Source organism: Eucalyptus grandis, chromosome 2 (assembly GCF_016545825.1).
Source record: "Eucalyptus grandis isolate ANBG69807.140 chromosome 2, ASM1654582v1, whole genome shotgun sequence".
Classification (NCBI taxonomy): Eukaryota; Viridiplantae; Streptophyta; class Magnoliopsida; order Myrtales; family Myrtaceae; genus Eucalyptus; species Eucalyptus grandis.
The window spans coordinates 36,095,148-36,239,326 of record NC_052613.1 but is presented as its reverse complement, the minus strand read 5'-3'; the positions used below and the strand labels follow the sequence as shown (position 1 = coordinate 36,239,326).

Below are 144,179 nucleotides of genomic sequence, written 5' to 3'. Positions count from 1 at the left end.
AACAGCATCAAATAATGGAGCGAATCAAAAGACTTTTAAGCACTAAAGGGCTCTTTCTTTCTCGGAAGAAGCTGCCGTTGCATTTCATCATGTCCCTTTTGATTTAATTTCATTTTTGTTGCCTCAATTTCTCCGAAGCAAGTTGGTCGGAAATGGGACCAAAGTCTTGGAATTATTAAAGACGCCAAAGGTTCGTAAGGTGAAAAAGTGGGCCCGTATTGCTCAATAAGTGTCCAAACACTCTATAAAAAATTTATTTTTAATTGATGATAAAAATAATTTAAAAAATTTGTTAGTTTCTCTTCAATTCTGTCGTCATCACCTAGATATGCTCTCCCAAGAATATATAATCAGATTATAGTAGATGGAAAAGAGAATCGGGTATTTATAGATCGAATTAAATTGCAAACGTTCAAGCTTCAAATTTTTTTTTTACCCTTTTACCAAGCAACAATGATTATATCATAGATTATATCATAGCAAAGCTTCCTTGGTCAAAAAATATACATGTTTATTGTTTTATCCCGCTTAAAGAGGAGCAGCCTAACTTCAATATGCCCATCGCCGTTCAAATAGGTGGAATTTAATATATACTTACATATCCTAGCGTTATAGTGTGCATAACTGTTACATAATGCCCATCCACCTCTATTGTTGTTCTTTCCATTCTTTCTCCTAATAATGGCAGACAAGAAGCGGGTTTAAGACTAAAACCTCATCATCCATCTCCGTATATATACTTGTCTTGATTGAGGCAATCAGCAATAGTCTTTCTTTAATAGTTTTTTCTTTGGTCGGATTTTAATATTTAGTTTTGACTAGAGATGATTTAGAGCAGTCCGCTACCAATTACCAAGAAATAGATTGGTGTTTAGTTAAGGCATTAACAAAGGTTAGGCTACAGAGTTCCATGGTCCATACCTCTCTCCTCTTTCTTTCTCACGTTTGGGTCTTTATTAAGGTTCTAAATTGTTGGATGAATGGTATTAAATCTCAGCCGTTGATAATTACATATTCCGTAAAAAGTTCCTGGTGTTTCTTTCTCCATTGATTGCTCTTCGAGGCTCTCCCTCCTTCATCCTTTTTTTGCATTCAAATCTGTTTTGCTTTTCCTCATCCCATATATAAATGATTTTTTGCCCATCGAGCTATTATAAGAATTGAGGAAGTAGAGATGATTTGGAGGTCGGGACACCTGGAGTGCCATAACTTGGCACGCCGGGACACTTAAGTGCCATAACTTTAAAATGGTACACTTAAGTGCCATCATCGGAGTAAAATGGGACACTTAAGTGCCAATCCGCGAAAAAAACCGGCCAAAATGCGACGTGGCATTTTCCGGCGACAAGCTTAATCGATGTGGCAATTTTTTTTTTTTTTTAAAAAAGCGGGCGTGGAGGAGGAAAACGACGTCGCCCCATCCACCGTGCACTTGGCCAAACAAAACGACGTCGTTCGTTTATTTGGAATTTAACATTTTGTCGGTTCACGTAGGTCCGACGTCCTCTCCATCCATCCATCGCCGTTCACAGCTCGCCGTTCGCAGTGATCGCTCCGCCGTCGCCGCTTTGTCGGTCGCCGTCGTCGGTCGGCGTCGTCGGTCGCCGTCGTCGCGCGTCATCGCTTCGCCGTCGTCGATTTGCTCAGGTTTTTCTCTTCTTCCTCTCCCCGTGGTGAAATTAGGGCTCCGACTCGTTTATTAGGCTCGGACTTCAAATTTGGGGGTCGGGGAAAGGTCGCTTGATGTGAGATTTAATGGCTGAGATGTAGTGCTACAATCCTATTGGGGGTTCAAATTGACAGTTTAGAGTGGCATTGAAATATAGGCTCGGTGTAGGGCTCGAGGGGGGAAATTAGGGCTCGGTGTAGGGCTCGACGTCGCCTCATCCACTGTGATGTGTGATTCATTTGGTGTTGAATTGTGATGTGCGAAAGTAATTTGTAGTGGTCGGATGTGAAATGTGCGATGATTGGTGATTGTTAGGGTTCAGAGTATTGGACTTTGCACATGTGAGAATCGAAGGTTGTGTGGGGATGGGGACTTACGGATATTTGTTTAATAAATTGCATTGTTGAGGACCCATGCTGAGGAATCTCCATATTTTAAAGAAATGCGACGGCATAATCAAAGCAGTTAATCAGTCCCATCTTAATTTTTATTTGTCTTGTCCCGAGCCCCTGTTGTTTTCAAGTTGCAGCTGTCGACGACCGCATCTTCCCTCTCTCTTCTTCTTTTCTTTTTCTTTTCTTTAATAAAGAGTGTGGGGACCTCCACTTGCAATTGCAATTTTTTGTGAATGTGGTCCCCAAAATAGTTAATTGTATATTTGTCTCTTTTTGTTGCGAAATGGCGCATAAAGACTCATGTTGCTGTCATCGTTTACTACGGTGGAGATTTGATTGGGGAGGATGAGTGGGAGCATGAGGGGAATGAGGGTACTATCTTTGTAGATATAAAGAAGGCATCTTATATGGATTTGTTAGGATATAGTGACATTTTTGCCTTGAGTACAAAAGTTACTGTACTGTGTTCCTGGGAAAGGCTTGAGAGATGGTTTGAGAGTTTTGGAAGATGATAATGGTTTTAGGGATGTCTTATATCATTATCTTCATGGCGAAGAGGCGAAAGTGTTTGTTGAAAACAATAGTGAGGACTGAAAACATGATGACACGTATACCACCGAAGAGGAAGGAGGAGATGAAGTAGGTCATGATGGACGGGATGGGGAGGAGAGGGGCGCAGATGCTGTTCACGCAGCGATTGTGACATGGGTGATGTCACCATCACCGAATTAGATTGGGAAGTAGCTGAATAAAGGGAGGGTGACGATGACGATGAAGGGCTGGTCGCTGAAGCTGAAAATTTGTTAATCTTAAGTGACGCCGACGATGAGGAGCTTACACGCCAAGGAAAAAAACAAAGGACTTTTGTCGATAGATTTGCAACTTTGCATGTAGTCGTTCATCCAAAAAGAGACGAAGGCCCCGCAGATGTTGGTGTTGGCCAGTCCCTGGAGGCAGATTATGAAGAAAGCATCGACACCGCAACTTCCCAGACGAAGTTGAAGAAGATCAACGAGCTGTGCGTAGAAGGAAAAGTAAGTTTCCTTCCTATGATCCATCTGTTGCATCTCCTACTTTGTCGCAGTAGGTATGAAATTCCATGATGCGATACAATTTAGGGAAGCTATACTCGAGTTCTTCCATTGCTGCACAAAGAAATATTGATTTCATTAGAAATACCAAGAAATTTGTAAGAGCTAGGTGTTCGCAGCAAAACTGTCCATGGAAGATTTACGGTGCGTTTGTTAAGAAGAGTGGGTCTTTTCGATTAGAGCCTACCAAGAGGAACACACTTGTTCCATTAATTTTCAAAACAAAAGGGTAACAAGTTCATGGTTGTCGAAGCACTTCTTCGATCCGATCAAGGTGATGCCCAACTTGAAACTTGCTAACTTTAGGATGCTGGTGAAGGAGCGTGTAGGCATCAATGTATCTAGGAATCAGCAAAAGAGCAAAGCAAAAGGTGATAAAGGTACTTATTGGTCGGTATCTTTAAGGAATATGGGCGTGTGGAGTATGCTTGGGAGTGTAGGCTGCAAACCCTACAAGTAGAGTGTATGTAGAGGTGATTGAGAGACCACTTCCCGATCATGGGACCAAGTTCGATAAGTTCTATGTGTGCTTTGATGCATGCGAGACGAGGTTTTTTAGCTGGTTGTAGACGGATTATAGGATTGGACGGTTTGTTTCTTGAAGGGCTTGTGCAAGGGAGAATTGTTGGCGGCGATTGGAAGAGATGCGAATAACCAAATGTTCCCACTAGCTTGGGCTATTGTAAAGATTGAGAACAAGGACAATTGGTCTTGGTTCTTGAAAATCTGATGGGTCGACTTGGAGATAACAAACGGGGAAGGGTGGGCATTCACGAGTGACCAAATGTAAGGTAATGCTTGCTTTTTGAAAAGTTTAGTCAATAGTTTGCTTTGCTTTGCTTTGTAATATGAACATGTAATTTGCTATAATATTTCTTACTTTGAATTATTGTAGGATTGGTTCCTAAGAAAGACCGAGTTGTTGCCCCATGCTGAACATCGAATGTGCGCGGCACATATACGGAAATTGGGCAAAGAACTATAAAGGGATAAGCTGCAATTGCAATTTTGGCAATTAGCAAAGAGTGCAAACATGGCTGACTTTAGAATAGCCAAAGAAGGATCGTTTCGCTTGACAAAGGAAGGTTGTGCTACCCTATTTCAACTAGAACCGAAGCATTGGTGCAGGGCATTCTTCAAATGAGGAGTTCAAGTGCGATAACGTCGACAACAACATTTGTGAAGTATTTAATTCGAAGATAATAGATGCCGATGCAAACCAGTCATCTCAATGCTTGAAGATATACGAGTTGCGGTTATGACTCGGCTGCGTAAAAACAAAGAGATGAGGCTGCAAAGTGGACAAGACAATATGGTCCTAGGATTGTGAAGAAATTGGATGACAACTTGGCTGCAGACGCATTGTCATCCCATTTGGAATGGAGATGACGGATATGAGATAATGAAGGGTGCGAGATAAGTATGTTGTCAATCTAGGAAGTAGGAAGTGTTCATGTAGATCATGGCAAGTAAGTGGAATTCCATGTGCACATGCCATATGTGCCATCCAGTTGAAGGGCGACAATATAGATGATTACATCGATGATTGGTACCATAAATCAAAGTATCTTGCTTCCTATCGGTTCATGATGCAGCCAATTAGAAGTAGCAAGTTTTGGGAGCCCACGGATCGTGAAGCACCTCTACCTTTGCCACCGAAGAAGACAATTGGAAGGACAAAACGAAGACGAAGAATGGCGGAGGGAGAGGTCTCGGGTCAAAGCAAAGAATGAGCGGTGGGAGGGTGCAAAGATCACGTGCTCTTATTGTCGCCTAATGTGCCACAATATTAAAGGTTGTCAATTGAGGAAGCAACAACGGCTGAGGCAAGGTGAAGGGCCTAGTGAAGAGACAGCTGGAGAAATGCACACAAAGAAGGCAAGTGAGTCGACTGTTCTTGCCAACAAGTAGAACCCCTAAGTCATGAAATTTATTTTATGTTTATGTTGCTTTCTTGTCGTTTATCATAAAAATGTACATAATGATATCCTATTTGGCCTTGTATGTAATGTGTTTGTTAGGTCACAAGAAGAACCTCGCAAGTCATGAAACCGAACACTGCTCGAAGAAGGCAAGGTAGAACACAAATGGTAAAGGATTGGCCCAAGTGGCAGCATCACGCCACCAAGGATTGACCCAAGCAAAGCATCACGGCCAGTCAAGGATTGACCCAAAAGATCACGGCCAAATGATCGTTCTTCAGCGAAATAAAGAAATACCCATGCTAAATTCAATCAATTTGTATTCGTTTTATTATTATATGTCTCGATATTATATTTATGGTATCTTTTCGCCTCTTTCTCGTGTTCAAGAAAGCAAGTTCGAACTCAACCGCCAACCGAAGGGCCATCACAGAGCCACCTCAAGGATCATCACAGTGAGCCACCTCAAGGATCATCACAGAGCCACCAAGAATCACCGCAAGGGGCACCACAGTACCACCACCAAGCACACGTAAGGCCAAACAGAAGGAGGTGTCACTGAAGTTGAAGGGCTACACAGAAGGACAACTAGAACAAGGCCAGGTGAAGGGGCAGGTACACAAAGGCCATCTAGAAGACGCCCAACACAATGGGTCGAACAAGCCTCGGGTAGTTAAAGGGCCCAAGAAAGGTGACAAAGTGGGCAACAAATCACAAGTTCGAGTGACGCCCTATTCAAACAAGAGGGGCACTTGGGAAGAGGTTCGAGACAATATGGCTATGGCTCGTATACGATGAGCCTACCGGAACAGGTCATTCTCAATGTAAGTTTTATTGGCTGCATTTAATTTAATTTATGCTGTAGATTTTTGCTAACAATTTATTGTTTTTTGTAGCCTCGGGAGAAGTTCGAAGTTCTTATCTCAGGCCCAACTCAAGAATCGACGGCCGCACCAAAAAAAAAGAAGAAAACATCAACATCAACTGTGCCAAAAAAAAAAAAAATAAGAGAAAGAACCCAGCTCAAGCTCGAGCTCGAGCCCACTCCATCTCCAGCTCCAGCCAGCTCCTTTTGATTCAATTCGGCCTATGACATTTGCAGCTCCATCTGAGTCAGTGGATACTGAGAAGGTTGAAGAAGAAGTTGCACGTCCGGTTAGAAAGAGTGCCGTAATTATGAATCAAGTGAAAGGCCCATCGAAAGGAGGACGAACGGGGGTGTCGTGCATATTGATTGATGAGATGAGATGTGATAGATTTGTGGAGCTTAGAGTAAAACAATTATGTAAACGATGATGTTGTCGTGCATATAGAAAGTCTATGCATCGATGGTTATCTTTTGTTTTTTTTTTCTTTAGTTTGTCATTCATTGATGTTGTCGACTCAGACTCACACTTGATGAAATATCAATGAAATGAATGTTGTCGACTCGACTTGATGATATTAATATCAATGAAATGATATTGCGCTGCTTGTCAATTTATGTTGTTGTTTATCATGGATTCTGGCTTTTTTACTTGTTGCCGCCTGCTGTTGGTGTTCTGTGGTGATAGCTGGAGTGCTGGTGTATCTAGTGATGGTGGATGGTGATGTTTGGTGGTAGGTGGTAGTCAGTTTGTTGGTGGGGTGCTAATGTCGTGGCTGGGGTGCTGGTGTGGCTGATGGTGATGCCTCGGTGATTATTGGTTTGTGGTGGGGGTTATAGGCTTAAGCTGCACCTACACTGTACAAGTGTGCGGTTTGCACATCTTACACCATGTGTACTGGTGCAAACTAGTGCAAGCCGAGCCTTGCACTAGTATCTCAGGCAGCAACACCACCAAAGCATGGTGGTGGCCGGAGCGCCTAGTGTGTAGTGTGGATAGTGGTGATGGTTGGTGGTGTCGCCGGTCTTTGGTGGTGGCGCAATTTTTACAAAACCGACAAAAAAAAATTGGCACTTAACCGATCCTATTCTAAAAAAACTTGGCACTTAACCTGCTCACTTTTAACTACAAGTGACACTTAACCGATCACTTTAACAATAACTTGACACTAAAGTGATCCTTTTTCATCGCGACTAGCACTTACGTGATTACCGAATACAACTTATGGCACTCGGGTAATGACTCATGTTTGTCTTGTGTATATGTCGGTCCGCATCAAAAAAGAGAACATGATTCTGCATTGCAAAACAGAGAAGATGATTCTGCATCAAAACAGAGAAGATGATGGTAAACTTATGGCAAGTCCATACCACAGACAAACGACAACAAAGCAACAATGATCTTGTTCCACAACACAAACTTCTTCGCATCTTTCAAAAAAAAAACCCAACGTTTAATCTAACAACACCATTTTTAACTATGGCAGCCGCAGAAACTTTTCTCATTCTCAAGTACTTTACATTTCATCATAAAGTACAATAGACAACAAAACAACACCATAATACACGCTTGGTAACACTTTCGTTCAATCTTCATCATTGGGACTTCATTCTTGAAAGGTTTAGTTGAAGATGCTTGAGCGTGCATTGACACTTCATTCTTCGAAAGTTTCACTGAAGACACTTGAGCTTGCATTGAGTCAACATCGTCCAAGTCGTCCACGAACACAGATGAAGATTGCTGTCTTTTATGAAGTAGATCCAATATCACCTCGTGGCTCTACGAGAACTTCTCATCAATCCATTTGAAGTATTTGCACTTCGACGCTTCTTATATCGGGCGCATCCATAAAATCTTCTCCCAGGATTGATTTGAGTCCACGATGTTCTTCTTGGACTCGGTAACCCACAAAAACAGAAACGCTGGCCTTCTCCTTCGCTTCGATGAGAGGAAATTGAGGCGCTGCCGCGAGTCCCGCTCTCCATTTCCAAGATTCGACGAAGGAATTTTGGGCAAATGAAAATTAGGGTTCGAGACTTCAATTCCGAGCACTTCAATAGGGATTTTGGCCGATTTAGGGTTTTAGATTTGGGGCATTTGGGGAGACGACGTCGTTTTGGAAGATTTGGGGCTTTTATTATGGAGACGACGTCGTTTCAGTGATCGAGCGCCGACTCAGCTCTCCGGCGAGCCATGTTGGCAAAAATAGTAATAAAATAGTGCCACGTATGATTTCCGGCAAGGGTCGCCGGAGGTGGCACTTAAGTGTCCCACTTGAAAAAGTGGCACTTAAGTGTACCGTTTGGAAGTTATGGCACTTAAGTGTCCCGGCACGCAAGCTTGCAAGACTTGCATGTGTTCTTCTGCCGATGATTTGCATAGAGACAAAGTGGATGAAAGAGACAACCTCTTTATCCTCTACAATGGTGCATGGAGATGTTTTTATGTAGAGTGGAGAGATTTCTTTAAATCATTTCGTTCATTAATATTGCATAATTTTATCCTGTATTACTTTTTTTAGTAAAATGAATGCCAAATCTACATACGGAATATATACTTTGAGCTACAATTTCTATTAGGACCTTGCTGGGCTGACGGCAAACGCTGCCTTTTCAACCACACAAATTTCAGAGAAAATCTGAACAAAATTTTCTTAGAATTTGGACAATTCAATAAAAGTTAACGAAAGGGAAATATACTTATGCCCGTGAACTTTTTTTAACAGCTTTGATTAACTATTTAAATGTAAAACTCAATCCTTCATAGTGTACTTGCAATAATATTTTCACATATTATTGACATAAAAAAAGTCATCTTAGTAATCCACACGTGTATTTCACTAATTTAATTACATTCCAAGACATTATAGAATAAGTGAAAAATTTTGTACACTACAATCAGTCTTGTTGTGTTGTTGAATGTAGACACAATATATACTTATTTAGTTAAGATATGTTAAATTGAAATTTGACTAGCATGGTGAAAAAGTTGGGCTATGCAATATATAAAAAGGGAAGTGAGGCAAAAAAATTAATCAAACAAATTCAATATACTATACATTTTTAAATAAATTTCAATTTTGGATAGTTACAAAATGATCATGTTTTTGGTTTTTGAGTTAACTTGGATTGGTTTGGCTTAAGTTGAATTTATCAATGCTTTAAATTGTATAAATAAATATTCTAGGGCTAATTTTGGTAATTGTTTTAATTTTGTTAAATGATGAATATAATTTTTTACGACTGTAAGTATGAAAAATGTTTTAAATAGTGATGTTGTCAATAGAAATCCTAAATTTATTTGTCTTATAATAAAAATGTTTGGACTGGTCTTTCTACATGAAATGTAAAATATTTCATGTTGATAATGCTTTCAATAAAACTCTTTTCAATTCCTTAGGATTTTTCTAATTTCTATTTTATTTAATCTATTTTTTTAATCTAAGCTTGTGGTTAGGGAGCAACGTTACTCTCCAAGGAGTAACGGTGCGGTCACCTCATATCATTATTCTTTCTATTATGTGCACAATCAGCATAAATAAATAAAAAGCTTCCATTCCAGGGCTACAATATTTATACGTACACGATGACTTGATTTTGGATTACATGGGGTATGTTTTACCATCGATTAAAACCATTTTTATTACCGAATTAAGAGGTTGCTTTTTCAAGAATATTTGTTACTGTTATTTGCAAGACAATTCGTACAGATTTCGGGACTCTATACATAAATATAGGAATAAGTGTATTGAAAATTCTAAAATTTGTCATAAAAATACAATTTAGTCCAAAAACTTTCAAAAAATACAATTAAATCCTAAAACTTGTCACAAAGTGCAATTTTTTTTTTTTGGGTAAAGTGTCACAAAGTGCAATTAACTCCTACAATTTAAAAAAGTACAATCAAGTCCTAAGACTAATCAAAGTGGTTCAATCTAAGTCATTCCATTAATTGCACTTTTGAAAGTTTTGGACTCGATTGCACTTTTCGAGACAAGTTTTTGTGAGAAATGATGGTTTAGGGACATAACGAAGCCCTTCTATTGTCATCAAGAAAGCCTTTATGAGAGAAGGTTGATGGATATTTGAATCATAAAAAAAAATTATAACAATTGATTAAGGAACGTGTCTAAGTTTGTTTGATATGACAATTTCATGTTAATATTATTGTCTACTTCGTACAATCGTAGTATGGCGTAAAAACAAAATAACCTAGGTCTTTTCTTTTTTTAGGGAGTTTCATTAGTTATCATATTTCCAGAGAGAACGATTCCAGATCGTCGTAGTAATATGCCAACCCTAAACTCTCTAAACGTTTTTTAATCTTCACTCACCCATCTCCAAAACATTTATTAACCACCCGAAGATGCCAATATATTACTTCTCTATTTTCATTGCCCTTTTGCACAAATAATTTATTAATTACTCCCTCTCTTTCTCCATATATTATACTTTTCAATTTCTTTGCTATTTTATTTTAGTTTGTATGTTATTGTTATCCTTTTCTCACATGAGTGTTTTTTAATTTCATGTTGAAGAAAATTCAAAGATTTTTCAAAAGATTTTATAAATAATGAATTGTCTCATTATGTATGATTTATAAGAGAAATTGTCACTTTGCTTCTTTTTTATTTATTTATTTATAATTCTCTTGAAAATTGCGGAAATATCCCTTACTTAATGACACTTAGAAGTCAAATAAAGAATCTCAAATCTTTTTAATTCAAATTTTAATATGTGCCATGCATGCGAGATTCTACTAGTTAAGACAAAACGAGTGGATAATAAATAGGTGGTGGTTAAGACGAAATGAGTGGATAATAAATAGGTGGTGAGGCTCCTTGTGGAATTTAGAAGGGTTCTCCTTGTTGGTCTTCGCGCAACTGATGGACCACGAATTGTCTCGGTTCGACAGTGTCATTGCTTGGAAATAATAGGTGGTGAGGCTCCTTGTGGAATTTAGAAAAGTTATCCTCGTTGGTCTTCGCGCAACTGATGGACCACATATTGTCTCGGTTCGACAGTGTCATTGCTTGGAAATAATAGGTGGTGAGGCTGCTTGTGGAATTTAGAAAAGTTCTCCTCGTTGGTCTTCGCGCAACTGATGGACCACAAATTGTCTCGGTTCCACAATGTCATTGCTTGGAAATAATAGGTGGTGAGGCTCATTGTGGAATTTAGAAAAGTTCTCCTCGTTGGTGTTCGCGCAACTGACGGGCCACGAATTGTCTCGGTTCGACAGTGTCATTGCTTGGAAATAATAGGTGGTGAGGCTCCTTGTGGAATTTAGAAAAGTTCTCCTCGTTGGTCTTCGCGCAACTGACGGGCCACGAATTGTCTTGGTTCCATAGTGTCATTACTTGGAAATAATAGGTGGTGAGGCTCCTTGTGGAATTTAGAAAAGTTCTCCTTGTTGGTCTTTGCGCAACTGACGGGTCACGAATTGTCTCGATTCAACAGTGTAATTGCTTGGAAATAATAGGTGGTGAGGCTCCTTGTGGAATTTAGAAAAGTTCTCCTTGTTGATTTCCACGCAATTGATGGACCACGAATTGTCTCAGTTCGACAGTGTCATTGCTTGGAAATATCCTTCGTTGACAGGGTATTCGATAAATTGCTTCTCTACTAATATTTATGTACCTTCAATCTTGTCATCTTGTACTTTTTCCTTCTCCTTGGCACAGTACTTCGTGTTGTTGTCTGGCCGCCATTTCATGAACCAGTTAAGGACATGGTGTCAATCTGACCCAGAAAAAAAAAAGGGCAGGATGTAAAAGATCATTGTTTATGGAGAAATTACGAGGCCCCTGTTAAAACGCAGTCCTATTATTATGGATAAGGTGCATGCTCTGTAGGGTGATGTGCATGAGGGAAGTGCATGCTTCTCGTCATGATCCATGCTCTCGTTTAGGTCAAGTGCGCGGTCCTTAGAGGCCAACTGCATCATTCTTAGGATCAAGTAAACACTTGTTATGATCAAGAGTGAACTCATTCTGGCTTCTAAAAGAAAACTTACCTCTTTCGATAAGGAGCATATCCATCCACAGGTTAATGTTGATAGGGCAACCATAATATTCTTATCGCTCTATAGTTGGCATTCGCTTTCTGTAGTTGTAGGGACCGGTTAATCCAAACTAGCGATTGTGTCTAGTACAATCATTTACAAAATAGAGATGATATTTTTTTCCATTATTTTTACCATCGGTCAAAATTGGTGCCATGGGTCAAAAGAAGCAGTCGCCATCCATCTCGCAAGCAACGTCGAAAAAGGACCTGGAGCTCACAAACATCGTCAATGCAAGCAGTCGCAAGTTATCCATCAATGCTTTGCTCAGCCCCCGAACCATGCTCTGCCCTTTAACTTCAGGAAAGGCCAAGATTGAGTGTAATCTTGGCCTCCCGTTTCTCCAACAAATAGCGTCTTGGCCCTTTCAATGATAGCAAAATAACAAAAAGTATAGTAAAACCAATTTATTAAAATTGGAATATTATGAGCTTGTCAAACTTCTCTTTAATGTTGCATATGACCATTTGCTTAAAGGTCCATTTGCAATATGTTATATAATTCGGTATATCACTCTATTTGACCGTGAACTTAGTCATCTCCACAAATGGAGATCGTCGACTAACATCGGTGATATTCCGACAAATCGACTCATTGTTTTGACTACCGATTGATTTGATACTCAGCTCCTTCGTTTTTTACCTAGCTTAAGTAGTTTAGACTCGAAAATATTCGTCGTAGTGCATGGTAAGATATATCATGGCAGAAGAACAACTCAAGTGCCAAAACTTGGCACGGAGAAACAACAACTATCAAAACTTCGGAAATGTACACTTAAGTGCAGTTTCGGAGTAAAGTGAACACTTAGTGCTACTCCGACCAAAATCCAGTCAAATTGCCGACGTCGCAATTTTCCGGTGAGTTGGCTGCAAAACGGCGTCGTTTTGCTTGCTAACGTGGCGAGAAAATGCAAAAAACGACGTCGTTTTCAGATCGATGTGTAAATAATTAATATAAAATTTAATTAAATTAAATTTAAACTTAATTTTATTCAAAATATTCTAGAAAATAAAAACTTAAAATTAAAAAACCTAAAAAATAAAAAACTTAAAATTGAAAACCTAAAAATTAAAAATTAAAATTAAAAAACCTAAAAAAAAAAAACTTTAAATTGAAAAACCTAAAAAATTAAAAAAATTAAAATTGAAAAACCTAAAAAATTTAAAAATTAAAATTAAAAACCTAAAAAATTAAAAAAATTAAAATTAAAAAACCTAAAAAATTAAAAAATTAAAATAAAAAGCCTAAAAAAAATTAAATTAAAAAACCTAAAAAATTAAAAACTTAAAATTTAAAAACCTAAAAAATTAAAATTAAAATTAAAAAACCTAAAAAATAAAAAAAAACTTATAATTAAAAAACCTAAAATTTAAAAACCTAAAATAAAGAAGTAATAATAAAAAACGACCCTTCCTAGCGGCGGCAAGTGAGGGCTTAGCCTCAGCCGCCCCCTTCGGCTCCCCACTTCTTTTATTTATTTTTTATTTTTTTTAATTTTAGGTTTTTTAGTTTTTAGGTTTTTTTAATTTTTAGGTTTTCTAATTATAAGTTTTTTAATTATATATATGTATATTTTTTAGGTTTTTAAATTTTAATTTTTTTATTTATTAGGTTTTTTAATTATAAGTTCTTTATTTTTAGGTTTTTTAATTATAAGTTTTTATTTTTAGGTTTTTCAATTTTTTAAATTTTTTAGTTTTTTTCAATTTTTATTTTTATTTTTAAGTTTTTTGATTTTAAGTTTTAATTTTTAGGTTTTTTAATTTTAAGATTTTTATTTTTTATGTTTTTTAATTACAAGTTTTTTATTTTTTAGGTTTTATAATTTTAATTTTATAATTTTTTAGGTTTTTCAATTTTAAGTTTTTTATTTTTTAGAATATTTTAAATAAAATTAAGTTTAAATTTAATTTAATTAATTTTTATATTAATTATTTACACATGAGACACAAAACGACGTTGTTTTTGTATTTTCTCGCCACGTCGTAAGCAAAAGACGTCGTTTTCCACCCAACTCGAGAAAAATTGCCACGTCGCAATTTGGCTAGATTTGCCGGGAGTAACACTTAAGTGTTCCACTTTACTCGAAACTGGCACTTAAGTGTATATTTTCGGTTTTGGCATTTAAATGTCCCTTTCGTGCCAAGTTTTTGCACTCTAGGTGTCCCAAACTCAATATATCATCCTTCAAACATGAAATTGAGCATGAGAAAATTGATGGAGAATTCACTTCCACCAAATGTTATTCTATCAAACATTATCTTATTAAGACATGACCAAACACAACCATAGAAGTTAGGTAGTTTAAGCAGTGAGTTTGGAAAGGTGGCTTAGTGATAGGAACAATATTAAAATATTGCCATTCTTCAAAGCTTCAATATTGAATGTTACAACTTCACATGCAAAGGACGCTAGGCAGAGAGAATGAATGCAGGATTAGATGAAAGGAGTCAGGTTTCGCCATTGAGGACCAATTCGATCCTTGAGATGATTTTCCACAAAAATGCACGTCGGTTTTGCCGGCGAAGTTCAGGCCTGATCAACATTGTTTCCGTGCAATTGCATAGAGTTGATTTTTGTATCCTCTATTGTGGATTTTGAAGGGCGTAAGGAGGGTGACCATAATACCACGACTCAGAAATTATCCTCAGCAAGTCCTTTAAATACTTGAAATCTGTTTGTTCTTTCTAGTTCCCCCATTCCTAACAGGTTTAGTCCACCAAATGCCGGCTCCATTTCACTCCAGTTTAGGACTTCAGTAACTTTCCTATCTCGCCAACGTATGTAATGTATCACACATTTACAGACTGGTCGCAACTCTCTAATCTGTGATCAATCTCCAAAAAAGAGGGTGGAAAAAAAATTATTTCATAGATACTGCAGCTACAGCCTTCTCATCGTTTTCTTATTTAAATTTTGTATAATATAATAGATGAAGCATTATCAAGGAGATATATACATTCTTCAAAAGCTATCCAGCTGCAATCACTAACTCATCTCCAAAACATTTATTAACCACCCGAAGATGCCAATATATTACTTCTCTATTTTCATTGCCTTTTTGCACAAATAATTTATTAATTACTCCCTCTCTTTCTCCATATATTATACTTTTCAATTTCTTTGCTATTTTATTTTAGTTTGTATGTTATTGTTATCTTTTTCTCACATGAGTGTTTTTTAATTTCACGTTGAAGAAAATTCAAAGATTTTTCAAAAGATTTTATAAATAATAAATTGTCTCGTTAGGTACGATTTATAAGAGAAATTGTCAATTTGCTTCTTCTTTCTATTATTCTCTTGAAAATTACGGAAATATCCCTTACTTAATGACACTTAGAAGTCAAAAAAAGAATCTCGAATCTTTTTAATTCAAATTTGATTTATGTACGTCGTTACAAATATGTATTGTGTTAACATGTGCCACGCATGCGAGATTCTACTGGTTAAGACGAAACGTTAAGTGGATAATAAATAGATGGTGGTTAAGACGAAACGAGTGGATAATAAATAGGTGGTGAGGCTCCTTGTGGAATTTAGAAAAGTTCTCCTCGTTGGTCTTCGCGCAACTTATGGACCACGAATTGTCTCGGTTCGACAGTGTCATTGCTTGGAAATAATAGGTGGTGAGGCTCCTTGTGGAATTTAGAAAAGTTCTCCTCGTTGGTCTTCGCACAACTGACGGGCCACGAATTGTCTCGGTTCCACAGTGTAATTGCTTGGAAATAATAGGTGGTGAGGCTCCTTGTGGAATTTAGAAAAGTTCTCCTCGTTGGTCTTCGCGCAACTGATGGACCACGAATTGTCTCGGTTCGACAGTGTCATTGCTTGGAAATAATAGGTGGTGAGGCTCCTTGTGGAATTTAGATAAGTTCTCCTCGTTGGTGTTCGCGCAACTGACGGGCCACGAATTGTCTCGGTTCCAGAGTATAATTGCTTGGAAATAATAGGTGGTGAGGCTCCTTGTGGAATTTAGAAAAGTTCTCCTCATTGGTCTTCGAGTAACTGATAACTGATGGACCACGAATTGTCTCGGTTCGACATTGTCATTGCTCGGAAATATCCTTCATTGACAGGGTATTCGATAAATTACTTTCTCTGCTAATATTTATGTACTTTCAATCTTGTCATCTTGTACTTTTCCCTCTCCTTGGCACGGTACTTCGTGTTGTTGTCTGGCCGCCATTTCATGAACCAGTTAAGGACATGGTGTCAACTGTCAATCTGACCCAGAAAAAAAAAATCATTGTTTATGGAGAAATTAGAAGGTCACTGTTAAAACGCAGTCCTATTATGGATAAGGTGCATACTCTGCAGGGTGATGTGCATGAGGGAAGTGCATGCTTCTCGTCATGATCCATGCTCTCGTTTAGGTCAAGTGCGCGGTCCTTAGAGGCCAACTGCATCATTCTTAGGATCAAGTAAACACTTGTTATGATCAAGAGTGAACTCATTTTGGCTTCTAAAAGAAAACTTACCTCTTTCGATAAGGAGAATGTCCATCCACAGGTTGATATTGATAGGGCAACCATACTATTCTTATCGCTATATAGTTGGCATTCGCTTTCTGTAGTTGTAGGGACCGGATAATCCAAACTAGCGATTGTGTCTAGTACAATCATTTACAAAATAGAGATAATATTTTTTTCCATTATTTTTACCATCGGTCAAAATCCAATCTAAGTCTCAAACAAAAATCCTTAACTTATTCCAGAAAAAAAAAAAAAAAAACCCTCCCACTCAGCGCATTTCGACTCTTTGGTGCCATGGGTCAAAATTGAAGCAGTCGCCATCCATCTCGCAAGCAACGTCGAAAAAGGACCTGGAGCTCACAAACATCGTCAATGCAAGCAGTCGCAAGTTATCCATCAATGCTTTGCTCAGCCCCCGGACCATGCTCTGCCCTTTAACTTCAGGAAAGGCCAAGATTGAGTGTAATCTTGCCCTCCCGTTTCTCCAACAAATAGTGTCTTGGCCCTTTCAATGATAGCAAAATAACAAAAAGTATAGTAAAACCAATTTATTAAAATCGGAATATTATGAGCTTGTCAAACTTCTCTTTAATGTTGCATATGACCATTTGTTTAAAGGTCCATTTGCAATATGTTATATAATTCGGTATATCACTCTATTTGACCGCGAACTTAGTCATCTCCACAAATGGAGATCATCAACTAACATCGGTGATATTCCGACAAATCGACTCATTGTTTTGACTACCGACTGATTTGATACTCAGCTCCTCCGTTTTTTACTTAGCTTAAGTAGTTTAGACTCGAAAATATTTGGCGTAGTGCATGGTAAGATCTATCATCCTTCATACATGAAATTGAGCATGAGAAAATTGATGGAGAATTCACTTCGACCAAATGCTATTATATCGAACATTAGCTTATTAAGACATGACCAAACACAACCATAGAAGTTAGGTAGTTTAAGCAGTGAGTTTGGAAAGGTGGCTTAGTGATAGGAACATTATTAAAATATCACCATTCTTCAAAGCTTCAGAATTGAATATTATATCTTCACATCAATTGGTTGAATTGGTATACTCAAAAGGGGTAAGTTTGATTGTGATTCGGTGATCAAGATCTTTCATTTTATTCTTGAGTTTTTTTTTTTTTCACCAGAAGTTTTATTCTTAACTTGAATTTATAATATTAGTAATATAATAAATCCAAATTCTCAGCCGAAAAATGCCAATGGAGTTTGTGATTAGGTAGTATCTATTAATCATAGTTGAAATTTGTCCATGTTAGATCCCCAGTTTGCCATGAAAGACGATTGATGATAATTGGACCATCATGTCAACAATTTCAGGCGAGTATTAATTAGAAAAACTACATTGGTCAAATTGAAAGATGAAAGACTATATTTCAATTTGTACAATAGACCTCTTTAGGACTGAATTGGTGATTTTTCTATTTGAAAAATTTTGGTACTAAAATAGGCATCCTACAATTATTATGACAATGATATCCTTCTTACTTCGAAATTTTTGGATGAGCTTTTGCAAATCTAGGGTCATCTTGGTCTTTTCACGCATCACATGTCCATCATTGCTTTAATTGGACACGAATAAGGTCCAAAATCCACTACAAGTCCTTCGGGGACAATAATGTATGCTTGTCCTTTGCCTTTTTCTTTGAAAATGATGCTAACGTCACGAATCATTTATATTTAGAAACATGATACTTTTTACATGGATATACAACGTTTTTCTTTTTTTTTTCATTTTTTTGTTTGGTTGGTGACAAGTGACGTTTGATAGGATGAACTTTTATGAACTTAGGACCTTCCTCGCCTTTTCACATCTTCCATGTCCAGCCGTTATTTTATTCAGATAGGAAGCATCAAAGACTCAATTATAAGGTCCCCCATCCACTATAGGTCCTTAGAGGGCAATAATATTGCCTTGTCCTTTTGTTTTTCTTTTCATTTCTTTTTTTCCAAAGTAACATCGATTTCGCGAGTGATTTGCGAGTAAAAACGTGGCATGGTTCACATGGCCATGTAAGGTCCATAGTACTCTATAGGTCCTACTCCAAGGACAATAATATTTTCCCATAGTAACAATAATGTCGAGAATCTTCTGCCGTTAAAAAGAGGCATGTTTCACATGTTGAGCCAATAACCCTAGGTTCTTTTCAATAAAAATAACTGTCTTTCAAAACAATTACCTTTAGGGCGCTAACTAATCAATTTACAAAAAATTATTGTACTGATTATTCCCTGGAACATGTATGACCATTTTTTGAAAATGAACATTTCAGTATTAAGTAAAGTGAAGAAGACCGAGTAATTGCTCTTGCTTTTAAAACAACTAGAATTTGACCCGTGCGCCAATCGATTGAAGTTTTCACACCTCAACACATACATTTTATTTTTGAGAATTTAAATTTCACTATTGGAAAAAAAGTAATCTGCAAGATATTTAAATATGTTATAAGTTTCATGCTGACTTAGTTAATAGTAGATGGTCACAAAAGCCAGCCAACATAAGAAAATACATATAAGTCAAACTCAAGAAAGTAATCTACATGCCCCAACATTTTTCTTGATTATCATTGTAATTGTAAAAATAAAAAAAAAATTGAATACTAAATAATCGAAATATTCACTGAACTTGTACGAAAAAACACCTTAGAAACAATCTTCCTAGAAGTGAAAAATATGATCATCGCAAATGAAGTTGAATTATTCACTTCTCACTAGTAGATAATGATGCGAGCTACTTCACAGGAGCCCTAAGAAAGACATGGCATTTGGCAACGATGCGGTTGAATAATTCTAATTTCAGTTTGGTGCAATGTTTCTCATGCTCTTTAGAACAATGATTTTTCAATTCTAATTAACATGTCATTCCTATTATTCCATTCTCGGACCATTAGCATGGATCGGGGATTGATCTGCTCATTGACCTTAAGGTTGTGATCTTGTGGGTCGGGCCTGCTGCCTTAAAAATAGTACCAATCGGTCCACATTTAGACCGGATCTTTTATTGATTGGGTCTAGAATTAACTTTCTAATGCGATACATTAGAACTAACTTTAGGGAATTTCTTATCTTTATTTTGCTCCATCAAATATTACACGAGGACAACAAATTTACTCAATTTGAATGAAAACATGTAATGACTTAGAGCATTCAACGGGCCAATCTCCCTAGGAAAGTGTACAAGTGGTGATTCTTGTGAGTGGGTTTCAACTTACATCTCAAGTTCTTTCCCATTTTATGTGAGATTTGGAGTGTCACAAACTCTTCCACCTATAATTCTAGTGTCCTCGTTGTTGTCAACTCATGTTGGGTAGTGACAATTCCTCAATCTAAATGAACACATGCAATGACTTGGAGCATTCAACGGAGCCAATCTCCCTAGAAAAGTATATAGATGGTGATTCTTGGGAGTGGGTTTCAACTTATATCTCAAGTTCTTTCCCATCTTACGTGAGATTTGGAGTGTCATAAACTCTTCCACTTATAATTCTAATTTCCTTGTCGTTGTCAACTCATGTTGGGCAGTAACATTTCCTATTCTACTAAGAGCCACATTTTTTCAAGCTTTTAAGTCTCAACAATCATTCCCCGTTTGTTGGATTGACTAAAAGCCATCTAGTCCATCCCCGAATCACATATCTACCAAAAATAAAAAATAAAAAATCTTCCTAAGATTCAACGTACCACAATGCATTTATTATTCATGTCCACGCCAAGCGGAGACCTACCACCTCTGGCGCCACCACACTTAAGACACCAAATGCCTCCTCCAATGCATATATTATTCATGTCCATTGCATGGCTTAATTTACCATCCAACTAAGAACCGACTCAAGCAATGCTACTTGTGAAGCCAAAGGCTTGAGTTAAGCTATTTATTACGATCATGAGAAGAAGAAAAGCAAGGCTTGGTCTTAAGTTGACCATATGCGTCAAGATCCAAGAGATCTGTTAAGTTTTGATTGCCGGTGCTTCCTCCAAAATTTGCCTAACAAATGCTAAAAGAGAGAGCAAGAATAATGATGACGATGACAACAACCAAACAAATGAAATTTGGGCATCCTTTTAGTCCCAAGACCGCAAGTGTTCAACCAGCACAATTATATGGAAAACACACCAAACATATAGGCATTGCTGCATGAGTGGACCTTGCATAAATTGTACTTATTAGATCAAGATAATCACATTTCAAGAATTTCTAGATTCTAAACTGGATCTTATTAAAAAAAACAAAAACGTTCATATAATACACTTTAATTAGTTATATTTATCACATTACCCAAAGACGCACTTTACATAAATTTTCCATAACTGTCAACTTGTGGAAGAGAGTTCTAAGTTTATATTATGTTGACACTTTTCAATCCTATTGAATTCACCAACCCAAAAAAAAAATCCCATTGAATGTGGATTTGACTAAAATGGTACTATCTCATTTAATTATTCATAATATTGTGGAAAATGCTCATTTGCGTCACGATGGTGGTCAAACATGCATCCTTTGTAAAAAATTAAGATAATAATACTAATAATAATAAATAAATAATTATTATTTTATAATAAATAACAAATAAAAAAATTATGAAGAGCCAGATCCATCAAAGCGGGGTTTTTCTCGGACCGAGCTCGTCTTGTTCTTCTCTTTGCATCCATTAAGATCAAACTGGGCCGTTGACGTTTGACCAGCCTCTGGGTCTTCATTGGTGAAATTTTTTGTCGCCAGACCCAACAAGGTCTTGAAACTTCGACGTCCCTAATTTGAAATGCAAAGGACGCTAGGCAGAGAGAATAAATGCAGGATTAGATGAAACGAGTCAGGTTTCGCCATTGAGGATGAATTCGATCCCTGAGATGATTTTCCACAAAAATGCACATCGGTTTTGCCGGCGAAGTTCAGGCCTGATCAACATTGTTTCCGTGCAATTGCATAGAGTTGATTTCTGTATCCTCTATTGTGTATTTTGAAGGGCGTAAGGAGGGTGACCATAATACCACGACTCGGAAATTATCCTCAGCAAGTCCTTTAAATACTTGAAATCTGTTTGTTCTTTCTAGTTCCCCCATTCCTAACATGTTTAGTCCACCAAATGTCGGCTCCATTTCACTCCAGTTTAGGACTTCAGTAACTTTCCTATCTCGCCAATATATGTAATGTAGCACACATTTACAGATTGGTTGCAACTCTCTAATCTGTGATCAATCTCCGAAAAAGAGGGTGGAAAGAAAATTATTTCATAGATATTGCAGCTACAGCCTTCTCATCATTTTCTGATTTAAATTTTGTATAATATAATAGATGAAACATTTAATCAAATCATGGAGATATATACATTCTTCAAAAGCTATCCAGCTGCAATCATGTGCCACTCTGTATCATGGACGAAGTGCTTCTTCATGTGTTACCTTTGGTTATCTTAAAATATTGAATCCTGATGATTTCTGTAGTTGCCGGAAACCCATAACATGAGACAGAGTGTTTGGACCAAGACCATTGTATTCAGATCAATTTGCAAATGTTGGTTGGATCATTCAGGTTAAACACCCTTCTCGCAAAGTGTTCGGATCAAAATCATTATATTTTGATCAATTTGCAAATGTCGGTGGGACGTCTAATCCAATCACTTCACCATACTTTTCTTTCACTTGTTTCTTTTATATGACAATATTAAAATTGAGAGTGAGATATTGATCACCAACAAATTATATGTGGAATCTCTTGGTTTGGATTTAGGTTTAACCCAACCAACGAATACTCCAATGGAGATCCACAGGTTATAATAAGGCGCTTGGAGGGGCAAAAAGCACCAAGATATAATAGGACTTAACATCACATTTGTACATATTAACTTGAGATTATCATTACAATTGGAAGACCTCATTTTTTTGTAACATTTAAACATGTCCTTTGATGGGTCAATGATCGGTCAATTGCTAAATGTTTGGTCTTACGTCCATATGTCATGTATAATTGTTGTAATGGATAAGACTTACTCTTTTTATTCCTTTTATTTTATAAGTCGTCTCTCATGTGAAAACATGAATTTGAGATATCACTAGAGAGCATGAAACTCGAGACAGAGTTGAGTCATCCAAGCACATTCGTGCTCTTGCCAAAAGTGTAATTCCGCTTGCCATGCCCATGACGAAACAATTCATTAATAAAACAAAACGAGATTAAAGACAACACTAGTCACACATTATCAAGAGACACAGTTTCTTGAGTATATTTCCTTTCAGTCTTTAGAAAAACACAAATGCTCTCATTGTCTTGACCAGGCGGACACCAATTTGTGTCTCTACATACTAGCTCAATAATTTTGCCAATTTTCGCCTTTATTAGTACCGTTTATCTAAGAATTATGTGCAAAACCAGCAATTGAGATAATTTATCCATTAGATATTGAGTATCATGGTCTCTTCATATTACTACAAGGAAAGGGAGATCCTACTTTTAAAGGTAATAATCCATCTAAATTTCAATTATGCCTCATGTTTAGTGTAAACATAATATTGCAGTAAATTGAACGTGACGATTAAAATTTCGAGTAAGATGATGTAGATTACAAATCTAACTTTATATAACCGTAGCTCATTGACATCCAATTTTTTCCTCACATTTCCAGTCTCTTTGAGTTAAAAGTTTTCCGTGGATACTACCTATTAAATTTAGATTTTACTCTTCTTGTTTTTTTTGGCACATGCATAAGCTTGTGCCCTTTTTTGGGTAAAGTCAAATGATAATTCCAGCCATTCAAAGGGGTACATAGGCATTTACTAACTAGCCAGTTGAGGGTGCAGTTAGTTAAAAATTAAAAGAAATAACACTTTAAATTCTTATCATAGGGATTAAAAGCAAAACTCACATCCGTCTGATTATGTTGACAATTATACTAACGGTACTCCATTCCATTCACAGAAGAGAAATATATAATGGAGAGAGCTAAAATAGTGAATGTGAGAATTCAACACATATGCCATGCTTAATCCGTGTAATAACATAAGAATGACGCGGCTGCGAAGGAATTTCTCCGTTTTCCAGAGTTGTTTTCCATTCTTGTTTGTCGTGCTGATTCAGGCGTCCAGGGTGACGCGGCTGCCAAAGGAATTTCTCGATCGCTTTCCTCTTCCTGCCACCATCAGATGATTTTCTTGGATGATTCGACTTCTTTTTCTGCGTAATGTTTTGGTCGGCCAAGCTTATTATAATTCGAGGGTTCATAAAACGCACCGGTAATACCGTTTCACTCCAGATAGAGAGAGTTCTCCGGCTTGACAACTCCGTTCATGGAGCCAGAATCTGGAAATCCAGCTCCTCGCAATCCGTCTCAGGTCAGGGTTTCTCATCACGTAGAATCGCAATTCAGGTCGGCGTCGTTCATGTGTTTGACTTAGACGGTGACGCTGGCTGATGTTGAATTGTGCTGCTTTGATCCTGTTGTGGATACTGGATTCAGTGGGTTGTTTGCGTGAAGGTTTGGATAGATTTCTCATTAGGATGCCCTCATTTTCTTCTAATTCTGGCTCTCTATCTCGTTGAATCCGTATATATGCCCCGGGGGTTTGAAACTTCTCTTGACGTTTGTGCTTTTGATACTCTTTGTCCATATTAAGCGTCTCAATCACCGTAACTGGGAAACTAGCTGGTTTCATTCATTTTAATTGGCCAAAAAAACAAAATAACTGTCTTGTAATGGAGCTAAATTTCACACGTGGTTGTCTTATTGAATTGGCCTTTGCGGGCGTGTTTTTTCTTTCGTAGTTCGAAGACGATTTGTTTTTCTTCAGAAGCGTGTTGTTCCGATAAGTGACTCGATATGCTGGAAGGGTAGCGATGGAGGTTGTTGGAATGAGTTCAATGTGAATTCTGATCGAAAGTTGTTGATGCAAATCATTGATCCTTCAGTTTCCCGCAATTCTATTTTAGATAAACGGTGCATCCTCGTAGATAGCCCATCGTTACTTTCCAACCATGAAGATATCCTATATATCCACCACCTTATTTTGTTGTTTTATTGAAGTTTTCGTTACGAACCATCGGCCTTCCAGTTTCTTTGAGTTATATACAGTTGTCTCTGACTTTCCAATACAACTTGCCATTTTTTTTAGACTATTTGTTTCGCGAAAAAGAACAATTAGAAAAATATTTTCTTAAAAATAATATTCACCTTTCACGGAAATGTTTAAAAATAAATTATTATTAATACCGAAAATATTTTACATTAACTAATTATTTTAAACAATATAAGTGGTTATTTATAGAAAAATATTTTCTCAATCATTCATTTTCCGTAAAAACAAATAGAGCATTGAGTTTCATTCGATTCATGAAATATAGCTTCTAGGAAAATGTTTTCCGAATTTTTCGACGTTTTTTGAATTTTCTAATGTTCGCTTCATGACAATAAACTAGTTCAAGAAAACATTTCTGCCAATGGAAAAAACACTATCAAAAGTGGGGAAAAGAACAAATCTGATATATATGACTGTACATGTGGCCTCACAGCTTTCTTGGGTCAACCCGAGCACTTCGCCTCTTTATCACTGTACCAGCACATTTGTTGGGATGTTACATAAACTTGTGTTTGCTATTTATTTGTCATATATATATATATATATATATATATATATATATATATATATATATATTAAGTGCAGACTTTATATTTCATCTAGTAAATTGCACGTTAAGTAAAACGAGGGCCCCCCTTCAGCATCTTCTCCTAGACTTAATACCGGTGAGACGGTGATAAAGGAAGGGTATATGGACCTTCTAATAGGGTTTTTCTATACTTCTCGAGGGAGATGAAATCCTTTATTCTTATCTGAGTCCTCATAATTCCGTGATTAGTAATCCATGTGTTTAGGGGTGATCGTGAAATTTTGTGACTAAATATACGAAAAGTTGAGACTTATTGAGACCATCATCAGAGCATATCCAATTTTATGCGACCAGCACTTGTTAGCACTTTACTGTCAACTTTTTACCCCAAATTCTCCCACGATACTATTTTTTTCTCTTTTATTCGTGGCTTTTTTTTTTTCCTGCACATTAATTGAATTATTAGCAAAATTCTCCCATTCCTTCTATTCCGCTTTCATTTCTCGCAACAAGACCTTATAATACAAAGATTTGCAGTAAAAAAATACCAAACGAACCTAAAAAAATCACTTTCATAAATAACGAGTTGTATTTATTACTAGGATAGAACGCTGCTAGTAGAAGTCATTATATAGAATTCGCAAATATGATGACAGCAAGTATGCACAATCTTCCCAATTCTACGCTGTAAGACTACCAACTTAACCATGTCATCACCATATTAAATGTCCTAGAAGTATATTAAATATAGCAAATTGTCAAGTTTATTTCCTACTTTAATCATCTTTTATTGTTTTTTGATAATTTAAAGGCCCCGAGTTTCAAGTGGGCAAAGTGCTTCCTAAGTTGGATTTTCATGTCAAAGACGTGGGCTGGATCTCGGAAGGTCTTCATCGGCAAACTTGCTTTCTGTTGGATAAACGTAAGCACGAGCACAAACGCCATCAATGATTCCAAATTAATCTCTTCACTAAAATGAAGACAAAATTAAGCCGAAGAATTACAAGCAAAAGACCAATTTGGACGTAGAATTTCTAGCAGATGCAACCCAGTGAAATTAATATGAATCGAAAATAGAAAAAGAAAAGACTAAAATGCTGTAAAGTCTCTTGGAACGAAAAAAAAAGAAGAGATCCCTTCACTGATTGGGTTTCTTCCTTAATAACTATATGGAGAAATGAGAACGCTAGTGACATAGAAACTGGAACTCATGAAGATTGGACCCCAAACAAGTGATTGAAGTTGACATCCGTCTGCCATCACAAGCATAGAGATGACATGGAGCAAAAACATGCAACTATACACACCGGAAAACAACAAAAAGCACAACTTAAAACAAAGCTTACTTTTTTTTTCTTTTTTTCTTTTTTGGGTAGAAAAACAAACCTTTAGCTGGATAGTTTTCGCAATCTTAGATTCCAAGCAGAGACAGCCTATGATGCTTCCAATGCCAATCTTATTTTGAGACCAAGGCAATTCTCAAAACCATGCATAACAAAGAGCTTGATAATTTTGATTACATCAACATCCAAAGGAACTACCTGTATATGATACAAACTATTCATGGACTCAAGATATAACAGATACAGTGGTTCCATATAAACTCTAATAGACACTTCAGAAAATCTTTCCCTGAGCAGCTTGTTATATTAAACCAAATTCATAATCCCAAACTCTAGGAGTTTTATGAATCCAACAAAGCTGCAGCACCTTGCTCCATACTTGATTAGAGAAACTACACTTGAAAAATAGATGAGAGCAAGATTCCATGCTTATATTACAGAACAATCAGAGAGATCTAGTACTCCCAACACACCAACCGTAAATCCTCTTAAAAGTGGGGAGTTTATCACGTATTACCAACCAAGATAAAAAGCCAGCTCTTGGCACATTAGGGGAGAACCCACAAGTTTGTGCCAGTCAACATTTACTCTTGCTTCTGACAATTTTGCAAGCAACAAAGGAGTTAAAGCAACCGTTTGTAGCAGCTTTGCATACAACTTCATCTGCAGCTGAGGAATTAGGGAAATTCACACCACAAACGGCACCTTGGACAGAAACCAACTCTTCAAACATAGCAGCGGGCCACTTTTAATGAGAGTCATGAATTACAGCAGATACTTTGGCCTGCAGAGGAAGAGAGGGGTCATAAATTCTTCACCTTGAGAATGATTCTGGCAAGATTCCAGTATGGTGCCACAAATCATACCAAATTATCTCTATCACCCACCATATATCTGGTGTGGGGTTACAATGTATTCCTGACTTTTAATAACTTCCAAGGTAGCATCTGCTTTGCAGTCAAAACGGTAGCTACAGAGCTAGGCAAAAATAGAGACCCACACCTCAACAAAATAATCCACAGACACTTCAACATAAAAGCAAGATTTAACAAAGCCAGTCTTCAAATGCCAAGGCCTCCAAACTGCTTAGGAAGGCAGACAGGGTCCCATCTAACTCTTGATCCCTCTTTTGCATCAGGATCTCCCTTCCAAAGGAAAGCTCTACACTTTTGCTCAATCTTTTTAATAACTTTCTTGGGCAACAAAAAGAGTTGACACTACTTGTTAACCAGATTATGAACAATAGATTTAATGAGCTGAAGTCAGCTGGCATATGAGAGTTTTTTAGCTGTCCAAGCTTTAAATCCCATTGTAATTCAATCAATGCCAAGAATCCTGGTCTGAAAGTCTTCCAAACAATCCCAAATCACTAGAAGAACTAACCAAACAAGAACATAGGGTTGGCTGATTGGTCATGCTGTTGGATTTGATTGCTGCATGTTGCATTTCCTAAAAGCTTGTTAGGAAACATGCCAACCAATGTATACATAATCCATAACTCGACACTCCCCCTCAAGTAGAACCTATTCCTTAGACACATATGACAAAATGTGGTCGTAATTATGTCAATAAGATAACCATGGAACAGGAGAACAAACAACATAATAGGCAAGCAATTTTGGACCATTGCATGTGCTTCGGTACATGATAGAAATGAACAAGTAGAAAGTGGACAATCTATTGGAAATTTAACAAAATAAGTAAAAATGCAGACAGTATGCTAATCCTTGAGAAAAGATTCCTTCTCGATTCTGATTATACCCCATGATCATTACCAGTGTCTTTCAAACAGCCTGACAAAAGAATTAGCAGAAACAAATCTCCCTACCCTTTAAACTTTGCCAACCAGCCACTTCAGGTCTACGCATCTTTGATTCCACGAAGCAGAACTTGAATAGTAATCAAAATGAACAATGGGAAAAGATTTCATCAAGTGCTATCTGGGACGCGAAACGCCTTCATTTGTGTCTGTACTCAAACAGACTAAACCATTCCTTAATCCTGGATGGTGAGTAAAATGCTGGAATGGAAGGGTTGAGGCACAATAAATCTGTTTCCCCCATAGATATTGATGTGCATCACAGTATGCTCAGAAATGAGAAGATTGCATGTGTGGGGATAAGTACTTCGTGTCAATACCAAGTTCCTTCCACTTCCGGTGAATGCTGCAAAAGTAATTTTCGCATATCAGAATCAGAGATGTAAGGGAGATTAGTCGGGTACACATTCCACAAACTTAGTAAACGTGTTCAAATGGAGTTTCCAGACTAAAACAGGAAAGAGGATATAGAGCATCTTAACTCCCATTAACATGACATGAACTTGCTCTATCCATCCGAAGTTCTGAGCTACACTTTTTCGATGTGATGCAACCTTCAAACATTTTCAAACTTGTCTTTGCTATGAACTTATCATATAAATTACGTCCGTTACATCTAGTGGATTGCAACATCAGGGGAAAAACATACGCTTAATGAACAGGGAAAGATAACACATATACACACCTCTATTCCCCCATGAGTAATTTGAGAACCAACTCTAATCATAGCAAAGAGTTTCCACAAAAACTCAAAGATGTTAAGAACAGCAGAGCCTGCAGTGGCATCTCCCCTTCGTCTCTACAATAAGGAGCAATCTCACATCCAAAGTCCCCCCCTTCAGCATCTTCTCCCTAGACTTGATACCGGCGAGGCGACGGTGAAGTTTATAGACTATAATGAAACATTGCAGCAAACACCATGTCCTACAAACAAGGTTCGAAACAATTAATCAACTATAGAATTCAACGGAAGCTATAAAAAATAAGGACAAATATTAGAGAAACCGTCGCTTGTTTAGGTTACTGAGATCAATCTACAAGCCGCGTTTAACCGAGGAAATGCAGCTGACTACTGACTGACTCATGCCGACGAAGGCTAATTTTGAACTAAAGAAATTACCTTGTGTGGATGAGAAGAGAACCCCGCGGAAAGCGACGAACAAGAGTTAAAATCAGGAAAGCGCGAAGTAGCTTTATTTACCTTCGCCTTGCGAGCCCGGAAATACGGATAATTGCGGGTGGTGCAGCAGGAGGTCCGGAACGATCCAGGCAAGAGTCCCCCGGATGGCGCTCGCCGATCACGTAATCGATCTCCGATTGCTGATGGACTGCATCCCCAAAGCAACGGAACGAACGAAGACAGGAAACGCTTCAAAAACCTCCCCAACAAACCCCCCAAAAGCCAAGACGATGCGGCCGATTTCGCAGGTGAGGGGCCAATAGGAGCCGGTCGGTCTCTTGCATCGCTTCTTGAGAATCGCACGTCCTCTGATCCAGAGAAGTTCTAGGAAGAGAGTCCTAAGTCTGTAGTATCCGACGCTTGTCAAGCTTATGAATTTGGATTCATATATATATATCATACTATATCATTTGATCATTCGTAATATTTTGGGAAAGGTTCATATTTAGATAAATAATTAATGAAAGCATAAAAATGAAAAAAAAAAATAGAATAGAAAATAAACATAATGAAGCACCAGGTCCAACAAAGCCCATTACTCTAGCCCGGTATGATCATCTTGTTCCAGCCCAGCTCGGTCCGACCACAAGTCAAGCTCATCAAGCATCTGGCCCAATTCACCTCAACCCATCGATCCACAAGAGCAGCCTAGGCCACACCAGGCCCATCAAGTTATAATAAAAATTAAAACCCATTAAACCCAACTTGGTGAAACCCATAAAGATTTGAATTGAGCTCGGTCCACCTCATTAGAACCGGCCCCCCTCTCCCCCCTATCGTTCTCTGTCCGTCGCCCTGAACGTTGGAAACGAACTCGCGCGCGTTACAATGTTTAATTGCCTATTGCGTTCGCAACCGAGACCTTCTTGTTATTGAAATAAGCTCGTCGGCAATTCAATTGCGTCGATTTCTTCATTGTTTAAGGATGTTTGTTGATCGGTTCTTGATGTATAGGCGTTCCTTATGTCCTGTTGTCTTGCATTAAGAATGAATCTGGGAGCTATAAACTTCGATACATATCTACCTCGGTTTAGATCTAAATTTGGTGTTCTTGCAACATAAATTTGATTTTGAGTATTGCTAGATTAGGACAAGAATCTCTTGTATGGAACTGAATTAAATTTGATGTGTTTTTGCTGAGTTCACACGTTATATTTGCTGGAATCACACTTAGATCCCCCCCCCCCCACAGTCGGTGAGGGCTCACAAGCTTTCGTTAGTCACAATGGAAAAAATAATAATTAAAAATTTGTCCGTATTAATGCCACCCATGTCTCATGGAATAGTTAGTGTCCACATTAAACAATTTCCAAGCAAAAGTGATCCAAATGATTACATTAGCAAATTATCAAAAGAATTATGAGTAAATTAGTTAAATTGAAAGGTTTATGACTAAATTGACATTTGTACAATAAGTTTAGATGGTATTTGTACAATAATTTATAACTTTTTTTTGGTAAAATGTCACACACAATTTCCAAAAGGAAAATGAAAATTTTCGTTGAATTTAAGTACTAAAAAGCTATAGGAAACTATTGCTTGCTATGTGACGACTTCAAATGTATAGGGTAGTATACTTCACGATGACAAATGAAGAATCATAGCCTAGAAAGCGAGACAAAATATTTCGTAAATCTTAGTTTCTATAGGGAAATATGAGAAGACTCAACAAAACATAAATGAAAATATTTATTCAAGTAAAATTCTATAATGTAGGAAGTAGTATACAATTCTAATTTGAATAATTGTCTAGAAAATCTTAAACCTATAGTGGCCAATTCAATCCTAAATTTTTAAATTTTACTAATTTAATTCTAAATCTTTTGATGACTTGCTAATGTAATTCTTTTGGCTAATCTTGGCTGGAAATTGCTAATGTGGCGGTCGTGTCACATAGAATGGCCGGCGCTCACGTCAAAAATTTTTGACCAACAACAAACTAGGTTAGACACAAGTATATGATATTGATTATTCGAGTTCTCCTTTCTTTGTTTTATTTTCTCCCATATTCTCAAATTTATTAATTGTGAAGGATGTATATTGTATACTTACCTAGTCTAGAACTGCTGAATCAGGTTTGCAAAGGGAGGTCTTTGTATAGGGCATGGGCTCATGGGGATGACGAGTTTTGTTCAATGGTTTGCTGTCGTCTATGACATCAGGGAACGAAATAAATGAGTTGTAGAAGGAAGGAGGATTACGATGAAAAACTGCAGAATTTAAAAATAAGATTATTGCTTAGGAAGAAGGGCATCTTAGGACAGGGACAGGTCGAAATGATCGTCTTGGTCATTCGATTGTGTAGTGGCCGTCCTTTTTGAGTTTAGAGAAAGTATAAAAAGGCTATGTAAAACTCACGTGCAGGCAATCGAAAACTGGCAAAAGCTGGTTCTCATGCAGACCTGCCCGTGGAAGTTGACTTGAGATTTTATCATAAAGTCAAACACACTTTTGCTCATCATATCAGTGAAATAATTAGTGGGGAAATGGAATTTGACATTTTTTTGGTTGTGTAACCTGTCTACATCATTCCTTTTTTGGTAGCCTTACTTTCAGATTTGCCATTGTTAATCAATCCCATTTACCCCAGTAATTCCTCTGATGTTAACTTATTCTAGGACATTTATTCAACGTTCTTCAACGTTTTGGAATTAAAATCAATAAGTCAGACATGTAATGTTATGTCAATAATTGATTGAGAATATTCAATGTCGCGATGGAATTCGATACCTAAATGAGGGAAAGCATTTCTTATCATTGACTCCGGAGTTTTTGACCGACATATCAAACATGCATTTATATTAAAATAAGTGAATGATGAATAAACACCAGGCCCATCACTCTCCAGCCCATCCATGAAGCTCGTCCACTTCCGCTCCAATTCAGACACTCTGGCCCTTCAAAGCCTAACCCCTCACCGCGAGCCTGAATTCCACCGGCCGACGACGCCATCCCATTTTCTCGGTGACAGCACCTCAGCTTACTGCTAGTTAAAGTTCCTATTGAATTCTGTTTGCACATGTTTTGATGTGCAATTGAAGAGGCGCCGGTTGTGACTTACTGGGTTTCCTGTATATAGTCGATTGAAATGCGTACAAATTTGGACATATAGGCGTCTTGTGTTGCTTGTTGTTTATGTGTGCTTGGATATCTCAAATGCCGGTCGCGTGCATTCGTTGTTCGCTGTACATGTGTGTGATTGCTGTGTCAACTGATGTTGTGCTAACTTTGGAAAATGTGCATGGTATTAATAATCTATGCTGCTAAATATGAGAAGTTGTAGTCCTCAGGATTTTTCTAAGTAACAGCGCTAGCATAAGACCTTATTATCCGGATGTAGCAAATACGAGCGCAAAAACGCTATGAGAATACCAATTCACTCTATTTAAATCATATTAAAATATAGCCAAGTTTCTCAAGTTATTACCTTTTTCACAATTGTATTTATTGTTTCAACATTGTTTAAAGGACACGAGTTTGAACTTTGAAGTGGGTTATTTGCTACGTAAGTTAGATTTTTCTTGTCCAAGACGTAGGGCTGCTTCTTGGAACAGGTCTTCATCGGCAAACACGCTTTTCATTAAATGAAAAGTAAGCACAAACGCGAACACCCCGAACACCCTCCATGATTCCGTGAGGACGAAATGACGAATATCTACGAGAGAGAGAAGAATTTCGGAAGTCGAATTTCATGCAGACATAACTAAATGAAATTACCATTAACCGATTAAAAAAGAAGAGAGTAGAATGTGGTAAAATCTCTCAATGAATCTTGTAGTTAAATAAGTGTTTACTCTCTTACTCTTGTAGCAACTCCCTTTCATGGATTGGGATCCTTCCTCAAGAACTATTTGAAGAAATGCGAAGGCCAGTGATATAGAAATTGGACCTCATAAAGAATTGGACCCCAAACAAGAGGGTTGAAGTTGACATCTGTATCACAAGCATATAGACGACAGAGCAAAACATGCAATTCTACACACCAAAGAGAAACAATAAGCACCACGTCAGACAAATCTTTACTCTAGCTAATAGTTTTCACAGAGTCAGATTCCAAGCAACACAATCTATGATGCTCATTGGTGCCAATCTTATTTTGAGACCAAGGCAATTCTCAACACTATGCTTAACGGAACTTCATAATTTTGATTTCATTAAACATCCAAGGAGGCACCTGAAAAGGCAACATGGACTTCAAGATAAAATAGATGCAGTAGTTTCCAGATAAACTGCGATAGACACTTCTGAAAATCTTTCTCTGAGCAGCTCGTTTCATCCAAACCGAATTCACAATCGTAAAATCCAGGACTCAGATGAATCGAACAAAGCTGCAGCACCTTTCTCCATAATTGATTGGGGAGAAACTACACTCAATAAACAGATGAGAGCAATATTCAATACGTAGATCACAGAACGAGAGAGAGAGAGAGAGAGAGAGAGATCTAGTTACTCTCAACAGACCAACTGTAAATCCTCTCGACAGCGGGAAGTTTATCATGTATTACTAACCCAAAAAAAAAAAAAAAAAGCTAAATCTTGGCACATTAGGGAAGAACCACCCAAGTTTGTCCCAGCCAACATCAGCATCCTTGTTTCTGACAATATCCCATGCAACAAAAAAGTTAAGGCAACTATTTGAACAAGCTGTGCAAAAAACAACTTTATTTGCAGCTGAGGAACTAGGAAAAACACACCACAAATTGCAGCTTGTATGGGAACCAACCCTTCAGACCTAGCAGCAGGCATTTCCAATGAGAGTTAACGTATTGCAGTCGAGCCTTTGGTCTGCAGAGAAGAGAAGAGAAGATTCATAAATTATTCTTATCGAGAATGATTCCGGCATAGTGCCAGAATTCATACCAAAGAGAAATATTATCTCCATTATCCACTATTTGTATAATGTGGGATTTCAAAATGTTCCTGACTTTTAATAAACTCTTCCAAGCATACGTAGCATCTGGTTTACAGTCAAGATGATAGCTAGAGAGCCAGGCAAAACACTTAGAGCCCACAACTCAACAAAATACTCCACAGACAATTTAAACTACAAAAAGATTTCACAAATCCGATCTTCAAATGCCAAGTCCTCCAAACTGCTTAGGACAAAAAGTGTTTTCATCTAGCTTTTGCTCCCTCTTTGGCATAAGGATCTCCATTCCAAAGGAAAGCTCTACACTTTTGCTCGAACATTTCAAAAACTTTCTTGGGAAACAAAAAGAGTGGACACTAATAGACTACGAATGACAGAGACAATAAGCTGAAGTTCGCCAGCATATGAGCGGCTTTTAACTGTCCAAGCTTGAAATCTATTTGTAATTCAATGATTTTATAGAGGCTTACAATCCTTGTCTGAAAGTCTTCCAGACAAACCACAATTACAGGAAGAAAGAACCAAATAAGAACATACGATTGGCCAAGCTGTTTGATTTGATTGCTGCATGTTAGACAAATTCCTTTCTAAAAACACCGTAAGCTGTTAAGCAACGTGCTAAGCAATGTATATAGAACGTATTTGACCAAACAAATGTACATATAATGTATAAGTCAGCATTCCCCTTGCGTAGAACCAATCCCTTAAGACACACACAACAAAATGTGGACGTAATCACATCAATGAGATAGCTGCAGATGATAACAAGAAACATAAAAGATGAGAAATTTTAAACCATTAATATGCTTTGATACAATGCTAGAAATGAACAAGTAGAATGCAGACAATTTGCTAATCCGTCAGAAGAGATTCTTTCCAGATTCTGATTATACCCCATGATCATTAGCCATGTCTTTCAAACAGCCTGTGAAAAGAAATAGCGGAAACAAATCTACCCACCCTCTAAACTTTGCCAACCTGTGACTGCAAGGCTATGCATCTTTGATTCCATGAAGCAGAACATAAATAATTATCAGAATAAACAATAGACAAAGATATCATCGAGTGCTATCCAGGACACAAAAATGCCTTCACTTGTGTCTGTACTCAAACCGACTAAACCACTATTTAATCTTGGATGCTGCGTAAAATGCCGGAATGGAAGGGTTGAGGTGGAATAAATCTGTCCCCCATAGATTTTGATGTGCACCACAGTATGCTCAGAAATGAGAAGATTGCATGTGTGGGAATAAGTAGTTTGTATCGGTAAATGCAGACACAAAGTTAACACTGAGTTGCTTCCACTTCTGGTGAATGCTGCAAAAGTAATTTCCGCATATCATAATCAGAGATATAAGGGAAACTAGTCGAGTACATTCCACAACTTAGTAAATGTGTTCAAATGGAACTTTCAGACTAAAACACGAAAGAAGATTTAAAGCACCTAACTGCCATTAACATGACAATGTGCTTGCTCTATCTATCTGAAGTTCTGGCTACACTTTTTCAAGGAGATGCAATTTTTAAACATTTTCAAATTTGTCTTTGCTATCAACTTATCATATAAATTATGTCCAGACTTTAGATTCATCTAACATCAGGGCAAAACAGACACTTATTGAATGGGGAAAGGAAACATATATACATACCTATCTCCATGAGTAATTTGAGAACCGACTAATCATGGAAAAGCTTCCACAAAAGTCAGATCTGAAGAACAAAGCCCGTAGTGCCATGTCCCTTTGTCTCTACAATGAGGAGCAATCTCACATCCAGGGTCCCCTTCAGCATCTTCTCCTCCTAGACTTAATACCAGTGAGGCGATGGTGAAGGAAGGGTATATAGACCTTTCTATAGGTCACTGGGTCTTACCAACACAATTCACCAATGGAATTCCAATGTAATCTGAAAGGCAAGCAAGATTTAGAGAATCTTGGAGAATGAGACAGAGCACAGTGATGACAAAAGAATTGGATGAGTGCAGAAAACTGATAGAATGCAGAAATAAGCTGAGAATCCAAATTTAAATGCAATAGTCCATTAATAACACCCCAGATTTTTATTTCATTTTTGTTGGATCGAAGAAATTATGCGAAGCGTTTCAATGGATAGGGGAACCGATGCCAAATCTGAGAAGAGAAGTGACTAGGAGTAGAAGAGTAGAGAGTAGGAGGAGTAGTAAATGGCAAGATTGATACCTGATTTTAAGACATCTTCGTGAGATGGAGACGGTGATGGAATTGAGGACAATGGAGTGGAGAGATGAAGCATAGGTGATTAAGGTGCAGACGACAAAGGAGAAGGACACGATGATGGAAGGGACATTTTCACAGCCCCTAGTTTTGCCCAATTGTTGTCTGCAAAAATTAAAAACACCCTTTTTAAGTAACATAATGTTTCCAATGAGAGTTATAAATTACAGCAGATACTTTTGCCTGCGGAGGAAGAGAAGATTCATAAATTATTCTCCTTGAGAAATGATTCTAGCAAGATCCCGGTATGGTGTCACAAATTAGATTAAGAGAAATATTATCTCCATTACTGACTATATATCTAATGCGGGGCTTCAAAATATTCTTAACTTTTAATAAATTCTTCAAAGCATAAGTAGCATCTGGTCTACTGTCAAGATAATAGCTATAGAGCCAGGAAAAACATAGAGAACTCACCTCAAGAAAATACTCCACACTTTAAAATACAAGCAAGATTTTACAAATCCAATCTTTGAATACCAAGGCCTCGAAACTTCTTAGGAGGACAGACGGTTCTCTACACTTTCGCCAACCATTTCAAAATCTTTCTTGGGCAACAAAAGGAGTTGACGCTAATACTTAACCACACTACGAATAACAGATTTAATAAGCTGAAGTTCGCTGGCATATCAGAGGCTTTTAACTGTCAAGGCTTTAAATCTTGTTGTAATTCAATGATTTTTTGAGAAGTTTATAATCCATATAAGAAAGTCTTCAAACCAAACAAGAACATAGGGTTGGCTGATTGGTCATGTTGTTTGATTTGATTGCTGCATGTTAGACAAATACATTTTTTAAAAGCTTAAGCTGTTAGAAAACTTGCCAAACAACGCATATAAAAAGAATAACTTAACATTCCCCTTGCATGGAACTAATCCGTTACACATGCACAACAAAAGGTGGACGTAATCACATCAATGAGATAACTAGGGAAATGATAACAAACAACATAACATTCAAGAAATTTTAAATCATTGATGTGTGTTTTGATAAGATGCTAGAAATGAACAAGTAGAACATGGATAATTTGTCGGATATGCAGAAATATGCTAAATCGTTCAGAAGAAATTCTTTTTAGATTCTGATTATAACCCATGATCATTACCCACCTTTTAAGCAGCTTTTAAACAGCCAGTCAAAAGAAATAGCAAATTTACTTACCCTTTAAACTTTGCCAACCAGCGACTCCAGGGCGATGCTTCTTTGATTTCATGAAGCAGAATAGGAATATTTGTCTGTACTCAAACCAACTAATCCATTCCTTAATCTTGGATGGTGAGTAAAATGATGGAATAGAGGGATAAGCTGCAATAAAATCCGTGTCCCCCATAGATTCCAATGTGCGCCACAGTATGCTCAGAAATGAGAAGATTGCTTGTGTGGGAATAATTACTTTGCATCAGTAAATGCAGACAGAGAGTTGATACCGACTTCCTTCCACTTCAGGTAAATGCTGCAAAAGTAATTTTCACATATCGGAATCAGAGTATTCAGGCACATTCCACAACTTTGTAAATGTGTTTGAATGGAGTTTCCAGACTAAAGCAGGAAAGAGGATTTAAAGCACCTACCTGCCATTAACATGACATGAACTTGCTCTATCCATCTGAAGTTCTGAGCTACGCTTTTTCGATGCGATGCAACTTTCAAACATTTTCAAAACTTGTCTTTTGCTATTTATTTATCATATAAATTATGTCCAATGGATTGAATATCAGGGGAGAACATATACTTAATAAACAGGGAAAGAGAACATATATACATACCTCTATCCCCAGCGAGTAATTTGAGAACCATCATGGGAAAGAGTTCCCACAAAAAGGTCAAAGATGCTCATGATAGCTGAGCCTGCAGTTGGCATCTCCCCTCTTCGTCTTTACAATGAGAAGCAATCTCACATCTCAGGGTCCCCACCTTCAGCAGCATCTTCTTCTAGGCATGGTACCGGCAAACTTCACCGATGGGAATTCCAATGTAACTTGAAAGGCGAGCAAGATTTAGAGAATCTTGGAGAATGAGGCGGAGCACAGCGAGAACAAAAGAATCGGAGGAGTGCGGAGAACTGCTCAGAATGCCAAAAAAAAAAGGTAGCTGAGAAATCTAAATTTTGGCTGGAGCGATGAAAACATGGGAAGAAGCAGTTAAAAAAGGAGAGGGGGAAGTGATGCCAAATCTGAGAAGAGAAGTGACTACGAGTATTGAAGAGTAGTGATCGGAAAGATTGATTACCTGTTTTAATTGGAATATATTCATGAGATGGAGATGGAGGTGAGGACGACGACGGAGTGGAGAGCCGAAGCAGCGGTGGCGATGGAGGTGCACACAACAACAGGGGAAGGACATAGATGATGAAAGAGCCAGGCCTCAGCCTATATACACGCCTAATGTAATTTGTGGGATTTCGCAAATGAGGGGCCAATAGCAGCCGGTCCCTTTCTTGCATCGCTTCTCTAGAATTGGGCAATTGTATAAAAGGAGTTCTTCGAGGGAGGGAGGGAGGCTATCCTGGGGCAACTCCCTCAGCTTCAGGCAACACTGGATCCATAAGTTCTGTAGAGAGGAGGGAGACTGCTGGACAGTCTTTCCACTTTCCCCATATCATGGATAGAGAGATGGAGCAGAGAGGAAGGGAGCGGAAGCACAAGATCCTCCTCCTCTCCCACTCCTCCTGCACTACCGTCGATATTTAGCCTTCCAAGGGAGGTGAGAGGGGTGAGCCACTCCCTCACTGGTTGCTTCATATTCTCACATTGAGTCACCTCAAGTTCCCATAGCTGGGGCGGCAATCCTCCGTCGGGAAAGCGCGTGAATCTCTCACACCTCCAAATTGACAGCTTTCGGAGACATGTGAGCTGATACAATTGATTAGGTAACGATTTTATCTTCGGACAGCTATACAGAAAAAATTCCAAGATACTGGGAGGAAGAGGAGGGAAGCACTCTACATCCAAAGCAGGACAACCAGACAACACCAAGGAAGTGAGCTGAGACAGCGTGTGCAGACCCTGGGGTAAGCTTATCAAATTCTCGCAACACACAATTTGAATCTCTTGAAGAGACTGAAGAGGATCTAGATTTATCTCCGCAAGTGACTCCACCCCCCCACAGTCATAAATGCCAAGTCTCTTGAGAGTTGTGGGTAAAAATCCTCTAGGTAAAGATCGCAACATCTTGCAGTCCATGATATCTAATGATATCATTGATGTAGGTATACCTGTTTCTGGGAAAGATACGAGTTTTGGACAGCCATAGACCGTCAAGTCTCTAAGAGAGGAGAGAGTGTGCATTGTGCTTGGAAGCTTCTCTAAATTGACGCACTTCATCAATTCGATAGTCTCGAGATTGCCAGGCAGCTCTATATCTCCTTCTTCAGCCACAAAATATATGAATTCCGGACAACTGTGTACAACTAAGCTCTTCAAACAACGAAGAGTCTGAATTGCATCTCCGTCTTGCCACAAATATCTTAACTTTGTACACCCTCTAATCTCCAACTTCTCTAGCTTGATCAAGGAGCTTGTGAGTCCATGATTTAAGCAAGTCAGTTCAACAACATCATTTATGGTTAGAGCAGTTAGAGATGCCGAGCTAACCAAACTCTGCAGCACCCCCTCATTACAACCTTGGAATTCTAATTCATTGAGAGATGGAAGGCTAATGAAAGATGGCAAGGCTTTCAGCTTAGGGCAATCCTGAATGACGAGATGGTCAAGACGGGGGAATACAACTCCAACTTCTTCAGTGTCGATGCAATGAGACCAGTCCTCCCATATCAGCATGCCCTTGAATTCCAAAGTTAATAAGGATGGAAAATGATTGTTACTTCCATGAAATTCAGACCCTACCGTGCATATTGAATTTAAACCTTCGATGTACAGTTCTTCCAGTGAAGGTAGGTGCCCAAGCAATGGTAATGCTTTGACCCCCCGACACCCATGTAAATGTAAACACACAAGGTTAACATATGAGGGACTTGCTAACCATGATGGGAATTCTAGGCCACCATAATAGGATATTGTGAGATCTTCAAGGTTTTGGTGAGGGCGAAGAGAGTTAAGGACCTGTCCTTCAAGATCTATATTTCGGGAAATTTCAAAATTTATACTCCATTGCATGGTCAACCGGCATATTCCCTTCTTCATGCATAAATTGGCATCGTTGGCATCCTCGACTTCTTGGACCTTATGCAAATCGAGATGCACAATTCCCCTCTAAGGTTCTCCAGGTTTTTAACTCCTTCAACCTCGACCCATTTCCTGTTTCCACTATGAACTTCGACAACATCTCAAGACCCACCAAATTACCTACATACAATGGCATCTTTTCTAGGCTTCTTGTGTTGGTAATGTCAAGAAATCTTAGATTGATCAATTTTTCCATACCTTTAGGTAATTCAATGAGGTATTCACAGCCCTGCAACATCAAAGCTTCTAGGTTGTGCAATGCAACAATTGACTTTGGAAGCGTTCTAATATGAGTATGTGATAGATTAAGGTGCCTTAGGTGCCTCAATTTGCCTATGCAATCCGGTACCTCGTTGATGACATAGTAATTCAATGAAAGCACCCTCAAGTACTTGAATTCGGACAACAAGTCACATAGCACTTTCTGGGACACACGGGAAAAATGATATGTCTTATTTAACGATATAAAGCTCCTAAGTTTCTGCATCCGACGATATATCTTGAGTCTTTCTGGCACAATGTTATCACTTGGAAGGAATGAGGCATGACGAACTAAAGATACATCAAACTCAAATTCCCGAACAATAATGGGGTGCACCCGCAACTAGCTTTGCCAAGTCATTCACAAGATCATGCATTAGGAATCGTGATTCATTGCTACTCGACTTTTGAAATAACGATCTATTTACTAGCTCATTGAAATAATTCAAACCTACATTCCATTGATTCTTTGCTTTTTTTTCATTCACGAAGCCATCCGCAATCCACCAGTGAATCAACTCATCCCGCTGAATTTCATAGTCTTTGGGAAATATAGCACAATAAGCAAAACATCTCCTCAGATTGGAAGGAAGATCGAGGTAGCTAAGTTTTAAAGCCGGAAGAACATCATTTCTTTTTTTTGGTAGATCCCAAATCTTGCTGTCCAATATAGCTTGCCATTCATGGGAACTAACTTTAGTGCGTAGCAATCCAGCCAATGTCTTCACAACTAATGGCAACCCTTTGCATTTTTCACTATTTGGAGACCTAATTCTTTAAGATAAGGATAATCATCAAAATTTCCGACTCCAAAAGCATGAAAAGCAAACAGAGTCACGCAAGCATCTTGTGACAACTCTTCAAGGGTATAGGGTCTAGCACCGGCTATTTTAGCAACTAGGAAGTTACGGGTCGTGATGATGATTTTGCTTCCCTTCACTCCTGATTGAAAAGGTTTCAAGAAGTCAATCCATTTTTTTATAGCTCTCATTCCAAACATCGTCCAAAACAACAAGAAACTTCTTCCCTGAAAGGTTTCGTTTGAGCTCATCTTGAAGCCAATCCAGGTCCTTATTGTCACAAGACAAAGAGCAACTTATTTTTTGTAGGATATTCTTTGTAATAGCAAGCGTGTTAAAATCATCGGAAACACAAACCCATGCCTTTGCATCAAAATAGCTGGTGACTCTAGCATCATTGAAGACTTGCTGAGCCAAAGCCGTCTTCCCAAGACCCGGCATCCCTACTATGGGAATTACTTTTATATCCGTATATGGTCTATCGTCTTCTTCTCCGGTTAGCAATTTGAGAATCTCCATTATTTTATCCTCCCTCCCAACAAAACAATTTTCAGTCAAATGTGTTGTTGGAATTGGCTTACCTGGTAAGTGGTTTGTTGATTGCTTCCCGTTATTCTCTATGGGGCTCAGATTATCTTTTCTCTTCGTGATCTCCCGTAATGTGGCATCCATCTCTTCTATCTTGGATCTCATTTCGTGGTTGAATGTGAATTCTCTCGGGCTCAATTTGAAGCAACAACTGGGAAGAAGGGAATGTGCCTTGCTAGTGCTGGGTCCTGTCTTGGACTTGCTTTCAACAGATTCTATGACGAGCTCATCAAGCAAGTCTTCAATGTCGTAGGCCAAGTTTCTAAGATCTTCTAGCCACAACTTCACCCAGGCTTGGTCGGTGAGTTGCTTATCTTCTGCATCATCCAGCACCTTTTGGATACTCTTCAGCATCTGCTCCCAGTCCTTCAACCGCGTATCAATTCCCTCGCGCCGGGCAAAGTTGAGAAGCTCGACAGAGGTCAACCTATCGAACAACACCTGAAGAAAGGCACAAAGAAAGAGCTCCGCGATGGGCATGGCTTGGTTTGTGAGCAGCAGAGGACTAAACAAGAGTGTCCTGAAGGGTTGACATGAAGTGTATAGAGCGGAGAGGAAATAGACGTTCTTCCGTCTAGGACAACAGCATCAAATGATAGAGTGAATCAATGGACTTATTAAGCAGTAAAGTGCTCTTTCTTTTATCGGAAGAAGCTGCCATTGCATTTCATCGCGTCTCATTTGATTTAATTTCATTTATGTTGCCTCAATTTCTCTTAAGCAAGTTGGTCGGAAATGGGACCAAAGTCTTGGAATCATTAAAGCCAGGGATAAGTGCTGGAGAAGTCCTAAAACTTGTCAAGAAAATATAATTAAGTCCTAAAACCTGCAAAAAGTACAATAAAGTCCTAAAATTTGTCAAAATATTTCAATCGAGTCCTAAAATCAACACTGTCAAATTTCCTAACATAAAAAGCTGACGTGGCACAGATGTGGCTTTTTTTAATCATTTCTCTCTCTTACATGGCGAATAGTTAAAAAAAATTTCCGTTAGGAAATTTGACGGCGTTGAGTTTAAGACTTGATTGAAATATCTTAACTAGTTTTAGTACTTAATTATATTTTTGCAAATTTTAGAATTTAATTGTATTTTTGTAATAAATTTTAGGATTTTTGCAGCACTTATCTTTAGAGCCACCAAAAGTTCGAAGTGGGCCTGTATCCAACCCAACCCCGAAACTTCTACTTTATTGTTGTTCATCAGTTCTCTCTCACCACTCCCATCACATAATTCACAAATGCACCCATCCGCCATCACCATACATCACATAGCTCATATGGCATCATGGTTTCGTTGATGTAGTCACATGAATCCGATCTCGTTATCAAATCGTGGAGCATTTGTTATGTAAACTTAATCTATGTAAATGTATCATCATTAAACACTGATCATATGGGTCCCAACTACTATTCTGCGCAACACGAGCCCAGACATTGAAAGCTGCAAAATTTTCGCCGTCAATTGCTCAATGAGTGTCCAAAAACACTCTATAAAAAAATTTATTTTTAAATGATGATAATTTTTTTTTTAAAATTGTTAGTTTCTCTTCAATTCTGCCATTATCACCTAGATATGCTCTACCAAGAATATATAATCAGATTATATTAGATGGACAAGAAAACCGGGTGGTTATGGATCAAATTGAATTGCAAACCTTCAAGCTTCAATTTGTTTTTTCCCCTTTTTACCAAGCAACAATGATTATATCATAACCCACCCATGGGCAGCACAATTGGTTGAGATCTCTCCTCCAGCGAAGAAGGTTAAGGGTTCGAAACCCTACGTTGTTAGAGATTAAAGCGGGGGGCCTCGGCGATGGGTTGCTAAACCAGTTTCCCCCGAGGTATAGTCGCTATTGGGCCTCCATCGTTGAGGCCCGTGAGACCCCAAATCGGCATAAACTAACAAGGGCAAGTTTCAGCGGATCCTCGATCACAAAAAAAAAAAAAAAAAAAAAAAAAAAAAAAAACAATGATTATATCATAGCAAAGCTTCCCTGGTCAAAAAATATACATGTTTATTGTTTTATCCCATTTAAAGAGGAGCAACCTAACTTCAATATGCCCACTTGCCGTTTAGATAGGTGGAATTTAATATATACTTACATGTCCTAGTGTTATAGTGTGCATAAATGTTACGTAATGCCCATCCATCTCTATTGTTGTTCTTTCCGTTCATTCTCCTAATAATGGCAGACAAGAAGCTGGTTTAAGACTAAAACCTCATCATCCAAAACCTCATCACGGCAGACAAGAAGCTGTTTAGTTAAGGCATTAACGAAGGTTAGGCTACAGAGTTCCATGGTCCCTACCTATCTCCTCTTTCTTCCTCATGTTTGGGTCTTTATTAAGGTTCTAAATTGCTGGATGACAGGTATTAAATCTCGGCCGTTGATAATTACGTATTCCTGTAAAAAGTTCCTGGTGTTTCTTTCTCCATTGATTGCTTGTCGAGGCTCTCCCTCCTTCGTCCTTTTTTGCATTCAAATCTGTTTTGCTTTTCCTCATTCCATATATAAATAAATTTTTGCCCATCGAGCTATTATAAGAATTGAGGAAGTAGAGATGATTTGCATAAAGGGACAAAGTGGATGAACAAGACAACCTCTTTATCCTCTACAATGGTGCATGGAGATGTTTTTATGTAGGGTGGAGAGATTTTTTAAAATTATTTCGTTCATTAATATTGCATAATTTTATCCTGTATTACTTTTTTTAGTAAAATGAATGCCAAAGCTACATAAGGAATACATACTCTTTGAGCTACAATTTCTATTAGGACATTGCTGGGCTGACAGCACAGTTATTCTCCATGAGTAACGGTGCCTTTTCAACCACACAAATTTCAGAAAGAACGTGGACAAAATTTTCTCAGAATTTGGACAGTTTTTTTTTTTTTTTTTTTTCAAATAGTCAATAAAAATTAACGAAAGGGAAATATACTTATGCCTGTGAACTTTTTTTAACAGCTTTGATTAACTATTTAAATGTAAAACTCAATTCTTCATAGTGTACTTGCAACAATATTTTCACATATTATTGATATAAAGAAAGTCATCTTAGTAATCCACATGTGTATTTCACTAATTTAATTACATTCCAAGACATTATCGAATAAGTGAAAAATTATGTATACTACAACCAGTCTCATTGTGTTGTTGAATGTAGACACAATATATACTTATCTAGTTAAGATGTGTTAAATTGAAATTTGACTAGCATGATGAAAAAGTTGGGCTATACAAAATATAAAAAAGTGAAGTGAGGCAAAAAATTTAATCAAACAAATTCAATATACTATACATTTTTAAATAAATTTCAATTTTGGATAGTTACAAAATGATCTTTGAGTTGACTTGGATTGCTTTGGCTCAAGTTGAATTTATCAGTGTTTTAAGTTGTATAAATAAATATTCAAGGGCTAATTTTGGTAATTGTTTCAATTTTGTTAAATGATGAATATAATTTTTTCATGACTGCAAGTGTGAAGAATGTTTTAAATAGTGATGTTGTCAATAGAAATTCTAATTTATTTGTCTTATAATAAAAATGTTTGGACTGGTCTTTCTACATGAAATGTAAATTATTTCATGTTGATAATGCTTTCAATAAAACTCTCTTCAATTCCTTAGGATTTTTCTATTTTCTTATTTATTTAATTTATTTTTTTAATCTAAGTTTGTGGTTAGGGGAGCAACGTTACTCTCCAAGGAGTAACGGTGCCGTCACCTCATCATTATTCTTTCTATTATGTGCACAATCAGCATAAATAAATAAATAAAAAGCTTCCATTCCGGGGCTACAATATTTATACGTGCACAATGACTTGATTTTGGATTACATGGGGTATGTTTTACCATCGATTAAAACCATTTTTATTACCGAATCACGAGGTCACTTGTTTAAGAATATTTGTTGCTATTATTTGCTGCTATTATTTGCAAGATAGTTTCTACAGAATTGGGACTCTATATATAAATATATATGGTTGCGCATGTAGAAAAGCTAAAGGAGATGAGAGATGAGGCTGAAACTTCCTCTTTCATTCAAAACAACGAAGTCTTTTTACAAAAGACAAATACATAACATAAAACATCACTAAAATAGAACCCATAATTATCCATGTTCTGTATAAAGCACTTACTCCGCTAACACCTCAAAACTATGACAACTGACTCCACTAACTTCAATAACTGAAGAACCAAATTAGCAAAACTTGCAAAAAGAAATAACTATTATTTCAACAATCCCTCCCTTAAACTGATGTTTACTAACATTCAGTTTAAAGTCTTGACTGTTTTCAACATGCAAACACCTAGTAACCTTCTGAGCTTCACAAATGACTTCATCTTGAGGGCCTTGGTGAATATATCAACAACTTGATCTTCACTCCTGCAGTAAATTAGATCAATTGTTCCATCATTGTTAAGATCTCTCAAGAAATAAAACTTCACATCAATGTGCTTGCTTCTTCCATGTAGCACATGATTTTTGGAGAGTTTGATTGTTGAGTTGTTGTCACAAAAAATTTTAGTAGCTCTTGGTTATTTGAATTGCAGCTCCTCAAGAATTCTTCTTAGCCAAATAGCTTAACAAGTACTGGCTGTTGCAGCAACAAATTCAGCTTATGTACTTGACAATGTGACAATTGGTTGCTTCTTAAATGACCACGAAATAGCACATGTCCCAAACATAAAAGCATAACTCGAAGTGCTCCTCCTATCATCTTGATCTCCTGCATAGTTACTATCAGTCAATCCTAACAAATTGGACTTTTCACCATTCTTGTAAAATAACCCAAAGTCTATAGTTCCTTGCAAGTAACGAATGATTCTCTTGGCAACTAACAAATGCATTTCTATAGGATTTTCCATATATCTACTGATTAAACTCACATAATACATTATGTCCGGTCTTGTTGCAATTAGATACATCAAACTGCCTACAATTTGTTTGTAAAGTGTACTATCAACCTTCCTCCCTTCATGATCTTTAAATAGCTTTAAGTCAAACTCAACTGGAGTATTTACAGGATTACAATCATTCATCTAAAACCTATCAAAAAATTCTCCCACATATTTCTTTTGAGAAATAAAGATCCCATCATCTGATTGTACCACTTTTATACCAACGAAGTAATGCATCATACCAAGATCAGACATTTCAAACTCATTCATTATAGATTTCTTGAATTCTTCAAACATTTCATCACAATTTCCAATAACTTTTCACCCTTATTGTAAAATAACTCAAAATCTCTAGTTCCTTGCAAGTAACGAAAGATTCTCTTGGCAGCTTACAAATGCATTTCTGTAGGATTCTCCATATATCTACTGATTAAACTCACAGAATACATTATGTTTGGTCTTGTTGTAGTTAGATACATCAAACTGTCCACAATTTGTTTGTAAAGTATGCTATCAGCTTTCCTCCCTTCATGATCTTTGAATAGCTTTAAGCCAAACTCAACTAAAGTGTTTATAGGATTACAATCCTTCATCTGAACTTGTCCAAAATTTCTCCCACATATTTCTTTTGAGAAATAAAGATTCTATCATCCGGTTGTACCACTTCTATGCCAAGGAAGTAATGTATCATACTAAGATCAGACATTTCAAACTCGTCCATTATAGATTTCTTAAATTCTTCAAACATATCATCACAACTTCCAGTAAATATAAGATCGTCAACATACAAGCAAACAATGAGTATTTTCTCTTTATCTCCAATATTGACAAAAAACGTATGCTCATAAGGACATTTTGAAAAACCAACTTTAAGAAAATAAGTTTCAATACGACTATACCAAACCCGATGGTCTTGTTTTAGCCCATAAAGAGCTTTCTTCAATCTATAAATTTTATGCTCATTTCCAATATTAACATAACCAGGGGGTTGCTCGATAAATACCTATTCCTCCAAGTACCTATGCAATAATGTCGATATGGTATCTAGTTGGAAAATAGGCCAAGAATTTTGTGCCGCCAATGCAACCACCAATCTGATCATGTCATGTCTCGCAACTGGAGAAAAAAATTCTGCATAGTCAATCCCATATTGCTGCTTGTATCCCTTGGCTACCAAATGTGCTTTATATTTGTCAACTTTACCATTTTCTTTCAGTTTTGTTTTAAAGACCCACTTTACACCAATGGTTTTTTGTTCATCTGGAAGATCAGATAACTCCAAAGTATCATTTCTTTCTATGGAATCAATTTCATTATCCATCGCTTTTCACCATTTTTTTTTACAGCATTCTCAAAAGTTGTAAGATCATAGTTTGAAACAAGGCAAAATGAGTAATTGAATCTCCAATTCTAGCTACCTCATAATCTTCCATCCAAGCAAGCCCACGTCTAACACGGCGAAGAGATTGAGCTTCTTTTTCATTGACTTCAACGTCTATTGGCGAAATTCCAACAGCTGTAGAAGTCATATTTAATGAATTATTAGGCATACAAGGTGCTGAAATTTGCTCCTATTCAGCATCATTATCATAAAGAACTTGGGTAGGTTGCTGCCTATTTCAATCACAAGTGTTCTCTTCATAAAAAATAACATCCCTACTAGTCACAATCTTCTTTGTTAGTGGATTGAATAATTTATATGCTTTGGATACTTCACTTACACTAAGAAAGACACATTTTTCAGTCTTGTCATCAAGTTTCTTCCTTTTCTCATTCAAGACATGGGCATATGCGATGCATCCAAAGATTCTGAAGTGATCTACAACCAGTTTTCTCCCACTCCAAGCCTCTTCTGGTGTCATATTTTGAACATCAAAAGTTAGATTTCTGTTCAAAACATGAATACTCCAATTTACTGCTTTTGGCCAGAAAGTCTTTGAAACTCTTCCTCTTGCCAATAAGTTTTTCACCATGTGGAGAATAGTTCTATTTTTCCTCTCAGATACACCATTTTGTTGTGGTGTATATACAACAGTAAGCTCTCTTCAAATTACATGCTCTGCACAAAAAGCTTTAAATTCTTTTTAGCAATATTCACCACCACAATCTGTTCAAAGGGCCTTAATGGTCTTTCCTGCTTCATTTTCCACACGAGCTTTGAAGCTTTTAAATGTGGAGAAAGTTTCTGATTTTTCCTATAAAAAGTAAACCCAAGTTTTTCTACAAAAATCATTAATGAAGGTAATTAAGTATCTTTTACCTCCATTAGAAGATGGGTTTATAGGACCGCAAATATTCAAATAAAACATCATTTGCTATCCATGACTTCTTTTTTGAAAATTGAGAACAATGTTGTTTGCCAACAACACATTCTTTGCAGGCTTGGGAATGAATAATAATTTGAGGAAGAACTGTCACCATATTTTTCTATTGGAGGGTCTTCAATCCACCAAAACTTAAGTGACCATAACGAAAATGCCACAGCCATGAGGGATCTTTCTTTTCAGCCATCAAACAAGATTGAATATTTTAATATTTAATGGAAACAATCTATTTGAACTCATAGGAAGAACTGCAATAGCACCTCTAATAGAATCATAAATTTCATAAGCACCCCTCTGAATGGTGATTACATAACCATTTTCTTGTAATTGACCAACACTCAATAGGTTACTTTTCAGGTCAGGAACATATAACACATTAGAGATCGTTTCCACAAAACCATTCTCGGTTCTTATCTTAATATCACATTTTCCCATCACTTTCACTGTAGAATGATCTCCAAAACTCACAATGGAATGAAAATCTTCATTTAGATAAGAAAAAAAAAGACTTACTTCCACTCATGTGGTTACTGCAACTTCTATCAACATATCAAATATTTGAGTCGCACTTCTTTTCATCTTGAACAGCCATCAACAATGTTTCTACTTCATTTTCTTCTACAAAATTTGAACTTTATGCCTTTTCTTTATTATTAGGCGGCCCTAGTATAACATTCATATGCATAATGACCAAATTTATGACATCTAAAACATTCTACCTTAGATTTGTTAGGATCCCGTCCTCTGCCTTTGCCTTGAAATTGGTCATTATTGGCTTTAAAAATCCTACCAATAACTCTATTTCTTCGATCTTCCCTTCCTCTACCTCTACCTCTACCCCTTCCTCTGAAATTGTTGGAATGAGTATTGGTAGAAGCCTTCAATACTTGCTTCTCTACTGTTGAACTTCTGTTCATCTTCTGTTCATGAACCAATAAGGAGCTTTGCAATTCATCAAGAGAGAGCGCATCTATGTCTTTTGACTCTTCAATTGAGCAGACAATATAATTAAACTTTGGTGTCAAGGAACGCAAAATCTTCTCCACAATGGTGAACGTCGTCTATCTTCTCGCCATGGAATCGCATCTTGTTGCTAATCTCCATTGTTCTGGCATAATAAGTAGTGACAAATTCTTCATCCTTCATCGCTAATGTCTCAAAATCTCTTCTCATGGCTTGAAGCTATACACGCTTCACCCTAACAAAGCCTTGATATTTCTTCTTCATAGAATCCCAAATATTCTTGGAAGTTTCTTTGCAAAGAATAGTCTCCAAGATGGGACGATCAATAGTCTGAAAAAAATAATTTTTTGCCTTTAGGTCCTTCAACTTTCTAGCTTCCAATTATGCTTTCTGGGAATCTGTCAAAGTCATGCCTGCTGGTGGCTCTTGAATTCCAGATTCGACAACCAACCAATACTTCTTTGACCGTAAAAAATTCTCCATTAGCATGCTCTAGTGGTCATAATAACCATCAAAGCATGGAATTGATGGTTGAACAAAATTGTCGGTGGCCATTGGAAATATTGCTACTGCAATTATCTCATGAGCGTATCTTACACCTCTAAAACTTCTTTATTAGTATTTTAAAAAAAAAAAAAAAAAAAACTCTCTCACACTTCTTTCAAGCTCTAATATCACCGTTGAAAAGCTAAAAGGGAGGAGAGATAAGGTTGAAACTTCCTCTTTCATTCAGAACAACGAAGTCTTTTTATAAAAGACGAATACATAACGTAAAATACCACTAAAAGAAAACCTATAACTACTCATGTTCTGCATAAAGCACTTACTCCACTAACACCTAAAAATTAGGATAACTGACTCCACTAACTTCAACAACTGAAGAACCAAATTAGCAAAACATGCAAAAAGAAATGACTATTGTTTCAATAGTGCAAACACGCACTGACTGTATCCTGACAAAAATTGTGGGTTGCCCCACCCAAGCCTCCATTGCAACGAGTCTTCCATCTCCCCTTTGGAAATAAGATCTCGATATAAGCCATAAGGTAGAGCATACATATGTTCCCGTGAGTCGAAAGGCTACTTGGTAGGTTGGCTACCAAGACCTAATAGGTTTTTTGTCCATACTTCGGGCATTGCATTTAAGTGTCTATTTAATTGGTTCTTTTTTCAATTGACAGTTTAAGATGGCCGATATCCTCATTGGAAATGAAACTACTGGTAAGTGTTTATGCATATTGTTATTATGTGTTTCTGGATCAATTATCATTCTTTTCCTCCTCCTTATGGCATTAAGTGATTACAAACTCTCTTTTCAGGATTTTGTGCTAGTGGTTGTTCGACCATTGCAGATTATGGGACCTCCTTGTTGGCAGGCCCTATTGTAAGTTTCATAAGCAATGAGAAATTGCCATTGTTCATCCTATTGACAAATCCTTTGACACGCTGGACAATGTACATGTGCCTGAGTGGCAAATTCACTATATTTGACTATTATCATATTCTGCATTATTCAAATTTATATCTATGAATAAACTTGATTAGTTTAGTGTTTGAAAGGGATGAAAATTGAAATAGGTAGTCAATTGTTATTTCTTGTTTTATTGGTTTCACTTTTTAACTTTTATATCTGAGGGAAAAACTTATTTAGTTCTATAATGTGAGAGGAATACATTTATGAACTCATCTTTCATTTCTGTATTTACTAGCTTCTTTATTTGAGATAATTATGCAGAAATTTTCCAAGAGCTTTGAATGATACATGGCTTAAATTAACTTTTGTTGATTGAACATGATATTGGCAAATGGGTTTCATCATCTGTTCTATTGCCGTAAAATCTCCTTGGACCATGCTAATCCGTTGTGGAAAGTGAACTACTAAGGTGATGATAAGGCAAGGCACCTTTAGATATTCTCATTCAGTGGGCAATGGTTATTATAATCAATAGTTTTTTATTTATATAATATCTGATTACTTAGTGCTGCGCTGGATCTGGTTGACATTTCTTCATTTTAGGGTTGTCTTTTGTCTTGTCACCTTAAATGCTTCCACTTGGAACCATCATATAAGTAAGACTCACCCATAAGCTCAACCGTCAGGAGCAAATCAACTTTAATGTTGCCTTTAAATTTGAGGATAACAATATGGGATATTCTCATTCAGTGGGCAATGGTTATTATAATCAATAGTTTTTTATTTATATAATATCTGATTACTTAGTGTTGCGCTGGATCTGGTTGACATTTCTTCATTTTAGGGTTGTCTTTTGTCTTGTCACCTTAAATGCTTCCACTTGGAACCATCATATAAGTAAGACTCACCCATAAGCTCAACCGTCAGGAGCAAATCAACTTTAATGTTGCCTTTAAATTTGAGGATAACAATATGGGATATTCTCATTCAGTGGGCAATGGTTATTATAATCAATAGTTTTTTATTTATATAATATCTTATTACTTAGTGATGCGCTGGATCTAGTTGACATTTCTTCATTTTAGGGTTGTCTTTTGTCTTGTCACCTTAAATGCTTCCACTTGGAACCATCATATAAGTAAGACTCACCCATAAGCTCAACCGTCGGGAGCAAATCAACTTTAATGTTGCCTTTAAATTTGAGGATAACAATATGGGATATTCTCATTCAGTGGGCAATGGTTATTATAATCAATAGTTTTTTATTTATATAATATCTGATTACTTAGTGCTTCTGCGCTGGATCTAGTTGACATTTCTTCATTTTAGGGTTGTCTTTAGTCTTGTCACCTTAAATGCTTCCACTTGGAACCATCATATAAGTAAGACTCACCCATAAGCTCAACCGTCAGGAGCAAATCAACTTTAATGTTGCCTTTAAATTTGAGGATAATAATATGGGAAGTCGAGAGGAAAAGGTTGGCTAAAATTAGGGACTATTTATCGGTGTGGATGTGCTTATACTGATCAAGATTGTAAACGCTTTATTTTACAGATAGTGTTGTATAGCAATTTTTATGCAAAACATGTTTAAATATAAATAGGGTTAACCCTATTCCTGGACTAGAAAAATATGGTGGGTCGGGAACAGGATCCAATGCAAATAGGGTCGGGTACAAAATTCAAAAAAAAAAAAAAATCGGCTATAACAGGGTTGGGTACAAGATCCAGGTCTAGACCCTATTAACCCTGAACCCGATCACTCCTACTAAGCGATCAAAAGTTGAATGGATGCAGCAGTTGTGTGATCAGCTCAATATGACTGATATGAAACAACTGAAGGAGCTTTGAGAAGTCGCGGTCAAAAGTTGAGTCTCTCTCTCTTACCCTTGCGAAACAAGATCTCTCCGTATCCTTCTCAATATTGGTGGTCACATGTATGAAGTCTTAAGGACGGACAAGGCAGTATGATTGACGATTGATTTGGGTCCCTCAACTATCAAGAATCGTACTGCCCTCTACAGCAGCGAGGTCGACATGATACGAAGCTTTAATAATGTCTAGTGACCAAAGGCCAAAAAGCAACTTGACTCCCCCATGGTAACTATTGCTAAAGCCTGTTCTGATGTACCAACATGGAGGAAATCTTGCCGTCCCTTCTTTAAGAGTGTTTGTCTCAGGCCAAGCGGTCAAAAGTTAGATGGATGCGGCAGAGGTATGAACAACTCCATGGGGGGGATTTTTATTTTTTTTAATTTCTTTAGTTCAGTAATATCTTATAATTTTATCATGTATTACCTGTTTATATTATAAATATTGAATGACAAAGCAACATATGAAATATATATTATGTACTTTTTTAGCCAGAATTTCTATTATGTGCACAGCCAAGCCCCCAAAAAAAAAAATTACGTTCGTGGCGATTCAATATTTATACATGCACGATGACTAAATTTTGGATTATATGGGTATGAATATTTTACAATTGATTAAAGCCATTTTTGTTACCGACTCTTTTTTCTTATTTTTTTTTAGTTACCGAACTAAGAGATTGCTTTTCTTAGAATATTTGTTGCTGTTCTTTTGTAAAACTAATTTGTACATATTTGCGACTTGATACATAAAGGGTTAATATCATGAAAAATTCTAGATTTATATACTTATGACAAATTCATATTTTATTAGTGTTCGTTAAATTTTAGTTTCAAATTGTTGAGTTAGATGGCACGGATTTTACCCTCTGTTTGTCACGGGTATACTAACTTGTGAAATCAAACGAAAATTAATAGAGAGTAAATCCATTACAAATATATTAATATCAAGTGCTTAATATCATAAGTATTTTAATTTTGATTTTTCGTTGTATTAATCCATATATAAATATACATGGTTTTTCATCTCATACCCTCACTCTCTCTCTCTCTCCCTATGGAAACAAGATCTCCCCTCGTCCTCTTTAATATTAGCGTTGAGTTGGGTCCCTCAGCTACGACTGAGACCTAAATCTTAGCTTTTCCCGTGCGTGGGAGTTGTACCGCCTTATCGGAACTGGACTCCACCACCATGGTTAACTGTTGCCACACGTGTCCTGATGTACTACTACATGGAAGCAACCCTCCCATCCCTATAGCGTTTATCTCCGGCCAAGCTGTCAAAAGTTGAATGGACGCCGCAGTGGTGCGGCCAGCTCAAGCGACTGAAGGAGCTTGAGGAGTCGTCGGCGAGAGAGAAAAAGAAAAACCGCCGGTGGAGGATTTGAGGACCAGCCATGGAGCAACGGTAATGTGCATTAGCCGTTGGTCAATGTCCAGTATAAGTTCCCATGTAAAATCTCCAACTCAATGCGTTAGACCTTTTTGTGCCTTAGGTCGAAATTGGGGCAGTGGCCGTTCATTCATCTCACTAGCATCTTCGGAAAAGGACCTGGATCTCGCAAACATCATCAATGAAAGTAGTTGCAAGTTGGCCATTAATGCTCTGCTCTACCCCCTACCTATGCTCCATCCTAACTCTAGGAAAGAGGGTTTGCCCAGTGGCCACCTTTCTAATATGAAAGAGGGAGATTGAGGGTTTGAATCCCCACTTTCTTAGAAGGGTTTGGAGTGGAGGCGATTTAGTTTCAGGAGTAAGTTCCCACACCCCGCAAGGAGGAAGTATGGCAAAAGTTTTAAAGCGGCGCTAGAGTAGAGATAAATAAAAAACCGGAAAAAAAAAAAAAAAAAAATCTAGGAAAGGCAACGGTTGTGTATAACGTGGTCCTCCGCTTTCTCCAATGAAAGATGTCTTATTGTACAGCTCTTTAAATGATCAATGAATGATGGTACCGTCTTGCAAAATTATAAAAAGGAAAAAGAGCCATAAAAAATATTATACTTTGTCTAATGTGATAAATTTAATTTAAATATTTTTATGACATAAAAAATCTCAAATTTTGTTCATGAAAGTTATTTTCGTCTTTTAATTTAATGATATATATTTTTGTCTTTTTTGGTTTCCTTTTCTATTTTTTTTTGCCTTTTTTCCCTTTTCTTTCTTCCCTCCCTCCGCTGTGGTTGGCGAAGGGAAGCCGGACTTAGGCGAGGCCACCCTCATCGGCATCCGGTGAGGGTATCTATCCAGCTTCCCTACCATGGCTGGCGGAGGAAAGAGATGAGAAGAAAAAAAAAACAAAAGAAAAAAATTTTAAAATGTGAAAAACGAAAATATCTTGTACTGTAATTTGGGATGAATGTATCATGAGAGTATAAATTTGAGATTTTTTGTGTTATGAAAAGAATTTCAGAGCAAATGTGTCTCGCAGATTTTGAATTTGTTTATGTCACAAAAAAGGGTTTTGGGTATCTTTATCACATTAGATAAAGTTTAATGTTTTTAGTGACTTTTTCTCTTATAAAAAAAGTATAGATTGGAATGTCATGCATGTCAGACTTTTCTTAATATATTTTACATGACCCATTTGTTTAAAGGTATATCTATAATCTGATAAATTACTTGATGGATCAATCTTGTTAACCATTCTCAAAATCATCTAGCTAAATCATATCTAGAAATAGAAAGCGCTGGCTAACATTAGTGATAATAGTGCGACAAATCGACATTTTGACTACCGATTGATTTGATACTCTAGACTTGAACATTCTAATTGCATTATTGACATGATATAGGGCATTGCAAGATCTATCATCATTCAAACACAAAATTGAACATGAGAAAATCACTAGGATTTTTCACTTCAATCAAATGCTATTTTATCAAAAATCAATTTATTTAGATAACCACACACAGCCATAGAAGTTAGGTAGTTTAGATAGTGACTTTGGAAAGGTGGCTTGATAATTAGAATATAATTAAAATGTCACCATATACTTTCAAAGTTCCAATATCAAAGGTTATATCTTTGAAGTCCTTTTCATTTCTTTAAAATTGTTATACTGGATGGGGTAAGATTGAATGTGATTCACAATGGGGATCTACATCTCTCATTTTGTTCTTAATTTTTTATACTTAACACTCTGTTCTTAACTTAGGTTCAAAACTATTGGTAGTCTAATTAATCAAATTCTCGATGGGGAAAATGCTAATCAAGTTCTCAATTAGATGGTATCCGGAAATCATACTTGACAAACCTCTCTAAAAATTATTAAACTGACGTGATCACAAAAATAATTTGAAACAATGCAGTTTGCTTTTAGCTGCTTGTGATAGTGAGACGTGCTACTCTACTAGAAAACGAAGCATGCGTAAAAAGAGGCTCGTGGGCTGTAATTCGACAACTAATCCTCCTCAAGTTTTATGGGACCTTTTATATTCGAAGGCCCAACTAGGCTGTAATTCCCGAATCACTTGAAGCAATGAAAAGAACTTGTTTTGACCCAAAAAAATAAAAATAAAAAGAGCTTATGAATCGTGACGAATATTTTTAGGACATCCATATATTTAAGTTAGAAGTGTCATTTACTTCATTTTTTGCCATACGAAATTACCCCCAACAAATACAATTTCCGTATTAAAATAACGCCCACTTTTTTTTTTTGAAAAAAAAAAGGCATAACCACCATTTTATCTCACAATCTCTCATTTCATCTACATATTTAAGCTGAAAGTATAATTTTTCTAACTTTCACTTTTTAAAGTTACCCTTACAATTACAATTTCCATTTATTGAATATCCACCTATTATGCTTAGCCACAATTTTGTCTCACGATATCATTTTTCTCAAAGTATCTATATTGATCTAGTGCTAATAAGTTTTTGACTTATACTTTTACAATACAAAGATTCTCCTCTTATTTTTAAAATGATATCACCAAAAGCTTTTGAAATCAACATAAATAGGCTGAATGGGTGAATTATGGAAAATATTTAATATCACAAGGAAATTTGATACCTAAACAAGTGAAAGTATTGATCATTCATGTCATGAATATAATCATTATATTTGTGACATCCTGATTTTCAGGTCCTGACTTCGATCGGATAAGTTGGGCTTTTCATTGACACGATTATAGTGTTTTTTTCAAAGTTGGCCACTCAAGAGATAACTAAATTATCTGGGGAAGTCAATAAGAGATTTTAAGGCAAATAGACTAGAGAATTCGACCAATAATTGACTTCTCAACCATGCTCATCTTTAGAGGCTATTACAGCACAGTATAAAATCGATTTGAAATCAGATATAGATTGATTCGAATGAGATGTGTGACCGATCGTGGGTGATTCCACTAAATTGGAAAATTCTCATCGATCGATACTAGTTTGATTTTATTGTCGTTTTAGTACCATGTGTTCATATTTGAATCATCGAGATTTTCACGACAATCGAGAGTCGCCATTGTGTTGAATGGGTTCATTGTGGCTCGAAAAAATCGACCACGGGTCATTTGCATTAAAAAATTTTGAAAATTACATGATAGTCTAGGTCACGCTAAAAACGTGTCGAAGTGAAAATAACCACGAGTTTGAATTCGATTTCAGAAATCGAAAATCATGTCGTGTCATGAGTTATTCTAGGAACGTCGATTCACCTTTCGAGGAATTTCTGCCAAGTTCGGAATTTTTAAGGAAAATCATTGCGGACGATGCGAAGAATGAGTGGAAACTCGATTTGCCAATTTGAAGAGACTTTTGGCATCCGGGGTGTAAGAGAATCGATGAATGAAAGTTGTTTGGGCTTTTTCGAATTCAAATTTGACATCAACCGATTTATTTGTTCAGAAAATCGAATGTTGAGAAAAATAAAGTAGAATTCGGAATCGAGGGAAAATGGCCATTTTTATTGTCAAAGACTTGTTATTTGAGGGAATTATGGTGCAAGAAAGCAAGTGAGGATCACGTGTTTCATCTTGAGGATTTTTGGGGATCAAATTGGATTGAATGGAAGTTGTGAGACCAAGATTAGATTAATATTGAAATCCTGTTAATTTTTTTCCCCATATTCTTCGGTCTTCCCCTCTCTCTCACTCTCCCTCGCGCGTGCTTTCCCTCACCCGACAACTCTCTGCTTGGTCTTCAATTTTCCTTTCTTTTTTGACCGGTCTCGTCTTATCCTCTTTTACGGCTCTCTCTCTCAATCCATTTCGCACGTTCCCTTCTTCCCTTATCCCTTCCCTCTTTTATTTGTTTTTATTCTGCCTTTTGTTTTCTTCAGTTCGGTAAAAGGACTAGCGACCCACCGATCTCTCTCTCTCTCTTAACCCATGCGAGCTGCCCCCACGTCCTCTGGTTTTGTTCCTTTCATTTGGAGTTTCCTCCGAAGCTCTACCCCACGCCACATGGCCGCGCCTCCACTTCACTCGGTCAACACCCCACCGAAATCCCTCCCGGCTTTGGCTTCGTTGACCCGCGCCTCTACTCCACGCCTGCAAAACCCCATCGAAGCAGCATCCGTTTGAAGCAGTATCCGTCCGAAGCTGCTCCGTCTTCGTTATCTCCCCCTGCCGTCTCACGCTGCAGCTTCTCGGTCGGATTGTTGACCGCAAGTTCCACGATTGATGGTCCACGACGCCACCTGGCCCAACGTCCGCGAGAAGCTTCATCTTCGCTGCTTCGTGCGTCTCCAGCCACGACGTCCAGAGAAGCCCAGTGTCTTCGCAGCATCACCGAGGTAGCAGTCTTCATCGCCTTGGTCAGTATTTCCTTGGTCTTCCTCAGCCACGCCAGTGAAGCCCCTACGAGCGCCAGTCCACCGATCCTTCAACAAGCCCACGCACTCCAGTCCATCTTCGCTTGAGTGTGTCTCGGCCCAGCAACAGCACTGACTGCCTTCCATTGATCGTGGGCTCAGCAAATTGAAGCCCAACTCAGATTCAGCTCAAAACTTCAGCAGCTCCTTTGGGCTTTTGTTCAGCCCAATTTCGGCCCAAAAAGTCAGCAGTCCTCAGCCCATTAAATAAGTCCAGCAGTCCAAGTCTTGGTCAGCAGCAAGCCCACGCCTTTTAGAAGCCCAGCAGAATAAGAAGCCCGCGATTTTGAGGCCCAAGCCCGCGAAGTCAGCCCGCTTCAGGCCCAGTCCAATTCAAAAGAAAATCTCAGATTGGATTGAGATTTGTTGGGCCTGTTTTAGGCCCGGGCCAAGTTCACTGACATCGTCGAAAATTTAGATTTCGGCCGCCATCGCGCCATTGTCACGGTGAACCGGTTTCCGCAATTAACCGGTGAGTTTATACTCTAAATTCTGCTTAGTAGGCTAATGACGTTTAAGGGGTGTTTAGATTTATTTTATTAGGAATTAGGTGGTTAGTTAGATTAAATTAGAAATGTAATTATTTAATGAGACATGTTAGGTGGTTAGCATGGTTTAGCTAAGGCCTAACTAAATTGTACTATTTATCTAGAAGGGTTCGGGAATTTCTCCGAGTCCGTATTGGTTATTAATTTAATGATTCTGGCCTAAGTTAGTATTTTTAGAATTTAAATTGATTTATTTAATTAATTTCAGTATTTATTTAATTTTAATTATTTTTCCAGAAATTAGGCCGGGATAGTCGGTGACCGGAATTTCGTGCTGATTGCAACGGTGTGGTTAATTTCTGCAATTGAGTGTTAAATTATGTAAATTGAGTGCTTATTGGATTTTGGTATTTAATTTCAAAGATTGTGAGTTTCCAATGTTTATTAAGAAAATCCCGGTGTCGGGTTTTGACACCGAAAATGGTTTTTAGTACTATATGAAATAGTGGGATTTTAAAAAGGAAGAATATCAATTTTTCGAGGTCAAGTTGATTGTATACCCACACACGAGTAATTTCATGTGAATTTCTAATATGAAGAAAAATGTTAGGCTCACCATTTTAATTGAAGCATTTGAGTGCAATGCACGATGCCCCGGGCCATATTTGAGTGATCGTGTGATGGTTAAGAGAAATCGTCATGGGCTGTTAAGTTGGACGTTATCCCTATTCGGGATACCCCTGAACAACGGGAAGCCGGTCGCAGTTGATTATGGACCCTATGCTCCTTTGGGAAAGCCGTATGATAAAGAAACGTGCCGTGCTAAATGGGGTGAGACGATGCCTGGCAATGTTGAAAGACCGTCGAACAGAGAGTAGGCCGTGTTATATGCCGAGATGAAAACTAGGAATACATAATTAATTGAGTGTGGCGTTTTAGTTATTAGAGCTTATTTATTGCTCATGCTCTCATGTTCTCTGTGATATAAATTGTACTGACCTACATGGTGAATCTAAGACTAGGTAAGTCTCATTGATTGTGTGATTGTGTGATTAGGACACTTCTGGGCATATTTCCCTCCTAATTGGGGTTGAGAGTTTAGACTTGATGATATCACCCTGTTGTGGGACAACATTTCCAGGGTCATCAAGTGGAGGACCGGGAGCCGAGAGGAAGTGATGTGAAGTGTTGGTCAGCTAGGACCAACTCTTTTTGGAAAGTTGGTTTTTGTGGCCTTTTGGTCATAGACCATGTACTTGACATTATGTGAAAATAAAAGCATGTTTGTTCTGTGAATTCGTATCCTGTTTTTTTATCTCGAGATGATTATTGTTAGGGGATTTTTAATCCACTTCTGCATGTGCAATAAAACAAAAAGGGTCAGCGACTAGTCCTGGGAAGTCGCAAAATTATTATCGACCAGAGAGGGATGGACACGCGCTCGGGGTTCGGGGCGTAACAATATTAGAATGTCGCCCTAAGGTATTTTTTTACAAAATCCTCTTTTTGCAAATTGAATGACCCGAAGGAATGCTTTAAAGTGTACAATGACCCCAATTAGCACATTAATTAGGCCTAAATGGAAATTGCTGTGTTGGTATATAAGCCTAATTTACCACATTGGTGACAAGTGGTATGCTCCTTCCCAATTGTTAATTCTGCACACGTGTGTACCACTTTCTAGATAATCATGGAAGAGATAGCCTTCATAAGTAGATTGGTGTTAGGAAGATAAAATTCGTTCAATTGAGATAAGGAATGCATTACTTATTTAGAAAGATTTTAACTACGCAAATCATTTGTTAATTGGCATGGCTTATAAGTTCATCTTTTCGCTTGTGTTGAGGATCCTAATATTTTATGGAATTTTTTTTGTGCTTGAGTACTATGTTTTTCTCATTTTTGCAGCATCATGAGATAGCAGAATTGTTTGTTTGTGACAGGTGTGCTATATAAGGCAGCAGCTGCGCCAAGATTGGGAGCATCGTGTTATGTAGGCTTTCTTTAATATGATCGCGAACAAATGCAAGCCCACTCGACTGCGAGTTGAAAACTAGAGCAAAACTCTCTCGAAGAAAAGGGATCCACATTTAAAGCAAACTTAGCTAAACTATGAGCCGCTATATTACCTTCCTTTCTGTTATTTACACCTTTAACAGGACACCAATACTCTAACCTATTGGAGAGAAGCTCTAAGCACCACTGAACATGAGAATCTAAAAACTTTTGCATCTATCGTTTAGGTTCTAATCCGTACATCACGTGGGAACTCATTGTTGAAATTCCGGCAACTTGCTCACTTCCTTCTATATATACCAGATCAGCTGGGTGATTGGAGGTGATTGCAGTAGTGGTGGCGGCCGCTGGGAAGCAGGCTGTGAAAAGCTATCTCCCAACATGAGACGTGAGGAATTTTCTGAATTGTGTTTTGAGGTTGGATTTGCGACAGTAAAATTCATAACGGGCTTGTTTCGTGGTTTAATGTTTAGTGAAAGGCAACCTGCAAATGCATAATGACCCAAGTTTCAGTTTGTAAGCATGAACAATTTAAAGCCTCTGGTATGATTGTCCGACAATCGCATTGCACAATTCAACCATCAACACACTAAAGAAAATGTCAGCGATAATCAGATGCACTCTAGGCAATTGATCCCACACGTCAATTAATTAGGCTTGTTTGTGGGGAGTGGGAGACGCCCATTAGAAGCTAGAACAGCTCGTAAGCCTGCCGTCTTAGGATGGCAACAGTCCTAAACTGCCTAGATTTCCTCCCCGTAGCAAAAGCCTATGAATAAAAAATTCCAGTAGCCTCACCTGAGCTTCCATGAAAGACGATCCGGATCAGGATATGTCGAACTCAGACAGGTTTTACTCTGAAATCAGGAAAGGATTTTGATGAACGGGCCTAAGTATGTGTATACTGTTCCTGCTTCTTCGTATCTAATCGTCTCACTTTTAAACCCATGAAAATATGGAGGCAACTTTTCCAAACTCCATGTAGAAGCTAATGCTTTCTCAAGATGCTAGAGGTCAAACTGTGACTTTATTGCATGACCGTACTCCTATCCTAATATTTCTCTTTATTTACTTTGCACACATTTCTCGATTCTTTGGGTCTCCACATGATCTCTTGGAATAAGGACTGCACCTTATTTCGCCTTTAGTAATTTTCATTGAGTAAATCCAAAAGAGCACGGAGAACTTGTGGCATGTCTTCAGCAGGACTTTCATGGCCATAGTTGCATGGGAAGTTGATGGATGGACCTAGCTTTAGAGACATGAATTTCATCTCTGTCAGGAATGCTAGCTTCACCAACATTTACTGAAGCGTTAACACTTTTCTCACACGAAGATGAGGTCACAGAATCGAATGGATTCTTGTCTTCATTTCCATTGACAAAGTCCTTGCCATCAGCTACCCCAAGATGCTTGAATTGGGTAATTTTGTCTAAATCAGTCTTAGCCAGTGGTACACTATAATCTCTGTATCTTAGCATCTTCCTGCAGCAACAGAAAACAATGTTGTTGAGAGAAAACAATCTCAGAACTTTTATATCCCACTAACAAGATATTTGAGAAAGACGGGGGCAGAAAATAACAGGAAAAGCCAGAACACAACATTTATATTCCGTTGGTTTCTGAAAATTCCGCCCATAATTTCCTGTCATACTCGTCATAGAGAATTCCCTACGACATACCATAATAAACTGGACTAGTGTGTAGCCAAATGAACAGCATCTGCCCTTAAATGGGATGTTGTAGGTAGTGAGGAAGACCTTGAGATGGGAAGTATTAAGAGGTTTAGCCAAGAGGATGACCTTGGCTCTGACATTAACAAGAGGATGACCTTCCACCGGAAAATCAGTAATGTTTCATCCAAAGGAAAGCGATCATAGGCATAAGAGGAGTCATCATTTCCACATGCTGAAACGACTTCCCTGCCCCCATTCTCATCATCATGTTCTTGGCGACGTACTATGTCCCCACACCATAACTTGGGGAAAAGTGCCAAAAAGTCCTAAACCTTTTGTCATTGTGCTGATTTGGTCTTAAACCTTTTTAAGTTGTGCCAATTCAGTCCTTTCTGGCCAATTTGGCCGGATTTTTGACTGGTCGCCGGCCGACTGACGTGGATAACTTTTTATTAATATTTTAATATATTTTGAATTTTTTTATTTTTATTTTTATTTTGTTAATTTTGTTAATTTTTTTATTCTGCTCTTCTTCCTCGGCTCGACCGGCCGAGGCGACGGCCGGGCGAGGTCGAGGTCGACCTCGCCGGCCACCTCGCCGGTGGCGCGGGGGCGACCTCGCGATCCGGCGAGGGCGAGCCTCGCCCCCCCGCGCGAGGCCGCCCTCGAGGCGGGCGGCGAGGCTCGCCCCTCGTCGGATCCGGCGAGGGTCGAGCCTTGCCCATGGCCGGCGAGGGCGAGCCCGCCGGCTGCCGGATCCGGTGAGTGAAGGGGTTCGAGCAAGGGAGAGAGTCGGAGGGGGTAGACCGGCGGCCACCGCACTGAGCCGCGGCCGTCGGCCTATGGCCGCGCCTGGTTTCAAGCGCCCGAGCTCCGGTGAGGCCTTGGTCTTTTTTGTGCCTTGCGTTGGTCGGACTAGGCCGGAGCTCGCGGTCTTCAAGGATTCGGTTCGAGATCTGAGGGCGTTCGATCTGGGCGGGACCTGAGAGAGAGAGAGAGAGAGAGAGAGAGAGAGAGAGAGAGAGAGAGATCGAGAAAGAAAGAGAGAGAGAGAGAGTCCTCTCCGGGCAAGCCGAGGAAACCCTGGCCACGTGAGACCACCGCTGCAATGCTGCCGCTCGATGCCGTCCACCGCTGCTCGCCGACCCGCCGCCATATTCGGCGAGCTAGCGCGGCTCGCCCTCGCCGCCCAGGCCTCGAGGGTGGCCTCGCCGGCCATGGGCGAGGCTCGACCCTCGCCAGATCCGGCGATGGTGAGCCTCGCCGCCCCGCGCGAGGTCGCCCCCGCGGCCACTGGCGAGGTGGCCGGCAAGGTCCGGCGACTGGCTGGAGGAAGAAGAGCAGAATAAAAAAAATAAACAAAATAAACAAAATAAAAATAAAAATAAAAATAAAAAATATATTAAAATATTAGTAAAAAGTTGTCACGTCGCCGGCCGGCGACCGGTTAGCAAAATCCAGCCAAATTGGCCGGAAAGGACTGAATTGGCACAACTTAAAAAGGTTTAGGACCAAATCGGCACAATCACAAAAGGTTTAAGACTTTTGGCACTTTTCCCCCATAACTGGCCTGATCCTGCCTTATGATGAAAACAGAGCAAAACTTATAGTTCTGAACCAAAAAAAACCTCAACATGTCTTTTTGATGCAGGTCCTAGCATACCGTGTACATACCTGAGGAGCAAGTCCCCTTAGCAACTGAAGTGAAACATATAAGATAGGAAACCCCAGCTAGATATATAGGGTCCCTCTTGCACAACCATATGATGTCGCTTTATTGAATGAGTTTATTTACTTCTTTAGAGAGGAAATCAGAAAATGCAATGATCTTATTTGTAATGATCGTCAAGAATAACCATAAAAGTCTGTGAAGTTACTTAGAAAACATTGTTCAATGATGAAAAAACATCGGAAAAGATGCTTCAAGCGTCTAACAGCGCCCATTTGCCTATAAGCTCAGTAACGTGGGCTCAAGTAAATATGAGAATTGAAAGCCTAAGTTAAGTACGAAAATGAAGGCGTCCAAGTAGAGCAGATCCTTTCATCTTGTGTAATGCTGACCGAAAAAGAATAAGAAAAAATCCTTACATTCGAGCCAAAAGTGAGATTTCCCAATTCCTAAGTGATCCTCGCATTACATCTATAATAGACAACCCCCAATTTCAGGTAATTGACGAGAGAAAAGTGGCATTTATCTCGCATCATATTTCCTAAAGCACCCTTGCATTACACCTATAACCATCAATTTCATGTTAAAACATTTTTAATGATCTACTTACTCTAATCGGACGCTCGTGCGTAGGCCTGCCTTTGCTTCAGTAATTGCTTGAGATTTTTTTTTACATTTTCCGGTATGCTAGACTTATTTCTCATTTTGAGTAAGTAGATATTTTAGAACAAGAAATATTTTTGGATGATATTCTGATTAACATAACTGTTAACATAAAATATTTTCGGGAGTCCAATCTTTAGTTTGTTCATTGTCCTCCTCCTCCTTCCTCCATCTCTTTTCACTGGCTCTTCATAAGCATAAACCATTGGAGTCTGCAACTGGGTCAATCCCCAGAAATTCTCCATCAACGTTGATGGAGTTTTGATACGTGTCCCCGAGAAAAAAGAAGTGCTGGCCTCAAATCAAGCCTCTTCGAAGCATATCAATCGGACAATGGCCAAGATTTTAGTTTTAATAAATATATTTATCGACACCTTTCAAGGCCCATCTCGGAGTTTTGATACGTGTCTCGATGTTGATGTTTTGCAGCTCCAGCGCATCCACCCATGTTTCAATAACTCGAGGATATGCCTTTGTAACGTAGTGTACGGTCGATATTCACTGAGACTCGATCAGGTGGTTGTTCTGCATCGCCTTTTGCCGAGAGCTTCAAATTGTTGTTTCGATTGTCGTCTGTCGTTGGAACTCAGGTTTTGTCTCTGCCATTGTCTAGCTGAGGATCCTACGTCACATGGTTCTCCAAAATTGTACGCTTTTCTGTTTACCGAGTGCTTCATGCCACTCGTCCACAACCCGTTCGACAGAATGCCCGACTCCAAATCGTAAGCTTTCTGGATTTTGATATGTCATCGAATTTTAATCATTTCAAGCCTTGAACATAACACGGGTGTTTGCTGGTCGCTTTTGTTCATATGTGGAACGTGCGGATTGCGATCTCATTTGATAGTGTTCTAGTCATGTGAACGTATAGAGAGATGCTGCGTTGATGTTACATTCGCTTTCCATCAAATTGTAGCGTTTCAAGGCTTGAAACACATAAAAAAAAATGATAGGATTCCCTATTACCCAGATTTGAGTCCAGTAAAGTTGGTTTTTGTTTGGTGTTCCTTATGCGTTACTTGGACCTCCTCAGCGTGTTTATCCACGTAAGAAACCGGCGCTTTGGACTTGTATCGATTTCATGTCGGATTATCACATTCTTATGCTCGAAACGGGCTTAAGATGTCCTACGAGCTTGCTGTCCGTATGTATTTGTGCAGTGAATGAGGATTTGTTTTTATCTAATTTGGATGAAATACTTGCCTTTGTGATTGGTGGGGTCTTCGTTCTGTTGAAGTAGCTTCTGGCGCTTCTTGTTGGGTCTCCTGTGAGTGTTGCTGTCAACTTTTTCTCATATTGGATAATAGTATGCATAGATGAAAGTTGCTTTCTGCGAGGTAAAGAAGTGAGTATTTGGAGCTAAATCTTCACTGCATCACGTTGACATCTTCTCAACTTGCCATTCATGCTTTGAGATTGTAAAAATATCACCCCTCGATTCTAACGGCCGTGAGTTGGTCATTAAAATTCTAAAAAAATTAAAAAAGAAATCGAAAGCAAAAAAGGAAAATGCAAAATATAAAGAACAGAAATCGCATTTAGGTAGGTGCATCTTAGGAATAGTTTTAATCCCGTTTAATTTAAGATTGCATTCTCATTATATGTTTTAATTTTTAGGTTCCAATTTTATACTATGAAAGGTTCAATGCAACCACATATAAAGGCGACATCGTTCCTACGCCACTGTGGCTGTAAATCTATTTCCCAAGAGCTGCCCTAAAAACTAGTCCTTCCTTCACGTAGCTGAAATCGAGCAGCTAAAAAGTTTGGATTTTCATGAACAAGTGCCGAAGACAAAGCCAGAACGTAAATAACATTCGCCTCACCAGAAGTCACCCGCTTTAATACCAATCAGCTTTCATTCAGAGATGCTAATTTACCTGTTGATTCCTTGAAAGCAAAAACCTGCAAACGCAAAAAGAAATCTAGCTCTGAATTCTGAACATCTGCTCGGTGTCTTCAATAACATATCGTAGAAGTACAATGATGCAGTAGAAAATCAATTGCTTGAAGCATGAGCGGTTAATTCACTACGCTCCATCTTATTTTGAAACTAGAGACATCGCCCATCCATATCAGGGACCTTATAATTATCGAAAGTGAAAAATTGCTCAAGGCAAGGTGAGAACTTCTTATGTCAATTCCATCAATTAACGACAATCACAATATGTTTTGAATAATGTTAAGACTGGAAGATTCCGATGAAGTTGGGTAGCTGTGGTTGATTAACGTAAATTACTCTGCTCGACTGATAGAATAGTAAATGAGTTTACAGAAGTCCATCGATTGCTTATAAGACTCCCTCAACAACATTGACCATCAATGGTCCTAGAGAAATAGGCAAGGAGAAAAGACTTCATAAGTTGGATATTCTTAATCAAAGGCTAGGGCTGCTTCTTGGAAGAGGCCTTCGGCCCTGTTTGGTTCGGCTTTAAGGGAATGCCCTTGGCCAAATGCAAATATCTTTGGGGTAAAGGAGTTTTCGGGAATGCTTGGACGTTTGGCAAATTGGGCATTGGAAAGTGACTTTGGTGTAAATACCGTTTGGTAAACCCAACATTTTCAAAGGGCTTTCATTTTTTTTTTTTTTTTAAATCCATTGAAACTCAATTCAACGGCGGGCCAACCACCGGCGACCAGATTTGACCGCCGGCGAGGCTGGCCAAGGTCTAGAGAACCTAGATCGGCCGCCGGCCAGGCTGCCTGAGGTCGCGCGACCTCAAGCGGCGCCGCCTAGGCCTCGCTAGCGGCCAGATCTGGGTCCGCACGACCCAGGCAGGCGTCGCCTGGGTCGCGCGGCGAACCTGGGTGACGCCCGCCTAGGTCGCACGCCGCGCGACCTCGGGCGGTGTCGCCTAGGTTCACGCGACCAGGCAAAGCATCGCTTGGGTTCGCGCGACCCAGCGACGCCGCCGGGTCGCGGGGTCCCACCACCCCGGGCGGTGGTCACCGGGACGCGGGACCCCCACGCGGCGGTGGCGGCCTGCCGGAAGCCGAACTCTCGGCCGGCGGGGAAGACGAAGAACAAAAGAGTCGACGAAGAGGGAAGGAGGAGGAAGAAGATGAATAGTAATCGATGAATAGTAAACGGGCATTTCCAAAATGCTCAATGCTCAAAGCTGGTCCTCCCAGCTTTGGGCTTTCAGATCGGAATGCTGACATTTAGCCAAGTAGCTTTCGAAAATGATTGCCAAACACCAAATATTTTCCCCAATGGGCTTTCGGGGCCGAAAGCCCCTTGGGAAAGCCCAACCAAACGGGGCCTTCATTAGCAAACTTGCTTTCAAAAGTAAGCCCGAAGCACAAATCGACCATTCCAAATAATTTCTTGTTTGAAATGATGATGATATTATGGCAAATAACCACGAGAGAAAGTCCAAATTTAGAGGTTGAATTTCCTACAGACGTAACCGAGTCAAATTACCATGAATGCAAAAAAAAAAAAAAAAAAAGGTTGTAAAGGCTCTAGCCCCAGGGGGAAGTAAAAGGAGACAAAATTGATTAAGCTGCCAGATTAACTTAATGGATTAAATAATTGATATATAGGAAATTTTGCACGTCCGTGTAATTCAAATTTTCCGTACCATGGGATGCAAATAATTCTATGATTAATTAGGTAATTCAACCAAGCTTCTTTTAATCAGACCATTACCTAACTCATAAGAACAATAGAGTACTTCATAAAATTTAGATTTTACCTAGAGAAAGTAGTTTTCTTGTTGTCAAGAGAAAAATATCATTCATGTCAGCAAATAACCTTACGGTTTCTTAGAGTGGTGAGAACTATGGTAAAATATGTTAGGGGTAAATGATAAATTTTTTGTGTTTTAAGTTCCCTATAATTACACTTTCCATCCTCTTGTTTAAAAAATTTTACTTTGCATTCTTTATTTCAAAAGTATTCTAGAACTTAGGTCCAGAGATACTAAAAACATCAATACTTTACATGGTCTAACTAAAATCATGTGAACTGTTGATGTCTGGCATTCGATTTTTCTTCTTAGGAGAGGCTTCTAAAAATCTGGCTTTTCAAGACACATGATAGCTTCTGAAGAACTTCCTAATTAGCTGCGTGCATTGCACACTTCAAATCTTTGACTTAATGGCCATTTCTTCCATGGTGTCAAGTCTTTTTTGCCAAAAAAGAAAGAAGAAAAAAATTGTGACAGATATGTGAATAGTCTAATGTTTCATTAACGAGACCACAAGCATTGTAGTTTAGATACACACGCGTCACATTTTTCTGATGATGAATAATCCTCAACAAGAGAGTTTCTATCGAGTAGTCAGGTGTAAGAATGTCAACATCTCTAAATCTTCTGAGAACGACAGCAAGTATTAAAGAGATGAAACTAGAAATCTGTAAGTTATTTGGCACAAGAAACCCATAAAAAATAGAGTGGGATAATGGAGGATAATGCTAGGATATCTATCACTCGTTTACCAATTTGTTAAAGTGATGTGATCAATTTTTATCGGCAATGAATATGACCCAACTTTATTAATTTTGTTTGAAGATCAAAGTATTTTATATCATATCAATATTATAGCGGATGCACATCGGACAAACGCAAGATTAATAAGTGTGTATATATACTCAATATAATTATATACGAATTATAATTATTCTAAGGTATCTTTCTAACAATAACAGGTACAAATATTAAATCGAGGTACCCATTCTATGATAATTTTTAACAACTTACCCTCTTTCTTTGTGCCTTTAGTGGGCTTAGTATTTCCAGCAATTGCAATGGCTTCTTTATCTCTAAAACAAGATTTTTTAGATTCGATAGGTGCAAATCTTATCTATTTTTTTTCAAGACTTAGATATAGATAACACAGATATCTATTTAGTAGAATATGGCAGTTTCCTCCAAACATAGCTTTTATGTATGCGTAAATATATGGGTAAATAAATTATAGCAATTTTCAAATAGATCGGAATATGTAGGAAATTGAAAGTCAACACACACAGATTGGTTTTTTGTCATTTTCTTTTCTTTTTTTTTTTTGGTTATTACCATGTGTTTTTTCGTGTCAAGGATTGTCAAGTGCATAAAAATTGATAGTTTTAAGATAATTACATTAAAATGAGCTTGAAGGTGAGAGTAGGCAAAGGGCAGAATTAGAAGACTACTTTCCCCTTTTTATATTCAACGAACTGGTCAACATTTCCATTTTAACGTATTAGACTCGAGCGGGGTTTACAGAGTTTTCTATAAGTGGGTTTTCTAGGGTTTTTATTGTGTCCTTACTAGGGGAACGAGATCCATTACCCCTGTTTGTGTCCCCGTAATTTGATAATTAGCATCTCGCTCATCTTAATCACTAATTCATGTGAATATGGATAATTGTGGAATTCGTGACCAAATATATTAGCACTTTAGAGTTACTGAGACACCAATAGAGACATTGAGTGAGATAGAATATCTTTATACATATGCAACCTTCAATTGAACTATATACAAAATTTTCTCATACTTTCTATTCTGCTTTCATTTCTCGCAATAATACCTAATCATACAAAGATTTTGCAATAGAAGAAAAACCAAACAGACCCAAATAAATCACTTTCAGAAACAATCTGCTGCATTTATCATTAGGATTTATCTAAGTAATAGCGCTACCATAAGAACTTATTATCCGGATCTCGTGAATACAATGAGCGCAAGTAAGCACGTGTCTTCCCAATTCGATGCTGTAAGAATACCAATTCACCATGTTAAAATCATATTAAAATATGGCAAGTTTCTCAAGTTATCTCCTTTTCAAAATTGTATTTATTGTGTTCAACATAGTTTAAAGGACACGAGTTTGAACTTTGAAGGGGGCAAAATTGCTTCGTAAGTTGGATTTTCTTGTCCAAGACGTAGTAGGGCTGCTCCTTCGAACAGGTCTTCATTGGCAAACTTGCTTTTTAAACAAGTAAGCACAAGCACAAACTCCCTCAACGATTCCATGAGGACGAAATGACGATAACTGCAAGAAGAAAGCCGAATTTCGGAGGCTGAATTTCATGCGGATGTAACTAAATGAAATTTCCATTAACCAAGAAAAAGAAAGGAGTAGAATGAGGTAAAATCCCACTTTGAATCTTGTAGTTAAATAAGTATTTACTTTCCTACTCTTATAGCAACTCCCTTTCATTGATTGGGGTTCTTCCTCAAAAACTATTTGAAGAAATGTGAAGGCCACTAATATAGAAATCGGACCTCCGAAAGAATTGGACCCTAAACAATAGATTGAAGTTGACATTTGTCTGCCATCACAAGCTGAGAGATGACATAGAGCAAAACACGCAACTCTACACACCAAAGAGCAACAATCAGCACAACCTCAAGCAAACCGTACTCTTAGCTGGATAGTTTTCACAAAGTTAGATTCCAAGCAACACACAACCTACGATGCTCATCAGTGCCAATCTTATTTTGAGACCAAGACAACTCTCAAAACTATTCCTAACATAACTTGATAATTTTGATGTCATCAAACATCAAGAATTAGATGACAGTGAGTATCAGTAATTAGTTTGACAGAACAAAGCAGCAGTACCTTGCTCCGTAGTCCATTAGAAAAACTACACTCAAGAAATAGATGACAGCAAGATTCGATGCTTAGATTACAGAACAAGCAGAGAAATCTAGTACTCCCAACAGACCAACTGTTAATCCTCTCGTATGGAGTTTGTCACGTATTACTGACCAAGATATAAAGCCAAATCTTGCAACACTAGGGGAGAACCACACAGGTTTGTGCCAGTCAACATTAGCACCCTTGTTTCGAATAATCTCCCAAGCAACAAAAGAGTTAAGGCAACCATTTGAGGAAGCCGGGCATCCAAATTTGCCCGCAGCTGAGGAATTAGGAAATATCACACTACAAACTGCACCTTGGACAATAACCAACTCTTTAGACCTAGCAGTGGGCCACTTCCAAATGAGAGTTACCAAATACAGCAGATACTTTTGGCCTGCATAGGAAGAGAAGAGTCATAAGTTATTCTCCTTGAGAAATGATTCCAGCAAGATCCCAGAATGATGCCACAAATCATACCAAAGAGAAATACTATCTTTATTAACCAATATATATCTAATATGGCATTCCAAAATTTTCCCCGACCGTTAATAACTTCTTCCAGGCATAATGAGAAGCATCTGGTTTACAGTCAAGATGATGCCTATACAGCCAGGCAAAATACAGAGACCCGCATCTCAACAAAATACTGCACAGGCACTTCAAAATATAAGCAAGATTTCCTATATCCAGTCTTTGAATGCCAAGGCCTCCCAAACTACTAAGGAGGACAGACAGTGTCCCATCTAACTTTTGTTCCCTCTTAAGCATCAGGATCTCTCCCTTCCAAAGGAAAGCTCTACACTTCTGCTCAACCATATCAGAAACTTTCTTGGGCAACAAAAAGAATCGACACTAATGGTTAACCACATCATGAATAACAGATTTAATAAGCTGAAGTTCGTCAGCATATATGCGGCTTTTAACTGTCCAAGCTTAAAATCGTTTTGGAATATGTTTGATTTTATGCCAAATAACGTATATATGATAGATAACTTAACACTCCCCTCGTGTAGAATCAATCCCTTACACAAGCACAACATAATGTGGATGTAAAAGCATCAATGGAATAACTGGGGGAATGATAACTAACAACATAACATACGGGGAATTTTGAACCACCAACATGTGCTTTAATACAATGCTAGAAATGAACAAGTAGAATGCGGACAATTTGTTGGAACTGTAACAAAACAAGTAGAATGTGGACAATTTGCTAATACTTTAGAAGAGATTCTTCCCAGATTCTTATTATACCCATGATAATTACCCGCCTCCCAAACAGCCAGTCAAGAAATAGCAGAAACAAATCTACTCACCCTGACTTTGCCAGCCAGCAACTCCAGAGTCCAGGGCTATGCACTTTTGATTCCATGAAGCAGAATATGAATAGTCATCAAAATGAACAAAGGGCAAAGATTTCATTGAGTGCTATCCAGTCCACAAAATGCCTTCATTGCTGGAATGGAAGGGTTGAAGGCAATAAATCCATTTCCCCCATAGATTTCAATGGGTATCACAGTATGCTCAGAAATGAGAAGATTGTGAGTGTGGGAATAAGTACTTTGTATCGGTAAATGCAGACAGAAAGTTAATACCGAGTTCATTCCACTTCTGGTAAATGCTGCAAAAGTAATTTTTGCATGTCAGAATCAGAGAAATAAGGGAAATTGGTCAGGTAAATTCCACGACTTAGTAAATGTGTTCAAATGGAGGTTCCAGACTAAAACAGGAAAGAGGATTTAAAGCATCTAACTGCCATTAACATCACAAGAACTTGTTTTATCCATCTGAAGTTCTGAGCTACACTTTTTCAAGGAGATGCAACTTTCAAACATTTTCAAACTTGTCTTTGCTATTAATTATGTCCAGACTTTAGATTCATCCAGTGGATTGAACATCAGGATAAAACAGACACTTACTGAACAGGGAAAGATAACATATATACATACCTATCCCTGTGAGTAATTTGAGAACCAACTAATCATGGAAAAGTCCAGATCTTAAGAACAGAGCCTGCAATAGCATGTCCCTTCTTCTCTACAACAAGGAGCAATCTCACGTCTAAGGTCCCCCTTCAGCATCTTCTCCTAGGCTAAATACCGGTGAGGCAATGGTGAAGGAAAGGGTATATAGACCTTTCTATAGGTCACTGGGTCATACCAACAAACTTCACCCATGGAATTCCAATGTAATCTGAAAGGGAAGCAAGATTTAGAGAATTGATGAATGAGAGAGAGCACAGTGATGACAAAAGAATCGGTTCATGAGTAAGAGAACTGCTAGAATGCAAAAATAAGCTGAGAATTCCAAATTCAAATGCAACAGTCTGTTAATAAGACCCCACATTTTTATGTCATTTTTGCTGGATCTAAGATATCATGGGAAGCAGTCCAATGGATAGGGGAACTGATGCAGAATCTGAGAAGGGAAGTGTGACTATGAGTAGAAGAGTAGAGGAGTAGTAAATGGCAAGATCAATACCTTGATTTTAATGAAATCTTCATGAGATGGAGACGGTGATGCAGGTGAGGACAACAGAGTGGAGAGGCAAAGCATAGGTAGGTGATTGAGGTGTAGACCACATGGGGAAGGAGACGATGAAAGAGGTATTTTTTACACCCCTAAGTTACGCCCAAAAGCTATCTGCAAAAAATTAAGACACACTTATTAAGTACACATAATTTAAGATTGCAATTAGGGAATTGTCTCCGTACAAGTTTTACTTTTAGGTCCGAATTTTATAACTATGAAAGTTTTAATGCAACCACACATAAGAGTAACATCATTTCTACCAAGGTGTGATTGTAAATCTATTCCCAAGAGCTGCCATAAACAAGTCCATCCTTCACATAGCTGAAATGGAGCGGTTATAAGTCTTGGACATGTCATGGATATATATCCAAGACAAAGCGAACTTAAATAACATTCGCCTCACCAGAAGTAGTCTGCTGTGATCCCAATCAGCTTTTCACTCAGAGATGATAATTTACTTGCAAATTGCTTGAATACAGTAACCTGCAAATGCAAAAAGAAACCTAGCCATGAAATCTGAACATCTGTCCCAAGTCTTCATCAAAGGGGGAAGGAATAACATATCCTAGAAGTACAATGATGCATAAGACAATCAATTGCTCGAACCATAAGCAGTTAAATCACAGTGCTCAATCATATAATTTGAAGCTAGAGACTTCGCCCATCCATTGGCAGGGATTTTATAATTATCAAAAGTGAAAGAGGGCTCAAGGCAAAGTGAGAACTTTTTCATGTAGCATGCATAGGAAGTACTAATTCTATCAATTAATGACAATCTGCATATGTTTTGAATAATCATAAGACTGGAAGATTCCAAGTCACGTAGCCGTAATTGATTAACATCTATTACTCTGCATATATACTCTAAGTTCAAAAAAGTCCATAGAATGTGTATAAGACTCCCTCAACAACGACCATCTTCTATATGGGATCCAAAATAGTATGTAGAGAATGATAGTGATTTAAAAGACCTTGTTTTGCTCTGCCCAGTCCTTTGACTATGATGAGTATGAAACAAGATGCCAAACATATGCAGACACGTCTTCAGGAAATTTAATCACTGATTAAAAGGAACAGATGAAGGTTCCCATACATTGACAGCCACAGCACCTCCAGGCTTTAAAAGTCGAAAACATGTAAATATCCGCATCGCTCAAAACAGTCAAGAACTTTCCCTTCATGGTCCTGAATAAATAGGCAAAAGAGAAAAGGCTTCATAAGTTGGATTTTCTTGTCAAAGACGTAGAGCTGCTTCTTGGAAGAGGTCTTCATTGGCAAACTTGCTTTTTAAAAGTAAGCCCAAGCACAAATTCCACCAACCATCCCAAACAAATTCTTTATTGGAATGCTGGTATCATGGCGAATAACTCCAAGAAATAGTTCAAATTTGGAGGAGAAATGATTAAGTGACTGTTCTTAATCTACTATGAGATTAACAGACTGTTTTTTACCACAAAAAATAATAATAAAAATAATAAAATAAAAAAATAAAAAATAATTGTAAATTGTTGTAAGATCCACTTCTTCAAGAATTTGTAACTCATAACATGGCATTACTTTGGTAGTAGTCCAAAGACATGCTAGCAAAGCCCAATTTGGAGGTGATATTTCCTACGAACATAGCGAAGTGAAGTTACCATGAATGCCAAAAAAAAAAAAAACTATCTTACTAGTGGGATAGTTTTCGCAAAGTTCTGTTCCAAGCAAGACATAACCTACGATGCTTATAAGTGCCAATCTTGTTTTAAAGACTAAGACAACTCTCAAAATTATGCTTAAAAAAGAACCTGATAATTTTGATTACATTAAACTTCAAGAGAATAAGATGACAGTGAGAGTCAATGATTTAGTTTGACAGAACAAAGCTGCACTACCTTGCTCCACAGTTGATTAGAGAAACTACACTTAAAAAAGAGATGACACGAAGATATAGTGCTCAGATTACAGAACCAGCAAAGAAATCTAGTATTCCCAACAGACCAACTGTTAATCCTCTGAAAAGTGGAAGTTTATCATGTATTACCAACCAAGAAATAAGGCCAAACTGGGCACATTAGGGGAGCACTCTTGTTTCTGACAATTTCTTGAGCAACGAAAAGGCAACCATTTGAAGAAGCTGTGCAGATGACTCTTTCTGCAGCTGAGGAAATAGGAAAAGTCACACCACAAATTGCAGCTTAAGTGGAAACCAACTCGTCAGACCTAGCAGCTGGCCACTTCCAATGAGAGTTACGAATTACAGCAGATCCTTTGGCCTGCAGAGGAAGAGAAGAGTCATGAATCATTCTCCTTGCTATCTATTTATCATAGTATTTGTGTTCAAACTGAGTCTCCAGCCTAAAACAGGAAAGAGGATTTAAAGCACCTAAACTGCCATTAAGATGACATAAATTTTCTCTATCCATCCGAAGTTCTGAACCTCGATGTGAAGCAAGTTTCAAACATTTTCAAACTTGTCCTTGGTATCTATTTATCATATAAATTATGTCCAGACTATAGATTCGTCTAGCGGATTGAAACATCAGGAGGAAAATAGACACTCAATGAACAGGGAAAGAGAACAGATATACATACCTCCATCCCTTGTGAGTAATCCGAGAACCAACTCTGATCACGGGAAAGAGTTCCCACAAAAAAGTCAAGATGTTAAGAACAGCAGAGATTGCAGTGGCATCTCCCCTCTTCGTCTCTACAATGAGGAGCAATCTCACATCAGGGGTTCCCACTTCAGCAGCATCTTCTCCTCCTAGTGTTAGTACCGGGGAACTTCACCGATGGGAATTACAATGTAATCTGAAGGGCGATCAAGATTGAAAGAATCTTGGAGAATGAGGCGGAGCACACCGAGAATGAAAGAATCAGAGAAAAAGTGATGCCAAATCTGAGAAAGACAAGTGACTACGAGTATTGAAGAGTAGTAATCGGAAAGATCAATACCTATTTTAATTGAAATTTATTCGTGAGATGGAGATGGAGATGAGGACGACGACGGAGGGGAAAGCCTAAGCAGCGGTGGCGATGGAGGTGCACACAACCACGGGGGAAGGACACATATGATGAAAGATCAATACCTGTTTTCAAGTAATTGAATTGTAGTAGGCATCACCCAATGTGACATTTGGGATTTCACGGATGAGGGGCCAATAGCGGCCAATCCCTTTCCTGCATCGCTCCACCAAAATCGAGCAATTGAAGGTCCAGAGATATTCAAGGGAGAGAGGGAGGCCATCCTGGGGCAACTCCCTCAGCTTCGGGCAATGCCGGATGGACAAGTACTGGAGAGAGGGAGGGAGACTGCTAGACAGTCTTTCCATTTTCTCCATATTAGAGATATAGAGAGAGGTCAGAGAGGAAGGGAGCGGAAGCACAAGATCCTCCTCCTCTCCCACTCCTCCCACGCTGCTGTCGATGTCCAGCCATTCAAGGGAGGTGAGAGGGGTGAGCCACTCCCTCACCGGCTGCTTCATATTCTTGCATTTAGTCACTTGAAGTCCCTTTAGCTGGGGCGGCAATCCTCCGTCAGGGAAGCGCGTTATACTCTCACACTCACTAATATCCAGACGTTGGAGACTCGTGAGTCGATGTAACTGATTAGATAATGATTTTATCTTAGGACAATCCTGAAGCCAAAAAGTCGAGATGCCGGGAGGAAGAGGAGGGAAGCACTCCATCTCTAAACCAGGACAGCCACTCAATGTCAAGGAAGTGAGCCGAGATAGTGTGTGTAGACCCTGGGGTAAGCTTATCAAATTCTTGAAACCCCGAATTTTAATCTCTTGAATAGACCGAAGAGGTTCTAGATTTATCTCCGTGAGCGACCTCCACTCCCCTGCAGTAACCAATGTCAAGTCTCTTGAGGGTCGTGGGTAAAAATATACCCTCGCTGAATGGAGAGGATAGCAAAGAATTGCATAAGATGATACTTAAGTCTTGTAGACACGATATAATGTCAATGCGAGTATTGCTACTACTGCTGCTTGGCTCATCTAGATGAGCACTTAATCCTCTGGGTAAAGATTGCAACATCTCACAGTCCTCGATGTTTAATGATGTCAGAGATGTTGGTATACCTATTTCAAGGAAGGATACGAGTTTTGGACAGCCACTAACCGTCAAGTCTTTAAGAGAGGAGAGGGTGTACATCTTGCTTGGGAGCTTCTTGATGCAATTTTCTAATTCGATAGTCTCAAGATTGCTAGGCAGCTTTATATCATTTTCTTCAGCCACAAAATATATGAACTCCGAACAACTACGTACAACTAATCTCTTCAGACAATTGAGATTCCGAATTACATCTCCGTCTTGCCATAGATATATTAACTTTGCACACTTTTCAATCTCCAACTTCTCTAGCTTGATCAAGGAGCTTGTAAACTCATGATTTAAGCAAGTGAGTTCAGCAACATCATTTATGTTTTGGGCAGTAAGAGATGCCAGGTTTACCAAACTATGCAGCACCCTCTCATTACAACCTTTGAATTTTAATTCACTGAGAGATGGAAGGCTATTGAAAGATGGTGAGGCTTCCATACGCGGACATGAGTTAATTTCGAGCTTTACAAGGGAGCTTAGTTGACTAGGCAATCTTCCGATCAGCATAGGGCAATCCTGAATGATGAGATGCTCAAGACGAGGGAATACAACTCCAACTTCTTCAGTGTCGATGCAATGAGACCAATCCTCCCACAACGGCATGCCCTTGAATTCCAAAGTTAACAAGGATGGAAAATGACTTTTACTTCCATAAAATTCAGAACCTACCATGCATATTGCATTTAAACCTTCGATGTACAATTCTTTCAATGAAGATAGCTGCCCGAGCAATGGTAATGCTTTGACCCTCTGACATCCATGTAAACGTAAATACACTATTTTATCATGAGAAGGACTTCCTAACCATGATGGGAATTCTAGGCCACAATAATAGGATATTGTGAGATTTTCAAGATTTTGGTGAGGGCGAAGAAAGTTAAGGACCTCTTCTTCAAGCCCTTCATTTCGGAAATTTTCAAAATTCGTACTCCACTGCATGGCCAATCGACATATTCCCTTCTTCGCACATAAATTGGCATCGCCAGCATCTTTGACTTCTTGAACCATATGCAAATCAAAGATGCGCAATTCCCCTTTAAGGTTCTCTAGGTTTTTTAACTCCTTCAACCTTGAGCCATTTCCCATTCCCACTATAAACTTTGACAATATTTCAAGACCAGCCAAATTACCTATATACAGCGGCATCGCTTTTAGGTGAGTGCCAATAATGTCAAGAAATCCCAAATTGATCAGTTTCTCTATACCTTTTGGAAATTCTAAAAGGTCATATGACACCCCCGCAACATCAAAGCCTCTAGATTGTACAATGCAACAATTGACTTTGGAAGCGTTTTAATACAAGTATACGATAGATTGAGGTGCCTTAGGTGCCTTAGTTTGCCAATGGATTCTGGTACCTCTGTGATGAGGTATTGACTTAATGAAAGCACCCTCAAGTACTTCAATGCCGACAACAAGTCACATAGCACCTTTTGGGACACAGAGACCCAATTGTAATTTCTAGATGTTGTTTCTAATGATATGAAGCTCCTAAGTCCCTTCATTCCATGATATATCTTGAATTTTTTTGACAAAATGTATTGGCTATGAATGAATGAGGCATAACGAGCTAAAGATGCATTATTGTGATCAACCTTAGGCTCCCCGAAGTCAAAATAAGTTGCACCTGCAACTTGTTTTGCCAAGTCATTCACAAGATCATGCATAAAAAATTGTGACTCATCGTTAGTCGACTTTTGAAATAATGATCTAGATACTAGCTCGTTGAAACAACTCAAACCTGCATTCCAATGGCTCTCTTGTTTTTCTCCCTCCAAAAAGCCTTCTGCAGACCACCGGCGAATCAACTCGTCCCGTTGGATTTCACAGTCCTTGGGAAATATAGCACAGTAAGCAAAACATCTCCTTAGATTGCAAGGGAGATGAAGGTAGCTAAGTTTCAAAGCTGGAAGAATGTCATCATTTTCTTTTGGTAGGTCCCAAATTTTGTTGTTCAATACAGCTTCCCATTCATGAGGACTCACTTTAGAGCTTAGTAGCCCCCCCAATGTCGTCGCAGCTAATGGCAACCCTTTGCATTTTTCCGCAATTTTCCAACCTAGTGCTTCAAAATCTCGATGATGATGGAAATTTCCGACTCCAAGAGCTTGAAATGCCAACAAAGACATACTAGCATCTTGTGACAACTCTTTGAGAGGATACTCTTTAGCACGAGTTATTTTAGCAATGCCAGAATCACGGGTCGTGACAATGATTTTGCTTCCCTTTGCTCCCGATCTAAAAGGCTTCAAGAATTTATTCCACTTTCCAGGGTTCTTGTTCCAAATATCGTCTAAAACGACAAGAAATTTCGTCCCCGAAAGGTTTTCCTTGAGCTTATCCTGTAGCCAATCCAAGTCCTTATCTTCACATGACAAAGTGAAGTTGGTTTTATGTAGAATACTCTTTGTAATAGCGAGCATATCAAAATCATCGGAAATGCAAGCCCATGCTTTCACATGGAAATATTCTATGACTCTAGCGTCATTGTAGACTTGCTGAGCGAGAGCAGTCTTCCCAACACCCCCCATCCCTACAATGGCAATCAGTTCTAGATCCACACATGTTCTACCGTCTTCTTGCTGGGTAAGCAATTTGAGGATCTCCCTTTTGTCATCCTCCCTACTAACGAACCAACGCTCGGGCAAATTTGTAGTGGGAATCGGCTTATCCAGCCGGCGGTATGCTGATCGCTTCCCCTTGTTCTCACTCAGGTTCAGACCATTTTTATGAGCTATGATCTTCTGTAATCTGTCATCCATCTTCTCTATCTTGGATCTCATTTTGTGGTCGAGCATCAATGCTCTTGGGCTCAATCCAAAGCAACAACTGTGAAGAAGGGAACGCGCCTTGCTAGTGCTAGGTTCTGCTTGGGACTTGCTTTCAGCAGATTCTGTGGTGAACTCATCAAGTAAGTCTTCGATGTTGTAGGCAAAGTTCCTAGGATCTTCCAGCCACAAATTCACCTGGACATGGCCGGTGAGTTGTTTCTCCTCTGCATCATCCAGCACCTCCTTAATACTCGCAAGCATCTTCTCCCATTCCTCCAACTGCGTAACGATCCCCTTGCGCCGTGCAAAGTTGAGCAGCTCGCGGGAGGCCAACCTATCAAACAATACCTGAAGAAAGGCACCAAGAAATAGCTCTGCGATGGGCATGGCTTGGTTCGTGAGTAGCAGAGGACTAAACAGGAGTGCCTAGAAAGGTTGAAACAAAGTGTACAAAGCGGAGAGGGAATAGAAGTTCTTCTGTCCAAGACGACAGCATCAAATGATGGAGCGAATCAAAAGACCTTTTAAGCACTAGAGTGCTCTTTCTTTCTCGGAAGAAGCTGCCGTTGCATTTATCGCTTCTCATATGATTTTATTTCATTTCCGTTGCCTTAATTTCTCCTAAGCAAGTTGGTCGGAAATGGGACAAAAGTCTTGGCATCATTAAAGCCACCAAGGTTCAGATGGTAAAGAAGTGGGCCTGTATCCATCCCCACCTTGAAACTTCTGCTGTACTATTGTTCATCGGTTCTCTCTAACCACTCCTATCATGCAATTCCCAAAAACACCCATTTGCCATCATCATGCATCGAATAGCTCATATGGCATCATGATTTCATTAATGCAGGGTCATGAACCCTATCCCGTTGTCAAATAATGGAGTAGTTGTTACATAAACTTAATTTATGTAAATGTATTGTCATTAAACACTGATGATATGGGTCCCGATCACTATTTTACGCATCACGAGAGGGAGTGCGATCCATTGAAAGCTGCAAAATTTTCATATATGAATTCTCAACAAGTGTCCAAAAACAGTTGATGACAAAATCTTTTTTAAATGATGGCCCAAAAGAAAAAAAAAATTGTTAATTTTTCTTCAATTCTGTCATTTTGACCTTGAAATGCTCTCTTAAGAATATATAATCAGTTCAGATTAGATTAGATGAAAAAGAAAACCAGGTGGCTATGGTCTAATTAAATTGCAAACCTTCAAGCTTCAATTTCTTTCTTCTTTTTTTCCCTTTTTTGCCGGGCAACAATGATTGTATTCATAGTAAAACTTCCTTGTTTTGTTTGGTCCATGTGGTAAAAAATATATATGTTTATCGTTTCATCCCAAGAAGAGAGGAGCTACCTAACTTTAATATGCCCACCCGCCATTCAAATAGGTGAAATTTAATGTAGACCTATTCATACCCTAGTATCATAGTGTGCATAAAAGTTACATATGGCCATCATCTCCGTACATATACTTGTCTTGGCAACCAGCAATAGTCTTCGTTTAATATTTAGTTTCGATCGGCGATCATTCAGAGCAATCTGCTTCCAAAGTTTTTGGCTTCCCAAGAAATAGATTGGTGTCTAGTTAAGGCCTTAACTAAGGTTAAGCTACACAGTTCCATAGTCTATACGCATCTCCTCTTTCTCCCACGTCGTTTGGGTCTTTATTAAGGTTCTAAATTGTTGGGTTATTGGTACTAAATCTCAGCGGTTGATGATGAAATATTCCAATAAAAAGATGCCGGTGTGTCTTTCTCCATTGATTGCTCTTCGAGGCTCTCCCTCCTTCATCCCCTTTTGGCGCTCAAACCTGTTTTGCTTTTCGTCATGCCATATAAATAAATTTTTGCCCATCAAGCTATAATAAGAATTGAGGAAGTAGAGATGATTTGCATAAAGAGACAAAATGGATGAACAAGACAACCTGTTCTTCCTCTCCAATGGTGCATGGAGATGTTTTTTTGTAGGGTAGAGAGGTTTGTTTAAATTATTTCGTTCGTTAATATTTTATAATTTTATCCTGTATACTTGTTTTATTATAGAAATTGAATGTCAAAGCTACATATGGAATATATACTCTTTTAGCTACAATTTCTATTATGTGTACAATTAGCATAAAAAAAAAGCTTCCATTCCGGGGCCACGACATTGATGCCACACACGTGCCACCGGATTGAGATAGCTAGTATAAACACCTAGAGGGGGGTGAATAGGTGAAAAAATAATTTCTCGAGATAAGAGAGCAATACTAAGCAGACAATAGAAAGGAAGTTCTCCTTTGGTTAACAAAACGAATTATGATCAAAGTAAATCAGAGAGTAGGAAAGAGAAAATTGAACACAAGGTTTATAGTGATTCGGCTTATTTCAAGCCCACGTCCACTCTTCCGTACTGACAGCCCACCGACTGGATTTCATTATGAACAAAAGAGATATTACAGCAATGTTCTCCCTTGATTCCACAGTGTAGATACTATTCCACACTTCCTCAAAATTTCTCACGAATATAGACTCTCTTTTGCGTACAAGATTTCGCTCAGCAAATGAATTGACTAAGAACAAGGAGCTTTAGACTTTGGAATTCTTCTATCGTGCACACACTCGAACAACTGGAACGTCTTCCTTATATACTCTTTTATGCCATCATCCCCGTTGGCACTTATCAAAGGAATTCTTCCAACTTTCTGTTGGACGAGAATCAATTAGGAAGATCATTCGAGCTATTTAAGGAACATGTCGATAGCCCATCAATCCTGCTCGCCCATACAATCAGGATCTCGATTTCCATAAGTAGAACCTTCCAAGTATACTTTTCTAATCATTGGATCCTTAATCAATTTTGATTCGAATAAAAGATTTCGTCATGTCATATCCAGCCAAGAGATCTTCGTCAGTCGATAAGGTCAAATCCTTAACGAAACATCCAGTCTTGGATAGACCTTCTTCGACAAACTAGAAACTATCAATGAGAATAGACTTTGAGTCTTGAGTCGCGGAGTCCGGAGGTCTTCGGACTTTAAATAGTAGAGTCGCAAATCTTCGGACTAGACTGATGGAAACGTTTTGTCAGCTTCAAAACACTTCATGAAGATTTCTCTAACAATCTCCCCCTTTTTTATGGTGATAAAACTTTCCTACAGATTTGGATAACTTTGACCTGTAAAACATTACTCAAGCAAATATGGATATCTCATAAAGATAAATGGCTTAATGATAACACTAGAATCTGCAACCACGGAAAATAGGTTAGTCTTGCATGTGAGTAAAGACATTCATAAGATATCAATAGTACTTAATATAAGCAATTAAACCCAAATCCCAAATTCAGTCCACATCTAGACACAAAAGTCAAGTCAAACATCAAAACAAACATCAAAAGTTCAAGTTCAAAGTTTCAAATCTTGCATCTCTCCCCCTTTTTGTCATCATTAAAAAGGTTGAGATGGAAAGAGAATAGAATCAAAATTGCTTGGGAACACGAACAAGCTGGAAATCTCTCATTGACTGGACAATGCCTTCCAGCTTTTTCAATTCTTCCTTCAGTTGAGCTACATCTTCACCCTTAGCATTTGCTTGAATTTGAAGAGCAAGGGCTTGGATCTGATCATTCAAAGAAACTGAAGAAGCTTGACCTGTAGTATGCAAATTTTGAATTTCGCATCCCAGAGCATATATCTGACCCCGCATTTCCAAGAGAACATCAAGAATTATGCGAAAATCCCGAATTATCGGTCCCGTGCGGCTTTTGCACGATCAGATGGAGTAAAGGCAGACGATGGCAAATCAGCATAGTCATGCAGATTGGGCGATGAAACATCATGTCCTTCCTTAGGAAATTGAGAGGCATAGATGTCCTCTAGATCCGCTGGAGAGCGACTGACTCCTTCACTGGTAGCAGGATATGATGACATTTCTATTTTCTCACGGTCTCCCCCTGTTTCCATGCCTTGGTGGAGAAGAGAATTCCTCATGCTCTCCTTCCTCTTGATCTCCTTTCTCCTCTTCTTCTTCTTCTTCTTCTTCAATTCTTTCCTCCTCAACATCTCTTTCTTCTGCTTCTCTCTCCTCTGTTTCTTTCTCCTCTTCTTCTTTCTCTTTTGCTTCCAAATCTTCTCTTTCTCCAGTCCTTTGTTCTGTGTCTTTCTCTTGTTGTTCCATTGATTTTGGAACAGAACGACTCAGGTTCCTCAATGCCATAGCAGAAATGGTGATGTCTTCCTCATCATCTTAATCCTCAACGATGAGAGCTATTCTTTTCTTGGATGGAGCAACCATGGGCTCCTTCCTTTTTCTTTTTGCTGCCGAAGAGACTTGATGAGTTTTGACAGGGGTTTTCTCCTTGAATTTCTCCAACGCCTTGTTGAGTTCCTTCAAACGCATTTTAGACACCATTTTCAGTCCTACCACCATGTGATCACAAGATCGAACATAGAGAATTCGTGGAAACTGAACATTCAAATGTCTGAATAACTTTGTCACAAGAGCTGGATAAGGAAGTTGACCATTGTCCTTCACCACTGCTCTATACATGTGGAACATAATAGTGTGAGGAAGAGAAAAATTTTTCCCAGCATTGATGGCATACATCAGCTTTGCCTTTGAGTTTGAAACATCAGTTTTTGAAGTAGACTTTGGTCTAAGGCAATTAATCACAATCTTGTGAAGCAGAATGTTGAACGCACGCATCCTTGAGTAGGAAATCCTTCCCTCTGTCCTTCTATCCTTAACAAGTTCCAATGTAGCACGAGCAATAGACACATTGATAGGTTGATATCTCCCTCTCTCAACCCCAATCACATCAGTCAACATATCTACATCCACCATATAATCCTGATCTCGGACACTAAAAGAGAATCTATTCGCATCCAGGAAACTGAGATTCGAATAGAAGTATGCAGTGAGTTCAGCATAGGCTTCTGTAGAGTCAGAACAAAACTGCTCAAGTTGAAGAAGACTGAATTTTTCCCTCAAATTGACGTTCACAGAGTCAAGGAAATCAAAATCTACACTTCTAGGGTTTATTACCCCACGCTTCAACAACTTAGAGTATAGATGCTTTTGTTCCTCCGATCGAAACAAGTCGGTCCTTTTTCCCCGAATTTTTGCCACAACACCCATTCTCGGTTGAAACTGACTGTACAGCTTGTCATCATCATTCCCATCTGGCTGATTCAGCCCTCTAACACGCGGATCACTTGGGATATTAGCAAGGGTTTCTTCTGCTGACCTCGCAGGGGCAATTCCCAAACGTTCCATATTTCGTAAGAAGATGTTCTCATTACCCTACCCTTTGTCCTTAAAAAACTCATCGATGTAGTTTAATGGAGTACCGCTCCTCTTCAGAGCACTATAAAGCTTATAAGTAAAAGAGGGCTTATGAATTCTTATAGGTTTTGCGCCTTCGATGATTTCTTCATTTTCTCGATGAGCAACATCCTGTTGTCTAGATGGAGAGGATGGACGCTGCTGAGAATGTTGTGGGCTCGCTGGCTGCGGGAGACTCTTCTTCCTCGGTGAGATCAAAGTGCGTAGGCCCCTCACGCATTTGCGGTCCCCTGTTTGCGATCCTCGAAGACTTCCTTTAAGACGACATCTTTCACAGTCTTTGAAAGATTCCAAACTTGACTTTCCCAAGAAAGATGACAACTTTTCGAAGATTAAACAAGAGAAGAAGATAGGAGTGGAAGATCGATACTTTTTAGGGTTTTTGGAGTAAAACGAAGAGGAACAGACAGTATATAGGTCAGTCGAAGAGAGGCATACAAAACGTTGTAATGGAAAGTAAAAAGATGCCCTTTAAAAATAACTGCCTTTTAAAAAAATAAATAGATAACTGCCATTTTTAAAAAATTAACTCATTTTTGAAAAAGAAATATTGCACTTATCACGGAAATTGAAAGTAGCAAAAATCAATTATAGATAGATGATCGTACCTTTCCGAGATTTAATATGAGAGAGAATAACTTACAGCCAAAAATCTTGTTTGTCTGAGTCTGAGAGTCTCTAGATTTTAACTTCTTCAAACCTCAAGATGTTGAGTCTGGAACGGATGATTTCAAATTGATTTTTCTCCAAAGGCTTTGTAAATATATCCGCCAGTTGGTTCTTTGAGTCAACAAACTGAATCGAAACTTTTCCATTTTGAACTGATCTCTAATGAAGTGATGTCGAATCTCTATATGTTTTGCTCTTGAGTGAAGAATTGGATTTTGGTGAGATTGATTGCGCCGGTGTTGTCAGCGTTAATCTCCGTGCATGAATCTTCAATTCCAAAGTCTCTTAGCTGTTGTTTTATCCATAGAATTTGTGAACAACAACTTCCAAGAGCTACATACTATGTTTCTACTGTAGAAAGAGCTACTGTATTTTGCTTCCTTGAAAACCAAGACACTGTCCTGCTTCCAAGTAGTTGACAGGTACCCGAGGTGCTCTTTCTATCAACTCTGCAACCAGCTAGATCTGCGTCTAAGTATCCAAGAAGAGTAAAGTCTCCCTTTTTAGGATACCAAAGACCAAGACTCGAAGTTGATGTAATGTATTTGATAATACGCTTTGCGGCACTTAGATGAGATTCTTTAGGATCTGCTTGAAATCTAGCACAAATGCAAACACTAAACAAAATATCAGGTCTAGAAGTAGTAAGATAAATAAGTGAACCAATGATACTCCTGTATAACTTCTGGTCAACTTTCTTTCATCCTTCATCTTTGTCTATCTTCAAAGAACTTGACATTGGTATGTCAGTTTTTTTGCAATTTTTCAGTCCAAACTTTTTGACAAGATCATTAGCATATTTTTCTTGATGAATAAAAGTCCATTCCTTCAATTGTTTCACTTGAAGTCCAAGAAAGAAGGTTAGTTCACCCATCATGCTCATTTCAAATTCATCCTGCATAGACTTAGAGAATTTCTTGCACAAACTTTCATTAGAGGATCCAAAAATAATATCATCTACATATATTTGAACAAGCAGAAAACTTTTGCTTTCTCTTTTAATAAATAGAGTAGTGTCTACTTTACCTTTAACAAAGCCGTTTTGAATTAAAAACTTACTTAGCCTATCGTACCAAGCTCGAGGTGCTTGCTTTAAACCATATAAGGCATTTTTCAGTCTGAATACTAAGTCTGGTTTCCTTGGGTCTTCAAACCTAGGTGGTTGTTCCACATAGACTTCCTCATGGATAAATCCATTTAGGAAAGCACTTTTGATGTCCATTTGGAATAACCTAAAATTCTTATAACAAGCAAAAGCAAGTAATAATTGAATTGCTTCTAACCTTACTACTGGTGCGTAAGTCTCGTCATAGTCTATCCCTTCTTCTTCCGTATATCCCTTGGCCACGAGTCTTGCTTTGTTTCTTACGTCCATCTTGTTCCTAAAAACCCATTTAGCTCAAATAATATATTTACCTTTCGGTTTAGGAGTCAACTCCCAGACATCATTAATGCTGAATTGCCTGAGTTCTTCTTGCATAGCTTCAATCCAGCTTTCATAAGATAAAGCTTCCTCTATGATTTTGGGTTCTATTTCCGAAATAAGAGTCACAGCACTAGACTCTTCGAGCATTTTAGATCTTGTGCGAATTCCTTCATTAATGTTGCCAATAATGAGATCTTTGGGATGACTGGACTTATGCTTCTAGTTACTGGTTGATTTGTCAGGTTGATGATCACTTCCTTCATTTGAATCTTCAATAATCACTTGTTGCTGGTCTTTCAAAGTCTAAATCTCAAGTCTTTCAAAGTCTAAGCTACTTTTTGAGATTTAGACTTTGTAGAGTCTGGAGCAGGTTCAGATTCTTCAATATGAGTCTAAATAGATTCATTTTGCATAGAATCTTGGAATTTGACATTCATTGATTCCTCCACGGATTGAGTCTTCTTGTTGTAGACTCTATAGGCTTTGCTTGAAATAGAATATCTAAGGAAGATGCCTTCGTCTGATTTTTCTTCAAACTTGCCAACTCGATCATTTGCATTTTTCAATATAAAGCATTTGCATCCAAACACATGAAAATATGAAACAATAGGCTTCTTTTCTTTGAATAACTCATAAGGGGTTTTTTCCAGAATAGGCCTTAGAAAAACTCTATTAATGATATAACATGCTGTAGGAACTGTTTCAGCCCAAAATCGTGAAAAGATGTTACTTTCAATTAAAAGAGTTCTAGCCATTTCTTGAAGCAACCTATTCTTTCTTTCCATAACTCCGTTTTGCTCTGGAGTATATGGAGAGGAGAACATATGCTGAAAACCAGATTCATCACAAAATTTTGTAAAATCTTGATTTTCAAATTCACCTCCATGGTCTGTTCTAATACTTGAAATATCATACCCTTTTTCATTTTGAACCTTTTTAGCAAACTTTTCAAAGTAAGAGAAGGTTTAGACTTACTTGCCAGGGAAATATACCCAAGTAAATCATGAGTAGTCATCCACAATTACTAGGCAATATTTCTTACCTCCAATGCTTTGAGTTCTAGTTGGTCCAAAGAGATCCATAAGCAGAAGCTGCAGTACACGGTTAGTGGAAATTTGATTTATTGGTTTAAAGGAATTTCTTACTTGCTTTCCCAATATGCATGGTGTACATAGATCAGACTTTTGGTATGATAGATTGGGTAGACCACGAACAAGCTTCCTTGCTGAAATTTTGGCTATCTGTTTCATATTGATGTGCCCAAGCTTTTTGTGCCATAAGTTCGCTTCGTCTTGAATTGAGATTAGACATTGCGATTCATCTGGTTTCACATCCAAGAGGTAGATATTTCCATGTCTCCGACCCATGAATGACTGAGTAGAATCTTTACTAGTTCCTGAATATATTCTCTCTTGAAAGTTGATTTTGAAACCGATATCACACATGGGCGACGATGCGAGCAGATTGTAGTTGAGTCCTTCCACTAAGGAAACATTGCTTATTGTGAGGTTTCCAATCTTTACTGATTCCAAATCCCACAATTTTTCCTTTGTTGTTTCCTCCAAATGAGACTTTTCCACAATTTACTTGAACGAGCTTTATGAAGCAATTTGAATCTCTCGTCATATGTCTTAAGCATCCACTATCCAGATACCATTTTACCTTTTTCTTGATAGTGACCTGCATTTAAAAAAAGAGACTCAAACTTTCTTTGGTATCCATATTTTCTCGGGTCCATTGGTGTTAGTATAATATACGGTTTTTGCCCATACCTTCTTAACAGGTTTCCAAACCATAGGACATTCTTTTTCAAAATGTTCTACACTATTGCACTTTGAACATCTGAGAGCATTGCGACCTACTGGTTTTACAAAGATCTTTTTAAAATGATTTTTGTAAGCGTCTCTTGTGGGTCTTTGCTTAATTCTTTCTTTTACTTTAGGAAAATCAATTAAAGGAATGGTTTCCACAGTCATTCCCAAACCAGATTTATTGAAATAAGGTCTTTGTGCTGAAAGATTTTTCTTAAGTTTCTCAGATCATATAGAAATTTTTTTGGAAACATTTGATATGTCATTTTTTAAAAAGGCATTTTCTTTCGAAAGATTGTCTTCACTTTCTTTAAGAGTAGAAACATTCATGTCTAAACATTTCATATTTTCTTTCAAAACATTTTCTTGTTGTTTCGGTGCAAAGTTTTCCTTTTAAGTTCGGAAATCCTTTTAAGAGAAGTCTTAAGACTAAAACACAACTCATCAATGTATTTAGAAACTTTAATAGAGATTTTAAAGTTACTCATCTCAAATTCACTGTCGAGAATGAAAGTCTGTCTCGGAGTTTGAATCGAATCCGATTGTGCCATCGGACATATATTGGCATAATCATCATCACTTTCTTCATACTCGTATCACCGGAGTTTCGCTTTAAGAGCCTTTCGATACTTTTCAGCTTTTCCTTTCTTCTTCCTCGAGAAGAGGACATTTGGGTTTGATGTGTCATTTTGTCTTACATTCAAAGCAGACTACATCTCTATTTGATTTATCATCCTCAATGCAGACTTAATCATTTGCTTTTGAAAACTCTGTTTCATTGGATTGAATATTTTTCATTTTCTGTTCAGCTTTTTGAATTTTCTTATCATGAGAGCAAGCTCCTCATCATCTATATCGTCTTCAGAATCTGTAACATCAGAATCATCATTGGATTTTAATGCAATTGATTTCTTACCTTTAGGATCTTTGTCTTCATTGATTCGCTCCACTTCATAAGACTGAAGAGTCCCAACCAACTCATCGACAGATAGTGGCATGATTCTTTGTGTCTCTCTTATTGAGGTCTTTATGTGATTCCAATCCTTGGAGATTCCACGTGATAGCTTGTTTACTTTCATGGGATCGAAATTGGTTGACCTTAATTTTCAAGACCATTCATGATTTCGTAAAACGACTAAACATGTCAGTTATAGATTCTCCCGATTTCATTTTGAAGGCTTCGTATTGACCGAGGAGAATGTTGATTCTGGTTTTTTTCACTCGATCGGTTCCTTCATAGGTAATATGTAATCTATCCCAGACTTCTTTCGCTGTAACACAAGAAGATATTATGTTATATTCAGTAAGTGACAAAGCACAATATAAAGAATAAATTGCTTTTGCATCAAGAGCTTGTCTCTTGATTATCTCTTCCTGAGTCATTTCACTAGACTCAACAGCTTCTTTTCCTCTCTTTGAGGTGGGTGCAGCTTTAGAAATGATTCATTTTTCTACAACGTCTCATTCTAGAAGATCCTTTGATCTTAGGAACGCATTCATCTTGTTTTTCCATATGTTGTATTCATTTCCATCAAAGTAAGGCGGTCTAGTATTGCTTTGCCATTTTACCAGCCTTGGAGCTAACATATTAGCCATGGATCTTTAACTCTGAAGTAAAACACTTCAAACAAAGTGAGTATGCAGGCTCTGATACCAATTGAGATAGCTAATATAAGCACCTAGAGGGGGGTGAATAGGTGAAAAAATAATTTCTCGAGATAAGAGAGCAATACTAAGCAGACAATAGAAATGAAGTTCTCCTTTGGTTAACAAAACAAATTATGATCAAAGTAAAGCAGAGAGTAGGGAAGAGAAAATTGAACACAAGGTTTATAGTGGTTCAGCTTATTTCAAGCCCACGTCCACTCTTCCGCACTGACAGCCCACCGGCTGGATTTCACTATGAACAAAAGAGATGTTATAGCAATGTTCTCTCTTGATTCCACAATGTAGATACTCTTCCACACTTCCTCAAGGTTTCTCATGAATATAGACTCTCTCTTGCGTACAAGATTTCGCTCAGCAAATGAATTGACTAAGAACAAGGAGCTTTAGACTTTGGAATTCTTCTATCGTGCACACACTCGAACAACTGGAACGTCTTCCTTATATACTCTTTTATGCCATCATCCCCGTTGGCACTTATCAAAGGAATTCTTCCAACTTTCCCGTTGGACAGAATCAATTAGGAAGATCATTCGAGCTATTTAAGGAACATGTCGATAGCCCATCAATTCTGCTCGCCCATACAATCAGGATCTCGATTTCCATTAGTAGAACATTCCAAGTATACTTTGCCAATCATCGGATCCTTAATCAATCTTGATTCGAATAAAGGATTTCGTTATGTCATATCCAACCAAGAGATCTTCGTCAGTTGATAAGGTCAAATCTTTAACGAAACATCCAGTCCTGGATAGACCTTCTTCGACAAACTAGAAACTGTCAATGAGAATAGACTTTGAGTCTTGAGTCTGGCAGTTCGGAGGTCTTCAGACTTTAAATAGTAGAGTCTGCAAATCTTCAGACTAGACTGATGGAAACGTTTTGTTAGCTTCAAAACATTTCACGAAGATTTCTCCAACACGGATAAGTCGCAAAGAGTCTCAAAGCTAACCTTCCTGTAACTTGCGTTGTAGGAATTTCGAACACTAGACCTCCTCGATGGAAGTCTAGCACCTACCCACTGAGTCACTACGGTGGGTGGTTAATATTTTTTTTTTTTGATGACCCAGGAAACCCCATAAGTCAACAGCCGGCGGGCAAACCCTGAGGCGACGCTAGCGGAGGACCCACCACCCCGATGTTGCGCTTAAGATCCTGTACGGCCAGCGGGATTCGAACTCCTCTCCTCCTCGCAAAGGATCATGGGAGCCTTATCCAATTGGGCCACCGCAGGCGGCGGTGGTGGTGGTTATATATATATATATATATATATATATATATATATATATATATATATATATATATATATTTTGGTGACCTAGGAATTCGCGCACCGTTCCAACACGGACATGCCCGAAAGGCTCGGGGTAATGGGCGTAAACCCCGGGACAACACGTGCTAGCCACCACACATGTGCCACTGGTAAGTCATCTTGCGACGCCCGAGAATCGAACTCCTCCCCTTGTGTTAGGGAGAGAAGCTCGCCGCGGCGCGCCACCCGGGTGGGTGGTTGAGGTGGTGGTTAATATTTGTTGTTGTTATTTGCAAGAAAATTTGTATAGATTTAACCACCCACCAGGTGGCGGCGGCGGCGAGCTTCTCCCTAACGCAAAGGGAGGAGTTCGATTCTGGGCATCGCAGGGTGACTTACCCGGTGGCACGTGTGTGATGGCTAGCACGTGTTGCCCCCAGGGTTTACCCCCGTTACCCCTAGGCCTTTCGGGCTGTCCATGTTGGTACGGTACGCGGGTTGCCTGGATCACCAAAAAAAAAATTGTACATATTTGGGGCTCTATATATAAATATATATGGTTGTGCACACACGTACCAATTATATCCTAACAAAAATAGTGGGTTCCCCCACCTGAACCTCCGTTGCAACGGGTCCTCCATCTCCCCTTAGGAAACAAGATCTCTCCGAATCCTTCTCAATACTGGCGCTCGCATTTATGAAGTTTAAATCTTAGCCTGCCTGCACAAAGAGTAGTACCGCCCTCTGCGGCAGTGAGGTCAACGTGACACCGATCTTTAATAATGGTTACGCGACCGATGAAGGGCCAGCAAGCAACTTGACTCTACCACCTGAGAAAACCATGGTTAACTATTGCTAAGCCTGCCTCAAGTACTAACGTGGAACCAATCTTCCCATTCATTCTTTAAGAGTTTTTATCTCAGGCAAAGCTGTCAAAAGTTGAATGGACGTAGCAGTGGTATGACCAGCTCAATGTGACTGACATGAGGCAACTGAAAGAGCTTGAGAAGTCGCCGGTCAAAAGTTTGGTCTCTCTCTCACCCTATGGAAACAAGATCTCCCCGTATGAAGTCTAAACATCGGCGTTCACATGTATGAAGTCTAAACAACGGAAAGGACAGTATGGTTGGTTGGGTCCCTCGGCTCGGCTATCGCAAGTTGTACTGCCCTTTGCAGCAGCTAGGTTGAGATGACACGGAGCTTTAATAATGGCCACACAAAGGCCAGAAAGCAACTTGACTCCACCACCATGGTTAACTACTGCCACGCCTTCCCTGATGTATTAACATGCAAGCAAATCTTGAAGGGGGTTGAGAAGTTGCCGGTCAAAAGTTGGGTCTCTATCTCTTACCCTTTCGAAACAAGATCTCTCCATATCCTTCTCAGTATTGGCGTTCACATGTATGAAGTCTAAAAGACGGACATGGCAGTACGGTTGAGCTGGGTCCCTCACCTATCGCTAGTCATACTGCCCTCTACATACAGCAGCGAGGTCGACATGACAAAGCTTAATAGTGGCTACGTGACTGAAGGGCCAAAAAGCAACTTGCTCCACCATGATTAACTATTGCCAAGCCTGTCCTGATGTACTAATGTGGAAGCAATCTTGCCATCCCTTCTTTAAGAGTGTTTGTCTCAGGCCAAGCGGTCAAAAGTTGAGTAGACGCGGCAGAGGCATGAACAGCTCCACATGGTTGGTTGATAAGAAGCAACCGAAGGAGCTTTGAGGAGTTCCCGGCGATCGAGAAAAAGAAAAAACCGCCGGTGAAGGATTTGAGGACCAATGATGGACGGGAATTAGAGGACGTACACCAGTGATGTGCAGCGGCCGGGGACAATGCTAAGGGAGCTTTCCTTCTCCTCCTCTGCGTTTTAGATAGAGAGAGAGAGGACAGATGCTTTTGGTGAGAAATGATGGTTTAAGGACATAATGAAGCCCTTCTATTGTCATCAAGAAACCCTTTATGAGAGAGGGTTGATGGATATTTGTTTTTTGGTAAAAGGGTTGATGGATATTTCAATCATACAAAAAATCTTAACAATTGATTGAAGAAAGTTTCTAAGTTTGTTTGATGTGACAATTTCATGTTAATATTACAATAAAGTCTACTTCGTACTATCGTAGTATGGCATAAAAATAATAATAACCTAAGTCTCTTCTTTTTTTCGGGAGTTTCATTAGTTATCGTATTTCGAGAGAGAATAATTCCATATCGTCACAGTAATATGCCAATCCTAAACTCTCTAAACATTTTTAATCTTCACTAACTCATCTCCAAAACATTTATTAACCATCCGTAGATGCCGATACATTACTTCTCTATTTACATCGCTCTTTTGCACAAATAATTAATCAATTACTCCCTCTCTCTTTCTCCATGTATATTACTTTTCCATTTCTTTGCAATTTTATTTATCGTTTGTATGTTATTGTTATCCTTTTCTCACATGAGTGTTTTTCAATTTCATGTTGAAGAAAATTCAATGATTTTTCAAAAGATTTGATAAATAGTGAATTGTCTCGTTTTGTATGATTAACAAGAGAAATTGTCACTTTGCTTCTTCTTTCTTTTAAAACAAATTCTCTTAAAAATCACAGAAATTTCCCTTACTTAATGACACTTAGAAGTCTAATAAAGAATACTCAAAAAAAAAATTTATTCAAATTTGATTTATGTACATTGTCACAAACATATATTGTCTTAACATGTGCGACGCATGCGACATTGTACTGGTTAAGATAAAAACGAGTGTATAATAAATAGGTGGTGAGGCTCCTTGTGGAATTTACAAAGGTTCTCCTTGTTGATCTCCGCACAACTAATGGACCAACGAATTTCTCAGTTCGACAATGTCATTGCTTGGAAATATCCTTCATTGACAGGGGAAAAACAGATTTGACTTCGATAAAATATTTTCTCTACTAATATTTATATTCCTTCAAACTTGTCATCTTGTACCTTTTCCCTCTCCTTGGCACAGTACTTCTTGTTGTCTGGCCCCCATTTCTTGAACCAGCTAAACACGGGGTGTCAAAAGATACTTGCATATGGACAAATTACACGGTCCCCGTTAAAATGCAGTCCTATTATATAGAAGGTGCGTACTCTTTAGGGTGAAGGGCATGAGGGAAGATCATGCTTCTCGTCACGATCCATGCTGTCGTTTAGGTTAAGTGCTCGGTCCTTAGAGGCCAAGTGCATCCTTCTTAAGATCAAGCGACACTTGTTAAGGACCTTATGGTCAAGAGAAAGCTCATTTTGGCCTCCGAATGAAAAATGTGCCTCTTTTGATGAGGAGAATGTCCTTCCGCAGGTTGATGTTGATAGGACATCCTTAATAATCCTACCGTCTACCGTTCTGTCAACATGATTGTGGAATTGTCTAGAGAGCGGGCATTCGCTTTCTATTGATGTTGATAGGACATCCTTAATAATCCTACCGTCTACCGTTCTGTCAACATGATTGTGGAATTGTCTAGAGAGCGGGCATTCGCTTTCTATTGTTGTAGGAACTAGTTAATCCAAACTAGCAATTCTGTCTAGTACGATCACTTGCAAAATAGAGATAAGATATACTCAAATATAAGTTCTCAAACAAAAATCCTCAACTTATTCCGGGGGAAAAAAAAAACTCTCCCACTTAGAGCATTTCAACTCTTTGGCGCCTTAGGTCAAAATTGAAGCAGTCGGCATCCATCTCGCAAGCAACCTCGAAAAAGGACCTGGAGCTCACAAACGTCATCAAGACAAGCGGTCGCAAGTAATCCATTAGTGCTTTGCCCAACCCCCGAACTATGCTCTACTCCCTAACTTCAGGAAAGGTCAAGATTGAGTGTAACCCAGCGCTCCCGTTTCTCCAACAAATAATGTCTTGGCCCTTTCAATGATAGCAAAATAACAAAAAGTACAGTAAAACCAGTTTATTAAATTGGAATATTATGAGCATGTCAAACTTTTCTTGAATGTTGCATATGACCAATTGTTTAAAGGTTCATTTGCAATATGATATATGATTCGGTATATCACTCTATTTGACCGTGATCTTAGTCATCTCCACAATTGGAGATCGTCGACTAACAACAGTGATAATCCAACAAATCAATTCATTGTTTTGACTACCGACTGATTTGATACTCAACTCCTCCGTTTTTTACATTGCTTAAGTAGTTTACACTCGAACATATTCATCGCAGTGCAAGGTAAGATCTATCATCCTTCAAACACGAAATTGATCATGATAAATCGATGAAGTATTCACTTCAACCAAATGCCAAGACAGACCAAACACAACCATGGAAGTTAGGTAGTTTAAGTAGTGAGTTCAGAAAGGTGGCTTAGTGATAGGAACATTATTAAAATATCACCATTTCTTCAAAGTTTTAATATTGAATGTTATATCTTCACATCTATCAGTTGAAATACTATACTCGAAAGGTGTAAGATTGAATGTGATTCACAATGGTGATCTAGATCTTTCATTTTATTCTTGAGTTTTTTTTTTTTTTACCATAAATTTTATTCTTAACTCGAATAAATAATATTGGTAATATAATAAATCCAATTCTCGACAGAAAAATGCTAATGGATTTCGTGATTAGGTAGTATTTATTAATCATACTCAAAATTTATCCATGTTAAATTCCTAGTGTGCCACAAAAGACAGTTGATGATAATCGGACTATCACATCAATAATGTCTGCTTGTCCTTTCGCATTTTTCTTTAAAAATGACACTAATATCACGAATCATTTACAGCTTGAAATGTGATACTTTTCCCATAGACATGCAACGTTTTTTTTTTTCCTTTTTTTTTATCAGTGATAGTCAACGTTTGATAGGATGAACTTTTGTGAACTTAGGACGTTCCTCGCCTTTTCATGTCTCCTATGTCCATTCGTTGCTTTATTCGGACAAGAAGCATCAAGGACTCAATTATTAGGTCCGCATCCACTACAGGTCCTTAGAGGACAATAATATCGCCTTGTCCTTTTGCTTCTTTACTTTTTTTTCTCCCAAAGTAACATCGATGTGGCGAGTGATTTGCAGGTAAAAACATGGCGTGGTTCACATGGCCATGTAAGGTTTGCAGTACTCTACAAGCCCTAGGACAATAATATTTTCCTGTAGTAACACTAATGTCAAGAATCTTCTGCAACTAAAAAGAAGGGTGTTTCACGTGTTGTACTAATAACCACAGGCTCTTTTCAATTAAAATAAATGTTTTTCAAAAGGATTACCCTTAGGATGCTAATAAATCAATTAACAAAAAAATTATTGTACTAATTTTTCCACTGAACATGTATGACCATTTTTTGAAAATGAACATTTCATTATTAAGTAAAGTGAAGAAGTACATGCACCGGGTAATTGCTCTTCTTCTTTTTTTTGGTAAAGTGCACCGGGTAATTGCTCTCTTTTTTTTTTTTTGGTAAAGTGCACCGGGTAATTGCTCTTGCTCTCGAAACAATTAGAATTTGACCTGTGTGGTTGTGCTGGATCGGTTGAAGTTTATACACCTCAACACATACATTTTACTTTTGAGATTTAAATTTAGAAAAGGTAATTTGCAGATATTTTTAAATATGTTATAAATTTCATGCTGACTTAGTTAATAGTACATAGTCACAAAAGCCGGCCAACATAAGAAAATACATATAAGCAAACATAAGAAAATAATCTACATGGCCTTACATTTATCTTGATTATCATTGTCAAAAAAAAAAAAGACAATCGAAGTATTCACTGAACTTGTACGAAAAAGCACTCCAGAAACTGTCTTCTTGGAAGTGAAAAATATGATCATCGCAAATGAAGTCATATTATTCAATACTCACTAGTAGATAATGATGCGAGCTACTTCACGGGAGCCCAAAGAAAGACATGACATTTGGCAATAATGTGATTGAATAATTCTAATTTCAATTTGGTGCGATGTTTCTCGCACTCTTTAGAACAATGATTTTTCAATCTTAATTAACATGTCATTCCTATTATTCAGTTCTTATACCATTAGCATGGATCACTGATTGACCTGCTCCTTGACCTTAGGGTTATGATCTTGTGGGTCGGGCTTGTCGCCTTAAAAATAGTACCAATCGGTCCACACTTAGACCAGATCTTTTATTGATTTGGTCTAGAATTAACTTTCTAATGCACTACGTTAGGACTTGCTTTAGGCAATTTCTTATCTTTATTTTGCTCCGTCAAATATTACATGGGGACACAAATTTACTCAATCTGAATGAAGACATGTAAGGACTTGGAGTATTCGACGGGGCCAATCTGCCTAGAAAAGTATATACGTGGTGATTCTTGGGAGTAGGTTTCAACTTACATCTTGAGTTCTTTCTCATTCTATGTGAGATTTGGATTGTCACAAACTCTTCCACCTATAATTCTAATGTCCTCATCGTTGTCAACTCATGTTGGGCGGTCCTGTTTTGCCAAGAGCCATATTTTTTCAAGCTTTTAAGTCTCCACGATTAGTCCCCACTTTGTTGGATTGACTAAAGGCCATGCAGTCCTTCCCCTAATCACATATCTACCAAAAAAATCTTGCTAAGATTCAATGTACCACGGAACATTTATTATTCACGTCCAATGCATGGATTAATTTACCATCCAACTGGGAGCCGACTCAAGCAATGCTACTTGTGAGAGCCAAAGGCTTGAGTTAAGCTATTTATTACTATCATGGGAAGAAGAAAAGCAAGGTTTGGTCTTAAGTTGACCATATGCGTCAACATTTAAGAGAGCTGTTAAGTTTTGATTGCCGGTGCTTCCTTCAATACTTGCCCGTGCTAAAATAGAGAGTAATAATGATGATGATGATGACAACGCTCGAACAAATGAAATTTGGCGGTTGACATCCTTTTAGTCCCTAGACCGCGAGTGTTCAACCGGTACAACTACATGAAAAACACACCGAACATGCAAGCACAAATGCACGAGTGCACATTGTATAAATTACTCTTACTAGATCAAGATAATTACATTTCAAGAATTTCTAGATTCTAAGGACATGTTTGGTAACCATCCAAATAGTGCTAGATTCTATTCTTTTGTTCCCGGAAACAATTTTCTATTTTTTTGTTTCCAGAAGTAGATTTGGAACATAATCAAGAATAAAATGAAAATTAATTCTTGTTCCCGCGAACAAATCTAAGAATCAAGCCAATATTCTCTTCTTCTTCTTCCATTTTCTTCTTCTTCATCTATCGCCACCGCCGCGGTTGTCATCTGCTGCCGTCCGCCGTTTGCCGCTCGTCGCCCACCCGCCACTGGTCACCAGCAACCGGTTCGGCGAGTTCGCCGAAGGCAAGCCGAGCCACCAACGAGGTGAGCCTCGCCACCAGTGAGGCTAGGCGAGCCTCACCCGGCTACCAAAGCAAGGCTCGGCCGACAAGGGTTTGGTGATCGGCTACTTGAAGAAGAAGAATAGGAGGGAGAAAGGAAAAAAAGAAAAGAAAAAAAGTAAAAAGTAAAAAACAAAATATTTAAAAATTAAAAGAAAATGATTTGAAGTAGAAATTTTGAGCATGGTACTAAACACAATTCTATTCTAGAATCAGAAATTTTGGATAGTTACTAAACAATTTAAAATGCTTAGAAATTGTTCTCGGGAACATAATAAAAAAGAATAATTTCTGATAAGAAATTGTTCCCGAGAATAGGATCGTTATCAAACGTGCCCTAAACTAAATCTTATTAAAAAAGAAAAAATGTTTATATAACTTCTGCACTTTAATTAGTTATGCCTATCACATTACCCAAAGACTCACTTTACATAAGTTTTCCATAACTATCGACTTCCGGAAGAGAGTTCTAAGTTTATATTATGTCAACACTCGTCAATCTCATTGGATTTGGATTGACCAAAATGGTACTATCTCGTTTAATTATCCATAATATCGTGAGAAAGGCTCATTTGCATCATGATAGTGTTGACATTTGAATTTTTACCCATAAGTCAAACATGCATCCTTTCTTAATAAATAAATAAATAAATAATGATGAAAATAAATAACAAATAAAAAATAATGAAGCACCAGCTCCATCAAAGCCAGGTTTTTCCCCGACCGAGCTCGTCCTATTCTTCTTTGGGAAAAGTATCAAAAAGTCTTAAACCTATTGCATTAATACAAATTCAGTCCTAAACTTTTCAACTGGATCAATTCAATCCTAAACCTTTTAATATTGGTACCAATTCAGTCCATCCGGCCAATTTTGACCGGCCGGTGCCGATGTGGACGTCGGCCGATGGCCGAACATTGAGGTGGCAATTTTTATGATTTTTCGAATTTTTTTATTAATTTTTCTTTTTTCTTTTCTTTTCCTTTTTTTTTCTGCCTTCTTCTCGGCGGTGGCCGACAAGCCTCCGGTGAGGCTCACCGACAAGCGGGCGAGGGTCGCAAAGCCTTAGTCTGCCACCGGTGAGGGTCGCGACCCTCGCCTCGGCCTCTCCCGGGGTCGCCCGCAAGGCGGCTTCGCTCTCATCTGGGCGAGGCCAGCCTCACACTAGCCTTGCTGCGGACGAGTGGGTGAAGGCGGCCTCGCCCGTAGCCCTGGGTGAGGTCGAGCAACCCTCGCCAGCCACCGACGAGGGTCACCCCCCTTGCCGGCCGCGAGCAAGGCCGGGGAGGCTAGCCTTGCCCAGATCTAGGCTAAGCCGCCCGCTCGCCGCCCGGGCAAGGTCAAGCGAGGGCCACGACCCTCGCCGGCGGCCTTGGGAAAGGCGGGTGAGGGCCGCAACCCTCGCCGATGGCAGGAGAGGGCTTTGCGGCCCTCGCCCAATGGCCGGCAAGCCTCATTGGAGGCTCGCTAGCCACCGCTAGAAAGAAGGCAAAAGGAAAAAAAGAAAAAAAAATTAATAAAAAATTTGAAAAAATAATTAAAAAATCATAAAAATTGCCACGACAGCGTCGGCGGCCAAAATGACCGGATGGACTGAATTGGTACCAATATTAAAATATTTAGAACTGAATTGGTTCAATTGAAAAGTTTAGGACCGAATTGGTACCAATGCAATAGGTTTATGACTTTTTAAAGACTTTTCCCATTCTTTTTTTCATCCATAAAGATCAAACTGGGCCGTTGACGTTTGACCAGCCTCTAGGTCTTCATCAGTGAAATTTTTTGTGGCCGGACCTGACAAGGCCTTGAAACTTCGACGTCCCTAATTCGAAATGCAAAGGACTCTAGGCGGAGAGAATGAACACAGGATGAGATGAAACGAGTCAGATTCCGCCACTGAGGACGAATGGTCGATCCCTGAGATGATTTTCCACAAAAATGCGCATCGGTTTTGCCGGCGAAGTTCAGACCTGATCAACATTGTTTCCGTGCAATTGCATAGAGTTGATTTCTGTATCCTCTATTGTGGATTTTGAAGGGCGTAAGGAGCGTGACCATAATATCAAGACTTGGAAATTATCCTCAGCAAGTCATTTAAATACTTGAAATCTGTTTGTTCTTTCTAGTTCCCCATTCCTAACATGTTTAGTCCACCAAATACCGGCTCCATTCACTCCGTTTATAACTTCAATAACTTTCCCATTTCGCCGACCTTTGTAACGTAAAACACAGTCACAAAGCTTGAGAATTGATCGCAACTGTCTAATCAGTGATCGATTTCTCAAAAAGAGAGCGAAAAGAAAATTATTCACAAATACTACAACGGCAACCTTCTCATCGTTTTCTGATTTGCATTTTGTACGATATAAGAGATGGAACATTTAATCAAATCATGGAGATCAATATACATTCTTCAATGCTTCTTCATCATGTGTTACCTCTTATTATCTTAAATTACTGAATTCTGATGATTTTTGAAGTTGCCGGAAACCGAAACATGAAACAGATTGTTTGGACCAAAACCATTTATTCAGATCAATTTGCAAATGTTGGTTGGATCTTTTAGGTTAAGCACTCCTTCGCCAGAATGTTCGGGTCAAAACCATTGTATTCTGATCAATTTGCAAATGTTGGTTGGACATCTAATCCAATCACTTCACCATACTTTTCCTCCACTTTTATTTTCTTTTTTAACTGGACTATATTAAAATTGAGAGTAAGATATTGATCACCGGAATATTATATGTGCAATCTCTTTATTTGGATTTTGGTTCAACCCAACTAAAGAATACTCGAACGTGGGATTAGAGATCCACAGGATATTGTAAGGCACTTGGAGGGGCAAAAAGCACCAAAATACAATAGACTTAACATCACATTTATGTATATTAACACAAGATTATCATTACAATCGGGTGACCTTTTTTGTAATATTTAAACATATCCTTCAATGGGGTCAACGACGGGTCAATTGCTAAATGTTTGATTTTAGGCCCCTATGTCATGTATAATTCTTGTAATGGATAAGACTTACTCTCTTTATATACCTTTTATTTAATAAGTCGTCTCTCATGTGAAAACATGAATTTAAATATTATATTGGAGAGCATGAAACTCAGGACGGGGTTGAGTCATTTGAGCATATTTATGCTTTCGACAAAAGTGTAATTCCGCTTGTCATGCCCATGATGAAACAATTGATTAATAAACAAAACGGGATTAAAGACAACCCTAGTCTCAAATTATCTAAGAGACACAAAACGCTTTCATTGTCTTGACCAGGCAAACACCACTTTGTGTATTTACATACTGGCTCAATAATTTTGCCAAATTTCACCTTTATTAGTTCCAGTTACAAAAGAGTTATGTACAAAACCAGCATTTGAGAGAACCACACGTCATCAATCGTTCATGGTCCAACGCTCTCAAGGATAGATTAAGTTTAATTGCACACGTTGGATGGGGAGAGGGAACTAAGGGGCCAATAAATTCATAAAGAGATAATTTATCCATTAGATATTGGGTGTCATAATTTATTCATATTACTATAAGGAAAGGGATATCTTACTTTTAAAGGTAATAATCCATCTAAATTTCAATTATGCCTTATGTTTAGTGTAAGCATAATATTGCAATAAATTGAACGTGATGATGAAAATTTTGGGGACGCACGGACATTTGGAGTGCCATAACTTGGCACAAAGGGACACTTAAGTGCCAAACTTACGAAAATGACACTTAAGTGCCAAAATCGGAGAGAAATTAATCACTTAAGTGCCACTCCGGCAAAAATCCGGCCAAAACGCTAACGTGTCAATTCAGACGAAGCGAATGCAAAACGGCGTCGTTTTAGTGTTGACGTGGTAAAAATTTAATATAAAAATTAATTAAATTAATTTAAAACTAAGTTTATTTAAAACTTTTTAAAAATACAAATATTTAAAATATTTAAAAAAATAAAAAATAAATAAAAAGGGAGGTAGCCGAGGGCTCAAGCGCCGCCGCCTCCCCGCCGTCACCAAGAATAGCCTAAGAACGGAGGGGGAGGGTCGGCCGGGGTCGCCGAGCCCCGGCCGGGGGCCGGCTACCTTGGCCAACCAGCGGCGAGGGCCCGCAAGCCCAAACCCAGATTCGGAGAGGGTTGGTGGCCCTCGCTTGGCCGAGCCAAGGGCCATCGCCCGCTAGGGTCGCCGGCCCTTCCGGCGGCGGCGGCGGCTAAGGGCTCAGCCCTCACCGTGGCGTCCTTTTTAAAAAAAAAAAAATGTTTTAAATAAATTTAATTTTAATCAATTTTTATATTAAATTTTTTACCATGTCGGTGTGCAAAACAATGCCGTTTTGCACTTGCTTCGGGCCGGAAAATTAACACGTCGGCGTTTTGGCCGGATTTTGGCCGGAGTGGCACTTAAGTGATCAATTTCTCTCGGATTTTGGCACTTAAGTGTCACTTTGTAAGTTTTGGCACTTAAGTGTCCATTTATGTCAACTTATGGCACTTGAAAGATCTTTTGCCTAACAACTTAATATGACCGTGGATCATTGACATCCAATTTTTTTTCTGGCTTTTTCCAATTTCTTTGAATTGAAAGTTTTTCGTGGGTACTATCTATTTAATTTATATTTTACTCATGTCTTTTTATTTTATTTTATTTGGCACACATATAAATATGGACTCTTTTTCGGTTAAAGTTAAATGATAATTCCAGCCATTCGAAGGTGTATAGGCATTTACTAACTAGCTAATTGAGGGCGCAATTAAAAAAAATAATTGAGGGCGCAATAAGTTAAAAATCAAAAGAAATAACAGTTTAAAATCTTATCGTAGGGATTAAAACCAAAACTCACGTCCATCTGTTTATGTTGACAATTATACTTGTAGTTGTCCATCCGTTTACACAAGACAAATATATAATTGAGCGAGCTAAAATAATGAATGTGTATTTAACACGGATGACATGCTTAATCCGTGTAATTACGCAAGCTCGCACATTATTGTAAAAGTTCAATTATTAAATATTCAGATAATGATAACAGTGATTTTGGATTGTTTTGTAGGTCCGGGAATGACCAATTATTTTTTAGGAGGCTACTAACAAGAACATAAAAACTTTAAGAACATGGTCAGACACGAACCCGCGGCCATTGCCACGAGCCCCCCAATGCACTAAGCCCTGCAACGTCTGCATCATCATCACTCGGAAGCGAAAGAGCAGAGCCCATGAAGGAAGAGTACTCCATGGACGATACCTCTCACTTGCTCGAAGCCGCTTCCTGCTTCGCCGCACTGTTCAGGTTTAGGAATTGGTCGCCCTCTATCTTGATTTCGTTTCTCTCTCCATCGTCACGAACCGTCCTCTGTTTTCCGGAGCTGGCATTCGTTCTTGTCTATCGTGCTGATTCAGGCGTCCAGGATAACGGGGCGGATGCAAAGGAATTTCTCGATCGCTTTCCTCTTCCTGCCATCATCAGGTGATTTTCTTGGCGTGATGATTTGGATAGATTTCTCATTGGAAATGCCCTCATTTTCTGGAGATTCTGGCTTTCTGTCTCGTTGAATTTGTAATTGTGCTCCGGAGAGCTTGAAACTTCTCTTGACGTTCGGGAAACTAGCCGGTTTCGTTCATAGTACTTGGCCCGAGAAACTAAAGAGCTGTCGCGTAACGGAGCTAATTTTTGTGCGTGGTTGTCTTGTCGAATTGGCCATTGTGGGCGTGTTTGCTCTTATGTAGTTCGGATCCAGTTTGTTTTTCTTCAAAAGCGTGTTGTTCCAATAAGTGACGTGATATGCTGGATGGGTAGTGATGTAGGTTGTGGGAATGAGTTCACTGTGAAGTCTGATCGAAAGTTATTGTTGCAAATCATTGATTCTTCAGTTTCTTACAATTCTGTTTTAGATAAACAGAGCATCTTTGTAGAGATAGCCGATCATTACTTCCCGACCATGAGGGATTCTTGTATATCCACTCGTGAGGTGCTTTATTTGGTTGTCGGATTGACGTTTTCGATATGAATCATTGGTTTTGCAGTTTCTTGGACGCTGTTCAAGTTTAAAGTACAGTTATTACTTACTAGTTGTCTCTGACTTTCCAATAGAACTCGTCGGTTTTAGACTTTCCATAAGATACCTGAAAGCTTGGAGCCAGACTTTACGGATGTTTCCATTTTCCCTTTCTACAGGTCGACATAATCTGAAGTTTAGGGACTTGAGGATGCATCACAGTCGACTGGCTACTTGAATGCGTTTGCGTGTCTTTGTTTGCTTTGTTAATGGAATTTCGTCCACGAATTGAACATATACGGATGTATATATCTGCTTTGTTTTTTGCTGGTTCCTTAGAATTTTCTTGCAAGTGAATTCAATTAGGTAAAAATGGTACAATGCATGTATGTACATCTTGCTAATTCTCGCTGTTCATTTGTCTCATATGTGGCTGAAGCCTGAACTTTGTCTATGTGGCCTTGCAGCTTACTTGGGTCCACCTGTCAAGGACTTTGATGTTAGCATAACGGAGCTCTGGCGTCGTGTATGGAGACCTGAGCATTTCGCCTCTTTTTGAATATACTAGCACTGGCGCATTTGGGCGCTGAATTTTGCCCCCACAAGAGGGTTTCTGTCTAGGAGGAATGTGTAAAATTTACCCCATTTTTAAATCTGGTTTACAAACTTTCCTATAGGGAGGTCTAATAGGGTTTTTTTGTACTTGTTGAGGGGCATGAAATCCTTTATCCTTATTTGTGTCCTTGTAATTTCATAATTAGTATCTCGTTCATCACAATCACTTATCTATGTGAATAGAGATAATCGAAAAATTTATTACTTGATATATTAATAGTTGAGACTTATCGAGATGCCAATAAGGACATTGTGTACGATCCTTATGCAACCGGCACTTGTTAGCACTTTACCGTGAATTTTTTAGCTCCAATTCTCCCACAATACTTATTTTTTCTTTTATTCATGGCTTTTTTCCTGCACATCATTTGAATTATGCGCAAAAATTTATCATTCCTTCTATTCTGCTTTCATTTCTTGCGACAATACCTTATCATACAAAGATCTTCCAATAAAATAATAACAACAAACCAAGAAAAGATTATTTGAAATAATGTATAGTATTTATCATCAGGATCAATCCAAGAAACACTGCTAGTATGAGTCATATAGATTTCGCAAGGACAATGACCGCAAGCAACGTCTTCCCGATACCATGCTGTGAGACTACCAATTTAACCATGTTATCATCATATTACATGTCTTAGAATTATATTAAACATAACCAAGTTGTCAAGTTATTTCCCACTTTATCTATCTTTTATTGTTTTTTAATAATTTAAAGGCCACGAGTTTCAAGTGGGCAAAATGCTTCCCAAGTTCGATTTTCTTGTCAAAGACGTGGGCTGGTTCTTGAAGGTCTTCATCGGCAAACTTGCTTTCCATAACATAAACGTAAGCACAAGCACAAACGCCATCAATGATTCCAAATTAATTTCTTCATAAAATGATGATGATATAAGGAAGAAGAATTACAAGCAAAAGATTGAATTTGGAGGTAGAATCTCTAGCAGATGCAACCGAGTGAAATTAATAAGGATTGAAAAAAAAGAACCATAAAATGTTGTAAATTCTCTCTTTGAATCGAAAAAAAAGCAACTCCCTTTCATTGATTGGGGTTCCTCCTCGATAACTATACGGAGAAATGAGAAGGCCAGTAATATAGAAATTGGACCTCATAAAGATTGCACCCCAAACAAGAGATTGAAGTTGACATCTGTCTACCATCACAAGCATAGAGATGACATAGAGCAGAAACGTGCAACTCTACACACCAAAAAAACAACAATAAGCACAACTTCAAACAAACCTCACTTTAGCTGGATAGTTTTCGCAAACTTAGATTCCAAGCAAGACACGGCCTATGATGCTTCCAATGCCAATCTTAGTTTGAGACCAAGGCAATTCTCAAAACTATGCATAACAAAGAGCTCGATAATTTTGATTACATCAACATCCAAAGGAACCGCCTGTATATGATACAAACTATTCATGGACTCAAGATATAACACATACAGTGGCTCCATGTAAACTGCCATGGACACTCCTGAAAATCTTTCCCTAAGCACCTTGTTTTATTGAACCAAATTTGTAATCCCAAATTCTAGGAGTTCTACGAATCCAACAAAGCTGCACCACCTTGCTCCATACTTGATTAGAGAAACTACACTCGAAAAATAGATGAGAGCGAGATCCAATGCTTATGTTACAGAACAATCAGAGGGATCTGGTACTCCCAACAGACCAACTGTAAATCCTCTCAAAAGTGGGGAGTTTATCACACATTACTAACCAAGAAATTAAGCCAAGCTCTTAGCACATCAGGGGATAACCACACAAGTCGACATTAGCGCTCTTGTTTCTGACAATTTCCCAAGCAACAAAAGAGTCGAAGCAACCATTTGAAGAAGCTTTGCATACAACTTCGTCTGCAGCTGAGGAATTAGGAAAGTTCACACCACAAACTGCACCTTGGATGGAAATAAACTCTTTAGATCTAGCAGATGAGAGTCATGAATTACAGCAGATACTTTGGCCTGCAGAGGAAGAGAAGGTCATAAATTCTTCACCTTGAGAATGATTATGGCAAGATGCCAGCATGGTGCCACAAATCATACCAAAATATCGCTATCGCTATCACCCACCATGCATCTGGTGCGGGGTTTCGATGTATTACTGTCAAAACGATAGCTACAGAGCCAGGCAGAAATAGAGACCCACACCTCAACAAAATAATCCACAGGCACTTCAACATACAAGCAAGATTTCACAAAGCCATTCTTCAAATGCTAAGGCCTCCAAATTGCCTAGGAAGGTAGACAGGGTCCCATCCAACTTTTTATCATGTTTAGCATCAGGATCTCCATTCCTAAAGAAAGCTCTACACTTTTGCTCAATCATATTAATAAGTTTCTAGGGCAAGAGAAAGAATTGACACTAATAGTGAACCAGACTATTAAGAATAGGTTTAATAAGCTGAAGTCAGCCGGCATACGAGAGTTTTTTAACTGTCCAAGCTTTAAATCTTGTTGTAATTCAATCATTGCCTACTAGAAGAACTAACCAGACAAGAACATAGGGTTGGCTGATTGGTCATGCTGTCAAATTTGGTTGCTGCATGTTGCATTGCCTAAAAGCTTAAATGTAAAGAAACGCGCCAACCGATGTATAAATAATTAATAACTTAACACTCCCCCTCACGTAGAACCTATCCCTTAGCCACACACGACAAAATGTGGACGAAATTATGTCAATGAGATAACTGGAGAACAGGAGAACCAACAACATAACAAGCAAGAAATTTTGGACCATTGCATGTACTAATTTGGGATGTTAAAAATTAACAAGTAGAATGCTGACAATTTGCTGGAAATTTAACAGAACAAGTAGAATGTGGACAATTTTCTTATCCTTCAGAAGAGATTCTTTCCAGATTCTGATTATACCCCATGATCATTACCCGTGTCTTCCAAACAGCCTGACAAAAGAAATAGCAGAAACAAACCTACCCACCATTTAAACTTTGCCAATCAATGACTATAGGGCCATGCATCTTTGATTCCATGAAGCAGAATAGGAATAGTCACCAAAATGAACAATGGGCAACAATTTCATTGAGTGCTATCCAGGATGCGAAAAGCCTTTGTTTGTGTCTGTACTCAAACCAACTAAACCATTCCTTAATCTTGGATGCCAAATAAAATGCTAGAATGGAAGGGTTGAGGCACAGTAATTCTGTTTCCCCCATAGATTTCAATGTGCATCTTTGATTCCATGAAGCAGAATAGGAATAGTCACCAAAATGAACAATGGGCAACAATTTCATTGAGTGCTATCCAGGATGCGAAACGCCTTTGTTTGTGTCTATACTCAAACCGACTAAACCATTCCTTAATCTTGGATGCCAAATAAAATGCCAGAATGGAAGGGTTGAGGCACAATAATTCTGTTTCCCCCATAGATTTCAATGTGCATCACAGTATGCTTAGAAATGAGAAGATTGAGTGCATGGGAATAAAGTACTTTGTATCAGTAAATGCAGACACAAAGTTAATACCGAGTTGCTTCCACTTCTGGTGACTGCTGCAAAAGTAATTTCTGCATGTCAGAATCAGAGATACGAGGGAAACTAGTCAGGTACATTCCGCAACTTAGTAAATGTGTTCAAATGGAGTTTTCAGACTAAAACAGGAAAGAAGATTTAAAGCACCTCACTGCCATTAACATGCCACGAACTTGCTCTATCCATCTGAAGTTCTAAGTTATACTTTTTCAAGGAGATGAAACTTTTAAAAATTTTCAAACTCGTCTTTGCTATTAACTTATCATTTATATTATGTCCAGACTTTAGAGTAATCTAGAATGGGGAAAGAGAACATATATACATACCTATCCTTGTGAGTAATTTGAGAACCAAGTAATCATGGAAAAGTTTCCACATAAGTCAAGATCTTAAGAACAGAGCCTATAGTGGCATGTCCCTTCGTCCCTACAATGAGAAGCAATCTCACATCCAGGGTCCCCTTCGGCATCTTCGCCTCCTAGACTTAATACCAGTGAGGCGATGGTGCAGGAAGGGTATATAGACCTTTCTATAGGTCACTGGGTCATACCAAAACACTTCACCAATGGAATTCCAATGTAATCTGAAAGGCAAGCAAGATTTAGAGAATCTTGGAGAATGAGACAGAGCACAGTGTTGACAAAAGAATTGGATGAGTCCAGAATACTGCAAGAATGCAAAAATAAGCTGAGAATCCAAATTCAAATGCAACAGTCCGTTAATAACATCCCAGATTTTTGTTTCCTCCAAGAAATCATGCAAAGCATTTCAATGGATAGGGGAACTGATGCCAAATTCAAGAAGAGAAGTGACTATGAGTAGAAGAGTAGAGTAAAAGGAGTAGTAAATGGCAAGATCAATACCTGATTTTAATGAGATCTTCATGAGATGGAGACGGTGATGGAATTGAGGACGATGGAGCGGAGAGGTGAAGCATAGGTGATTGAGGTGCAGACAACAAAGGGGAAGGAGACGATGATGGAAGTGACATTTTTCACACCGCCTAGTTTTGCCCAATTGATATCTGCAAAAATTAAAACACCCTTTTTTAAGTGACATAATGTTTCCAATGAGAGTTAAGAATTACAGCAGATACTTTGGCCTACAGAAGAAGAACAGATTTATAAGTTATTCTCCTTGAGAAATGATTTCAGCAAGATCCCGGTATGGTGTCACATATCAAATTAAGAGAAATATTATCTCAATTACCAACTATATATCTAGGGGTTTCAAAATATTCCCAACTCTTAATAACTTCTTCAAAGCTAAGTAGCATCTGGTTTGCAGTCAAGATAATAGCTATAGAGCCATAAAAAAAAAAAAAATAGAGACCACACCTCAACAAAATACTCCATAGAAACTTTAAAATACAAGCAAGATTTTACAAATCCAGTCTTTGAATGCCAAGGCCTCAAAACTTTGTAGGAGGACAGACAGTGTCCCATCTGACTTTTGCTCCCTCTTTAGTATAAGGATCTCCCTTATGAAGAAAAGCTCTATACTTTCTCCAACCATTTCAAAATCTTTCTTGGGCAACAAAAACAGTTGACACTAATACGTAACCGCACTATGAATAACGGATTTAATAAGCTGAAGTTTGCTGGCATATGAGTGCAAGCTTTAAATCTTGTTGTAATTCGATGACTTTTTGAGAAGCTTATAATCCCTGTTTGAAAGTCTTCCACAATTACTAGAAGAAAAAACCAAACAAGAACAAAGGTTGGCTGATTGGTCATGTTGTTTGATTTGATCGCTGCATGTTAGACAAATACATTTTCTAAAAGCTTAATCTATTAGGAAACTTGCCAAGCAATGTATATAAAAGGTATAACTTGACATTTCCTTTGCATAGAACCGATCCCTTACATACAACAGAATGTGGACGTAATCACATCAATGGGATAATCGAGGAAATGATAACAAAACAAATCACACGAGAAATTATAAAGCATTGATATGTGTTTTGATAAAATGCTAGAAATGAACAAGTAGAATGCGGACAAGTTGTTGGATATGCGGACAATATGCTAAATCGTTCAGAAGAAATTCTTTTTACCCCATGATCATTACCCACCTTTTAAGCAGCTTTTAAACAGCCAGTCAAAAGAAATAGCAGAAACAAATCTACTCACCTTTAAACTTTGCCAACCAGCCATAATAGAGTCCAGGGCTAATCTTGGATGGTGAGTAAAATGCTGGAATGGAAGGGTTGAGGCGCAATAAATCCGTTTCCCCCATAGATTTCAATGTGCGTCACAGTATGCTCAGAAATGAGAAGATTGCATGTGTGGGAATAAGTACTTTGTATTGGTAGATGCAGACAGAGAGTTAATACCGAGTTCCTCCCACTTCTGGTGAAAGCTGTAAAAGTAATCTTCACATATCAGAGTCAGAGATATAAGGGAAATTAGTCAGGCACATTCCACAAACTTAGTAAAAGTGTTCAAATTGAGTCTCCAGCCTAAAACAGGAAAGAGGATTTAAAGCACCTAAACTGCCATTAAGATGACATGAATTTTCTCTATCCATCCGAAGTTCTGAACCACTCTTTTTCAATGTGATGCAACTTCAAACATTTTCAAACTCGTCCTTGCTATCTATTTATCATATAAATTATGTCAAGACTTTAGATTCATCTAGTGGATTGAAACATCAAGGGTAAAACAAACACTTAATGAACAGGGAAAGAGAAGGGAAAGAGAACATATATACATACCTCTACACCCTGTGAGTAATCCGAGAACCAACTCCATTTCACGGAAAGAGTTTCCACCAAAGTCAAGATGTTAAGAACAGCAGATCCTGCGGTGGCAATCTCACATCCGGGGTCCCCCTTCAGCATCCTTTTCTCGTAGACTTATTATCGGTGGGAGGCAATGTTAAAGGGAAGGATATACAGAACTTTCCATAGGTCGCTAGGTCGTCCTGGCAAACTTCACCACTGGGAATTCCAATGCAATCTGAAAGGCGAGCAAGATTGAGAGAATCTTGGAGAATGAGGCAGAGCACAGCCTGAACAAAAGAATCGGTGGAGGGGTGCGAAGAACTACTCAGAATGCAAAAAAAAGCTGAGAAATCCAAATTTTGGCTGGACCGATGAAAACATGGGAAGAAGTAGTTCAAAAAGGAAGGGGGAGTGATGCCAAATCTGAGAAGAGAAGTGACTACGAGTATGGATGGAGATGGAGGTGAGGACGACGATGGAGAGGAGAGCCGAAGTAGCGGTGGCGATGGAGTTGCACACAGCAAAGGGGGAAGGAGACAGATGATGAAAGAGCCAGGGCTCAGATTATAGACCGCCCGCCTAATACAATTCTTGGGATTTCGCAGATAAGGGGCCAATAGCAGCCGGTCCCTTTCTTGCATCGCTCCTCCAGCATCACACACCCAACGATTTTGAGCATTTCTAGGGAGGGAGGGAGGCCATCTTGGGGCAACTCCCTCAACTTTGGGCAATTGGAGATCTCCAAGGACCGGAGAGAGGGAAGGAGACTGCTGGACAGTCTTTCCACTTTCCCCACATCCCAAAGATAGAGATGGAGCAGAGAGGAAGGGAGCGGGAGCACAAGATCCTCCTCCTCTCCCACCCCTCCCACGCTGCCGTCGATATCTAGCCTTTCAAGGGAGGTGAGAGGGGTGAGCCACTCGCTTATCGGCTGCTTTATATTCTCGCATCGACTTACCCAAAGTCTCTCTAGCTGGGGCGGCAATCCTCCCTCAGGGAAGCGCGTCAATCTCTTGCACCCCAAAATTGATAGACTTCGAGTGAGTCCATGCAATTGATTAGGCAACGATTTTATCTTCGGACAATCTAGAAGCAAAAATATCGAGATGCTGGGAGGAAGAGGAGGGAAGCACTCCATCTCCAAACTAGGACAGCTAACCAATGCCAACCAAGTGAGCCGAGACAGCGTGTGTAGACCTTGGGGTAAGCTTATCAAATTCTTCAAACCCCGAATTTCAATCTCTTGAATAGACTGAAGAGGGTCTAGATGTATCTCCGCAAGCGACTCTACTCCCTTGCAGTAATGAATGACAAGTCTCTTGAGGGCCGTGAGTAAAAATATACCCTCACTAAATGGAGAGGATGGCAAAGAACTGCATCCGGAGATTCTTAAGTCTTGTAGACAAGATATAATGTCATTGTGGGTATTGCTATTGTTGCTGCTTGGTTCATCTAGATGAGCACTTAATCCTCTAGGTAAAGATTGCAACATCTCACAGTCCCTGATATTTAATGATATCAAAGATGTCGGTATACCTATTTCGGGGAAGGACACGAGTTTCGGACAAATTTTAACCACCAAATCTCTAAGAGAAGAGAGGGTGTGCACTTCGTTTGGAAGCTTTTCTAAATTGATGCAATTTTCCAATTTGATTGTTTCAAGGTTGCTAGGCAGCTCTATATCTCCTTTAGCAACAAAATATATGAACTTCGGACATCTACATATGACTAATCTCTTTAGACAATTGAGGTTCCGAATTACATCTCCGTCTTGCCATAGATATATTAACTTTGTACACTTTTCGATCTCCAACTTCTCTAGCTTGATCAAGGAGCTTGCAAACCCATGATTTAAGCAAGTTAGTTCAGCAACATTTTCCATGAGAAGAACAGTTAGAGATGTGAGATTTATCAAACTCTTCAGCACCCCCTCATTACAACCTCTGAAGTCTAACTCATTGAGAGATGGAAGGCTTGTGATAGTGAGCGAGGCATCCATACACGGACAAGAGTAGATTTTGAGCTTTATGAGGGAGCTTAATTGACTAGGCAATCTTCCGATTAGCATAGGGCAATCTTGAATGACGAGATCCTCAAGACGAGGGAATACAACTCCAACTTCTTCCGTGTCGATGCAATGAGACCAGTCCACCCACAACGGCATGTCCTTAAATTCCAAAGTTAACAAGGATGGAAAAGGATTCTTACTTCCACGAAATTCAGACCCTACCAATCGTATTTCATCTAAACCTTCGATGTATAGTCCTTTCAGCGAAGATAGCTGCCCAAGTGATGGTAATGCTTTGATCCTTTGGCACCTATGTAAACGTAAACACACTATGTTAACATGGGAGGAACTTCCTAACCATGATGGGAATTCTAGGCCACCGTAATAGGATATTTTAAGATTTTCGAGGTTTTGATGAGGGTGAAGAAGTTTAAGGACCTCTCCTTCAAGCTCTTCATTTCGGAAATTTTCAAAATCTGTACTCCATTGCATGGTCAACTGGCATATTTCCTTCTTCGTGCATAAATTGGCATTGCCGGCGTCTGACTTTTTAACCGTATGCAAATTAGAGATGCACAATTCCCCTCTAAGGTTCTCCAGGTTTTTCAACTCCTTCAACCTTGAGCCATTTCCCGTTCCCACTATAAACTTCGACAACATCTCAAGACCCGCCAAATTACCTACATACAATGGCATCTTTTCTAGGCTTCTAGTGTTGGTAATGTCAAGAAATCTTAGATTGATCAGTTTTTCCATACCTTCAGGTAATTCAATAAGGAGTTCACAGCCCTGCAACATCAAAGCTTCTAGGTTGTGCAATGCAACAATTGACTTTGGAAGCGTTCTAATATAAGTATGTGACAGATTAAGGTGCCTTAGGTGCCTCAATTTGCCTATGCAATCTAGTACCTCGTAGATGTTATAGTAACTCAATGAAAGCACCCTCAAGTACTTCAATTTGGACAACAAGTCACATAGCACTTTCTGGGACACATTGGAAAAACGATATGGCTTATTTAACGATATGAAACTCCTAAGTCCTTGCATCCAATGATATATCTTGAGTCTTTCTAGCACAATGTACTTGCTCGGAAGGAATGAGGCATGACGAACTAAAGACACATCAAACTCAAATTCCTCTGAACAATAATGGGATGCACCTGCAGCTAGCTTTGCCAAGTCATTCACAAGATCATGCATCAGGAATCGTGATTCATTGCTACTCGACCTTTGAAATAACGATCTATTTACTAGCTCGTTGAAATAATTCAAACCTGCATTCCATTGATTCTTCGCTTCTTTTCCATCCACGAAGCCGTTCGCAATCCACCAGTGAATCAACTGGTCTCGTTGAATTTCATAGTCTTTGGGAAATATAGCACAGTAAGCAAAACATCTCCTCAGATTGGAAGGAAGATGGAGGTAGCTAAGTTTCAAAGCCGGAAGGATGTCATTACTTTTGCTTGGTAGATCCCAAATCTTGCTGTTCAATATAGATTCCCATTCATGTGAACTAACTTTAGTGCGTAGCAATCCAGCCAATGTCTTCACAGCTAATGGCAACCCTTTGCATTTTTCCACTATTTTGAGCCCTAATGCTTCAAGATTAGGATGATGATCAAAATTTTCGACTCTAAGAGCATGAAATGCAAATAGAGTCACGCAAGCGTCTTGTGACAACACTTCGAGAGTATAGGGTCTAGCACTGGCTATTTTAGCAACTGGGAAGTTACGGGTTGTGATGATGATTTTGCTTCCCTTCGCTCCCGATTGAAAAGGTTTCAAGAGGTTAGTCCATTTTTCATAGCTCTCATTCCAAATATCGTCCAAAACAACAAGAAACTTCTTCCCCGAAAGATTTTCTTTGAGCTTATCCTGAAGCCAATCTAGGTCCTTATCGTCACAAGCCAAAGTGCAATTTATTTTTTGTAGGATACTCTTTGTGATAGCAAGCATGTTAAAATCATCGGAAACACAAGCCCATGCCTTTGCATCAAAATAGCTGGTGACTCTAGCATCATTGAAGACTTGTTGAGCCAAAGCTGTCTTCCCAAGACCCGGCATCCCTACGATGGGAATTACTCTTATATCCATACATGTTCTATTGTTTTCTTCTCCGGTTAGCAATTCGAGAATCTCAATTTTTTATCCTCCCTACCAACAAAACAATCCTCGATCAAATGTGTAGTTGGAATTGGCTTACCTGGTAAGTGACTTGTTGATTGCTTCCCGTTATTCTCTATGAGGCTTAGACTATTTTTTCGAGTTATGATCTCCTGTACTCTGGCATCCATCTCTTCTATCTTGGATCTCATTTTGTGATTGAACATGAATTCTCTCGGGCTCAATTTGAAGCAACAACTGGGAAGAAGGGAACGTGCCTGGCTAGTGCTGGGTCTTGTCTTGGACTTGCTTTCAACAGATTCTATGACGAACTCATCAAGCAAGTCTTCAATGTCGTAGGCCAAGTTTCTAAGATCTTCCAGCCACGACTTCACCCAGGGTTGGTTGGTGAGTTGCTTATCTTCTGCATCATCCAGCACAACCTGGATACTCTCTAGCATCTTCTTCCATTCCTTCAACCGCATATCAATTCCTCGCGCCGTGCAAGGTCGAGAAGCTTGGCAGAGGCCAACCTATCGAACAACACCTGAAGAAAGGCACCAAGAAAGAGCTCCGTGATGGGCATGGCTTGGTTCGTGAGCAGCAGAGGACTAAACGGAGTGTCCAGAAGGGTCGACACAAAGTGTACAGAGCGGAGAGGAAATAGAAGTTCTTCCGTCCAGGACAACGGCATCAAATGATGGAGCGAATCAATGGACTTATTAAGCTGCCGTTGCATTTCATCGCGTCTCATTTGATTTAATTTCATTTCTGTTGCCTCAATTTCTCTGAAGCAGGTTCGTCGGAAATGGGACCAAAGTCTTGGAATCGTTAAAGCCACCAAAAGTTCAAAAGGTAAAGAAGTGGGCCCGTATCCAACCCAACCCCGAAACTTTTGCTTTATTGTCGTTCATTAGTTCTATCTCACCACTCCCATCACACAATTCCCAAATGCACCCATCCGCCATCACCATACATCACATAGCTCATATGGCATCACGGTTTCGTTGATGCAGTCTCATGAACCCGACCCCGTTGTCAAATCGTGGAGCAGTTGTTACATAAACTTAATCTATGTAAATGTATCATCATTAAACACTGACATTCAAGTTCATCACAACTAGGGGTAGGACGAGCGTTCAGTTGTGATGAACTTGACATTCAAGTCAGCTCTTGTCCCAGGTTGGTTTTAACGCCAACCGCTGTATGGTCCTCAGGTATCCTCTCCATTTAAGGAGGTTAGAATCTGAATCACTGCACATTGCTGTGCCTACCGTTACCCCGGTAGCTACAGCCCCCTCGTTCCTCCTGAAGATTTTCATCCCCAGAAGAAGGGAATATGGGGACACGGGGTCTCTCACCCCTGGGAGGTTCTCCCTCCTGTCCCCTTGAGCCTTTAAAGGACCTGCTTAGGTCCAAAACACTGATCATATGGGTCCCAACTACTATTCTGCATAACACGAGCCCCATACATTAAAAGCTGCAAATTTTTTGCCGTCGGTTGCTCAATAAGTGTCCAAAAACACTAAAAAAAAATTTATTTTTAAATGATGATAATTTAAAAAAAAAAAAAAAAATGTTAGATTCTCTTCAATTCTGTCATTATCACCTAGATATGCTCTCCCAAGAATATATAATCAGATTATATTAGATGGAAAAGAAAACCGGGTGGTTATAGATCGAATTAAATTGCAAACCTTCAAGCTTCAATTTTTTTTTTCCCCTTTTTACCAAGCAACAATGATTATATCATAGATTCTATCATAGCAAAGCTTCCTTGGTCAAAAAACATACATGTTTATTGTTTTATCACAGTTAAAGAGGAGCAACCTAACTTCAATATGCCCACCTGCCATTCAAATAGGTGGAATTCAATATATACTTACATATCCTAGTGTTATAGTGTGCATAAATGTTAGGTTATGCCCATCCATCTCTATTATTGTTCTTTCCGTTCCTTCTCCTAATAATGGCAGACAAGAAGCTGGTTTAAGACTAAAACCTCATCATCCATCTTCGTACATATACTTGTCTTGATTGAGGCAATCAGCAATAGTCTTTCTTTAATATTTAGTTTTTTTTGGTCGGATTTTAATATTCAGTTTAAACTAGAGATGATTTAGAGCAGTCCGCTACTAATTACCAAGAAATAGATTGGTGTTTAGTTAAGGCATTAAGTAAGGTTAGGCTACAGAGTTCCATGGTCCCTACCTATCTCCTCTTTCTTCCTCATGTTTGGGTCTTTATTAAGGTTCTAAGTTGTTGGATGAACGGTATTAAATCTCATCCGTTGATAATTACATATTCCTGTAAAAACTTCCTGATGTTTCTTTTTCCATTGATTGCTCTTCGAGGCTCTCCCTCCTTCATCCTTTTTTGCATTCAAATCTGTTTTGCTTTTCCTCATTCCATATATAAATAAATTTTTACCCATCGAGCTATTATAAGAATTGAGGAAGTAGCGATGATTTGCATAAAGAGACAAAGTGGATGAACAAGACAACCTTTTTATCCTCTACAACGGTGCATGGAGATGTTTTTATGTAGGGTGGAGAGATTTCTTTAAATTATTTCGTTCATTAATATTGCATAATTTTATCCTGTATTACTTTTTTTGGAATCATCGAAGCCACCAAAGGTTCAGAAGGTAAAGAAGTGGGCTTGTCTCTAACCCAACCCCGAAACTTCTGCATTTTTATTGTTCATTGTGAAAGTGCTAGTATGAACACCTAGAGGGGGATGAATAGGTGTAAAAACAGATTTTGCAAAATGCAGTAAAAACATTTTCTTTTAATCTGAGTCTGAATAATAACAGACTTTTGAAATTGAGTCTGAAGAGTAGCAGACTTTGAGCAAGATCAAACTTTACCAGTAAAAGAGAATTATGAACAAAATAAAGGAGTTCAAGGAAGAGAATAAGAACACAAGGTTTATAGTGGTGCGGCTGTCTACGTCCACTCTTCCACACTAATAGCCTTTTTGGCTGGATTCCACTATACAATCAATAAGAGATTACAACTTTAAGTGCAAACACTTAGTAGTAGATCACACTATCTCACTAAGTCACTCTTTTGGTATTTCTCTCACGATCACAAACGTTTAAGCTCACAAGAGACAAGTGTATGATCGAAGGTCGCTTAGACTTTGAAATTATAAATTCTACACTCCGTCTCTTACATGCTCATCGGTCCTTCATCTCCTTAAATACTCCTCCACTTCCAAACTAACCGTTGGACAATATCTTAAGGATCGTATTCCAATCTACCCATTGGACAGATCTGTATCTAGAAGATTTGGTAGCCATTGAGTGACAAAAGTAGAATCCCAAATTGATTTTAATTGCCCATACAAACAGAATCTTGGTTTCCATAAGTAGAGCTTTTCCATATAGAAAGTTCTTGTCTTCAAGATCCAATTGTCAATCAATTAAATTGAGTCAATCAAATCAATCTTGATGTGAAATCCAAACCAGATCACGAGCCGTTATATGATTGGGGCTTGTGTTATGTTCTGTTGAATCTGGATGTAAAGTATGAGAGCAATAGACTTTACAATCTATGTCTGAACATATTTTGCTTCTGAACAGATTTAACTTTAACGTCTGAACACAATTTGAATAAGTTCAGCTTCAGCATAGAGTCTGTCTTCTGGTTCAGCTTCAGCATAGAGTCTGTCTTCTGGTTCTTCATTCACGTTCAATCTGGAATTTGTCAAAGTGAGCAGACTTCTGATGTAGAACAGACTTTGACACTAAAGTCTGGTAGTCTTCAGACTTTGATACAGAAGTCTAGAAATCTTCATAATATACTTTGGACATGTGTTATGTTCAGTCTTCTGGTTCTTCCAAGTATAGACTTTGATAATATCCTTTACAGGTTCTATCATCTGCATGGTCTATTACTTAATCATTAAACACGTTAGTAGCCTTTGATTTATTTTGTCATCTTGAAAACATCATAAGGGATTTCCCTAACACATCGGTTCCCTCTTGCCACTCCTATCACACATTTCCCAAATGCACCCATCCGCCATCATCATGCATCACATAGTTCATATGGAATCACGGTTTCATTGATGCAGCCTCATGAACGCCATCTCGATGTCAAATAATGGAGCAGTTGTTATATAAACTTAATCTATGTAAACGTACATTCATTAAATACTGATCATATGTGTTCCAAGTACTATTCTACTAACACGAGACCCCGATCCATTGAAATGTGTAAAATTTTCGTTGTCAATTGCTCTACAAGTGTCCAAAAACACTCGACAAAAAATCATTTTTCAACGATGATCAGAAAGAAAAAAAAAATGTTATTTTTTATTCAATTCTGTCATTGTCACCTAGATATGCTTTCTCAATAGATGGAAAAGAAAACCGGGTGGCTATAGTTGAATTAAATTGCAAAACTTCAAGCTTCAATTTGTTTTTCTGCCCATTTTGCCAAGCAACAATGATTATATTCATAGCAAAGCTTCCTTGTTTTATTTGGTCTGCAGGGTCAAAAAAATAATGCCTATTGTTTTGTCCCAAGAAAAGAAGAGCTACCCAGCTTCAATATGCCTACCAACCATTCAATTAGGTGGAATTTGGTATATACTTGCTCATACCCTATTACTAAGTTGTGTATAAATATTACATTAGCGGCACAAAATAGCTGAATCTCTAGATTACAGTTTATGATATGGCATCACATCAGAACAAATGATCGATGTGTGCACAGATCTTCATCGAGTCTATGCTTAAAAAAGATCATGGAAAAGATTGCCTTCTACTTTCTAGAAGCCTAACAGAATAATAGCCCCAAGGGCCATGGCCAAAGGGTAAGAATAAGGAGACAGAATTGATGAACCATGCGACTGGCTTAATGGTTAAATAATTGACACATAAAGGAGAATTGCGTGTTTGTAATATTCGAATTTTTCATATGACTAGATGGAGATAACTTAGTTATCAATTAGATATTTCAACCAAGTTTTAATCCGCTTCTTAGCAAACTAACTCATAAAAATAGTAAAGTACTCTATGAACTTAGAATTACCTAGGTAAGGTAGCTTTCGTAGGAAAAAAAACATTTATATTAGCAAAATATTAATTTTCTATGGAAAATTACTAAAGATACGTATAATTAAGGATAACCTTTTGTGGCTTTTTCTGTGGAAAATTTTGAACTGTTGATGTTTAATGTCGGAATTTTCTTGTCGGCAGAGGCTTCCCAAAAATGTGGCCATTGAAATCACACGGCAGCTTCTAAAGAACTTCTGATTAGCTTATGCACACGTCAAACCTATGACTTAATGGCCCTTTCTCCATTGCCATAAGTCTTTTTTGGGGTGGGGGGGAAGAGAGAAGAAATTGTGACAAATTTGTGATAATCTAACGTACAATCATTGATGAGGCCACAAGCATCATGGTTGAAATATACACACGTTACATTTTCCCGTTTGAAAATTTTTTACAATAAAGTGGATGTCATACAATAATTGTGACAATGATATTGTTCTTACCCCAAATTGTTTGGGTGAACTTTTGCAAACTTGGGATCATCCTTATCTTTTTATGCCTCACATGTCAATCCATTGTTTTGCTCAGACACAAATAAGGTCCATAGTGCACTTCATGTCTTTAGAGGACAATAATGTCCGCTTCTTGCTTTTCTTTTCCAGAGTAACACTAAAGTCGTGGATCATTTGCAAGTAGAAAAAAATAGTGTATTTCACATAGACATGCGTTTGATTGGATGGACTTTTGTGAACTTAGGACCATTTTGATCTTTTCGCATCTCACATGTCCATCCGATGTTTTTTTCGGACAAGAAGTATCAAAAGTCTCCATAATAAGGTCCACCCTCCACCATAATGTCTGCTTTTCCTTTTGTTGTTTTTCCAAAGTAACACTAATGTTACCAATCCTTTACAGCTAATAAAGGGGCAACATTTCATGTGGCTGTCACGACTTCTCTTTTTCCGTCGGGGGAAAAGGAAGAAGGTTTATGGGTATTTGCCTAAAGAGGCGGACCAACGGCCCTAAATTAGGCACGGGCTCTCCCAAGCCCATACATCGCGCGACATTGGATTTTAAATTTTAATTATTAACAACCTATGTATTTATAGGAGTCGCCACTAGCCTATTGGGCCGATACATCCAATAAATTGAAATGACTTGAAAGTAATGCGGAAAAGAAAGACCCAATACAAATCAGGCAGATAATATTACATGGCTTTATTATCACGCCCCGGGACAAGATGCCCATGAGCAAAATGAGAATTGAAATATGCATGAAATTACTTTAAATAATTTTAATCTACGTAGAATGGATTATTTACAAAAATTGTTATAAAATACCAAAATAGCATTAAATTAGGAAAATGACCTTTTAAAATTAGCAAAATTTCATAGATGTCATTTCTATCCTAATTTGATACTATCTAACAATTTTTTATATTTTTGAAATATTCAGATTTTTCTTCTTTTTTTAATTATTTTTTCTAAAAAATATTAATAATAATTCCTTAAAATAACATAGCACATGAATATCACAATAATCAAGCTCAAATCGATCGTTTCAAGATCGAAGCTTAGTATGGGCATTTCGCCGAACACTTGGTGTGCATTAAACTAGATCAAACAACTTTCTCGAGCCATATTTGTGGCCTTCAATCTCCATCCATAAACAATCTCATGTGGAACTAAATTATTAAGGTTATACTACCACATGCAAAGAACAAGATTAGATAGAATTTATAGCTTAAAACACAAAATAACTAAGTTAAAATCGGTCTCAAATATGTGGGTTGAGCTGATTTTGAAATCTGGGTTTGAACCTAAGTCAAGCAAATAAGGTTGCATGCCCATATTTAAGTCCCGACACTCATCACATACGAGATCTAAGGGAAACATTACTTGATCCAAATGAAAGTAGGTAACATGAGCTTTTAAATGCAACAAACATCATAGAGAATGACCAACCAAACACATCAAAACGACCTCTCCAAAAAGCACACATGCAAAGTTCACACTGACCAGCCATGAATTAATGTGGAAAGGTTTGGTTTTTGGCCAAAGTTTTAAACGATCTCATAGTTCACACGGGGATTTAGAGACCAAACCAAGCTGACCTCAGCATCATTTGTACTCCCATACAACATTCATCAAACTCGTAAAGATAGAAAACACATGCAAAGGGGAGTAGCAAGTCAAACATGTATGGCTCTTGAAGAGGCTTCAAACACTTACCTTGCTTCCTAGTTTCTTTTGCAAGTGGTTCTTGGTCGAGGAAACCAGGAAATTATCCTCGTGGGGGGAGAGTACGTGGAAATTGGCTCATTCAAACTGAAATGAGATTTACGTAAACAAGAATTGATAATGAAGGTTTTCGTTGACCTCTTAAATTAGACTTTGGGACCTCTTTTGTTGGAAAACTTAACACCAAATCAAACTCTATGTATTTTAGTTTGGGGTAAAATTCAAGCTTTTCCTCGGACGTCTAGCTGCCGCCGGTGAACTGCCGACCGCAGCTGTAATCTTCAGAACCTAGCAGCACAAGGAGATCGGAACAAAAAAAAACACCAGACCGAGGGGAGAGAGGCCCAGAATAGAGAGAAACACAGAGAGGAAGAGGGGAGCAGGGTGCACCATTGTTGTCAATCGCTGCCACCCAACCTCCGCCGGTCAGGCACCGGCTACTGTTGTAACCCTCGAAGCCCAGCAGTACAGAGAACCGGGAGGGAACGGGGAGAAGAGGCGCTTGTCTCCGAAGTACCACCACCACCGACGCGCCTTCAGGTCGTCGCTTCCGCTGCTGGCGTTTCTTCGAGCCACCGTCGCCACCGTCGCCATCGTCGACATATCTCTAAGCCGCCATTCCCGCAGGAACCCAGGTTGGTATTTTTCTTTGAGCAGTTGGAGTGCGTCTTCGAAAGCATTCCGGCCGGAGCTCATCCCGACCGGTTTCGGGCGAGCTCCGGCCACCACCTTTCCCCGTTTATTTGTTTGCTTTTCTGGTGTGCATTGTTGAAGGTTCGGATGCGCGCTCGGGCTCCGGCCGAGCTGAAATCTCTTAACATTGTTAGTGCATGCCACATGTTTGTCGAAATGCCTCAACGAAACCGCCACATCTAGCCTTCGATCGAAGTTTAGTTTTTGATTTTTTAGCGCTGCTTGGGATCATACCCTGGTCACACATCGTCCCTGTCGTTCTTCTAGCTTTTCGGTAGGTTCCCTCACGCGGTTTGGGGCGAGACGAAGCGCGCATATCTCGCCAAAATAGGAGACTCTCGGAACGCCGGCCAACTGGTGGCCGGCGGCGCTCGGCGTCGGTCGGACGGAACCACCGAAGCCAGACAATGGGTCGGCGACTCCTTTAGGGCGGTCCGTACTCGCGGCGTTGTTGGTGTCGGACCGCCGGAGAAGTTGCAGGTGCCTCGGCGAGATGCGGCTGGGGAAGAAGAAGCCCGAAGAAGATGCCCTAAGGAAAAGGGCGCAAAAAAAATAATAAAAAAAGAGAGAAAAGAAAACACAAAAAGATAAAAACTAAAAAAAGAGATATGGGTTTCGTGTTGGGCCTTTTTAGTTCGTGGGTTGATTAGGTTGGGCCAGAAACAGAAATTAAAAAATGGGCCCTCGGGTGGGTCAAGTAAAAATTCAAGATGGGCTTTGGGCCGAAAATTGCCTTCATTTCCTGTTCTTTTTAAAAAATTCGTGTGTTTTTAGTGGGCCGAACCCGGGTCCGGTCGGAGACCGGACCCGACCCGGTTCGCCCCTTTGTTAAAAAAATATATTTAAAAAAAAATTGGAAATCCTTAAAAAAATCAAAAATTAAAAAATAAATTAAAAAATAAAAAAAATAAAAAAATCGAAAATTTACTTTTTTAGAGAATAAAAAAATTTTAAAAAAATTAATTAAAAAAGTTAAAAGAATAAATTATTATTAGATTTTTTTAGAAAAAAATTAAAATTAAAATTAAAAATTAAAATTTTTTCGAAATTCCAAAAATAATGGGGTTTGATTAAGATTTTCCATGTATTGCCATTTTAGTGTAATTAAACCTTTATGTGCTCGTATATTAATTATGTTGCATGTTTATTTTTCATATCTAATTACGTTAGATGGCATGTGCTTAATTTTATGGCAATTAGGACCTTGGTAATTATAGCTATTACTTTAATGACTGCGCACCCGCATGATCACATCGCATGTTAGTGGATAAATATAAAATCAATTCAAACTGCCCGCCAAAAATCATTTTGTTAAAATGAACAAGATTAGGTACCGAAAGGGCACTAATTGGTTTATTAGTGTAATCAAGTCCCCGAACCTAAATTCTCTGGTTGCGTAGGAAGTGAGGCACGCTCCCATGCCTCACTTGGTTTCTAGCCGACCCCAATAGGCTAGTGGCGACTCCTTATTGCAAAATTCTTAAAAAATATCCCAATGTCATGCGGGGTATGGGCTTGGGAGGGCCCACGCCTGACCATGGGCCTTAGACACGTCCTTAGGGCAATACCCCTAAACCTGTTCCCTCCCCCCGAGGGTAGGTCGCGACAGCTTGGCGACTCCGCTGGGGACTTGGTTTTAAACTTTAGAGGACTTAGGCCAAAATTAATCTTGTTCAAAAATATTTTTGTTTGGCAGCAAAGATAGTATGTGCATCCATAACATGTCAAATGTTAATTGTTTATGGGAGTTGTAAGGGGTGGTGATTTCTAACATTTGTTTTGTAGGGGTATAAGAGTGAATGGTTTATTCATGTTTGAAGTGCTGATTGTTTTTTTTAAATTGTCATGCATGAGTCTCCTGCATTGCACTACACCATAGCACACACAACTCCGCCGCCGCACACCGGGCCGCATAGGATCACCTAGGATGGTGTTAAGGTGGATACCACTCCGACTACAACCGCGTAGTACGAGTCGCCCACCTTAACTCCGAAATTTCTTTCTTCACGTTGAAGGTACCCACCCCGGCCCGCAATCGCGCGACACGGGTCGATTCTTTGACGGCGGAGTCATGGGTAACCCAACCTAGCCGCAACCTTGCTGGTTCAGTCCGGTGATCCCATGGCTCCATTTTGAGCCATTTAGAGTAGAAATTGAACCACCGTCCATGCGTATGTCTATGTCATTGGCTTTGCTACTCAATGAGTAGGGTAAGATTTTCAAATTCTCTCCTTCGTAATTTACTTATTCGCTTTCTTTTTTTGGTTGGTTCATGGCAAATTAGGTTGATCGTAACTATGAGTAGTATACGATGGGGATGCCCGAGCTTCACATCATTGCTACCCCGAAAGCCGAGCTTCGCACATGGTGGGATAGACTAGACTCGACTGGCCATGATTGGGTTCGATCCAACGTCGGACGATTACTTCCCCTTTTAGAAATAGAAACTCATTATGGTGTTGTACGAGCGTTGGCGCATGTCTCGGTGTCCCGAGACTTGCACATTCATATTCGGTGACCACGAGCTCACTCCAACCCTGGAAGAATATAGTGTTGTCATGGGAAAGCCTTTGGTGTCGGAGTTAATTGGCCCACCGTAGAGGCGAGCATGCATCGACCTTATCCGATTTCCTTAGAGTTAAGGAGGATGACGTGAGGAAAGTTTTGAAAGCTAATCGCAAGACTTGCCCGTTTTCATTCCTAAATGAGCTTTTTCAAAATGCCCAATCTTTTCAAAAGAATAGGATCTTCCTACTAGCCTTCTTCGGGTTTGTGTTATTCCCACATTGTAGGAACGCTATTAACCCTTCCGTGGCATGGGTAGTTCGTGAGACATGTATGGGAAAGGGTTTTGTTAACGCCATCCTGACTGAAACTTTTCTTTCCCTTACTCATTTCAAAGAAAACAAAAACAAAATTTTCCATGCTCCTCCTGAACTCTTGCAAATTTGGTTTTTCTCTCACGTTAAAGGGTTTGATAGCTTAATGACTGTGAACGACATCTCTGACTCTAGCCACCCTATCCTGAAGTTTAAAGATAGGAAGGCGTTTGCCCCCGATTATCATTATTCTGAGTGGTTAGCTTTCATGACCAACCTTGGACCCGAAGATTTCCAATGGCACGCCAAATGGCTCCGAGTTCGAGAAGCGCGGTTCGTGTGTGGGCTTACTGGACCTATTCCTTTGTTGGGAATTACCAGAGTCACTGAGTATTACCCAACCCGAGTCGCTCGCCAGTTCCAAGAAGTTCAACAACTTCCACCTACGATTCAAGAAGACCCGCTCAGGATAGACTTCCCTGATGGATGCCAAGATCACGAAGACTCCGTTGCGTTAGTCAAGTCCATGTGGGATATGTGCCATCCCTGGAAGCTGATATGGCCCGAAGAGGAGTTGGAAGGACAAGAGAAGACCTACTATGCCTCAATGGAATACATCCTTAGGCATAAAATCCCAGAGAGCCTACGCTCGAAGATTCCTGACGTGCCATTAAAGACCACCCATCGAGCCGAGATCAAGCGCCTCAAAAGGAAGCTCGAAGAAGCCGAGGAGCGTGCCTCGAAGTTGACTCGAGTTAGAGGAGCAGTCGCAAGCGGGAGCTGTCCTCATTAGTTAGATCGAGTCAAGTGCGATATGTAATGGGTCAATGCTCACCTATGTTACAATGTTAAAGAATTTGTCTTGAGTCGCGTTATCGGGAGATAAGAGTCATGATTAACCTCGTTGTTTAGGGTTCTCCTCATGTCTTTTCATGCGTTATGTAGCAACCTTGCTTTCAATGAAACGAGCAAATTTGGGCGATTAGATCTTTGTCATGGACCGACCGCCTAATCATTACTCCATGCTTATACATGCTTATCTATCCGTTTTCAGGTACTAGCCGATCGATTGTCTTTTACCGTTCGTCGACACGGCCAAGCGGAGATCCCCAATTCGCATGCGCGCGAAAGTCAGAATGGAGAATGAGGACACCAACGTACGCATGGCCAAGATGGAGGACTAGCTGGCCCAACTCACCGCAATGATGCTTGAAATAAGCCAAAAGCTTAAGGAGCCTCCCACTGTGGCTATCACTGGAACATCCACTCCGGTGTCGACAGAAGGCATACACGTTGCTGATCCCCCTGGGAAAGAAACTGTTAGGGAGGCTCCTTCTGTCACGCCAATCATTGTCAATTTGGATCCCCCTCCGAAGGAAAACCTAACGCCCCGTCTAAGTGAAGAGAGTGAAAACGCTTGACAAAGATGGAAGAGCGACGTGTGCCTTGCAAGGTTACGAACTGAAAGGAGCTAATAGGTTGTCTCCATACACCAAGACGAACTTCCCTGAAAATTTCCAAGAACCTGAGTTCACAAGAAAATATGACGGAACGGGATGTCCCAAGACTCACCTAAGATATTACATGAGGAAAATGGCTCGCTATGCTGACAACGTGCCATTTCTCATACACACATTTTAGGATAGCTTGGAAGGCATTGCTCTAACGTGGTTTATTGCGCTAGACATTGAAGAACTCACTAGTTGGGAGGATTTAACCAACGAGTTCTTGCAGCAATACCGGTTTAATACCGAGCTCGCCCCCACAAGAGAAGAATTAACTCGTATTGAGAAGAAGAGGAATGAGTCATTCAAGGCCTTTGCGCAAAGGTGGAGGACCATGGCCTCACAAGTGAAGCCGGCCTTGAATGAGAGGGAGATGAAACAATTGTTCCTTAAGACATTACCCCCTGAATACTTCCAAGGGTTAGTGTTCTCAGGTTGCCAGACGTTTTCGCAGCTAGTTGAGGTAGGTGAAGGAGTCGAATGGGCAATGGTCGAGGGAAAGATTTCAATTGGAGGTACGAAGAAATTCCTGGCAAGAAAAGATAAGGAGGCCGCAGTTGAAGTAGCACTTGTGCTGGAGCCGCCTTTCCCTCGACCGTCCTCAACACCTACGCATAAGCCCATAGTGGTCCAAGGTAGTTCGTCACGAGCATATGATAACGTCAAGAGGCCTTTTCGAAAGGATTTTTCTCCACTTCCGCGCCCGCTATCAAAGCTGTTGCCTATGCTCCTCGAAAAGAGGATGGTCACGAAGGAAGTACCAAGGGACAATCCCCCGAGGTTCGCAGGGTTCGATACGAACAAGACTTGCGAATACCACATGGGAGAGAGGGGGCATGATGTAGATGATTGCAACGTGCTGAGATATAAAGTTCAACAGCTCTTAGACAAGAAGATCTTGACTTTCAAGGAGGCCCAACCAAATGTGCAAGAACCCTCTACCAAATCATACAGGGGGAGTGAACTCAATTTCTAAGGAGACGCGGGCGAGTCAACAGCCTCTAGTGGTGGATGCTTCCAAGCTGTACAACTGCTTAGTGCCGGCGGGATATTACGAAGGTCAGGATGATGTGACTCCAGAAGAGAAGTTGAACCGCGTTCGCAAGATGGTAGCCATGGGGGTAATCCGACGCGGAGAAGAGGAGGAGGGGGTCGTGTCCATGATAATGCCATCATCATTCCGCTCTTCTTTCTGTAAGTTTGCTTGTATATCTCGGGCAAAGAAGGTTATGCCCGGAATTTCGAAACCCTGACTTTTGTATGAGGAAGGGGTGATAGCTATGATAACCCTAACAGTGATTGAACTACCTGATGAGGAGCCCACTGATGATATTAAGATGGAAATAACTTAACCCATGGTGATCGACCTTATGGTCAAAGAGATGTCGGCAATTGAAGTCACGCGAGGGAACGCAACGCCAGTCACGATAGAATTGCCACCTTGGGAGAAAGATGGAGTGATAGTGTTGGAGAATCCTCCCAAATTCGATCCTAAAGGCGTACCTTGGGACTACGGAACAACCGAGGTGGACACGTCACGCGATCGGGGCCGTTACGCCCGATAAAGGAGTAGAAAAGAAGGCCGTGACCGAGGAGGAGGCGAAGCAATTCTTGGCCGTAGTAAAGTCTAGTGAGTTCAATGTGGTGGATCAGCTGCGGGAGCTGCCGGCTCAAATCTCCCTCTTAGAATTATTCAAATCTTTCGAGAAACACAGGGATATTTTGCTTAAAGTCCTTAATGAGGTGCACGTGCCAGAATCAATCGATGAGGTCCAATTGGAAGAGTTTGTTGGGGCCATTCTACTAAAAGACCAAATCTCCTTTACTGATGAAGATCTCCCCCCTGAGGGCCCTAATCATACCAAAGCGCTACACATTTCGGTGAAGCATGAGAGCACTCTTGTTTGCAGAGTGTTGATCGATAATGGTTCGGCACTCAATATATGCCCGTTGGCTACGCTCCACCATCTTGGCGTTGATCTTGGAAGAATTCATACGGCAAGTCAAGCGTGCGGGCTTTTGACGGGATGAAGAAGGAGGTGATAGGGAAATTGAACTTGAGCTGCGATTGGCCCCGTACTTTTCCAAATCCCGTTCCAAGTGCTAGATATACCAAGCGCTTTTAATTTTCTACTAGGGAGGCCATGGATCCACACGGTAGGTGTTGTTGCCTCTAGCCTTCATCAGAAAGTAAGGTTTGTGGTGGATAACAGGCTTGTCACAGTCCATGGAGAGTTTGACTTCAAGATCTACCACGAGACAGCAATCCCTTATGTGGAGCCCGAATGTACTGAGGAATCCAACTTTCAAACATTAGAGCTGGTGTCTGTGATTCATGTGCCTACATGCTCTTTTACAAGGGCTCCTGAATTATCTAGGCCAGCTATAGCTGCGGGAAAAATCATGCTGGCAAGCGGATATAATCCTGCGGAGGGTCTTGGATCGCATGGCCAGGGTGTGCGAAAACCAATTGAAGCTCGTAAAAACTTCAAAAGAAGAGGCTTGTGATATATTGAGAAGCGGGGAGGCCATAACAACCGAGGAAGCCGTGGAAGATATAGAGGCCGAGGTGGCTGAGGTGGCCAAGGAGGCCGAGGCGGGTACAGAGACCAGAGTGAACGCATTGCCCAGACTGAAGAGGACGAGGGCCATCAAAGCCCGTTTTCCCTGTTGCTGGAGGAGACGTTTCCAGGACCCCTAAGGATGTTGTTTAAGGAAGAGGAGAATATCTATGGTGTGACCGAGCTATTCGAGGAGGATGTCATATGCACCATCCTGGCGTGCGAGGAAGCCGAGTCCTCTGAAGTCACGACTGTCCCTCCAAAGTAGGACAGCTCTTGTTTAGCATAGTTTTTCATTTTATGTCTTATCCCCTGCGCGGGATCTGATATTGCTAGTATGAGTACCTAGAGGGGGGTGAATAGGTGCATAAACAATTTATCGATATACGGAAGCGATTCTTAGCATATGATAGAAAGTAAATTCTCTCTTAATTAACAAAATGAAATACGATCGAGGTAGAGAGAGTGAGGAAGAGAAAATTGAACAGCGGATTTATAGTGGTTCGGCTTATTCCAAGCCTACGTCCACTCTTCCGCACCGACGGCCCCCACGGCTGGATTTCACTATGATTAAAAGAGAAGTTACAGCACAGCTTTGCCTTGATTCCACAAAGTGTAGATGTTCTACCACACCTCCTCAATGTTTCTCACAAATATAGACTCTCTTTTGTATACAAGTGTTCGCTCAAAAGATTTGTTTAAACAAAAAGAAGCTTCAGACTTTGGAATTCTTCTATCGTGCACACCTTGAACAACTAAGACAGTCTTCCTTATATACTCCTTTATGCCATCATACCCGTTGGCACTTACCAAAGGAATTCCTCCAATTACCCGTTAGACGGAATCAATTAGGAAGATTGTTCAAGCTATTAAAGGAACGTGTTAATAGCCCATCAATCCTGATCGCCCATGCAATCAGGATCTCGGTTTCCATAAGCAGAACCTTCCAATAATATTTAGGCAATCACCGGATCTTCAATTATCGAGTCAATCTTCGATCAATCAAAGGACTCCGCTATGTCTTCTCCAGCCACAAGATCTTCTCCAGTTGATAAGGTTAAATCCTTAACGAAACATCCGGTTCCGGATAACCTTTCTTCAACGGATTAGAGACTCATCAATAAGGATAGACTTTGAGTCTTGAGTCCTGGCTGTCCAGGAGGTCTTGGACTTTAAATAGCAGAGTCTGCAAGCCTTCGGACTAGGCGATAAAACGTTTTGTCAACTTCAAAACACTTCAAGAAGATTTCTCCAACAATCTCCCCATTTTTTATGGTGACAAAACTTTCCTGCAGATTTGGATATCTTTGACCTGCAAAACATTCTTCAAACACATATGCATATCTTATAGAGATAAATGGATAACAGAATAACACTAGAATCTGCAACCACAGAAAATAGGTTAATCCAAGATATGATGAAGCCATTCATAAGATATCAATATTGGTTAATAGAAGCAGTCAAGTCCAAGTCTAGTTCAGTTCTCATCCAGACACAAAACAAAGTCAAACAGGTTCAAACCACAAACCACAAAACAATCCAACAAACAAAAAGTTTAATGAATGAAAAGTTTTTGATCAAATCTTGCATCTCTCCCCCTTTTGTCATCATTAAAAAGGATGAGATGAAGTCAAGATTGCTTGGGAACGCGGACAAGCTGGAAATCTTCCATAGATCGAACGATGCCTTCCGGCCTTTTAAAGTCTTCCTTTAGTTGTGCAATCTCCTCACTTTTGGCATTGGACTGATTCTGAATAGAGAGGGCTTGCATTTTATCATTCAATGAACAGGAAGAAGCTTGACCTTCATTCTTCAAGCTTTGAACTTCGCATCCCAAGGCATAAATTTGATCTCGCATCTCCAATAGAATATCCATGATTCTGTGAAAATCTGCTCCATTATCAATCGAGTACTTGCTTCGGCTCGATCGATGGAGTAAATGCGGACGATGGTAGATCAGCATAATCTTGCGGAGTTTAGCGATGAAACTTCATGACCTTCTTCCGGAAACCGAGATGCATAAACATCCTCCGGGTCCGCCGGTGAGCGACTAACTCCTTCACTTGCATCCGGACATGAAGACTTCACTCCTTTCTCCCGATCTCCCCCTGTTTCCATGCCTACGAGGTGGAGAAGAGTGTTCTTCGGGTTCTCCTTCTTCTCTTATTTCTTCTTGGTCTTTCCTCCTCTGTTTCTTGTTCAGCTTCTATTTCTTCTTCTTCCTTCTCCTCTGCTTCTTTTGTCATTTGTTCCGATTCTTCTTTGTGGAACAGGGACGACTTAAATTCTTCAAAGCCAATGCGAGAGATGGTGATGTCTTCCTTATCATCTTCATCCTTAACGAGGAGAGCTCTTCTCCTCTTGGATGGAGCAACCATGGGCTCCTTCCCTTTTCTTTTAGCTGCAAAAGAGAGTTGATGAGATTTTGCAGGAGTCTTCTCCTTGAATTTCTCCAACTCTTTGCTCAGTTCCTTGAGACGCATTTTGGTCACCATTTTCAGACCTACCACCATATGATCGCATGGTTGAACACAAAAGATTTGTGGAGGCTGAATATTCAGATAATCGAATAACTTCGTAACAAGGCTTGGGTAAGGGAGTTGACCTCGTCCTTCATCATTGCTCTATACATGTGAAACATCACTGGTGGGGGGAGAAAACCTTTTTCCAAAAAGAATGGCATACATCGGCTTGGCCTCTGAACTTGAAACATCAATCTTGGAAGTTGATTTCGGTCGGAGGCAATTAATCACAATCTTGTGAAGCAAGATGTTGAATGCACCCATCCTTAAGTATGTGATCTTTTCATCTGTTCTCCTGTCCTTCACTAGTTCAAGTGTGGCCCGAGCAATGGAAACTTTGATTGTTTGATATCTTCCTCTTTCGACTTCTAACACATCTGCTAGCATATTCATATCCACAACATAGTCTTGGTCTTTAACGCTGAAAGAGAATCTATTCGCATCTAAAAAGCTTAGATTTGAATAGAAATATGCAGTTAATTCAGCATATGCCTCTGTAGAGTCAAAGCATTCAAGTTGAAGATAACTGAATTTTTCTCTCAAGTTCACATTCACTGCATCTAGAAAATCAAAATCCACACTCCTAGGGTTTATTACCCCACGCTTGACAATTTCGAGTACTGAGATCCTTTTGCTCCTTTGATCCGAACAAATCTCCCATTTTTCCTTGATTTTCAACCGTAACACCCATTTTTGGTTGAAATTGATTTGTATAATTTATCATCATCATTCCCATCTACAGGATTCGGCCCCCAGTCACGAGGATCGCTTGGGATATTTGCAAGAGTTTCCTCAACCACCCCTTTTCGAGCAATTCCCAAACTTTCCATTTTTTTTCAGAAAAATATATTCGTTCCCATGTCCTTTGTCTTTAAGAAAATCATCAATGTATTTCAAAGGAGTACGAATTCCTTTTAGGGCACGATATAATTGGTAAATATAAGCGGGCTTTTGAACTCTTACGAGTGCATCCTCGATGATTTCTTCCCGTTGTTGATGATCAACTCCTTGAGGACTAGATGGAGGAGAATGACGCCGTTGAGAATGTTGTGGGCTCGCTTGTTGTTCCGGGAGTCACTTCATCTTCGTAAGATCGAAGTGCGTAGGCCCTCACTCATCCGCCGTTGTCCCCCCGCTACGATTCTTGAGGACTTTCTTGAAGATGACATCTTTCTCAGTTTTTGGAAGATTCTTTGCTTGACTTCCCAGGAAAGATGACAACTTTTTGAGGATTGAACGAAGAAGACAAACAGGAATGGAGGATCGATGCTTTCTAGGGTTTTTGAGAGAAAAGTGAAGAGGAATCGACGAGGTGCAATCGGTTAAAAGAGGGATAAATGAACGTCACAAAGGAAATAAAAATATGCCTTTTTCAAAATAACTGACTTTTTCCGCAAAAAATAGCTATTTCAAAAATAACTTCCCTTTTGAAAATGAAACGATGCAATATTTACGTTAATTAAATATAGCAACAATTTAAACAGATCGACGATCGTACCTTTTCAAGATGAGATTCAGAGAGAAAGACTTACAGTCGACGGACGTACCAAGACTCTTTCGGATAAAGTCTTGTAAGTCCGAGTCCGAAAGTCTTTAGACTTTGATATCCTCATACCTCAAAATGTTGAGTTTGGACCGTATAAACTCAAATTGATTTTCTCCAAAGGTTTTGTGAATATATCCGCCTTGAGTTGATTCTTTGAGTCAACAAATTGAATTGAAACATCTCCATTTTGAACATGATCTCTAATAAAGTGATGTCGAATCTCTATATGCTTTGCTCTTGAGTGGAGAATTGGATTTTGGTGAAGTTGATAGCGCTAGTGTTGTCGCAATTAATCTCCGTGCATGAGTCTTCAATTTCAAAGTCTCTTAGCTGTTGTTTTATCCATAGAATTTGCGAACAGCAGACTTCCCTGTGGCTACATACTCGCTTCTATTGTTGAAAGGGACACAGTGCTTTGTTTCCTTGAAAACCAAGACACTTCCCCTTCCAAGCAACCGGCGGGTTCCCGAAGTGTTTTTTCTATCAACTCGCAACCGGCCAGATCTGCGTCGAATATCCTGTGAGATTAAAGTCTCCCTTCTTAGGATACCAAAGACCGATGCTTGATGATGAAGCCACGTATTTAATGATGCGTTTCACAGCACTGAGATGGGATTCTCTAGGATCTGATTGAAACCTAGCATAGATGCAAACACTCAACAAGATGTTAGGTCTAGAAGCGGTAAGATAAAGAAGTGAACCAATGATGCTCATGTACAGCTTTTGATCAACTTTCTTCCCTTCTACATCTTTGTCTATCTTTAAAGAACTTGACATCGGTATGTCGGTCTTTTTGCACTTCTCCAGTCCAAATCTTTTGACAAGATCATTAACATATTTTCTTGATAAATAAAAGTTCATTCCTTCAATTGTTTTACTTGAAGACCAAGAAAGAATGTTAACTCTCCCATCATACTCATTTCAAATTCATCCCGCATAGACTTAGAAAATTTCTTGCACATATTTTCATTAGAAGATCCGAAAATAATGTCATCCACATATATTTGAACAAGTAAGAAACTTTTGATCTCCTTTTTGATAAATAAAGTTGTATCTACTTTACCTTTGACAAAACCATTTTGTATTAAAAACTTACTTAATCTATCGTACCAAGCTCGAGGTGCTTGCTTTAAACCATACAAAGCCTTTTCGTCAAGACCGAGTCCGGCTTCTTTGGGTCTTCAAACCCGGTGGTTGTTCCACATAAACTTCCTCATGGATAAATCCATTTAGGAAGGCGCTTTTGACGTCCATTTGGAATAACTGAAATTCTTATAACAAGCAAACGCAAGTAATAGTCGAATAGCTTCTAACCTTGCTACTTGGAGCGTAAGTCTCATCATAGTCTATTCCTTCTTCTTGCGTATATCCCTTGGCCACGAGTCTTGCTTTGTTTCTCGTACGACTTTTCCTTTCTCATTCATCTTGTTTCGAACACCCATTTAGCTCCAATAACAGTTTTACCTATTGGTTTGGATGTCAATTCCCAAACATCATTAATGCTGAACTGCCCGAGCTCTTCTTGCATAGCTTCAATCCAGCTTTCATCGACAAAGCTTCTTCTATGCTTTTTGGTTCAATTTCGAAACAAGAGCCACAAACACTAGACTCTTCTCGCCTTTTGGATCTGATGCGAATTCCTTAATTAATTTCGCCGATTATAAGATCTTTGGGATAACTGGACTTATGCTTCCAGTTACTTGTTGATTTGTCTGGTTGATGATCTCTCTCTTTGTTTGGTTCTTCACGAACATCCTGATGCTGGTTTTCCAGTGCGAGATGCTTCTTGAGTTGTAAGCTTTGGAAGGTCTGGAGTGCGAGGTTCGAGACTCTTCTTGATGAGTCGACTTGAATCATCTTGCGTTGAGTCTTGAAATTTGACATTCATTGACTCCTCCACAGGGCGGCTCTTCTTGTTATAGACTCGAAGGCTTTGCTTGATGTAGAGTATCCAAGGAAGATACCTTCATCTCGATCTTTCTTCAAACTTACCAACTTGATCTTTGCATTTTTCAATATGAAACATTTGCAACCGAATACATGAAAGTATGAAATAATAGGCTTCTTATCTTTGAACAACTCATAAGGGGTTTTCTAGAATAGGTCTTAAAAAGACTCTATTGATGATATAACAAGCTGTTGAAACGACTTCAGCCCAAAATCGTGAAGAAATCTTGCTTTCAATTAAAAGAGTTCTAGCCATTTCTGAAGAGATCTGTTCTTTCTTTCTACAACTCCATTTTCACGAGGAGTATATGGAGAAGAGAACACATGATTAAAGCCGATTCATCACAAAATTTTGTAAAATCTTGATTTTCAAATTCACCTCCATGATCTGTTCTTATACATGAGATAACACATCCTTTTTCATTTTGAACATTTTTAGCAAATTTTTCAAAATACGAGAAGGTTTCGGACTTACTTGTAAGGAAATATACCCAAGTAAAACGGAGTAATCGTCCACAATTACTAGGCAATATTTCTACCTCCAATACTCGTGTTCTGGTTGGTCCGAAGAGATCTATATGCAAAGAACTGTAGTACATGATTAGTAGAGACATGATTTATTGGCTTAAATGAATTTCTTACCTGTTTTCCCGAATACATGGAGTACATGGATCAGTCTTTTGATAAGGTAATTCGGGTAGTCCTCGAACAAGCTGTTTTGATGAGATTTTGGCTAATTGCTTCATGTTGACATGACCAAGCTTTCTGTGCCATAAGCTTGCTTCATCTTGAATTGAGATAAAACATTGCGATTCATTTGGTTTCACATCCGTAAGATAGATGTTTCCATGTCTTCGACCCATGAAAGACTAAGTAGAGTCTTTACTCGATTCCGTAACATATTCCTTCTTGAAAGAAGATCTTGAAACCAAAAGTATCACACAGTTGACTAATGCTGAGAAGATTGTAATTGAGTCCCTCCACCAAGGAAACATAACTTATTATGAGATTTCCAATTTTCACAGTTCCAAATCCCACAATACTTCCTTTTTGCTGTTTCCTCCAAATGAAACTTTTCCACAATTTACTTGAGCAAGCTTTATAAAAAAATTTGAGTCTCCTCTGTCATGTGTCTTGAGCATCCACCGTCAAGATACCACTTTACCTTTTTCTTGACGGTGACCTGCATTTAAAAAAAGAGTCTCAAGCTTTCTTTGGTACCCAAACTTTCTTGGGTCCTTTGGTGTTAGTATCATAAGCGGTATTAGCCCATATTTTCTTAACAGGTTTCCAAACCATAGGACACTCTTTTTCAAAGTGATTCGGACTGTTGCATTTTGAACATCTTAGAGCATTTCTACCTACAGATTTTACAAAAACCTTTTTGAAGTGATTTTTGTAAACCTCTTGAAAGTCTTTTTCTTAATTCTTTCTTTTACTTTAGGAAAATCAATCAAGGGAATTGTTTCTCTTTGTCATACCTAGACCGGACTTATTGAAGTAAGGTCTTTGAGTGAAAGAATTTTCTCAAGTTTTTCAGACCCTATTGAAAATTTCTTTGAAATATTTGATAAGTCTGTTTTTAAAAGCACATTTTTTTTAAAAGATTATCTTCATTTTCTTTAAGAGTGGAAACAATCAAGTCTAGACTTTTAACTTTTTCTACTAAAACATTTTCCTTTTGCTTTAGAGCTAAGTTTTCCTTTTTCAGTTCGGAAATTCTTTTGAGAGAAGTCTTAAGACTAAAACACAGTTCATCAATGTATTTAGAAACTTTGACAGGAATTTTAAAATTATTTGCCTCAAATTCACTGTCTGAGTCTGATCCAGAGTCTAAGTCTGATTGTGCGATCAGACATAGATTGGCATATTCATTATCACTTTCTTCACACTCGTGTCACCTCCAGTTCGGCTTTTGAGCTTTTGAAATTTTTCAGCTTTTCCTTTCTTCTTCTTGAAGAGGACAAGTTGGGTCCGATGTGTCCCTTTTCTTACATTCAAAGCAAACTATGTCTTTGTTTGGTTCCTCATCATCACAGACTTAGTCTACTGTCTTTGAAAGCTTTGTTTCTTTGAGTTGAACCTTCTTCCTTTTCTATTCAGTTTTCTCAATCTTCTTATCATGAGAGCAAGCTCCTCATCGTCCATATCTTCTTCGGGGACCAGTATCATCAAAATCATCATTTGATTTTAATGCAATGGATTTCTTACCTTTTGGATCTTCATCTTCATTGATCTGTTCCACTTCATAAGACTGAAGAGTTCCAATTAGCTCGTCGACAGATAGTGGCATAATTCTCTCATCTCTCTTATCGAAGTCTTTATGTGATTCCAATCTGGAGAGTCCATGCAATAGCTTGTTTACCTTCATGGGATCAGAAGTTGGTTGACCTTGATTTTCAAGACCATTCACAATATCTATAAAACGACTAAACATGTCAGATATTGATTCTCCTGGTTTTATTCTGAAGGCTTCGTATTGACCGGGAAGAATGTTGATTCTTGTTTCCTTCACTCGATCTGTTCCTTCATAAGTGATATGCAATCTCGTCCCAAACTTCTTTTTTTGTACCACAAGAAGATATTCTATTATATTCAGTTGGTGATAAAGCACAATATAAGGAGTAAATTGCTTTTGCATCGAGTGCTTGTCTCTTGATTATTTCTTCTTGAGACATTCTCTTTGGTTTCATCAGTTTCTTTTCCTCTTTCGTAGACCGATGCGATGGTAGGAGTAATTCCTTTTCTACAACGTCCCATTCCGAGGATTCTTTGATCGAAGGAAAGCTTTCATCTTGTTCTTCCGGATGTTGTAATCATTTCCATCAAAGTAGGGTGGTCTCAGTATTGCTTTGCCCTTCCATCGCCCCCGGTGCTAGCATACTAGCCATGGATCTTTTACTACAAAAAAAACACTTCAAATAGAGTAAGTACACAGGCTCTGATACCAATTGATATTGCTAGTATGAGTACCTAGAGGGGGTGAATAGGTGCATAAACAATTTATCGATATACGGAAGCGATTCTTAGCATATGATAGAAAGTAAATTCTCTCTTAATTAACAAAATGAAATACGATCGAGGTAGAGAGAGTGAGGAAAAGAAAATTGAACACAGGATTTATAGTGGTTCGGCTTATTCCAAGCCTAAGTCCACTCTTCCGCACTGACAGCCCACCGGCTGGATTTCACTATGATTAAAAGAGAAGTTACAGCACAGCTTTGCCTTGATTCCACAGTGTAGATGTTCTACCACACCTCCTCAAGGTTTCTCACAAATATAGACTCTCTTTTGTATACAAATGTTCGCTCAAAGGATTTGTCTAAACAAAAAAGAAGCTTCGTACTTTGGAATTCTTCTATCGTGCACACCTTGAACAACTAAGACAAGATCTTCCTTATATACTCCTTTATGCCATCATACCCGTTGGCACTTACCAAAGGAATTCCTCCAATTACCTGTTGGACGGAATCAATTAGGAAGATTGTTCAAGCTATTAAAGGAACGTGTTAATAGCCCATCAATCCTGATCGCCCATGCAATCAGGATCTCGGTTTCCATAAGCAGAACCTTCCAATAATATTTAGGCAATCACCGGATCTTCAATTATCGAGTCAATCTTCGATCAATCAAAGGACTCCGCTATGTCTTCTCCAGCCACAAGATCTTCTCCGGTTGATAAGGTTAAATCCTTAACGAAACATCCGGTTTGGATAACCTTTCTTCAACGGATTAGAGACTGCCAATGAGGATAGACTTTAAGTCTTGAGTCGGCTGTCAGGAGGTCTTCGACTTTAAATAGCAGTAGTCCGCAAGCCTTGAGACTAGACCGATAGAAACCTTTTGTCAACTTCAAAACACTTCAAGAAGATTTCTCCAACAGGATCTTGTAGTTGTCCTATCTCTATTTCTTGTTTTTGTCATTTGTAACGTGAACTATGGTCAACTCCAATCTTGAGCCGTTGGTCGAGGGTGGTGTGTGTTAAAATGCGGCCTTATCTTTCTTCATTCAATAAAATAGACACATGTTTTATTGAGGACATGTGGAAGCACATCAAACTAGCCCTATGATGGTCGTTGAAGCCTAGGCCTCCACATGCTCCCTTATTTGACTGTTTTGCAAGAACGAGGAAATCCGAGGATATGAGGACGAGTTCTTGAAATTTTTACAAAAAATACTTCGAAAGCCTTTTGAAAATGACATGCATCATCTTTGTTGTTGACATTATTCTAACTCATCTCATCGCATCTCAGGCATTACATTATGCATAATCATGATAAGGACGCATGCGACTCAGATGTGCATGAAGAAAATCCCTCAGTTTCCGATGACACCGACGATGACGACCAGAAGAGGATTGAGCGCGAATGGAATCGACATGAAGAATCAAAGCCGTTGACTGAAGAGCAAACAATCATCATAAATCTGGGTGATGCCGAGAATGTCAAAGAGGTAAAGATCGGGGCATATCTCTCAGAATCAAAGGCATAAAGGATGACTAATCTTCTGAAAGAGTATCAAGATGTGTTCGCTTGGACATATGCCGATATGCCGGGATTGGATCCTGAAATTGTGGAACATGCTTTACCAACAGACCCCAATATGCCACCCAAGAAGCAAAGACTCAGGAGAACTAAACCAGAGTTGTCCAAGAAGATTGAAGAAGAAGTGATGAAACTACTAAAAGTAGACTTTATTGAAGTGACTC

General features: G+C 39.0%; 2 protein-coding genes and 2 long non-coding RNA genes across 27 annotated transcripts; 1 reads left to right on the top strand and 3 right to left on the bottom strand.

Annotated features, from left to right (window-relative positions):
- Window positions 1-27,068: 27,068 nt before the first annotated feature.
- Window positions 27,069-29,134, bottom strand: LOC120290408. Its single transcript, XR_005548393.1, has 3 exons — window positions 28,950-29,134; window positions 28,274-28,610; window positions 27,069-27,229 (listed from the first exon to the last, which is right to left on the bottom strand). It is a non-coding gene; the product is annotated as an uncharacterized LOC120290408 (long non-coding RNA).
- Window positions 29,135-33,451: 4,317 nt separating this feature from the next.
- On the bottom strand, window positions 33,452-119,336 carry LOC120286322 (putative disease resistance RPP13-like protein 1). Of its 24 annotated transcripts, none has more exons than XM_039307686.1 (7): window positions 114,512-119,336; window positions 113,928-114,156; window positions 112,659-112,819; window positions 35,964-36,219; window positions 35,275-35,631; window positions 34,139-34,229; window positions 33,452-34,039 (listed from the first exon to the last, which is right to left on the bottom strand). In XM_039307686.1, exon 1 carries the CDS (start codon window positions 118,620-118,622, stop codon window positions 115,080-115,082), a length of 3,543 nt encoding a protein of 1,180 aa, XP_039163620.1. In that variant the 5' UTR covers window positions 118,623-119,336; the 3' UTR covers window positions 33,452-34,039; window positions 34,139-34,229; window positions 35,275-35,631; window positions 35,964-36,219; window positions 112,659-112,819; window positions 113,928-114,156; window positions 114,512-115,079. The 24 variants fall into 24 exon arrangements, 21 of the variants coding, with proteins under 21 accessions (XP_039163620.1, XP_039163619.1, XP_039163618.1 ...); XR_005548678.1 differs by lacking the exons at window positions 112,659-112,819; window positions 113,928-114,156; window positions 114,512-119,336 and adding exons at window positions 36,513-36,671; window positions 37,728-38,019; window positions 38,333-38,628; window positions 38,796-39,121 and having other exon boundaries at window positions 33,690-34,039; window positions 34,139-35,631; XR_005548680.1 differs by lacking the exons at window positions 112,659-112,819; window positions 113,928-114,156; window positions 114,512-119,336 and adding exons at window positions 36,513-36,671; window positions 37,728-38,019; window positions 38,333-38,544; window positions 38,796-39,121 and having other exon boundaries at window positions 33,690-34,039; window positions 34,139-35,631.
- On the top strand, window positions 59,145-61,473 carry LOC108957542. Its single transcript, XR_001984376.2, has 2 exons — window positions 59,145-60,161; window positions 61,319-61,473. It is a non-coding gene; the product is annotated as an uncharacterized LOC108957542 (long non-coding RNA).
- Window positions 78,390-82,562, bottom strand: LOC120290687 (putative disease resistance RPP13-like protein 1). The gene is made up of 4 exons (XM_039307050.1): window positions 81,146-82,562; window positions 80,290-80,534; window positions 79,344-80,154; window positions 78,390-79,141 (listed from the first exon to the last, which is right to left on the bottom strand). The coding sequence occupies exons 1-4, from the start codon at window positions 82,560-82,562 to the stop codon at window positions 78,390-78,392; spliced, it is 3,225 nt and encodes a 1,074-aa protein (XP_039162984.1).
- Window positions 119,337-144,179: the final 24,843 nt, after the last annotated feature.

Bases quoted from the DNA above. Each gene is read 5' to 3' on its own strand.
- LOC120290687 (XM_039307050.1), bottom strand. From the start codon at position 82,562: ATGCCCATCGCAGAGCTATTTCTTGGTGCCTTTCTTCAGGTATTGTTT. The intron at 80,535-81,145 runs GTTTGAGTTGTT...CGCTGTATATAG, and splicing joins AGAGAGCCATTGGAATGCAG to GTAATTTGGCTGGTCTTGAA. The intron at 80,155-80,289 runs GTCCTTAACTTT...CATGGATGTCAG, and splicing joins ATGAAGGGCTTGAAGAAGAG to AGGGTCAAAGCATTACCATT.
- LOC120286322 (XM_039307686.1), bottom strand. From the start codon at position 118,622: ATGGATATAAGAGTAATTCCCATCGTAGGGATGCCGGGTCTTGGGAAG.